The following is a 138,147-nucleotide window of genomic DNA, read 5'->3' on the forward strand; positions in this document are numbered from 1 at the left end:
CTCTTTCTTCTCTCCCCTCTCTCCCCCCTCCACCTGCTCGACAGCTGCCCCCCCCCCCCTATCTCTTCCGCGGGGCGCTCTCTGCTAGGCTAAAACACAGCTGGCATCACTCCCAGTCTCTGGACGGGGAGAAAGAAAAACAAAACCAACATAGAAGAAGGAACAACAAAAAAAATAAAATAAATAAAGCACGCAGCCTCCACTCTGCAATTAACACAGAATGTACATATGACCACATTATCCTCTCCTTGTTATAACACCAAATACAACACAGATAACGCCATATAACAACGTAAATCAAACTTGCCTGAGAGGACTTTGTACGCCTGCCAATTCGACCAGCTTTTGGCAACTCCACGAAACTGAGTGGATCCCTGGAACTACTGAGCGTCATCTCTGTGTACCCACACTGGCTCAGCGGATCGATCTCCAGCGGCAGCTGCCAGCCGGCCTCAGAGCCTTCCAGTCACCTGCGATCTGGTTTAGGCTATGACTGCGTGCACTTACAGTCAAAGTTTAACATCCACGAGTTTCGCCGCTGGTTTCCTCGAATTGCAGCCCGTGTGCTCGCTTGGCTCACGCAATGCACACTCCACACACCACTTATCAGTCTCAGCTTGATAAGCTGTACAGTCCGCGTCTATTCCGCTTGTTTTGCTGTGGAATATCTTGAAAACTTCTTCGGCCCCGGCCCCGTCTGCCTGTTTTGCTAGGCAGGGAAGGGTTTCAGCGCCACTGTTATAAACTGTTCTTATATCCCCTTGCTTCGACACCAGTAACTTCTTACAGTTACGTCTCACAGACTGGGAGATCACTTGACTCTCCACACAGCAAGCAGGAGATAGACTTTCTCAGGCTTCTTCAATGTTTACGTTATTTATTCAGGAAACAGGAATACAGATAGATACATTCATCATATCCTAGCCATGCCAATCTTCATGTTGCGTTACAAGCTCGTGATTAGACTCCCTGCTGAAGTCAATCAGGTACCTTCTTCCTAACTACGTTACACTTAACTACCTATGTACAGCATACATTATATCAGATTACAGAAAGGAAGAACATGCTTAGAGGTCCCAGTCGGCCTTGCGAGCTAGTGCGGAAGGAAGAAGCAGAATGCTCTCTCCATCGCTCCCTCCGGGTTTAATACCGACTAGGAAAGAGTTAAATATGACATCATCTTCGCCACCCCCTAGATCAGATTATTGGTGGACCCACATGTGGTGTCATCATACCCACCTACTTGATTAATAATCAATGAGGCATTTGACCTAAATGCAGGAATGTGGATGTTTGGTAAATATGGTCGATGTTTACTGTTCCTGTGGTGTACGTGGAGGTCAGAGTAGGCCGATGGCCTTCTTTTAGGAACATGTTCTCAATATCTGCGTGTATCCTCTGCTACACGCAGCCCCTGAGATGCCTCTGCCTGCATCACAAAACCTCTATTGATTTTAAAGGCATACACTGCGGACAAGCCTTTTACATAAAACTCAGGCCAAGTAACTGAGGCCTACTTAAATTATAACAATTTCAACATGATAATGACCCTGAACACGACTCAAAATCCACTAAGGCATTCATGCAGAGGAACAAGTACAACATTCTGGAATGGCCATCTCAGTCCCCAGACCTGAATATAATTGAAAATCTGTGGTCTAAGTTAAAGAGTGCTGTCCATGCTCGGAAGCCATCAAACCTGAATGAACTAGAGATGTTTTGTAAAGAGTTCTCAAAACAAAAAGTATGGTATCACTTGTATATGTAAATATATCAAAACTTTATTTATTCAATCGTGATTCAATAAAAATAGGGAATAGTTAAAATCAAAGAGCAAGTAGCGGAGCTACTATATACACATAGCTGGCCAGCTCACAATGTACATGCACCAATCATGCGCACCTCATACACCATTATTCTAATAGATCGCAATACATCTTGGTATTGGTGGTACCACCTTAACACCTAATTGGTTAGCAAAGACAGCAATCTATTTAGGGGAGAGGTCTATAAAGCAATATTCTACTATTAGACAGCTGATAGCTCACTGTTGATTGTTCATATGCACTCTTTGAAGTCAATAGTCAGTTGTATCTTAATGATAGATATCCGATAGATTGTCCATCCTTAGTAGCTGTTAATATGCAAGTTTAAAGCTGGGTTAGTCTTATTAGTGCAGGGATGGAAAGCAGTCTGCATATTTCCATACAAACATGCCTAGGAGCATTCTACTTAGTATATAGACAGTCCAGCCAAGGCATCCAGTACAACGCTGCAATAGTATGACATATGTATCTCACCGCTATCTTCTGTATTATGGCCACTGCCTCTCTCCCGATACAGCTGGGAGCATCAGAAGATGAACCGCCGTGCACAAAGTTTCAGCTAAGCGGCAGTATGCGGACCCTTGATCGGCTGGCGTCTCAGCGTGCTTAATCTCCGGGTCTCCAAATACATAATCCTCCTCACTTAGCGCTTCCGGCATTTGCTTTTAGAATCGGCAAGGTCTCTCCAGCATGGTGCGCAGTAGTGCAGTGCCTGGCCAGGCGTGACGTAGCTCCGTCCACCTAAGCATTTCACGTCCCTTTGGGCGTTTTCCTCCCCTGAGTAAACGCACAAAGAGGCGTGAAATGCGAAGGTGGGCGGAGCTAAGTATACAGACACCTAGAGGTTTGTCACTTCAATTGTTAGTAATGTTTTGTAAAGTGGAATGGTCCAAAATACCTTCAAGCAGAATCCAGACTCTCATTGGAACCTACATGAAGTGTTTAGAGGCTTTAATTTCTGCAAAAGGAGAATCTACTAAATATTGATTTCATTTCTTTTTCTTTTTTAACTTCAAAAATGATCAATCAAGAAAAAATTCTGAGTACAAATTTATGAAAATGTTCAAGACATTAACAGGAGGTTTAAATTGTGGAGCAGGATTCATGACACCGTATGTAACATGATTGATTTGGCTTCATGATCTTCAGAAACCTGCTGGATTTCATGTATGCTTGCACTAACTCACTGGCTCCAGCCTGCTGATCACCTGACACCTAACGGATAAACAGTAACCAGCACAACTGTCATCTTCGTGTTCACCATTTATCTGCATCAGTGTTTTACTTCAGCTAACATCTGGAAATATGCCTGAAGAAGGGGACTAGATCCCAGAAAGCTTGCATCATTTAACTCTATTAGTTAGCCATTAAAAGGTATTATTTTTTACAAAACATTGTTTTTTTCTACCTATATCATTTCTTTTTCCCAAATGTATGCACCTGCCTAATTTTGTTTAAACAATTATTGCTCAATTTCTGTAAATCCAACAGACTTCATATCACTTCTCCAATATCACTGTGTGTGTCTCCTACATGATATATTTAACTGACATTTTTATCGTAACAACCAACGATTTATACAGGAAAATTATGACAATTAACAAGGTGTAACGATCTTAAAGAGAAACTCCAACCAAGAATTGAACTTTATCCCAATCAGTAGCTGATACCCCCTTTTACATAAGAAATATATTGCTTTTCACAAACAGATCATCAGGGGGCGCTGTATGACTGATTTTGTGCTGAAACCCCTCCCACAAGAAGCTCTGGGACCGCGGTACTTTTGGCAGTTTGTTACAATGTAACACGGTTCACAGACAGGAATTAGCTGTTTACAGCTGTCTCTAACAGCCAAAACAGCTAGCAGCAGCTACATAACCTGCCCACAGTAAAAATGTCACCATGTAATAAATGTCAGAATGTAAATCGGGGAGAGGAAAGATTTTACAATGAGCAAACACTGACTAAATCATTTATACATAATTATTGTAAAAATGAAGCACTTTTTTTATTGCATTATTTTCACTGGAGTTCCTCTTTACCTCAGTCCGGCGGGTCCCGCGATGTTTCCCACAGCGTCTCCAGCGGGACTCGCTCGCACGGGGAATCTCCAGCGCCGTCAGCTTTGGACGGCATCCCCGCCGTCCCTCCAGCGGCGAATCAGAAAGCGCGCCTGCGCAGTCTGCCCAGGCGCGCGCGTGTGAGCCAGAGCGGCTCTTACAGACTAAGGAGGTGTGTCTAATGCTAGACCGTCCTCCTGGGGGCTGGGCTCATTCCCTCTTCTAGGGTATAATAGGCCTAGCGAGGCAGTTCCTCGCTGGCCTTGATATTAATCAGTTCGCTGGTTCTAGGTCTAGATAGTGATTGAGCTACATTCATATATTGTGTAGACGCACAATATATATGTACTCTAGTTAGTCAGTCTTTTGTTATTTTTGTATATATTTTGTAGCATTATTCTGTAACATCTGATTGTAGTTATCTGTGTCTCGACTTCTCGCCTGCCTCCTTACTTTGCTCTAGCCTTGTCCTTTTGTACCGCTGCCATATGATATACGTTACCGACCCGTCCTGTCCCCGACTTCGTTTCTGCCAGATCCTTCCAATTCGACTGTCATCTGACTTACGTGTTTGACTCTGCTCGATTTTGACTACGATTTTGCCTAGCGACTCTGTACCTTGATATCTTTAACTTGTGCACAAGTTCTGACTGATCTATACTACACCTTGTGCTTTTGTTGTATATATATATCTGTACGCTATCTTGTCACGCACCAGCGTGATATTATCAAGGCCCCATTATAAATAAATAATGGATGAGCTATGTAACCAGATTATGACACTAGCAACAGCTGTCAGTCAGCTCTCAGAGCAGGTCTCCACTCAACAGACTCAGCTGACCCAATTGACTAGCACACTTGCTCAATTAAATGTTTCCGCTAGTTCAAACGCTCAATCGTCATTACCCAGTATGCCAAATGTACCTGTTCAAGAACCTAAAATGCCATTGCCTGAGAGATTTTCTGGTCAACGTTCCGATTTCAGTAACTTTCAGCATCGTTGTATGTCGTATTTTGAGGTCAGAGCCAAATCATCAGTAACTGAATCTCAGAAAATCGCCCTTATTAAAACCATACTTCAGGGTGATTCTTAGACTTGGGCCTATGGTTTAAGTCCTGACCATGAGACCCTTACGTCTGTTGAAAATTTTTTCAAGGCATTGGCCATTATATATGCTGATCCGGACATTTCAGAGACAGCTGCCCGTAAACTCAGAGACCTCCGTCAGGGCCGCAATGCGGCGGAGGAGTATGCAGCAGAATTTAGGAAATGGTCCGTATCAGTAAAATGGGGTGAAGCAGCATTATTAGATCAGTTTCTGTCGGGGGTTATCTGATGCTGTTAATGACGTACTTAGTAGTCACCCTGAGCCTAGGACCTTGGAGGATGCCATCTCCTTGGCCATATGTGCAGATAGGCATATCAGGTACTGCAGACAGGGGAAAAACTATCCAATTCCTGGTAAACAGAGCAATGTCTCTTTTGCTTTGGCTGATGAGCCTTTGCAGTTAGGTCATTCCAAGCTTTCCCCAACTGAGAAGCTTAGGAGAAAGAAGGAGAATTTATGTCTGTATTGTGGTGAAAAAGGTCATTATGCTCAATCTTGCTCTGCTAAAAGCTAGGGGACTTCACTTGGGTGAGCTGTTATCTCCCCTAAAAAGTAAGAAAATATTGTTGCCTGTTACTGTATCCTGGGAAGGTAGATCTGAAAACTGTTAAGCCTTTGTAGATTCCGGGGCAGCCGGAAATTTAATTGATTTTGTCTTTGCTAAACAGCTGGGTATTCCGCTTGAACCCTTGCAGACCAAACTGTGTGTTATTGCAATTGATGACACTCCTCTGCAGTCTGAGACTTCCATTTCCATCACACCTAAAGTCTCTCTGCAGGTGGGAGTCATGCATTTTGAGTTAATGCAGTTTTATGTACTCAGAATGCCACTGTAACAATTGGTGTCAGCACGCAGAGAGAATCTGATTATTGGTGATCTGCAGTATCACCAAGAATACAGATATATACTTGATTATTGATGATCTGCAGAATCACCGATAATACAGATATATTGCTAACCTCTGGACACCTAAGGTATGTGAGTGTTTGGTGTAACAGTAATACTTTGAGTAATGCACCTGTGAACAGGTGATAGCAGGCAGTATGAGCAATACTGCTGTTGAGAGTACAGGAACCTTCCAACAGCCTGAGACTCTCCAAGGGGCGGAGTCAGGCTGGATAGCAAGAAGACCCGGTGGCTAGTGACCCCTGGAAGATGGGCGTCACAAGCAGGTCTGGAGACTAACACAAATGACAATACAGTTCCCTAGTCTTGGGTGCGAGGTCCGTGGTCTCAGCACCCTGGAACTAGTCTGGAGTATAACACAAATGATAATACAGTTCCCTAGTCTTGGGTGCGAGGTCCGTGGTCTCAGCACCCTGGAACTAGTCTGGAGTATAACATAAATGATAATACAGTTCCTTAGTCTTGGGTGTGAGGTCCTCGGTCTCTACACCCTGGAACTAGTCTGAATAATAATACAAATGATAATACAGTTCCCTAGTCTTGGGTGTGAGGTCCTTGGTCTCTACACCCTGGAACTAGTCTGAATAATAATACAATGATAAACAAAAGTAATCTGGCTCAGTGTGAATTCCCAGGTCCACCTGGTTCACACTGTAGGATCTGACTATGGTCTGAATGCTTCCACGTAAGTGTTCGCAATGGCAGACAACCAGCAACTGGCAAGCAAACTGTATATATAGTTGCAGGACTCTGCCGCCCCGCCCGAGCCACTCAGCCAATCAGGAGTCCAGCAGGAATCAGCTGATCGTCCTGATCAGCTGATCCATCTCCTGCTGGTATAAAGGTCCTGACTTCTGGCTCGCGCGCGTAGTTCTCCATCCAGGTGCACTAACAGACCCAGCCACACCAGATGCACGCCGCCGCATGCAAACCGCCGCGTTGGATGCGGAAACAGCTGCCTTGCTGGCAGTACATGCGGCGGTTTTTCCGCGATCTATCACAGTATCAGACGCATGCTGCTGCGTACAAACCGCCGCGCTGGACGCGGAGCCGGCCGCCTTGCTATCAGTACACGCGGCGGCTTTTCCGCGTTTTCTCACAGCCACCCAGCCCTTTGGTGTTGGGGTTACCCTGGCTTCAACTTCACAACCATAGTATTGATTGGTGTTCCAGGCAACTTACCAGTTGGTCACCTTTCTACCAAGGGAAGTGTTTGAAGAACATCTCACTTTCAAGTTTAGGGGTGAAGTCTGATGAGATTCCACCACCTTATCTTGGATTTTCAGACGTCCTTTCTCTACAATCTGCTGATGAGTTGCCACCTCATAGACCCTATGATTGCCCTGTTGAATTACTACCTGGTACTATACCACCTCGAGGTCATTTATACAATCTGACTGGTCCTGAGAAATTGGCCATGAAGCAGTATGTTAAAGAAAATTTAGATAAAGGTTTTATCCGACACTCTACATCACCAGCTGGGGCAGGGTTTTTCTTTGTGGAGAAAAAAGACGGGGGTCTTCGTCCCTGTATCGATTACAGGGGACAGAATAAAATAAAGATAAAAAATCGTTATTCACTCCCCCTTATTGACGATCTATTTGCCCAGGTGTCAGGGGCCAGGATTTTCTCTAAGCTCGATTTACCGGGGGCTTACAATCTTATTTGTATACGTCAAGGAGACTAATGAAAGACAGCCTTTAACACTCAAGATGGGCATTACGAATATCTCGTCATGCCCTTTGGTCTTTGTAATGCCCTGGCTGTCTTCCATGATTTTGTTAATGACCTATTCAGAGATGTTCTAGGTAAATTCGTAGTAATTTACTTGGATGACATTCTTATATATTCACAAACGTAGATGGAACACCGAGGTCATGTTAAATTTGTGTAACATCAGTGGATTGAGACTGCAATATTTATACCCACCACACGATGGCAACTTGACCCCTCTTTCAGAGCTAAAGGAAGTGGACAAAGGGGGGTGATGGGGGAAGGGCAAGAGGAAGGGAGAGAACAAAGGACAAAAGGATAGAGGCTGGAGGGGCATGTGGATCTCTCTGTCCCAGCCTCTGCGTAAGCCATCTTCGTGTGGTTCAGAGGAACAGACCAGGACAGAAAGAGGAGTACAATCAGGCTCCAATTGATGCGATTAAGCCAGGATAGCAGGAGTTGGATGCGAAACAAGCCACCAGCGACCAGACAGGAGGAATCGTCTCACCCAGCCCAGAGGACACGCCATTCCTGAGTGTTGCTTGCGGCAGCGACGAGACTGGTGAGAGGCCTGTGGCCACAGTACTTTGGGTTTAATTGTGCCTTCGCCTGGCGAGCGAGAAGGGGCCCCTGCCCCTCTCAGCTCAGAGTCCTTTGGAGAGCTGGTCGTGCCATGTGGATTACAAATACCTTCTCTTGAAGGTCTGAGCGCTCCAACTTTAACTTGAATGGGCCCCATCGCTAGCAGACTTTATAGCAGTTTCACCACTGGCCAGTGGTTAGTCAGGGTTTGAAATGTTTTAGCTAAGTGCAGTAGCTAGTTGCACCTCCTCTGCTATTTGTGTGAATTGCATATAACTGTTTGCCTGTTTGATTGTAAAGAATTGTACAGCAGTCTGTCTCTCTCACCCAGTGCATTAAGGGGCAGAGTCTCTTCACGGGTGGACAGGGGAACAAACTCTATTTATGACTGTTGCACTATTGAACTGCTGTTTCTGCTTCACTAACCCATTGTCACTAAGCTGTTGCTTTTATTTGATGCCATTGTACCCCTATACCATTGTAAATCCTGTTTGCCCACACCCTTCTCACAGGGCATCTTGTCTGCCCCTAATAAAACCCCTTATAGTTATTGGTGTGTCGGAGTATTAAAGGGTCCTTTTACAGGACGGGTCATCACTGGGGACAGTAGGAGAACCCAACTCTTACAGCAGCTCCTGTGGGAGTCAGTGCTACACGTAGGGGCTCGTCTTCTGGGATTCTAACCTAGCCCCTAGAGTGATGACTGCCCTAGGAACAACGAGCCAGGCCAGCAAAATGGACCCAGTCACTGCTGCCCGCTGGTGTGAAGAAGAAAATGGTAGACTACAGTTCAGTGTGGTGATGGATATACCTGCTGATGGATGGACAGAGAATCAAATAGATAAAGCTATCACAGCCCTAGCACTTGATCGTCGGGTGTTCGTCTTAGACACACGGACTGATCCGGAGATCTCTCACACATATGCCCTGCTAGAAGTGAAAAAAGGCCTTCCCACTTGCTTCCAGAACACAATCTTACAGCTAACGGATGAAATCAAAGTTCAGTTGATCCGACCAAGTCCCTCAACCAACCACTCAGACAGTTCCAGTGAAATGCCACCAAGTAAAAGAGAGGTCTGCTCAGCCTCTGTTGACTCTATGCCCACCACCCCAGGATATCCACCCGCTTCCTTCTACACTGATATGGGAAAACTGATGGAAAATTTAGTGACAAATTCATTCCAACCTATCAGTTATGGGTACAGAAAACTGAGGGTTTGTTCTGGGCAGATACCTGTCCCATCCGGGGAAGATGACTTTGAGACCTGTATAGACCAGGCTGCACAGGCCTTAGATGAGTGGGAGGTCTCAGATACAGTCAAGCGACAGAGGATTGTAGAGAGTCTACGTGCCTCTGCTTCAGATGTTGTCCGGAATCTTAAAAAAGCCCAGCCAGGTTGCACTGCCACAGAGTGTCTGGATGCCCTTCGTGAAGTTTTTTGGCAAATAGAAAGTTGTGCTGACTTGATACATTGGTTTGGACATACCTACCAAGAGGAAGGGGAACGCCTATCCACCTTTGTCACTCGCCTGGACAAGATCCTAAACCAAGTAATCCTAAAAAAAGGAATGGCACAAGACAATGCAAGTGAGGCTTTATTGACCCAGATCCTAAAAGGTGCACAACCTTTAGACCCTATAATGCTGAAAATTCAAATGAGAGACCGAAGTGACCTTTTCACCTACTCAAAACTGATTAAGGCCATTCGAGAGGAAGAGATACTGTTGTCCGCTAAGTCCCAGAAAATGACCACCTCTGCTGGTTCTGGGCGAAGTGGTGGTAGTGCATCTGTGTACTTAGCACGAACCCCCTTGGAAGCTCCGGGAGAGATGGACAGTAAGACCCCGTCTACTGCTGAGGCGCTCACTCAGGCGATAACCCAGATGGTGCAGTCAAATTCCACTTTACAACAAGCTTTTACTGAGATTCAGAGGTCGATGATGCAAGTGATAGAGACTCAGGCAGGGATGCAACAGTCCATGGCTGATCTGCAGAGAGCTATTGCACACCCTACCCCAGAGGGCCCACAGCTATCCAGAGGAATAAAGAGTAGAAGATATTCAGCCGGAGTAGAGTGCTTTAATTGTGGGCAAACTGGACATTACCGAGCCCAATGCCCTAAACCCCGGCACTCTCGGACCTTAACAGAGGAGGTGCGCCAGGCACTACAGGATCTTTTACCTGCCAAGCCGGCGGAATACTTCAGAGGGCCCCGGTGAAGGAGCAAGCCGGGAGCCCACTTGCGTCAGACAGCTCCAGCCCACACCAAAAGGCTGACTAGGAAATCGTACAGGAACCCTTGAGTAGGACATTGCACCGGATTCCTAAGAGACAGTCAAATACGCCTACCTCAGCAATGGGCCCCAGTGTACAGGGGAGAAATACACATCAATGTGAGAAAGGCCACCAGGAGCATCGCTTAGAGCGTAACAGGAGGCCAAAAGGAGTACAAGCTCAACCAGCCAGACCTACAAGTACACCTCCTTCTGGGCAAATCCCTGCTAACTTAGTGGGCCCCTCTCCAGTGGTGCCTGTTCAAATAGAGGGCATCTTCACAAGAGCGTTACTTGACTCGGGTGCACAAGTGACTTTATTATATCGGGACTTCTATGATAAGTATCTGCAGCACCTGCCCCTGCGAGAATTAAAAGACCTAGAGATCTGGGGAATTGGAACCGAGCAGCTCCCCTATGATGGGTATCTGCAGATCAAGTTGACCTTTGACCCACTGGTTGTTGGGCAACCGAGAACCTTTGACACCTTGGCCATTGTATGTTCTTGACCCCCAGGTTCAGTGAGAAGTTCTTTAATTGTGGGGACTAATACAGACCTGATAAGACGAATCTTGTCCCCCATAGCCTCCTGCTATGATCTACCACCAGAAGGTGTGCACCCCATGCTTCATCCAGTCTACCAACGTTTAGTCCAAGAACAGAGGGCTCCAGCCGACGGAGTAGGAAGATTGTGGCGATTGGGGAAGAAGGAGAAACTGTTGCAACCAGGGGAAGTGGCATGCCTTCAGGCTTCAGTAAGACTGAGCTGGGATCTGCCGGGACCGCATATCCTGCTAGAAACCATCCCTGGAGAGAAGACAGCCCCCGGGATAGAGTTGATCCCTGAGGTGATCCCAACAAAGGCACTACAGAAGGCTCAAGGAAAGATCTCCGTCAGTGTTTGTAACACCACTGACTCCCCAGTGAGGATAAAAGCCCTGATGCTTCTTGGACAGGTGGGCTCCGTCACCCCAATTTCGCCATCCCTTTCAGTGGGGGGAGCTGAAGATGGAATCCCTGTAGACTGCTTCTACCCAGCAGACTCCCCGATATCTCCAGAATAGAAGAGGAGGATTCAAGCCCTGCTTCTGAAACGGCAAGAGTTTTCTCCAAGAGTGAATTTGATGTTGGGTGTGCGAAAAGTACTCAACATCGCATACGCCTACAGGAAGACAAGCCTTTCAGAGAGAGATCTAGTCGGATTCCATTTGGGGATTTGGAAGATTTGAGGGAACAGATTGCAGAGTTGAAGAGAGCTGGAGTGATCCGTGAATCCTGAAGTCCCTATGCCTCCCCCATAGTGGTGGTTCGGAAGAAGGATGGTTCCATCCGCATGTGCATAGACTATCGCACTCTTAACCGTCGTACCACCCCAGATCAGTACACAACCCCACGAATAGAAGATGCCCTACATTGCCTAACAGGAGCTAAGTGGTTCAGTGTACTGGATTTGCGCAGTGGGTATTACCAAATTTCCATGCACCCCGATGACAAAGAGAAGACCGCTTTTATCTGCCCTTTGGGGTTCTACGAATTTGAAAGAATGCCTCAAGGTCTTTCAGGAGCGCCTGCAACCTTCCAGAGGCTGATGGAGCGCACAGTGGGAGACATGCATCTGCTAGAAGTCTTGGTGTATCTGGATGACGTGATTGTCTTTGGAAGAACACTGAAGGAGCATGAGCAAAGGCTGGAGAAAGTACTGAGTCGACTTCAGGAAGAAGGACTTAAACTGTCCCTTGAGAAGTGCCAGTTCTGCCAACCGTCTGTCACCTATCTGGGGCATGTAGTCTCAGCTGAAGGCATGGCCACAGACCCCAAGAAGCTGGAAGCTGTGGTCAATTGGCCTAGACCGCAAGATGTAGCAGGATTGAGATCATTCCTGGGGTTTTGCTCCTATTACCGAAGATTTGTGGAGGGTTTTGCCAAGATGGCCCCACCCCTTACTGAGCTCTTAAAGAATGGAGGTGAGGAAAGTGACTCGAAACTTTCAGACGAGGCTCAATCAGCTAAAGGGCCCAGAAGACCTCGAGAGTCAATACAAGAAGAGTGGTCCGATCGTTGTGAGGAAGCATTTCAGCAGCTGAAGTGGAGTCTAACCCATGCCCCAGTCCTAGCCTATGCTGATCCTACTCTTCCTTATGAACTGCATGTGGATGCTAGTAGAGAAGGGCTCGGTGGAGTGCTGTACCAAGAGCATGAACGGCATCTAAGACCTGTTGCTTATGTGAGTCGAAGTCTCTCCCCATCTGAGAAGAACTATCCTACCCACAAGCTGGAGTTCTTGGCTCTTAAATGGGCAGTAGTAGACAAGCTCAGGGACTACCTGTATGGGGCTGAGTTTGTAGTCAAGACAGACAACAACCCACTCACCTACATCCTCACTACTGCTAAGTTAGATGCTACAGGACACAGATGGCTAGCTGCACTGGCTGAGTTCCGTTTCAGCTTGAAGTATCGACCAGGAGTGGGGAACAGAGATGCTGATGCCCTGTCCAGAAGGCCTCATAACACTGGAGCTTCGGAAAGAGACTGGACTCAGCTGACCCCAGAAGGGATACAAGCCTTGTGCCAGGGGGCAGAACGTTGGGTCAGAGGAGTGACAGGGGCTAAAGTTGTTGGAGTCAGTACAAAAGGGGTCCCCAAACTCTACTGCAACCTGACCCAAAAAAAGGATCTGAAGCAGGACCAGTCAGAAGATCCCCTCTGCCGACTGATCCTGGAGGCCCTAGAAAGCCAACGACCAGAGCTCCTGCAAACTGAATCTGTTGAGAAGGCCAAGATGGTTTACAGAGAATGGAATCGGCTACAGCTCCGAGACGGACTGATCTACCGTAGTGCTCCTGTTGATGATCTGGAAGAAAAGTGGCAGTTATTCCTTCCTGAAAAACACAGAGAGCAGGGCCGGGCCGAGGCATAGGCTGGAGAGGCTCCAGCCTCAGGGCGCAGTGTAGGAGGGGGCGCAGAATTCATTCAGCTGTCATTCCTAATTGTGTTTGAAGCAGAAATAAATAAGAAAAGGGGATACATGGCAGTGACTGCAAGCCAGATAACTAGATATTAAGGTGTTGGGGGGTTGTGGGCCCTGTGGCGCCTCTTAGTCTAATAGCAATCAGTGTTTGATGGCTCGGGTGGCAGGGATGGAGGGGCGCACTTTGGTGTCTCAGCCTTGGGTGCTGGAGAACCTTGTCCCGGCTCTGACAGAGAGACAATACTAGTGGCCTTGCATGATGACCATGGTCATTTGGGAACAGAGAGGACTCTCGGCCTAGTCAAACATAGATTCTACTGGCCCTGTATGAGAGCTGAAATAGAAAGCTACTGTCACTCATGTCTGCGGTGTATACAGCGAAAGACCTTGCCCACTAGATCTGCCCCAATGGGCCATCTACAGAGCCAAGGCCCCATGGAGTTGGTATGCATGGATTTCCTGTGCCTGGAACCAGATATGAGCGGACAAGGAAGTATCTTAGTGGTGACTGATCACTTCACCCGATACGCCCAAGCTTTCCCCACAAGGGACCAAAAAGCTTCCACAGTAGCAAAAGTCCTAGTAGAGAAGTTCTTTGTCCATTATGGTCTACCGCAGCAGCTTCATTCAGACCAAGGTCGAGACTTTGAGAGTAAACTCATCAAAGAGTTATTGCAAGTGCTGGGGGTGCAAAAGTCACGGACTACTCCTTACCACCACCAGGGCGATCCGCAACCCGAGCGGTTCAATCGCACACTTTTGAATATGTTAGGGACACTTACCTTTGAAAAGAAGCAGCACTGGAGTAAATATGTCTCAGCAGTGGTCCATGCATACAACAGCACAAAGCATGATACAACAGGATATTCACCTTACATGCTAATGTTTGGGAGAGAAGCTCGACTACCAGTGGATCTTGCCTTTGGCACCTCCACTGATGGGACTTCAGCTGCATCTCATAAAGGCTATGTTGACCGACTTCGGAGGAACCTGAAAACTGCCTATGAAAAGGCCCAAAGTGCTTCCAATATTCGGGAACAGCAAAACAAGAGAAGATATGATCTGAGGGTTCGGGTCCATGACTTACAACCGGGTGACCGGGTGTTATTGAGGAACCTGGGCCTTCATGGGAAGCAGAAGTTAGCTGACCGGTGGAGCTCACAGCCATACATTGTTTGTGCACGGTTGCCCGGCCTTCCAGTGTATCAGCTCCGTCCAGAGGGGAAGACAGGGCCCTTGAAGACTTGGCACCGCAATCACCTTCTACCACTGAATGAAACAGTGCGGGTGCCCCCTCCACGTGAACCATCCCTGCCTAAACGAACCCCAGTAACTCGGTCACAATTGCCTTCTACTGCAGAGGAAGAAGAGGATGACGAGGAAGAGGACCTGGAGATGGAATGGCTGTGGCGGTTTGACCCCATTGTTTCCACACCGCCTATAGAGGACAACTACTCTAGGCCATTAAGAGCTGATGCACAAGAATTCATACCACGGGCCCAGGTTGAGGAGGGGCCAGAACAGGTACCCACTGAGCCTGAAGAGGAAGGAGAGACCCAAACTATTGCTGAGACCCCATCAATGCCACCTCGGGAGATTGTAACAGAATCCCCCGCGAGAGAGGTTGTAACTGAATTCCCTGCCAGAGAACCCCTAGAGCCTATGGAGCAGAGAACCAAGCGACAGATCAAACCTCCCCTGAGGTTGACATATGCCTCCAGAGGAAACAGTTCTGAAGAAGCCATCACCACCGTCTGCAGATCTACTGAGACACAAGTCCATCAGACCACTGTACCAGTGTGTGATACCGCCTGCCCTGTACCCGACACACCATGGTGGGAAGTCCCACTGCCCACAACTCAGGATAGCTTCAGTTACCTAGTTACATGTAGATATTAAGTTAATTTGTAGTTAAAACTTTGTTCTTTGGGGACCAAAGACTTTCAGTGGGGGGAGAGTGTAACATCAGTGGATTGAGACTGCAATATTTATACCCACCACACGATGGCAACCTGACCCCTCTTTCAGAGCTAAAGGAAGTGGACAAAGGGTGGTGATGGGGGAAGGGCAAGAGGAAGGGAGAGAACAAAGGACAAAAGGATAGAGGTTGGAGGGGCATGTGGATCTCTCTGTCCCAGCCTCTGCGTAAGCCATCTTCGTGTGGTTCAGAGGAACAGACTAGGGCAGAAAGAGGAGTACAATCAGGCTCCAATTGATGCGATTAAGCCAGGATAGCAGGAGTTGGATGCGAAACAAGCCACCAGCGACCAGACAGGAGGAATCGTCTCACCCAGCCCAGAGGACACGCCATTCCTGAGTGTTGCTTGCGGCAGCGACGAGACTGGTGAGAGGCCTGTGGCCACAGTACTTTGGGTTTAATTGTGCCTTCGCCTGGCGAGCGAGAAGGGGCCCCTGCCCCTCTCAGCTCAGAGTCCTTTGGAGAGCTGGTCGTGCCATGTGGATTACAAATACCTTCTCTTGAAGGTCTGAGCGCTCCAACTTTAACTTGAATGGGCCCCATCGCTAGCAGACTTTATAGCAGTTTCACCACTGGCCAGTGGTTAGTCAGGGTTTGAAATGTTTTAGCTAAGTGCAGTAGCTAGTTGCACCTCCTCTGCTATTTGTGTGAATTGCATATAACTGTTTGCCTGTTTGATTGTAAAGAATTGTACAAAAGTCTGTCTCTCTCTCACCCAGTGCATTAAGGGGCAGAGTCTCTTCACGGGTGGACAGGGGAACAAACTCTATTTATGACTGTTGCACTATTGAACTGCTGTTTCTGCTTCACTAACCCATTGTCACTAAGCTGTTGCTTTTATTTGAAGCCATTGTACCCCTATACCATTGTGAATCCTGTTTGTCCACACCCTTCTCACAGGGCATTTTGTCTGCCCCTAATAAAACCCCTTATAGTTATTGGTGTGTCGGAGTATTAAAGGGTCCTTTCACAGGACGGGTCATCACTGGGGACAGTAGAAGAACCCAACTCTTACAGCAGCTCCTGTGGGAGTCAGTGCTACATTTGTTTTGCAAAAACTGAGAGAAAATTCCCTGTTTGCCTAGCTAGAAAAGTGTCTGTTTGAGGTTTTGCAGGTGCCCTTCCTGGGATACATAATATCCAATACAGGTCTTTCAATGGATCAGAAAAAGCTTCCCGCAGTGTTGGATTGGCCACAGCCCAAAGGGCTTAAGGCTATACAGCGATTCCTGGGGTTCGCTAATTATTATCGAAAATGTATCAAAAACTTTTCTACGCTGGTTGCTCCCATCACTGATCTTACAAAAAAGAATGCTGATCTTGTTTATTGGCCCGTCTAAGCCTGCAAAGCTTTTTCTGAATTAAAGTCTGCTTTTTGTTCTGCTCCCATACTGACTCAACCCAATGTTACCCTGCCATTTTTTGTTGAGGTGGATGCCTCTGAAATTGGGGTAGGAGCAGTGCTCTCTCAATTTCAGGGTGAACCAGAACGTTTGCCCCCTTGTGCATATTTTTCTAGGAAATTTTCTGCAGCTGAAAAAAACGATGACATAGGCAATAGAGAGTTACTGGCAATTAAGATGGCTTTCGGAGAATGGAGGCATTGGTTGGAGGTGGCAGTTCATCCAGTCAAAGTTTACACCGACCACAAAAACCATGAATACATAGAGGGGGCAAAGAGGTTGAATCCCAGGCAGGCACGTTGGGCAATGTTCTTTTCCCGTTTTAATTTTGTCATCACTTATAAACCAGGTTCTAAAAATGTTAAAGCGGATGCTTTGTCACAAAGTTTTGATGTGGAGAACACATTGCCGGTCATTCCAGAAACGATTCTACCTCCCAACCGAATCCTTTCTGCAGTACTGACTACAGAATTTCCTGATGTACATGCTCTGTTACAACCATTTCAGTCAGATAGTCCTCTGGATAAGCCCACAGATGTGGATTTTGTCTCATTACATTTGCGTTTGCAAGTTCTTCAGCTAATTCATGAATCTAAATTAGCAGGTCACCCAGGAGAGGCTAAAACTTTGGAACTGTTGGCTCGGCATGTCTGGTGGCCTTCCCTCAAAAAAGATTGCAAGGCTTTTGTAGCAGCCTGTGCCATCTGTGCCAAGAATAAGACCGCGAGGTCATCTCATGCCCTTGCCTATCCCCTCTAGGCCTTGGTCTTACCTAGCCATGGATTTTGTAGTAGATCTACCTCCTTCAGGAGGAAAAAGGGTAATCTGGGTTGTTGTCGATCGTTTTAGCAAAATGGCTCACTTTGTACCTCTCCCAGGCTTACCTTCGGCTAAAAAAATGTCAAAATTATTTGTGGTTCACATATTTCAGTTACATGGAATCCCTGACAACATCATGTCTGATCGGGGAGTTCAGTTTGTGTCACTGTGATGATCTGCTCGGCTGCCTGTGCAGGCAGGCAGCTTTTTGACCATTGTTTAGGTTTGCATGCTGCAGGACTCTGGAAAGAAGAGCTTCTGTCAGTTTTGCAGCTTGTGCTTGCTGAGGAATTTGCATATGTTGTCATGCAAATTGCCTGGCCACATTCATTGGAGGCGTGTACTATAAGTACTATGTGTTTCCCACAATGCTTCGCTGGTCATATGGATTCCTTCTTGTGAAACACTCTGGAGAGTGTCAGCCATGCTCTTTGTTTGAAGATCAGCTTAGAGTAATTCCTGGAAACTGTGCTAGGCAGGTTCCCTAGTGCAGTTAGGATTGTTTATCTGTTTTGTTTGTCTGTTGCGATTGTCTTGTCCCAACGGTGGTCGACAGGAAATCGTTCTGATCTCTGTTCTTGGAGCATAGCTGGTGCAGCGGTTGCTACCAGCTATCTCTTCTGTTCTGCCTCTCTGGATCGCACTAGCATCCTGCGCTAGTGCTGTGGATCCTTCTGTTCTGTTACTCTGTCCCTGGATCGCACTCGCTTCGCGCTAGTGCTGTGGATCCTTCTGTTCTGCCTCTCTGGATCGCGCTAGCATCCTGCGCTAGTGCTGTGGATCCTTCTGTTCTGTTACTCTGTCCCTGGATCGCACTCGCTTCGCGCTAGTGCTGTGGATCCTTCTGTTCTGTCTTCCTGGATCACGCTAGCCACTTTCGCTAGTGCTGTGGATCCTATCTCTCGCTTGTCTCTGTTTTCGTGTGTCTGTCTTGTTTGCTACGGACGCTTGCTGGAGGCTCGGTGAGGTAACCGTTAAGCAAGCGTTCGGATCCTCAGTTTCATGTTTGTCTGTCGATGGTTAGTTAGGTGTGCTTGTCTCTATTGTGCTTATCACGTGGAGACCGCACATAACCGCGTGCACTGTTGCGAATGAGTGCGGTGTTCGCGGTTAGCTAGCGTTTGTTATTTTCCGTATCTCCTCATTGTATGATTTGCCTTTGCTACTCTCGTGCTCCGCCTTGCTGTAGCCTTGTGTCACTTCTGGCAATCGCCTTTCTTGCGGTTGCGTTTCTGTTTCGTATCTGCTGTTGTGTGTGCGTGGTCGCGGGGTGGCGACTAGATTGGTGCACACACATACAACCTGTCCCTTTGCTCGTTCTCATTCGCAATCGCTTCTCTTGCGATTGCGTTCTGCGCTTCGTACAATTCCTGTCTGGCATTTGTGGAGGTACAGAGGATTGGTTCCTCTGCACTCCCCAGCGCCATCTGCCGACAGGAATTTCCCTCTACGGGTGAGTAGCACCTTTTGCTGGGTGCCTGCAATTATACGCTTGTGGAGGATTTCCGCCGTATTAGCGCACGCGTTGTGCGCTGATCACGGAGAAAGTTCCACAATCGTTACAGTATGACCAGCCCAACCCAAAACCCCAGTGTAGACAGAATTTCTGATTTGTACGATTTTGTCGAGTTTGGGTCTTGTGTCTTTAAGAGCTTTAAAGGGCTAAATTCAGAGACCAAGGCGGAATTTCTTTCTGAATGTGTGAGGTTTTGCCTGAATCCCACCTTTCAGATTTCTGATCCGTCCACGTCGGCTCTTCTGTTTGCCTATGTGCTCTTAAAAGCCGATTTGTTCACCTGGGCATATGATGTGCTAAAAACCAATTCTTGTAATGATAATCTGTATTAGTTTCTTGCAGTGATATTCTCTCACTGGTTTAAACTGCCTGGCTTACCACCTGCTCTGATTTAGTGTGTAGCTGCTGATAGGTCAGCTGATCTTTCCCTTCCATGCAAAACCTTTCAGTATGACAATCAGTTCAATGTGTCTGTTGCCACTTCAGGTTTTAAACAGCAGACATGCAAAGTTGCAAAAAAGGGAAAAACTAAAAAGCGCAAGCATCTGAATAAAACACTCCCTAATGATGTGTATGATGATGTTGTTCAATCTCCAGGTTTTTTGCCCCAATCCAAAGCTTATGTGGATCCTGCTATAGGTAGGATCGCACACTATATTAAAGCAGTTAAAAAATCTGTTCTTGTTCCTGAACTCCACCCATATGGAGATTATCTAGATACTGGCTTGTTTGAACCTCCATTTGCCTCATGGGATATCGGGGCCTTATTGGAGGAATTTGATTTTGATTGGAAAGCCTTTTGCGATTTTTACATCGCAAAAAGCGAAGATGTCTTGAATGCTTGTCTCGATTCTATGTACCTTCTGATTGATTCCGATGAATGTGACAAGGATGATGTGGATCTGGTGATTTATGTGTGGCAGACGATTTTGGATGAGTTGCACACACACCAAGCAATTGATTCCAATAAAGAGACATCGTTGTCGGATGATTGTTCCTGCCTTTCTGGGGTAAAGCAGGAGAGTCTTGACTTTGTGCAATCTGAAATGAATGAGTGTGCCGCTGTGGTTGATTCCTGTGCGAATCCTGAAGGATTCTCTCCCGACAGTGTGCAGTTTGAATCTGTGCGATCTGATGCCTGTTTCGTGGATGTTCCTGCAGATTGTGATCGGCATGAGTCTGCCGGTTTCCTCAAGGATGTGTGGGATCCTTTTTCATTTAGAAACAGATCTTTGAGATCTTCCGTCTGTGACCTGCTATGGGGAAAATTTCTCGACTATGCAGCGTCAAAAGTAAAATTAATATGCCTAATAAAGTTTATCCTGTTGATGTCGCTATTTCTTCTGCAAATGAGTCTCTGTCTCACCCTGTTCTCACCTGTAAGGGCCCTTTGCCTGGGGACAGTTGCTCCAGCGTTTCGGTCCTAGATGCCTTGCAGTCTGCTCCGCAGATCGCGGAGGTTTGCGCTATGGAAGCGTCAGTTTCACAACCTAAAGTGATTTTTGATTCGCAGGTTTTGTGTCCTGGCTCCTCGGATTTGACATTGTTGGCCGAATCTAAGAGTGAGACAGCGCTTCGGTTTTGCGAATCTGACTCTGAAACATTTTTGCTGGGTCCAGAGAGAGTTTCTCTGAGCCTGCCCTGTACCATGAATAACAATGTGATGTCCAATCACACTGACATTTGTGAGTCCCTTTCTTGCTCTGAGGGAAGTGCTGATTCTGCACCCTGCACTCTGGATGAGTCAATGTGGCCTTGCTTAGAATACCATGCAGTGTCCCTAGAGGCTCGTCTGGGTATTGCCACTATACTCACTTTTTCTGCAGTTTTGGAGTTGCAAGCTAGTTTGACTGCTACGCAGAATTCTGGGTGCAGCGAGATTAAAGTTAGGGAGTCAGTGTGTGGTCCAGTGAATATTCCTGTACGTTCCGCTCATGATGATGAAATTCAGTCTCAGTTTATGGTGGAACCTTCCCTGGGACATCTGCCCTGTTTACAAAATAAAGTTCCAGTTTTGCCCTGTAACATGGATAGTACAGAATCCTTCTTAGAAAACTTGAAAAATGTTGTTCCTGAGGTCTTGTTTGATGTTCTGGAGGTCTCCAAGTTCCTCCCAAAGGGTGCAGAACTTGTAGGAGATGTCTCCTGCCCCCCAAGTCCTTCTGAGGTGTTGCCCTCTTCCGTGGGCATTGCTGCCTTGCTGGCTACCTTTTCAGCTCTGGTGGAGCTTCAGTCATGGGTAGTCAATGATGAATTTCTGTCAGATACCATTACAGTCATTGAGATCTCTAAGCCTGAGACCGAGTCTTCTTTTGAAATACCAGTACCTGTGACCTCTACTCGTGATGATTTTCTGCCCGGTCCTGGTTTTGGTCTGGTCGTGCCGGACTCTGAGGTTGGCAGTTCCCCGACATGTCCTGAGGTTTCTCCTGTGCTGGTGTACCCCAGTGTGCTCTGTGACCCAGAAAGCCCAAGTGTGCCTCGGTTACCAGCGTACTCAGATGCTTCCTCGGTGGAGACATGTTCTGATTTAGCCTGCCTGCTTGCATGCCCAGAAGTGGTCCCTGAAAGTCTTGATCTTGATGGGTGTCCTCGTAATTCTGAGTCTGGCATTGTCATTGGTTCCATAGGGGTTCTTGATAGTTCTCCATATGAGCCTGGTGATTGTTCTGCCCTCTTGGGATCTCTGTGGAGCTTCAAAAGGTTCTGGGAGATTCCGGGAGAAATTTTGCTTGGTACCCTGGATAAGATCAACGGTGGCTTTTGTGTTGTAAGGGACACTTCGAACAGGTTTTGTGGCAGATTCTGTATTTTCGGACGCTCCTTGGAAGGTGGTGGGTATTGTCTGGAGGGTGTCGATGGCTTCTTCTCTGGTATCCACAGTCCTGATGGGTGTTACGCTGAGACTTGTAGTGCTGATGGGCATGTTTCGGTGGCTTCTGTTTCCGATGAGGTCGGTTTCGGGTGGACTGACTCTGGAATTGGACCTTGTCGGCCTGTCCCGACCTTCATCAGTTTTCGATTGGAGTCCTTTGCTAATAGCAGATTTGAGGGTCGTCTGGAATTCGACCCTGGAGGGGGGGGGGGGGGGAGGGGTACTGTGATGATCTGCTCGGCTGCCTGTGCAGGCAGGCAGCTTTTTGACCATTGTTTAGGTTTGCATGCTGCAGGACTCTGGAAAGAAGAGCTTCTGTCAGTTTTGCAGCTTGTGCTTGCTGAGGAATTTGCATACGTTGTCATGCAAATTGCCTGGCCACATTCATTGGAGGCGTGTACTATAAGTACTATGTGTTTCCCACAATGCTTCGCTGGTCATATGGATTCCTTCCTGTGAAACACTCTGAAGAGTGTCAGCCATGCTCTGTGTTTGAAGATCAGCTTAGAGTAATTCCTGGAAACTGTGCTAGGCAGGTTCCCTAGTGCAGTTAGGATTGTTTATCTGTTTTGTTTGTCTGTTGCGATTGTCTTGTCCCAACGTTGGTCGACAGGAAATCGTTCTGATCTCTGTTCTTGGAGCATAGCTGGTGCAGCGGTTGCTACCAGCTATCTCTTCTGTTCTGCCTCTCTGGATCGCACTAGCATCCTGCGCTAGTGCTGTGGATCCTTCTGTTCTGTTACTCTGTCCCTGGATCGCACTCGCTTCGCGCTAGTGCTGTGGATCTTTCTGTTCTGCCTCTCTGGATCGCGCTAGCATCCTGCGCTAGTGCTGTGGATCCTTCTGTTCTGTTACTCTGTCCCTGGATCGCACTCGCTTCGCGCTAGTGCTGTGGATCCTTCTGTTCTGTCTTCCTGGATCGCGCTAGCCACTTTCGCTAGTGCTGTGGATCCTATCTCTCGCTTGTCCCTGTTTTCGTGTGTCTGTCTTGTCTGCTACGGACGCTTGCTGGAGGCTCGGTGAGGTAACCGTTAAGCAAGCGTTCGCGTCCTCTGTTTCATGTTTGTCTGTCGATGGTTAGTTAGGCGTGCTTGTCTCTATTGTGCTTATCACGTGGAGACTGCACATAACTGCGTGCACTGTTGCGAATGAGTGCGGTGTTCGCGGTTAGCTAGCGTTTGTTATTTTACGTATCTCCTCATTGTATGATTTGCTGTGCCTTTGCTACTCTCGTGCTTCGCCTTGCTGTAGCCTTGTGTCACTTCTGGCAATCGCCTTTCTTGCGGTTGCGTTTCTGTTTTGTATCTGCTGTTGTGTGTGCACGGTCGCGGGGTGGCGACTAGATTGGTGCACCCACATACAACCTGTCCCTTTGCTCGTTCTCATTCGCAATCGCTTCTCTTGCGATTGCGTTCTGCGCTTCGTACAATTCCTGTCTGGCATTTGTGGAGGTACAGAGGATTGGTTCCTCTGCACTCCCCAGCGCCATCTGCCGACAGGAACTTCCCTCTACGGGTGAGTAGCACCTTTTGCTGGGTGCCTGCAATTATACGCTTGTGGAGGATTTCCGCCGTATCAGCGCATGTGTTGTGTGCTGATCACGGAGAAAGTTCCACAATCATTACAGTCACATTTTTGGCGTGAGTTCAGTAATAAATTAGGAATTACCTTGTCTTACTCCTCTGGGTACCATCCAGAGACGAATGGGCAAACGGAAAGGACCAATCAATCTTTAGAACAATTTTTACGTTGTTTTGTCTCAGATTGTCAAGAATCCTGGCTTGACTTCCTTCCGTTCGCAGAATTTGCGTTTAACAATCTCCCCAGTTCTTCCACAAAGATGTCGCCATTTTGGATTGTTATGGGTCAGAATCCTAGATTCAATTGTTTTCCTTCCTCACCCTCTCCTTGTCCGGCTTTGGAGGAATAGAGTGCTCATGTACAATGTATCTGGCCTCAGATTCAGCAAAAATTTACAAGATGCAGTATCTCGACAACAATTTAATCAGTAAATAGAAAAGGAGGTGCACAAGACCATCAGCCTAGGTCACTCCGGAGTGCTCAAAGCCCAATATAGTTCCAGCAAGTCAAACAGTGTAAAGGCAAAAGCGGCTGGGCACATCCAGTAAAAACAGACCTTTATTGTATATCCATTAAAATGCAGTACATGCGACCAGAGCAATAGTCAGCCAGGAGAGAGGGTGAACAAGCATGTTAAAGATCGTCAACATGACGATCTTTAACATGATGTTCACCCTCTCTCCTGGCTGACTATTGCTCTGGTCGCATGTACTGCATTTTAATGGATATACAATAAAGGTCTGTTTTTACTGGATGTGCCCAGCCGCTTTTGCCTTTACACTATCTCAACAAAAATTCTATGCCGATGCTCGGCGCTCACCAGAATTCGAATCTTCTCCTGGAGACCTTGTTTGGGTTTCCACCCGTAACATTCCTTTGCGACAACCATCTGCGAAGCTAGGACCAAGATTTATTGGTCCCTACCCCATACTAAAGAAAATTTATGATGTATCGTATCAGGTGACTTTACCGCAGATCATCAAAGAGGGTAACTCATTTCATGTCTCTCTTTTAAAACCTGCCGCTAACACCGTGTCTACTTCTGCTCCTCCACCTCCTGTTGAGGTTGATGGGGAACCTAGGTATGAAGTAAACAGGATTCTCGACTCCAGAAAGCTCCGTAACTCTTTACAGTATTTGGTGGATTGGAAGGGTTACGGTCCTGAGGAGAGATGTTGGGTACCAGCACGCCAGGTTCACGCTGATCAGTTGGTAAAGAAATTCCATATTGAAAATCCTGATAAACCTGGTAAAGAGTGTTTGGAGACCACTCCTGGGGGGGGGGGGGGGGGCCTTGGGGTAGGGTAATGTAACGATATTACCTCAGTCCAGCGGGTCCCGTGACGTTTCCCGCGGCGTCTCCAGCGAGACTCGCTTGCACGGGGAATCTCCAGCGCCGTCAACTTCGGACGGCATCCCCGGCGTCCCTCCAGCGGCGAATCAGGAAGCACGTCTGCGCAGTCTGCCCAGGCACGCGCGCGCGCGAGCCAGAGCTGCTCTTACAGACTAAGGAGGCGTGTCTGACGCTAGACCGTCCTCCTGGGGGCTGGGCTCATTCTCTCGTCTAGGGTATATTAGGCCAAGCGAGACAGTTGCTCGCTGGCCTTGATATTAATCAGTTTGCTGGTTCTAGGTCTAGATAGGGATTGAGCTACATACATATATTGTGTAGACGCACAATATATATGTACTCTAGTTAGTCAGTCTTTTGTTATTTTGGTATATATTTTGTAGTATTATTCTGTAACATCTGATTGTATTTATCTGTGTACCGACTTTTCGCCTGCCTCCTGACTTTGCTCTAGCCTTGTCCTTTTTTACCGCTGCCATCTGATATACGTTACCGACCCGGCCTGTCCCCGACTTCGTTTCTGCCAGATCCTTCCAATACGACTGTCATCTGACTCACGTGTTTGACTCTGCTCGATTTTGACTACGATTTTGCCTAGCGACTCTGTACCTTGATATCTTTAACTTGTGCACAAGTTCTGACTGATCTATACTACACCTTGTACTTTTGTTGTATAATTATCTGTACGCTATCTTGTCACGCACCAGCGTGATACAAGGTTGCCCAAACTTTCGCATCCCACTGTAAATACATAATTCTTTTATCTAGAGGCATCTAGCTGCTAAATTATTTTATCTGGAGACATGCAACTATTTATTTTTTCTGGATTCATGTAATGAATTGATTTATCTGGAGGCATGCGACTACTTCATTTTTTAAGTGGCGACATGTGGCTACTTAAATGTTTTATCTTGAGACTATTGGCTACTTCATTCTTTAATCTGGAGGCATGTGACTACTTATTTTTTTAACCTTAAAGGGAACCTTAAGTGAAATAAAGGTGTTCAGTTTGACTTACTTGGGGCTTCTTCCAGCCCCCTGTAGTCCTTCAGGTCCACTTCCGTGTCCCTCCAAAAGTTGTCCAACTGAGCTCTGTCACAGGCTACTGTGCAGCCCTGACCTCGATTGTGTGGCTTAGAGCATTCTGCTCATGTAAAGTTGCATGTTTTACGAACTGCGCATGATGCGCAGAATGCTTCCGTCCATAGGGGGAGTCGGCCGGGGGTACCACAGTACTTGTGCTGGGGCCCTCGACAGGGCTCAGTCAGACAGCTTTCTGAAAGGCACAGTAGTGGACAGCGAGGAACCTGAAGTACTACAGGGGGCTGGAAGAAGCCCAGGTAAGTTAAACTGAACACTTTTGCTTAACTTAACCACTTGAGGACCGTGGGCTTTACCCCCCCTTAAGGACCGGCCACTTTTTTTCCATTCAGACCACTGCAGCTTTCACGGTTTATTGCTCGCTCATACAACCTACCACCTAAATGTATTTTGGCTCCTTTTCTTGTCACTAATAAAGCTTTCTTTTGGTGCTATTTGATTGCTCCTGCGATTTTTACTTTTTATTATATTCATCAAAAAATGATTTTTTTAACTTTCTGTGCTGACATTTTTCAAATAAAGTAAAATTTCTGTATACATGCAGTGCGAAAAATGTGGACAAACATGTTTTTGATAAAAAAAACCCCATTCAGTGTATATTTATTGGTTTGGGTAAAAGTTATAGCGTTTACAAACTATGGTGCAAAAAGTGAATTTTCCCATTTTCAAGCATCTATGACTTTTCTGACCACCTGACATGATTCATGAGGGGCTAGAATTCCAGGATAGTATAAATACCCCCCAAATGACCCCATTTTGGAAAGAAGACATCCCAAAGTATTCACTGAGAGGCATAGTGAGTTCATAGAAGATATTAATTTTTGTCACAAGTAAGTGGAAAATGACACTTTGTGACAAAAAAAAAAAATAAAGTTTCCATTTCTTCTAACTTGCGACAAAAAAAAATGAAATCTGCCACGGACTCACCATGCCCCTCTCTGCATACCTTGAAGTGTCTACTTTCCAAAATGGGGTCATTTGTGGGGTGTGTTTACTGTCCTCGCATTTTGGGGGGTGCTAATTTCACAAAGTGGCATTTTCCGCTAACTTGTGACAAAAAATAAAATCTTCTATGAACTCACCATGCTCCTAACGGAATACCTTTGGGTGTCTTCTTTCTAGAATGGGGTCATTTGTGGGGTTCCTATACTGCCCTGGCATTTTAGGGGCCCTAAACCGTGAGGAGTAGTCTTGAAACCAAATGTCGCAAAATGACCTGTGAAATCCTAAAGGTACTCATTGGACTTTGGGCCCCTTAGCGTACTTAGGGTGTAAAAAAGTGCCACACATGTGGTACCGCCGTACTCAGGAGAAGTAGTATAATGTGTTTTGTGGTGTATTTTTACACATACCCATGCTAAGTGGGAGAATATCTCTGTAAATGACATTTGTCTGATTTTTTTTTACACACAATTGTCCATTTACATAGAAATTTCTCCCACCCAGCATGGGTATGTGTAAAAATACACCCCAAAACACATTATACTACTTTTCCTGAGTACGGCGGTACCACATGTACGACACTTTTTTGCAGCCTAGGTGCGCTAAGGGGCCCAACGTCCTATTCACAGGTCATTTTGAGGCATTTGTTTTGTAGACTACTCCTCGCGGTTTAGGGCCCCTAAAATGCCAGGGCAGTATAGGAACCCCACAAGTGACCCCATTTTAGAAAGAAGACACCCCAAGGTATTCCGTTAGGTCTATGGCGAGTTCATAGAAGATTTTATTTTTTGTCACAAGTTAGTGAAAAATGACACTTTGTGAAAAAAAAACAATAAAAATCAATTTCCGCTAACTTTTGACAAAAAATAAAATCTTCTATGAACTCGTCATACACCTAACAGAATACCTTGGGGTGTCTTTTTTTCTAAAATGGGGTCACTTGTGGGGTTCCTATACGGCCCTGGCATTTTACGGGCCCAAAACCGTGAGTAGTCTGGAAACCAAATGTCTCAAAATGACTGTTCAGTGGTATAAGCATCTACAAATTTTGATGACAGGTGGTCTATGAGGGGGCGAATTTTGTGGAACCGGTCATAAGCAGGGTGGCCTTTTAGATGACAGGTTGTATTGGACCTGATCTGATGGATAGGTGTGCTAGGGGGGTGACAGGAGGTGATTGATGGGTGTCTCAGGGGGTGGTTAGAGGGGAAAATAGATGCAATCAATGCACTGGGGAGGTGATTGGAAGGGGGTCTGAGGGGGATCTGAGGGTTTGGCCGAGTGATCAGGAGCCCACACGGGGCAAACTAGGGCCTGATCTGATGGGTAGGTGTGCTAGGGGGTGACAGGAGGTGATTGATGGGTGTCTCAAGGTGTGATTAGAGGGGGGAATAGATGCAAGCAATGCACTGGCGAGGTGATCAGGGCTGGGGTCTGAGGGCATTCTGAGGGTGTGGGCGGGTGATTGAGTGCCCTAGGGGCAGATAGGGGTCTAATCTGATAGGTAGCAGTGACAGGGGGTGATTGATGGGTAATTAGTGGGTGTTTAGGGTAGAGAACAGATGTAAACACTGCACTTGGGAGGTGATCGGACGTCGGATCTGCGGGCGATCTATTGGTGTGGGTGGGTGGTCAGATTGCCCGCAAGGGGCAGGTTAGGGGCTGATTGATGGGTGGCAGTGACAGGGGGTGATTGATGGGTGGCAGTGACAGGGGGTGATTGATGGGTGATTGATAGGTGATTGACAGGTGATTGACAGGTAATCAGTGGGTTATTACAGGGGAGAACAGATGTAAATATTGCACTGGCGAATTGATAAGGGGGAGTCTGAGGGCAATCTGAGCGTGTAGGCGGGTGATTGGGTACCCGCAAGGGGCAGATTAGGGTCTGATCTGATGGGTAACAGTGACAGGTGGTGATAGGGGGTGATTGATGGGTGATTGATGGGTAATTAGTGGGTGTTTAGAGGAGAGAATAGATGTAAACACTGCGCTTGGGTGGTGATGTGATGTCGGATCTGCGAGCGATCTATTGGTGTGGGTGGGTGATCAGTTTGCCCGCAAGGGGCAGGTTAGGGGCTGATTGATGGGTGGCAGTGACAGGGAGTGATTGATGGGTGGCAGTGACAGGGGGTGATTGATGGGTGATTGACAGGTGATTTACAGGTGATCAGTGGGTTATTACAGGGAAGGAGAGATGTAAATATTGCCCTGGCGAATTGATAAGGGGGGGGGTCTGAGGGCAATCTGAGCGTGTAGGCGGGTGATTGGGTGCCCGCAAGGGGCAGATTAGGGTCTGATCTGATGGGTAACAGTGACAGGTGGTGATAGGGGGTGATTGATGGGTGATTGATGGGTAATTAGTGGGTGTTTAGAGGAGAGAATAGATGTAAACACTGCGCTTGGGTGGTGATGTGATGTCGGATCTGCGGGCGATCTATTGGTGTGGGTGGGTGATCAGTTTGCCCGCAAGGGGCAGGTTAGGGGCTGATTGATGGGTGGCAGTGACAGGGGGTGATTGATGGGTGGCAGTGATGGGGTGATTGATGGGTGATTGACAGGTGATCAGTGAGTTATTACAGGGAAGGAGAGATGTAAATATTGCCCTGGCGAATTGATAAGGGGGGGTCTGAGGGCAATCTGAGCGTGTAGGCGGGTGATTGGGTGCCCGCAAGGGGCAGATTAGGGTCTGATCTGATGGGTAACAGTGACAGGTGGTGATAGGGGGTGATTGATGGGTAATTAGTGGGTGTTTAGAGGAGAGAATAGATGTAAACACTGCGCTTGGGTGGTGATGTGATGTCGGATCTGCGGGCGATCTATTGGTGTGGGTGGGTGATCAGTTTGCCCGCAAGGGGCAGGTTAGGGGGTGATTGATGGGTGGCAGTGACAGGGGGTGATTGATGGGTGGCAGTGACAGGGGGTGATTGATGGGTGATTGACAGGTGATTGACAGGTGATCAGTGGGTTATTACAGGGAAGGAGAGATGTAAATATTGCCCTGGCGAATTGATAAGGGGGGGTCTGAGGGCAATCTGAGCATGTAGGCGGGTGATTGGGTGCCCGCAAGGGGCAGATTAGGGTCTGATCTGATGGGTAACAGTGACAGGTGGTGATAGGGGGTGATTGATGGGTAATTAGTGGGTGTTTAGAGGAGAGAATAGATGTAAACACTGCGCTTGGGTGGTGATGTGATGTCGGATCTGCGGGCGATCTATTGGTGTGGGTCTATTGGTGTGGGTGGGTGATCAGTTTGCCCGCAAGGGGCAGGTTAGGGGCTGATTGATGGGTGGCAGTGACAGGGGGTGATTGATGGGTGGCAGTGACAGGGGGTGATTGATAGGTGATTGACAGGTGATTGACAGGTGATCAGTGGGTTATTACAGGGAAGAAGAGATGTAAATATTGCCCTGGCGAATTGATAAGGGGGGCCTGAGGGCAATCTGAGCGTGTAGGCGGGTGATTGGGTGCCCGCAAGGGGCAGATTAGGGTCTGATCTGATGGGTAACAGTGACAGGTGGTGATAGGGGGTGATTGATGGGTTATTGATGGGTAATTAGTGGGTGTTTAGAGGAGAGAATAGATGTAAACACTGCGCTTGGGAGGAAATCTGATGTCGGATCTGCGGGCGATCTATTGGTGTAGGTGGGTGATCAGATTGCCCGCAAGGGGCAGGTTAGGGGCTGATTGATGGGTGGCAGTGACAGGGGGTGATTGATGGGTGATTGACAGGTGATTGACAGGTGATCAGGGGGGATAGATGCATACAGTACATGGGGAGGGAGGTCTGGGGGGAATCTGAGGGGTGGAGGGGTGATCAGGAGGGAGCAGGGGGCAGGGGGGGGGGGGATAAAAAGAAAATAGCGTTGACAGATAGTGACAGGGAGTGATTGATGGGTGATTAGGGGGGTGATTGGGTGCAAACATGGGTCTGGGGGGTGGGCAGGGGGGGGTCTGATGGGTGCTGTGGGCGATCTGGGGCAGGGGGGGGAAAATCAGTGTGCTTGGTGCAGACTAGGGTGGCTGCAGCCTGCCCTGGTGGTCCCTCGGACACTGGGACCACCAGGGCAGGAGGCAGCCTGTATAATACACTTTGTAAACATTACAAGGTGTATTATACACTTTGTATGCGGCGATCGTCGGGTTAACATCCCGCCGGCGCTTCCGTATGGCCGGCGGGATGTTGCGGCGGGTGAGCGGCAACAGGCGGAGGATCGCGTCACGGATGACGCGATCGCTCCGCCCATGCCCCTACAAGGACCGCCGCCATTTGTCTATACGGCGGTCCTTGCGGGGTCCACTTCCCGGCCGCCAATTGTCAATACTGCGGTCGGGAAGTGGTTAAAGGGAAGGTGCAAGTGTTAAAAAAAAGAGATCTACTTACATGGGTCTTCATTCAACCCCTGGAAGCCTATGTGTCCTTCGCCGCAGCTCCGGTGTTCCAGGATCCCCTCCGTTGCAGATGCTGACCTCGCTAAGTGCCCAGCTGCGCCACTTGTGGTCACGCTCACATGGTCTGGAGAGTTCTGTGCTTACTTTTTTTTACCTCAATTTTTTTTATCTAGGGGGGCCATGGCTACTACATATATATATATATATCTGGAGGCATAGGGCTATTAAATTCTGGTATTTGCAGGACCTAATTGCTTAAGGGCTGGTTCAGACGGACGTTTGGAGGCGTTGCGTTTGCTGGCGTCGCGTTCAGCAGCGTTCATGTGCGTTTGGATGCGGTCGCGTTTTTTCTTCCCCTAGGGGGACATTAGCCGTCGCGGTTAACCTCCCCTGGAAGCTACATGTAGCTTCCAGGGGCTCCTTGAACGCCAGAGAAAATCGGGACCCAAACGCCGCGTTTGTGTAAACGCGCTTGAAAGCTTGGTACAAACGCTCCCATTCACTTGAATGGGAGCGTTTAACACCAAGCCCTGAACGCTGGCTGTAAACGCTCTGCAAACGTCCGTCTGAACCAGCCCTTATTCTGTCTGGGGAAACCAACTCCTTAATGCTGGGAAGACACGGTTCGTTTTTAAGCTGATGAGATGGTTCAATAGATAATTTCTGACATGTCCCATCTCACTTTCGATTCTTTGCCCGCTCGTTTTCTGATAGAAGTGAATGAAAAAAGATAAGAAAAACGAGAGGAAGATAAGAATCAAGAGCTGAAATCGAGCGGCAAAACGATCGAGAGCAAAAAACGAACCGTGTATTCCCAGCATCATTCTGATATCTGGGGACTACACATCTGTCTGATATCAGTAGTGCAGACTTCAGATGAAAGTTAGACTGCCTCTACAGCAGTACAATGAATTGCAGCCTCCCACTGCCTGTTAAACTAAAAACTTCCAACTTGCCTACACACCCTTTCAACTTTAAATTCATTGCTCTGTTTGGGGCTTTGTATGATATTAATCCAGATCTGCCTTCAGTACAAAGTCAGTTAGTTAACAATGTACCAATACTGTTATGTAAAAATCTCACCACCTCCACCAGTATGTGATAGTTGTCCTCTCAGGCCCAGTGGCGTACCTAGGGCATTTAACACCCAGCGCTGGGTATTATAAGACACCCCCCCCCCCCCCAAAAAAAGGAGTGAGAGTGGCATACTAAGCACGTCACGGCGGGTAATGCCAGGTATAGGTGCCCCCTGTATAGGTAATATAGTTGCCCCAGTATATGTTATAAAGTTGCCCCCAGTATAGGTAGCTAGCATAGTGGCCCCCAGTATAGGTAGCTAGTTGCCCTCGGTGTAAGTAGTATAGTTGCCCCCAGTGAAGGTAGTATAGTTGCCCCTAGTGTCGCTGCCCCCAATATAGCTAGTATAGTTGCCCCTAGTGTAGGCAGTATAGTTTCCCCATTATAGGTAGTATAGCTGCAGCCCCCAATGTAGGTAGTATAGCTGCTGCCCCCAATGTAGGTAGTATAGCTGCCCCCAGTGTAGATAGTATAGCTGCTTCCCTCAGTGTAGGTAGTATAGTGGCCACCAGTGTAGGTAGTATAGTGGCCCCCAGTATAGGTAGTATAGTGGCCCCCAGTATAGCTACTATAGTGGCCCCCAGTGTAGGTAGTATAGCTGCCTCCAGTGTAGCTAGTATAGTGGCCCCCAGTATAGCTAGTGTAGTGGCCCCCAGTATAGCTAGTGTAGTGGCCCCCAGTGTAGGTAATATAGTTGCCCCAGGAGGGGTAGACAGCGCAAGGAGAGGCAGCGGGGACAGCAGTGGGGAGGGGGGACAGATCCCCCCCCTCACTTGGGTCCCCTCCTTCTGCACTCTCCCCCTGCAAAATGCGGGCGGCAAACAGGCAAGCATGAGGAGAGTAACTCACCTCACTTCCGCGTTGCCGTCACTGTGCTTCCGCTCATAAGGAAGCACAGTGGGCGATATTGAAGGCGCAGAAGTGGCACGTGACGGCGACGCAGCGTTCCAGCGGCTGGAACATGGAAGTGAGGTGAGTTATTCTCCTCCCGCCCGCCCTGCCTGTTTGCCACCTGCTTTTTGGAGGGGGAGAATCCAGAAGGAGGGGACCCAGGTGAAGGAGGGGGAGAATCTGTCCCCCCCTCCCTGCCGCTGTCCTCACTGACCCTCCTTATAGCGCTGCTTTCCCTCCTGCTCTGCCACCATGGGGGGTCGTGGCAACACCCCCCTCGATGTCAGTCACCTGGTGCGCCACGCACATGAATCTTCCAATGTTCTAAGTAGTGTCTTAGCACCAACCAGTTCAGATGGGTGTCATACGCAATGTTAACTAAATAGTTCACCTTGCTCTCCTATGGATTTCTGCCACCATGTGCTATAGCTGATGTTCTGACCTTTTTCAACTAATTTAGGACCAAAGGCTCTGGCACCTTTAACCATTTCAGCCCGCGGGTTGTTTTCACCTTATGGATGAGAGGAATTTTCACATTTAAGAGCTTCTCCCTTTCATTCCACAATAACTTTAACACTACTTATCACAACCAAATGATCCTTGTTTTTTTCGCCACCAATTAGGCTTTCTTTGAGTGGTACATTATGCTAAGAATTATTTTATTCTAAATGCATTTTAATGGAAATAAAAAAAATGGGAAAAAATTCATTATTTCTCAGTTCTATTGTGGATAAAAGCCAAACATTTTATTTGCCCATTTGTCCCGGTTATTGCAACATTTATTTATTTATTGTACTTATAAAGCGCCAACATATTATGCAGCGCTGGACATTAGTTTAGGTTACAGACAATATTTAGGGGTGACATACAGTAAAATGACAATACATGAATACAAGAAAGACCAGATCATGCAGCACAGAGTGAGTACAAGGTAATGCTTAGTCAGTCACTGGATGGAAGCAGGGAGATTAGGCAAGTTAGGTTCACTCAGATGCATAGCATGGGTTTACAGTAATGGAGGTGCATGATCAGGTAGGACACAAAAGGAGGAGGACCCTGCCCAAAGGCTTACAATCTAGAGGGAGAGGTAAGGACACGAAAGGTAGGGGACCAGAGTTCAGCTGTGGGTTTAGAGCACTTGTGAGGGGTAGTAGGCCAGAGTGAAAAGGTGAGTTTACAGACATATAAAAAAAAAGTTTAGTCCATAATGTATGTTGGTAGGCCACAAGATTTCTTTGTGCATTATTTCCTATTAGCATAGATAAGTACGCAAATAGAAGGTAATGCGTGGCAGAAGATACAATTAATACAGGCATCTCATTGATGCCAGCGTTCATTGACACAGAGACTTAGGTTAATTAATGGAACTGCGTTCCCATTCATTCATCTTCCCTCTAATGATCAGCGGTGGAAGTGAGCACGGGAGCATGCAGCGCCACAATTGCTGCTACATCTAGAGAATGATCACTGTTTTTGAACAAAAGCAGTGATCATTCTCACTGTACATGCAGAGATTGGCTCAGGTAACTTCTGTCCCCTGCCTTTAAGGACCAGAGGGATATGCATTTCCTGAAAACAATCCAAAGACAATTTCTTAAGTCCCCTAAAAATAAAAGGATGGTTTTTGGTCTCACTTTTAAATACATAGTTAGCTAGTTTATGACTGTTTCATAATCAGAGATATATTAAGGTCATATGAAAACTAGTTAGATGTCTAGAATCTAGATCACTGTTGACTTGTAAGGGTCAAAAAAGTCTTTTTTGTGATCTGGCATCCTGGCTGTGTGAAATTTTATACTCTGGTTATGAGTATTCAGCCCCGGGTCGCCCATGAGACGGGGTGAGGTGGGTTCCTCAGACGGCAGAAGTAGGGGGGCGGGCCCGCCTGGCCCTGGGTGGGGGGCTGCCGAGCTGCAGGAGGTAGCAGCCAGGTAGAAGGGGTCGGACCCCCCTCCCTCACTTCCTGCAATGCTGCTAAGTACGGTGGGCGGCATTGAGGAGGAGAACTGTGATACGCAGCGCTTGGAACGTGGAAGAGGTAATTATTTCCCCGCCCACTCAGCTGCCTAAAACGCTGCACACATAGCTGGAGGGGAAAGCGGACGTAGGGCCCAGTTGTCCCCCCTCCCCACCGCTGTACCCCCTTCCTGGCTGCTACCCCCTCCAGGTTACCTATACTGGGGGCAATTATACTACCAATGAGGGGGCGGCATCCTCACAAGTTTGCCTCAGGCGTCAAAAAGTCTAGAACCGGCCCTGCCTCTGGTTCCTAATGAGGCTGCCCCTGTCCTCCGCAGTAGCCCGATCCAGTGCTGGCTCCCCTCAAAATCGCAGTAGCGCCTGCAGCACGTAGCGATATTATCTAGGCGCAGTACCATTTTCACCTTCAGCCAAGCCTGATCGGGTCCGCTTTACTGCGCAGACGCAAATATTATCGTCTTTCCGGGGATTCCAGTGCTGGATCCGTGCGGCACAGGAGGAAGGGGGAAGCCTCATTAGGATCCAGAGGCTTCCCCCTCCCGAGGTAAGTACTAGTGTTGGGCGAACAGTGTTCGCCACTGTTCGGGTTCTGCAGAACATCACCCTGTTCGGGTGATGTTCGAGTTCGGCCGAACACCTCATGGTGTTCGGCCTTTTAAGTTCGGGTTCGCCCCGAACTTCTGTATGCCCCCGAACAGGGCCCCTGTTCGGGCGAACAGGGCCCTGTTCGGCCGAACAGGCCGCAATACGGCCCCCCTATGGGGTCGCAGGCATAAGGGGGGAGCATGCCCCGATCGCGGGGGGGTCGGAAATTCCCCCCCACCCCCTCCGCTAGCGCTCCCCCCTCTGCCCGCTTCCCCATTCAAAAGTTTCAAGAAGTACCTGTATAGCGGATGGCCTGGCAGTGGCACTGTGGAGTGAGGAGGAGGAGGAGTCCGGAGAGTGACGAGTTGAGGGAGGCCGGGCAGCGGGCGTGAGGTCAGAGAAAGGGCGAGTTCCTTTCATTTATTTATTTATTGTACTTATAAAGCGCCAACATATTATGCAGCGCTGGACATTAGTTTAGGTTACAGACAATATTTAGGGGTGACATACAGTAAAATGACAATACATGAATACAAGAAAGACCAGATCATGCAGCACAGAGTGAGTACAAGGTAATGCTTAGTCAGTCACTGGATGGAAGCAGGGAGATTAGGCAAGTTAGGTTCACTCAGATGCATAGCATGGGTTTACAGTAATGGAGGTGCATGATCAGGTAGGACACAAAAGGAGGAGGACCCTGCCCAAAGGCTTACAATCTAGAGGGAGAGGTAAGGACACGAAAGGTAGGGGACCAGAGTTCAGCTGTGGGTTTAGAGCACTTGTGAGGGGTAGTAGGCCAGAGTGAAAAGGTGAGTTTACAGACATATAAAAAAAAAGTTTAGTCCATAATGTATGTTGGTAGGCCACAAGATTTCTTTGTGCATTATTTCCTATTAGCATAGATAAGTACGCAAATAGAAGGTAATGCGTGGCAGAAGATACAATTAATACAGGCATCTCATTGATGCCAGCGTTCATTGACACAGAGACTTAGGTTAATTAATGGAACTGCGTTCCCATTCATTCATCTTCCCTCTAATGATCAGCGGTGGAAGTGAGCACGGGAGCATGCAGCGCCACAATTGCTGCTACATCTAGAGAATGATCACTGTTTTTGAACAAAAGCAGTGATCATTCTCACTGTACATGCAGAGATTGGCTCAGGTAACTTCTGTCCCCTGCCTTTAAGGACCAGAGGGATATGCATTTCCTGAAAACAATCCAAAGACAATTTCTTAAGTCCCCTAAAAATAAAAGGATGGTTTTTGGTCTCACTTTTAAATACATAGTTAGCTAGTTTATGACTGTTTCATAATCAGAGATATATTAAGGTCATATGAAAACTAGTTAGATGTCTAGAATCTAGATCACTGTTGACTTGTAAGGGTCAAAAAAGTCTTTTTTGTGATCTGGCATCCTGGCTGTGTGAAATTTTATACTCTGGTTATGAGTATTCAGCCCCGGGTCGCCCATGAGACGGGGTGAGGTGGGTTCCTCAGACGGCAGAAGTAGGGGGGCGGGCCCGCCTGGCCCTGGGTGGGGGGCTGCCGAGCTGCAGGAGGTAGCAGCCAGGTAGAAGGGGTCGGACCCCCCTCCCTCACTTCCTGCAATGCTGCTAAGTACGGTGGGCGGCATTGAGGAGGAGAACTGTGATACGCAGCGCTTGGAACGTGGAAGAGGTAATTATTTCCCCGCCCACTCAGCTGCCTAAAACGCTGCACACATAGCTGGAGGGGAAAGCGGACGTAGGGCTCAGTTGTCCCCCCTCCCCACCGCTGTACCCCCTTCCTGGCTGCTACCCCCTCCAGGTTACCTATACTGGGGGCAATTATACTACCAATGAGGGGGCGGCATCCTCACAAGTTTGCCTCAGGCGTCAAAAAGTCTAGAACCGGCCCTGCCTCTGGTTCCTAATGAGGCTGCCCCTGTCCTCCGCAGTAGCCCGATCCAGTGCTGGCTCCCCTCAAAATCGCAGTAGCGCCTGCAGCACGTAGCGATATTATCTAGGCGCAGTACCATTTTCACCTTCAGCCAAGCCTGATCGGGTCCGCTTTACTGCGCAGACGCAAATATTATCGTCTTTCCGGGGATTCCAGTGCTGGATCCGTGCGGCACAGGAGGAAGGGGGAAGCCTCATTAGGATCCAGAGGCTTCCCCCTCCCGAGGTAAGACCTCCCAGGGGCTAATTTTTTCTTTTTTACAGATCCTCTTTAAAGTGAACCTGAACTAAGTAAAATTATTTAAACGGGCACTACAGCGAAAAATTGTAAAATTTAAAATATGTGCAAACATATACAAATAAGAAGTACATTTTTTCCAGAGTAAAATGAGCCATAAATTACTTTTCTCCTACGTTGCCGTCACGTACAGTAGGTAGCAGAAATCTGACAGAAGTGACAGGTTTTGGACTAGTCCATCTCTTTATAGGGGATTCTCAGGGATATATTTATTTTCAAAAGCACTTAGTGAATGGCAGTTGCTCTGTCCAACTGCCAAAAACTGTGTCGGGAGCAGAGAAGCTGGCCAGCATCTTTGTATAAATCCCTTTTAGGGAATATCTTTATAAAGAATAAAAGCCTTGCTGAGAATACCCTATGAAGAGATGGACTAGTCCAAAACCTGTCACTTATGTCAGATTTCTACTGCCTACTGTGAGTGACAGCAACATAGGAGAAAAGTAATTTATGGCTCATTTTACTCTGGAAAAAACGTACTTCTTAACCACTTCCATGAAATTTTGTGCTGATCTGTGCTGCGTGGGCTCTCCAGCCCACAGCACAGATCAGGTTGCAGCCAGGCCGATCAGACTTCCCCCCTTTTTTCCCCACTAGGGGGATGTCCTGCTGGGGGGATCTGATCGCCGCCAGCTGCTTGCGCTTGCGGGGGGAGGCTCTTCAAAGCCCCCCTCCGCAGCGCTTCCTGGCCTCCTTCCCCTTCCCTCCCTCTCCCTCCCCCTGTGAGCGGCGCAGGACGGATTTCCGTCCTGCGCCTGATGGGATAGGCTTTAGCCTATCAGATGCCGGCGATTCCCGGCCAATCAGAGGCCGTGGATCACCGATCTCCTCTACGGCGCTGCTGCGCAGCAGCGCTGTTTACATGTAAACACCGGGGAAGATCTTCCCCGTGTGTTTACATTTACCCTGCGAGCCGCAGATCGGCTCGCAGGGTGTTCACGGAGACACCCTCCGTGAACTGACATGGAACTATGGAATACACTTCAGGATTCAGGGGCGTACATATACGCACCGAGAATCCGGAAGTGGTTAAAGAGGAACTGTAACGACAAAACGTCCCCTGGGGGGTACTCACCTCGGGTGGGGGAAGCCTCCGGATCCTAATGAGGCTTCCCACGCCGTCCTCCATCCGTCAGGGGTCTCGCTGCAGCCCTCCGTGCAGCGGTGACGTAATATTTACCTTCCTGGCTCCTGCGCAGGCGCTCTGACGGCTGTCGGCTCCGAAGTAGGCGGAAATACCCGATCGCCGTCGGGTCTGCTCTACTGCGCAGGCGCAAGTTTCCGGCGCCTGCGCAGTAGAGCGGACCCGACGGAGATCGGGTATTTCTGTCTATTTCCGTGCCGAAAGCAGCCACAGCGCCCCCGCTGGAGCCAGCAAAGGTAAATATTGAAGCTACAGTCGGCTCTGTCGCCGGCTGTTCGGAGGGCTGCAGCGAGACCCCCGTGGGACAGAGGACGGCGTGGGAAGCCTCATTAGGATCCGGAGGCTTCCCCCACCCGAGGTGAGTACCCCCCAGGGGAGGTTTTTGTTGTTACAGAGTCTCTTTAAAGAGACTCTGTAACATCAAAAAGATCCCCTGGGGTAGTACTCACCTCAGGTGGGGGAAGCCTCGGGATCCTAATGAGGCTTCCCACGCTGTCCTCTGTCCCACGGGGGTCTCGCTGCAGCCCTCCAAAGAGCCGGCGACAGACCCGACTGTTAGTTCAATATTTACCTTTGCAGGCTCCAGCGGGGGCGCTGTGGCTGCTTTCGTCTCGGAACTAGACGGAAATACCCGATCTCCGTCGGGTCCGCTCTACTGCCCCTGAGCAGACCTGACGACGATCCGGTATTTCCGCCTACTTCTGAGTAGAGTGGGGCCGAACCTCCGATTTTAGGTTCGCGAACCGGGTTCGCGAACTTCCGCGTAAGGTTCGGTTCGCGTAAAAGTTCGCGAACTGCAATAGACTTCAATGGGGATGCGAACTTTGAAAAAAAAAATTATGCTGGCCACAAAAGTGATGGAAAAGATGTTTCAAGGGGTCTATCACCTGGACCCCCAGGTGGAGGAGTGGGATACATGCCAAAAGTCCCCGGGAAAAATCTGGATTTGACGCAAAGCAGCGTTTTAAGGGCAGAAATCACATTGAATGCTAAATGACAGGCCTAAAGTGCTTTAACCACTTGAGGACCCACCCTTTACCCCCCCTTAAGGACCAGCATTGAATTATGTGATCTGTGCTGGGTGGGCTCTACAGCCCCCAGCACAGATCAGGGTGCAGGCAGAGAGATCAGATCACCCCCCTTTTTTCCCCACTAGGGGGATGATGTGCTGGGGGGGTCCGATCTCTCCTGCCTGCGTGTGGCTGGCAGGGGGGGCACCTCAAAGCCCCCCTCCGCGGCGACATTCAACCCCCTCCCTCTCCTACCTGTCCCCCCGGTGATCGGGGCTGCACAGGACGCTATCCGTCCTGTGCAGCCTGTGACAGGACGTCCCCTGTCACATGGCGGCGATCCCCGGCCGCTGATTGGCCGGGGATCGCCGATCTGCCTTACGGCGCTGCTGCGCAGCAGCGCCGTACAATGTAAACAAAGCGGATTATTTCCGCTTGTGTTTACATTTAGCCTGCGAGCCGCCATCGGCGGCCCGCAGGCTATTCACGGAGCCCCCCACCGTGATTTGACAGGAAGCAGCCGCTCGCGCGAGCGGCTGCTTCCTGATTAATCAGCCTGCAGCTGGCGACGCAGTACTGCGTCGCTGGTCCTGCAGCTGCCACTTTGCCGACGCACGGTATAAGCGTGCGGTCGGCAAGTGGTTAAAACATCTTGCATGTGTATACATCAATCAGGTAGTGTAATTAAAGGGGAACTGAAGATAGAGGTATATGGAGGCTGTCATGTTTATTTCCTTTTAAGCAATACCAGTTGCCTGGCAGCCCTGCTGTTCCTCTGCCTCTAATACTATTAACCATAGCCCCTGAACAAGCATTCAGCAGATCAGGTGTTTCAGTTGTTCAGACTTTAAAGTCAGATCTGACAAGACTAGCTGCATGCTTGTTTCTGGTTTTATTCAGATACTACTGCAGAGGAATAGACCAGCAGGGCTGCCAGGCAACTGGTATTGATTAAAAGGAAATAAACATGACAGCCTCCATATAGCTCTCTCTTCAGTTCCCCTTTAAGGTACTGCTGCACACTGACACACCAAACTCACCGTGTAACGCACCGCAAACAGCTGTTTGTGTAGTGACGGCCGTGCTGGACTGGTGCGCACCATGGCGAGAACAGGTATGCAGTGGCGGGTTCACTGAACAGAACAGGTATGCAGTGGCGGGTTCACTGAACAGAACAGGTATGCAGTGGCGGGTTCACTGAACAGAACAGGTATACAGTGGCGGGTTCACAGAACAGGTATGCAGTGGCAGGTTCACTGAACAGGTATACAGTGGCGGGTTCACTGAACACAACAGGTATGCAGTGGAGGGTTCACTGAACAGGAATACAGTGGCGGGTTCACTGAACAGAACAGGTATGCAGTGGCGGGTTCACTGAACAGTACAGGTATGCAGTGGCAGGTTCACTGAACAGGTATGCAGTGGTGGGTTCACTGAACAGGTATGCAGTGGTGGGTTCACTGAACAGGTATGCAGTGGTGGGTTCACAGAACAGGTATGCAGTGGTGGGTTCACAGAACAGGTATGCAGTGGCAGGTTCCCTGAACAGGTATACAGTGGCGGGTTCACTGAACACAACAGGTATGCAGTGGCGGGTTCACTGAACAGGAATACAGTGGCGGGTTCACTGAACAGAACAGGTATGCAGTGGCGGGTTCACTCAACAGTACAGGTATGCAGTGACAGGTTCACTGAACAGGTATGCAGTGGTGGGTTCACTGAACAGGTATGCAGTGGTGGGTTCACTGAACAGGTATGCAGTGGTGGGTTCACAGAACAGGTATGCAGTGGTGGGTTCACAGAACAGGTATGCAGTGGCGGGTTCACTGAACAGGTATGTAGTGGTGGGTTCACTGAACAGGTATGCAGTGGTGGGTTCACAGTACAGGTATGCAGTGGTAGGTTCACTGAACAGGTATGCAGTGGTGGGTTCACAGTACAGGTATGCAGTGGCAGGTTCACTGAACAGGTATGCAGTGGTGGGTTCACTGAACAGGTATGCAGTGGCAGGTTCACTGAACAGGTATGCAGTGGTGGGTTCACTGAACAGGTATGCAGTGGTGGGTTCACAGTACAGGTATTATGCAGTGGTGGGTTCACAGAACAGGTATGCAGTGGCAGGTTCACTGAACAGGTATGAAGTGGTGGGTTCACTGAACAGGTATGCAGTGGTGGGTTCACTGAACAGGTATGCAGTGGTGGGTTCACTGAACAGGTATGCAGTGGTGGGTTCACTGAACAGGTATGCAGTGGTGGGTTCACAGAACAGGTATGCAGTGGTGGGTTCACAGAACAGGTATGCAGTGGCAGGTTCCCTGAACAGGTATACAGTGGCGGGTTCACTGAACACAACAGGTATGCAGTGGCGGGTTCACTGAACAGGAATACAGTGGCGGGTTCACTGAACAGAACAGGTATGCAGTGGCGGGTTCACTCAACAGTACAGGTATGCAGTGACAGGTTCACTGAACAGGTATGCAGTGGTGGGTTCACTGAACAGGTATGCAGTGGTGGGTTCACTGAACAGGTATGCAGTGGTGGGTTCACAGAACAGGTATGCAGTGGTGGGTTCACAGAACAGGTATGCAGTGGCGGGTTCACTGAACAGGTATGTAGTGGTGGGTTCACTGAACAGGTATGCAGCGGTGGGTTCACTGAACAGGTATGCAGTGGTGGGTTCACAGTACAGGTATGCAGTGGTAGGTTCACTGAACAGGTATGCAGTGGTGGGTTCACAGTACAGGTATGCAGTGGCAGGTTCACTGAACAGGTATGCAGTGGTGGGTTCACTGAACAGGTATGCAGTGGCAGGTTCACTGAACAGGTATGCAGTGGTGGGTTCACTGAACAGGTATGCAGTGGTGGGTTCACAGTACAGGTATTATGCAGTGGTGGGTTCACAGAACAGGTATGCAGTGGCAGGTTCACTGAACAGGTATGAAGTGGTGGGTTCACTGAACAGGTATGCAGTGGTGGGTTCACAGTACAGGTATGCAGTGGTGGGTTCACAGTACAGGTATGCGACAGAACAGGTATGCAGCCAGGAACAAGCTAAGCCTAACTAATCTTTCCCTATGAGAGACAGTCTGCAGCAGCTCGCCCTACTCTCACTAACGCAGGCACACGAGTGAGCCTAATGGCCGCCGCTGCCTGCCTTTTATTAGGGGGGGAGTGGCTCCAGGGGCTAGTGTAGCCTAATTGGCTACACTGGGCCTGCTGACTGTGATGTAGAGGGTCAAAGTTGACCCTCATGGTGCATTATGGGGTGAACCGAACTTCCGCAAAAGTTCGCCTGCGGGACGCGAACGCGAACCACTGAAGTTCGCATGGAACCGTTCTCAGGCGAACCGTTCGGCCCAACTCTACTTCTGAGCCGACAGCCACCAGAGCACCTGCGCAGGAGCCGGGAAGGTAAATATTTACGTCACCGCTGTACGGAGGGCTGCAGCGAGACCCCCGAGGGACGGAGGACGGCGTGGGAAACCTCATTAGGATCCTGAGGCTTCCCCCACCCGAGGTGATTACCCCCCAGGGGACATTTTGATGTTACAGTTCCTCTTTAATTGTATGTTTGCACATATTTTAAATCTTACAGGTTTTCACTGTAGTGCCCCTTTATAATAAACACATGATTTACCTGCAATTGAATATTACATACATACCTCGCCATCAGTTCCTCTCAGACGCACCCCATGTTTTTCTAACGCTTTTCTTCCAGTTCTGACCATGTTTTTTCATGTCAGAAATATACCAGTTGCTGTCAGTTACAGTGGGTTGCAAAAGTATTCGGCCCCCTTGAAGTTTTCCACATTTTGTCACATTACATTTTGTCACATTACTGCCACAAACATGCATCAATTTTATTGAAATTACGCGTGAAAGACCAGTACAAAGTGTACATGTGAGAAGTGGATCAAAAATCATACATCATTCCAAACATTTTTTACAAATCAATAACTGCAAAGTGGGGTGTGCGTAATTATTCGGCCCCCTGAGTCAATACTTTGTAGAACCACCTTTTGCTGCAATTACAGCTGCCAGTCTTTTAGGGTATGTCTCTACCAGCTTTGCACATCTGGAGACTGAAATCCTTGCCCATTCTTCTTTGCAAAACAGCTCCAGCTCAGATTAGATGGACAGCGTTTGTGAACAGCAGTTTTCAGATCTTGCCACAGATTCTCGATTGGATTTAGATCTGGACTTTGACTGGGCCATTCTAACACATAGATATGTTTTGCTTTAAACCATTCCATTGTTGCCCTGGCTTTATGTTTAGGGCCATTGTCCTGCTGGAAGGTGAACCTCCGCCCCATTCTCAAGTCTTTTGCAGTCTCCAAGAGGTTTTCTTCCAAGTTTGCCCTGTATTTGGCTCCATCCATCTTCCCATCAACTCTGACCAGCTTCCCTGTCCCTGCTGAAGAGATGCACAACCCCCCCGAGCATGATGCTGCCACCACCATATTTGACAGTGGGGATGGTGTGTTCAGAGTGATGTGCAGTGTTAGTTTTCCGCCACACATAGCGTTTTGCATTTTGGCCAAAAAGTTCCATTTTGGTCTCATCTGACCAGAGCACCTTCTTCCACATGTTTGCTGTGTCCCCCACATGGCTTGTGGCAAACTGCAAACGGGACTTCTTATGCTTTCTGTTAACAATGCCTTTCTTCTTGCCACACTTCCATAAAGGCAAACTTTGTGCAGTGCATGACTAATAGTTGTCCTATGGACAGTCTCCCACCTGAACTGTAGATCTCTGCAGCTCGTCCAGAGTGACCATGGGCCTCTTGACTGCATTTCTGATCAGCGCTCTCCTTGTTCGGCCTTTGTGTTTAGGTGGATGGCCTTGTCTTGGTAGGTTTACAGTTGTGCCATACTCCTTCCATTTCTGAATGATTGCTTGAACAGTGCTCCGTGGGATGTTCAAGGCTTTGGAAATCTTTTTGTAGCCTAAGCCTGCTTTCAATTTCTCAATAACTTGATCCCTGACCTGTCTTGTGTGTTCTTTGGACTTCACGGTGTTGTTGCTCCCAATATTCTCTTAGACAACCTCTGAGGCCCTCACAGAGCAGCTGTATTTGTACTGACATTAGATTACACACAGGTGAACTCTATTTAGTCATTAGCACTCATCAGGCAATGTCTATAGGCAACTGACTGCACTCAGATCAAAGGGGGCTGAATAATTATGCACACCACTTTGCAGTTATTTATTTGTAAAAAATGTTTGGAATCATGTATGATTTTCGTTCCAATTCTCACATGTACACTACTTTGTATCGGTCTTTCATGTGAAATTTCAATAAAATGTATTCATGTTTGCGGCAGTAATGTGACAAAATGTGGAAAACTTCAAGGGGGCCGAATACTTTTGCAACCCACTGTATATATCAGTTGCTGTCAGCTATAGCTGAATGAACTGATGTGCAAGGTAATATCCATGTTTTCCTACGGCTCAAGTGTGCGATATTACACCTTAACAGTGTGCTGACTCTGAAGCTGTTACAGGATCATTGCCATTTTTAAAATGGAGGATGGATAATTCCATTGATCACAGTAGACAAACAGAATGTGGAACTGGAGAAATAGATTGATGAGTAGACTCTGTGGGAGGTAAGTATGACTTGTGTATGTGTTGTTTATTTAGACTTTTTATTTCAATTTCAGGTTTGCAGACAAATTGTTATAATCCAGGGCCAGTGCAATTATTGTAAATAATTCTCACATTATATCATCCTGTGTGACATGAGACAGGTGTTAGGGTGTAAGCTCTAGAAGACAGTTAGTGACATGAGGCAAGGAGTGTAAGATCCTTAGGACAGTTAGTGACATGAGGCAGGGATTAAATAGTAAGCTCCTGAAGACAGTTAGTGACATGAAGCAAGCAGACGTGTATCTGGAGGGGTGCAGGCATGGCACGTGCCCCAGGCGACCTCCCTCTTCAAACAACAGGGGGGAGGGGCGCAGTGCTGCGGACAGCATTCCTGAGTCTAAGGGAGTAGCAATCATCCAGCAGCCTGACCGTCTCAGCCTTTCATATATCTACATTAGAAGCTATTGAGAGGTGAGCTCTGAAGTTTTCCCACTCTCCCTAACACAGATCATGTCTCAGTCTCCTGAGATAGTGGCAGATGCTTTTGGTCTTGAGGTTACAAGATCTCCCATCAATTCCGCTCTCTGTTGGCGCTATATAAATCCAATAAATAATAATAATAATAATCTGTCATTCACACATTCCTCAGCCTTATCTCAGTGTGCTGTTTACTTACTTTTATTTATGACACTCTCTGCACTTTAACCGTTACCCTGCTGGCATCTCTGTGGCCAGTTTTAACATCTCTCTTGTAAGTTGTACAGTATACCTCGGTTGTTAAAATGCATTATATTTCTAGCTCAGTACCTATGTACTGATATTAAATAGGTTGTCAGGCTTTTATTATGTTATAACCGTCACTGCAAATATGTCATTGCTTTCATTCATATGAGAGTGGTGGCTGCCAAATGTATTTCCTTTTAAACAATACCAGTTGCATGGAAATCCTGCTGATCTTTCTGGTCAGTAGGGTCTACATCACACGCCTGAAACATGCATGCAGCTAATCTTGTCAGATGTGTCATAGACATTTGATCTGCTCGCTTGTTCAGGGTCTATGGCTTAGGCCCGGTTCACATTAGCGTTCGCTATCCGGATTTTCCGGATCTGATCCGGACCGCATACTGTACAAACGGAACGTACGTTCCGCATAGCAATGTAAAGTCTATGCGGACGTTCACACGTGTCCGTTCCGTACAGTACGGAGCCGGATCGGATCCGGACTCTTTTCCAACATGCGCTATTTTTTGGGTCCGGATCTCCGGCCCACGCACCCGGACCAGAGCCTGACAGCACCATCAGGAACACAGAAACCAATTGGGAACGGAAGGCACAGAACACACTGCCTACAAAAACCTGACGTTCTACCCCACTTCCTATGCGTATGCAAGCGGCTATTTCGGATGGGGACACATGGGCCAAGCATCTCTGGAGTGGAGCAGCAGTGACAGACGTGTTGGAGCTGTTTGGCAGAATGTCGGAGGTGGAGGTGAGGCCTACAGCGGAGGAACCTGATTCTACACGTGCACCAGGTGCACCTTCTGCTGACCCCAACATTTTTTTTTTTTAAATTTCGCTATTTTTTGCCCACGGATCCGGATGGCAGCCTGATGCATGCCTGATACAAACGGACCGGATCCGGATCGGAACCGTACGGTTCTGATCAGGATCAGGTCAGGATCCGATCAGGATCCGGTCCGTTTATTTGGCAAAACGCAAGTGTGAACGGGGCCTTAGGCAGGGATCACACTTGTCTTTCAGTTTTCAGCTTGGCTTTTTCTGCGTACATTTTCTGCACACCAAATGTGTTTCTATGCAGAAAAATATGTGCGTTTTTTCACAGCAGTTAATGTAATTGATACAGAAAACTGGCAAAATGTGCAGAATTATCATGCAGAATGTCAGTTTTTTTCTGTGCAAGAAAAACACATTAAGTGTGAACTAGCCCTTTGATTAACATGAGTTTTCAGTTTTTCTATGCAGAAAATGCGTATGAAAGCAGTCAAGTATGTTCCCTGCCTTAAAGGGGAACTGAAGAGAAGGTATATGGAGGCTGCCATGTTTATTTCCTTTTAAGCAATACCAGTTGCCTGGCAGCCCTGCTGATCCTCTTCCTCTAATACTATTAGCCATAGCCCCTGAACAAGCATGCAGCAGATCAGGTGTTTCAGACTTTAAAGTCAGATCTGACAAGACTAGCTGCATGCTTGTTTCTGGTGTTATTCAGATACCACTGCAGAGAAATAGACCAGCAGGGCTGCCAGGCAACTGGTATTGATTAAAAGGAAATAAATATGGCGGCCTCCGTATACCTCTTACTTCAGTTCCCATTTAAAGTGTTATAGGCAGAGGATCATAAGTATAGTCTAATTTATTTCATAGTGACCGTTACATTCTGGTATCTGTGTGTGCGTGCGTGTTCTGAATGCATGAAGAGGTTACCCTGTCCAAAAAGGTTAGACAGGATGCTGTTGATTGTAGGTGTGTGTGTGTGTGTGTGGGGGGGGGGGGGGCGCAATTTTCAGACCGCACTGGTTCATTAATTAAGATGGCGCCGGACTCGGACGCCTCGGCCACAGGGCTCCGGTCTTTTTTTACTTTTTAGATGTAATCTCTCCCTCCACTCACCTCTGAGCTTCTCTCCACGCTGGGGAGGGATGCGGAGGACATGGGCACGCTGGTCTGGCACTGCTCCAGCCACGCGTCGCTGTATGCGGGTCGGCGATGGAATCAGCTGCTTGGGGCCACGTGCAGAGCGCAGGCATGGAGAGGGGACCTGGACCAGCCGATCCTCCGCCGCTGCCTCCAGACCATCAGCGCTGCCACCCACGCTGGTCCCACCACAGCACCGCAGCTCGGGAACCGGGACGGCTCCCAACGGAGAGGCTCCAGTCCTTCATAGGTCCCGGCCACGGAGGATGTCACCATGCAGCCCACCACACTAGCCCAGGGAGCCTGCTAGCAGCGGGCCGACAGCGGGCATTCGTTCTCATTGCTCGCTGCCTGACTCTTGCTGCTCGCCGTGCGACTCTCGAACCAGCCCCTCCGCCACCGCACATCTCTACCCCTGCTGGCCGCACATCGCCTCAGTACAGAGTCCCGCTGGACACCACGTGGGGCAGCCACAACACTGCTGCCGGGGCAACCAGAGGGATTGCAGATGCTATCCGAGGACCCGGAGACTGCCTGCCCCGCACTGCTGTAATTTCAACACCACTGCCTGGGTAAGGGAAAAATTAATAAAAAACGGACTTCTGCTGATCTGCCGCCGCTGCCCCCGGACCATCAGGGACACCATCCGTGCCGAGCCACCAACCCCACACTGCATTTGATTTGAGGCCCGACGACCAGGTTTGGCTCCTAGGGAGAGGCCACCATCCTCCGCACACACAGGGGACAACGCCATGCAGGCCTCCAGCGGTGCGCCCGGCTGCACAAACCGCCTGAGGGCCGACAGCTGATCAGCTGTTTGGGCTTTTTCTGCTGCTGCCCTGAGCCAGCCCCCTCACCCACCGCCACTCCATGTGTGCAGGAGGCCTAACCTGCGGCAGGAGGCCTTACCTGCGGCCCAGCCGGGGTGCCCCCCGGCCTCATGTCCACCACTGCTGCCCAGCCTGGGTGGCCCCACGTCCACCACTGCTGCCCAGTATCCATGCTAGCCGCCTCCATCATGATCCCCCCCCAGCATCCTCTCCAGCATCCTCTCTACTTTTCGCGGACAATAGGTAGCACCTGTCTAGTTGGGAGCGCGTCGCTGTGTAGCGTCCAGTGCCGAAAATGGCAGCGCTCATATCAGCTCTCAGGCTGCTCCTCCAGTCCCACTCTTTTCTGTTCCCGCTATCAGTGTATGTCTTGCTATGCTATGTGTGTATTACGTTAATTGTACAGGTATGCTGTAATGCTCTGTTTGTATTATGTTAACTATGTGTATGCTGTAATGCTCTGTTCTTGCTTTGTTTTTGCTTTTGTTTATACGTATGTACCATGCTTAATTGTATACGACGCTCTGCCTAAATGTACGCACAAATGTCCTATGTATGCTTGTCCCACGTCTACGTATGTACCATGCTTAACCGTGCTATTTTCTTGTTTTTCACCAACGACCCTGTATGCGCCAAAACCAATTCCGGGTACAATCCACCGTTGTACTTGGCGAAATAAATAAATTCTGATTCTGTAATTCTGATTCTGAATTTTAGTATTTGCCATGGGCGCTGTCTTGCCTAGATACGCCACTGGAAGCAAGGATGAGATTGTAAGCTCTTGAGGACAGTAAGTGGCAGCAGGCAGGGATTACATTGTAAGCTCCTGAGGACAGTAAGTGGCAGCACACAATGTAACAACTGAGGAATGTAAACAAAAGATACTGTTATCTCCAGTTCGGATCGGATCCTAAGCTAAAAGGGCTTTCCATGGCAGGAGAAAGTGCTGTGTTAACTTGTTTGAATGCTGTTCTGCTACATTTTTTTTTGTGATAGTAGCTTTACAGCGGTTTAAAACCCTGACATAATATTCAATAAAACATGTTTTACTACTTTTTATATGCCATGCGGTTATCATATTTGCATTTGTGCATAAGTATTATTCATTTAGAAATTATAGGTTCCCAAAAGTACAGTTTTTTGCTTTGTGAGCTGACTTTGCATTTTATTAATAACTGCTTTTATTCATTATGTATTAAAGGCAGACATGCTTTGACTCTCTGTCTGTGTCCAGGAGCTTCTCCAGTCAGAGTGACACATTCCTCACTTGATACATTTAAGTAAACACAAGATAACATAATCTACAACTTCAGATGCGTCCACATTTCACTGCACTGAACTTTCAAGCTGTGTAACCCTTTGAATGCTGGTCTAGTAAAAAAAAATGCTGGTTGCATATAATATGCTGTAAATAATGTTTTAGAGCAAAGATGAAATGCTGGGTTATAATCCGCTTTAAAGGGACACTTAAGTCAAACAAAAAAATGAGTTTTACATTAGCACCCTCTATGCTGCTATATGGTATATGATATATGCTATAGCAGCATAGATGGCGCTATTGTGGCCAGGAACGCGAATAATCACTAGCGTCCCCAGCCTGTCAGCTCCTGTCACCGAAACAGGAAGTGGCTGCCGACGGGGCCTGGAGGATCGGAGGGAGACGGCGAGGGCACCGGACAGCTGCAGGGGGCTATTGTAAGCCCCAGGTGAGTAAAACTCATTTTTTTTGTTTGACTTAAGTGTCCCTTTAAAGCTGTAAGGAATCTTTTAGAGCAAAGAAGCAATGCTGAGTTTCAGACCACTCTAAAATGCATTGAGAAAACTAGATCATTTTGTTGTAATGAGTAGAGATAAAGTTATTGGCGAATGAATGGGAGGAGCACAGAAATGTAAAAATTGCTTGCATCCATAAGGCGACAACAACCCTGATGGCTGATGTGGTGGAGGTAAATGGTCAGGGTTTGTGTTGGCTTCCAATGACGGAATAATTTAAGGTAAAGATCCAAGTTAAAATTAGGGCTGTTGGGGAGTTGCAGCAAGTAAGAGTTTGAGGTTAGTGTTTGGCATGAGAGAGAACAAAGGTTAGGGTTTGGCTAAGTAGGTGAATTAGAGTTAGGTCTGGGGATGAAGGAGTACCGTAAAAGTGGTTGTTGGGGAAATTACTTCTATAAAATACTCATACGTTTATTTGTGTAATCCCATGTCATGAATATATAAACGTGCACTGTTCCCTATTAATTGCTCTCTGCACATTGGAGTGGCAGCACAGGCTAGGTAGGATGTGATTGCATCCTGCCCAGCGATCGCACTTGTTATATTTTACTAAGCCAAAGACTCAGAATGTGACGTTGGTTAATGTGACCATTGCAATATGAATCAGCACAACCACCCTTACCATCTTACAATACCACCCAGGCATCACTGACTGAATAATTGGTGCCTTTGTATAAGAGTAAATGGCTTATTAGAAGTATACATACTTCATATAATGCTGGAGCTCATTTTCATGTTGTCAATGTACTGGTAGGCCGCTGCAATGGCCTTTCACGTAGCACTTGCGCCTTTCACCAGTTACTGAAGAGTAGATGATTCTGTTATAACAACAAACCTCCTCCAAGTGCCAAGGGGCATGGTTGAAATGATGTTTTACCTCCACATTTTGTGCCCCCACCCCTTTGCCTCACTGCAACACATTGTTACAACCACCCTCCCAGCACTCAAAACACAGGGGAGGGGGTCCTAGGGGTGTAGCTTGGGTGGGTTGTGGGATGTAGACGGGTCAATGCTGATGAGATCCAAGGTGGCTCAGAAATGCTTCAGCTTTATGGAGTTTCTTTTTAGCCCAAGCCTGGTATCAGCAGGGTCTCCATAGCCAAATAGTGTTTTGGTGTCTGTTTATCTTTCCGAAGAGATTTGGCTGCAAGGGCTGCTTTTTAACTGACACATTTGCATATATAGATGCGCTGGTTTATTACCTAAAAAAAGAGACGTCAGACAAGTTCTTAGTAGGGCTAGTACTATATGTACCCATGCTTATCTCATCATGTAACATCTTATCTTATTAGTTATGTATATATTTAACCACATCCTGCAAAAGACTTATCATTCTATTTGTTCACTTTTAGTGCAAATAGAACATTTATATAAATGTCTATTCTACCTATGTGTACACGCATACATACACTTCAGCCCATGCCATCAAGTCGTTAAAGAGGACTAAGGTTGTAAAATACACAACATTTAATGCAAACCTCTGTGAAAGTAATCCAAGAATCGTCGGGTATGAGGGTTAGTAACTCGCTCGCAAATCATTATTTGCCTGAAACTTGGCTCCACCTTGGCAAATCCGCTGTGGTGGTTTTTGACTAAAATGTTTCTGAAACTCTGTGGACACTTCCACCAGCATTGCTGCAGCCTGCACCCAGCTTGGAAGGTGCGTCCTAATAAGTGGCTGCCAAGTTGGGGGATGGCCAGAGCTTCGGAAACACTTCAAGCAAAAACCACCATGTCGGTTTTGCTGAAGGGGCGGAGTTTCAGGCACATGATTTACAGCCCTGGCCCTGCTGATTTTTGGATAACTTTCAGAGGCTTACATGAAATGTCTTCTTATATTTTACAACTTTGGTTGCTTTTAAGGTATTTCCATGGATTTGAAACACAATTTCCATGGATTTGAAACACAAATATGCTAAAAATTATATACTTGTACTGGTTTAATTATAAAAAGTCTGCTGTTTAAGTCCTTCTCCAACCTAAAGTACTTTTATTCTCCCAGTTGTCAAACCACCAATGTTTTTAGGCTGTCTTTGCACTCAAGCCTTCTACACACTTCAGGCTAATGTTGCCCAGCAGGGATTGAAGCACGATCCCTTTTGTCACATATTGTGGATAAGGCTGTACAGACACATGGCTATCCTGAAAGCTATAGTGGGTGGAAGATGAGCGGCACACGGCGGAGGAGGCAAGAGAAAACAAGGCAGTCAGGATGAGTTCAGGCGAGATGGATCTCTCGCCGAAGTGTTGGGACCGCCATACACACAATGGATTCTTGGCATTGTTTAGTCTTGTGTTTAGTGTATGTATGGACCTTTAGTCCACTGCTGGACCATCTCCCATAATGCACAGCAGTGGACTGAGAAACCTGCAGGAGAAACTCATGCTTTCCTATAAGCCTGCCCACACATCTATCTTCATCATTGCCATTCATCTGATACAATGGCATCATGAGTGCAACGAACACTGCACTGAACCTTCAGAGATTTAAACACCGTACACACACTAGATGAAACTGCCGAGGTTACTGATAATAACCGCTTTTGCCAAGAATCCAGCATGTGTACAGCAGCCCTCAACCCCTCTTGTCCTCGCAGATAACCTCGGCTGAGCAAAAGCCAAGTTGCATCTGCCCTGCAATGGCGTACATTTGAAATCGGCACCGGTAGACTTGGGCGCAGGATACAGCGGTATATAGCTGATCCAGCTTCTGCACAAGTCCGGGCCGATTTAATTACTATTCCCCCTCCAGGCCGACATGGATAGTGGGGGAATGAAATAATTTGGCTTCCAGCGATTGCTGGAGGCCGAATTATTATGTTTTTAAGCAACTTCGGCTCTGTCTTCTGACGGAGCCGACGTTACTCACTGAGCGCTTCAATAGGAATGATTCCTATTGAAGTCTATGGAGGCGCCGGCTGCGCCCAAATCTAGCAGAGCTGAAAAGCACTGCTCCGCTGCAATGTTGCCTGAGGGATTGTGTGATGATTCCACTGGGCAACAAGTCGAATACGTATGTGCAAGGCTTTTTAGTGTAGCTGTACTATACAAATATGCTGCCACTACAGCAAGTGTGAACTGTGCCTAGGCCTGGAACCCACTAGCAGCCCTTTTCTAAGCCTTTTGTAAGAACTTGTGATGCCACTTGAAGGATGTGATTTGTTAAAAATCCACCATGGCATTACATTAGCATGAGCTTTTCAAATCACAAGTGCGTAGAAAAGGCTGCTAGTGGGTCCCATGCTTTATGCTTAGAAGGCGGAGAGTAAAAAAAATAAAAAATTCAAGACAATTTCATATCTCTGCAAATTGCTAAGTAAATTTGTCTCTACGGGTTGCAAATTCTTGATCAGTAGTGTTGAGCTAAAATAATATAATAATATGCAAAATTCCCTTCAACTGAAATTAGCTTTGGCAACAGCACAAATTGAACTTTGCATGGGGCTAATAAAATTTGGGAACAGTTGATCAGTTTTTAGCCCACTCCAAAGTACAGTTTTTACAAATGCAAATCCTGATTCCAGCTGAACCAGATTTTTGCATAGTATTTGAACTTTTTTGGTGTTAATAAGCAATAATAATGTATAACTTGACTTGGAGAATATAAGCATGCTCAGATAATCTCCCTGAAGTAGCAATTGAGTGGGGGGAGACAGAAAATATCCTTTCAGTGCTGAGGCCCTCTGCAGCTGAAAAACTTGACATCTAAAAGCTTACTGAAAAAAATGTGAAGCATTTGCTCAGGAAGAAGAAATTGCGTCAGCTACAACAATCATCAATCAATGCGTCTTTCTGTATGAAAATATAAAATCTGTTAGAATAATTTACAATATTAATCTGTAAATAAAGAAAATGTAAATAAAAAAAGCCTTTAGAAAACTACCCCCCCCCCCCCCCAAAAAAAAAGAAAATCATTTTTTATTATTAATAAAACATGCAGCATCTCTGTGCAGGTTGATTTTATGTCACATTAGCAAAGAAACTTGAGTTCAAAAATAAGCAGCTAAGCTCCTGGGCCACTCCTTTCTGCTTCTATGTGCTTTGCTGTTTTCAGCATGTATGTAGCCAAAACCCTGAACTACTTTAAATTAGCAAAAAGTATTGTGCCTAAAAATGATACTAACGCTGGGCTCAAAAGTGTCACATAACCACTATGTAAACCAAGCCGTGTCTCTCGCTTTCTTATGCAAGCTTTTTTTTTTTTTTTTTTTTTTAACTCGGTGGTTTGCTTTCTGCTTTTTGCTGCAGCACATCCTTTAAGCTGTAGTAACGTCCTATGACCAGCAGGGGCAGTGTCGATGTTTTTTCTCTGTTTTTTTTTTTTCCCTCCATGGTTTCTCCTCCTCGCTCTTGTGAGTAACTTGGCGTTTGGTCTCGGCAGCCTCCACACGTTTCCTATACAGAGAGCGCTCAGATTGTCTCCCTCTCCATTAAGGACACCTCGAGCTGCTCTTTTGCAAGCGGAGTGCTGTGCATCCTCCCACCCCCTCCTTGCCAAACTTATTTCTCGGCTAGATCACCTAGAAAGCAGAGCCAGGACGGGGGGAGACACATCTATCACACATAGATAGACGGAGAGAGATCGGGCTAAGAAACAAGATGGACATGAAAAAGAGAATTCACCTGGAGCTGAGGAACAGGACGCCGTCTGATGTAAGATTACATTCATGTTTCTTTCATGTTACTCCTGGCTGCTGATCACACATCCCTGTGGAAGTGCATGCTTGTGATGGCCACGCTATTACTGCCTTCAGCAAACTACAGATAGTGAGGGAGCTCCGATCATGGGCTTACTTCACTTTTTTCTCAGTGATTTGCTCGGCGTGGTGACCACATGGGCTCCTCATATTTATTTATATGGTTGGATTTATTTTTATTTTTTCTCATATTGCCTCCTTGAGTTGTTTCATGCATTGGCTTTTCTTTATCGGTCAAATCTAAACAGTTGCAAATGCGATTGCTGAGATAGCCAATAATAATATAAAACCCCACATTGTATTTTATCCATAGCAACGACATTGAAGCATGCAGTGCTGGGATAGCTACACCTATTATTTGTCCAGCAGCTATTCGGTGGGCGTAGATAGAACTAAACTTTGACTCCTGAGCATGTTTTTATTTATCAGATTTTTTTTCCCTGGGAAGGTGATCATTCAGGGAGTTCGTCTGTAGGAAAGGATGAGGAGGCGGGGATGGCGTTGTGGAAAATTAGATTTAGATGGATGCTTTCATTGGGTGTCGGAGTTCTAAGTTCCTCTCTATCTTTCCTAAGGCTTCACACTCGCTCAGTTACCCTCTTGGTAGCCATGTTTTGCATGTACGTCTTTGCTAGAACGCCCTTTCAAGTCAGCATGTATTCAAAGCAAAGCTGCCTGTTTGATGACTTGCTTGCTGATATTTTAGGCTCTAAAGGGCGCACATGTGTCTGTGCTTTACAGCACTTTGCCCGTATGCTTCTGCTGGAGGAGCTTGGGCAAATCCCTGTCTTCTGGCATGTAGTTTTTTCAATGAGAGGAGTGAGCTCTCCATTATTGCCAACATTCTCCTGTTTCCCCAACTCTGGCAGATCTAAGCCAGGCTGAAGGAAACTGAGACACTTGTTCAGAGCAACCAGTGAATCAAAGATCTGCAACTGCTCCACTTTTTAATCCGTCTGAGATGAAACCATGCGTCCACAGTAACCTGAATACACTAGAATTTTTTTTCCCCCTAGGATGAAAGTCGACTGATGTTTTTAGCAAGGGGAATGCTGTGTGCAGGACAAGTCCTAGTTGGCTGGTTTCGTTAGGGCACGCTCTATCTGTGTGAACAGCTCAGTGTTTTCAATGTGCATGGGATTTTAGTGCTATTTACACTTGCTAAAATGGCAGAGCTCCAGTAAAGCACTTGTGTGGTATAAAGTCAGCTATCAGCTGGCATATCTCCCCCATGGTTGTATATAGAGCCTTCCTGATTATGTATTACTTGTTTCCCCATAGAAATTCAAATGTAACCAGCTAAGCCCTACTACATGCTGGTGCCCTATAGCAAAAGTAACCACTCTCTGTAGTGCTGTGTGGGAATCTCAGACCGAATATGTATATGCCTTTATGAACTAATGTCTAGGGTTAATAGTAACCAAAAGCCCTCCTGAAATAAAATATATGCCGAATAAAGTGTTAACTTGCTAAAGCAGAAGGCATTTCAAAGTGTTAACATGAGCGATAAGTTACTCCCATAATGGTGTCTATAGAGCTGAAGTCTGGCCCCTACTGGAGAGTGATGTGATGGAGGCGTCGTCTGTCCTGTGTCACCTCAGGAGCGCTGCCATTGTGTACCAGCACATTGAGCACAAGCATCATGGCCCTGTTTACGTGTAAGGAGACACTATAGAGCCGTCCACACACGCTGCTCCCCTGCCCTTACGTTACCTTCCAACTGTCTCCAAATATGTATATACAGGGCGGCAGCACACGTCCAGCGCCTGGCTGTATGCAGCATGCTGACTTTATGTGCGGGTAATGCGTCACGCTGTACAGTGTATCTAATGTATGAGGTAACAAGGCAAGCAAAGCCGTAGGAGTGCTATAATGTATATGTACAGTACGCATGTAATGAGCAGTAATGTAGGCGTCCGGGCGACATGTTCCCTCCGCCTCCTCCCCCTTCTTCCTCCTGGTGGTGGCTGGGCTTGTCGGGCGGGAAAAAGCGCTAAAAGCAGGGGAGGGGAATGGCGAGCGCTGTAATCTCACACCTATACAATATAGAAATACTGTATATCAACCGTATTTATGTGGCTAACGTCTCCCCGCCCACACACACGCAGCGTTAGTCGGTGTGGCGTGTAGAATGCCGTGCAATCCAGCCGTGTCCCTCCGCCTGGCAATGTCAGAGGAGGAGACCATCGCCATGTTGTCCTCTCGTCATCCGCCTCCTTGCTCGCTCTCCATGTTGAATGTGTGGCGCTGTCGATGTTTCCCCCTCTGGTGGTGGCTGCAGTGGCCTCCTTACCTCTCGTCGTGCCCCATTGTGTGGCGGTGACCAGGCACGGAGTATGGCAGTGGCCTGGCATTAGCATGGGGATCGGTGCTAGCAGCATTGTGGACGGACGTCTGTTCTCTGCTTGCCCTTCCCTCCCCCTCCTCCCCTACTCTTTGTGTGCCTGCTGCCTTCTCATGTCTGTGCTGTGCTTATATTCCACTATTGGCTACATTGCTTTAAATAATGGACCGTTTTTATATTCCCAACGCCCCACCTTTCTTGGTATATCGCCATTCATCATTATGCTCTCACAGATGCATATTTTTTTTCATTTTCAACTCAGTCTTTGAAAATTTACCTCGTGGCTATTTCATTGTCAACTTGATATTTCCTTATTACAGCCGCGTACTAGTTTGCCTGGTTAATGTAAATAATTCTCCTATTGACTTTTTTTTAATGCAAGGGCTAAAAAAGGCGACAGAACATTACTAACTGTATTTGATCAGACGCCTTCATGTTATATTGCAAAAATGTAGTCTGCCTCCACATCCTGTACAGTACACTGTTGCTTAGCAGTGATAGAATAACCTTTATTATTGTAATATCCTGCGAGTAGGCATAATACCAGTAACCTCTTCAAGATTACATAACTTTTTAAGAAGTACACATTTTAAATTTCTTCCTTAGGTTGCTCAGATATTGAATTAGTTTTGCAATATTTTTCTCTGCATGCGTGGAAGCGATTTGTGACATTTATATAAATAATGGTGCCAAGTCTGCATATTTGGCAGAATGTAAAGAGGGCCTCTACTGTATCATGGGGTAGCCTTTTTCGGTTGGAAATACCATGCAGGAATGTCTAGGCACACCCCTTTGGCTGCATTATACAGAGACGATTGGTGTGGTGGCTGAACATTTTGCATGTTTGTGGGGATTGGCGTTACACTAGTTGGATTTCACCTTTTTTAGGGATCCTAAAGAGGAACTCTACCGAAAGATAGTAGTAGGGAAAAAATACATAGCAAAGTGAGAAGTTAAATAGAAAATCAAGAGAAATGCATCCTGTGTGTTTTTAGATAGACAAGCCTGTCTAATTCCCCCTCGTCTTCAAGTAATCACAAGTGTAATTTGATCTTTCAGCTGTCAGCTCAGAAATTTGGCAGTCCTGGGCAGACAGCTAAAACTTTGTACAGCGCCACGAATATGTTGGCGCTTTATAAATCAATAATAATATGTAAACACAGGTTGTTACCCCTTTGTCTGCTTCCGTGAAAGCAGGATGTAGACACGGCTGATTTATTGCAGGAGTTCTGTAGGCTGTAACTAGGAAATGTTTTTTTAAAAGGAACCCGAGTTGAGTCCTATGGAAGTTGCCATATTTATTTCCTATTTTAAACAATACAAGTTGCCTGGCAGTCCTGTTGATCTTTCTAGTCACCAGGGTCTAAATCCCACACCTCAAACAAGCATGCAGCTAATCTTTTTTGGATTTGTCATAGACATCTAGTCTGCATACTTGTTCAGGGTCTATGGCTTAAAATAATAGAGGCAGAAGATCATTAGGACAGTCAGACAATGTGCGTTAATTAAAAGGAAATAAACATGTCACTAATTTATACAAGATAGCGCTCAGCTGTATTTTCAATCCACCACCAAGCACCCTGTGAGGGAGTAGACTCACCCAGTGAGTTTGACCACTGTCAAATTGGTCAACAAGCGCCCAGCAATGTGCGTTCCAGCACTTTAGGGTTGCCAACTCCTCTTAATGGATGCCGAGGTCCCAGGCTTCTTGTCTTGGTAGATGTATACCTCATATAGGAAAAGATGCTTCCATAGCGTAATTCAGTATTAAAAAGATAGGCTTTATTATAAAATTGCACACAGTTTGCTTGTAGGTTATTGGGCACAGAGTTTGAATCGGGCCTCCCCCGTTGCCTCCCATTCCCTAGATGTCAGGCAAGCTCCACCGTACACGTTTCGTCACTCCGAGTGGCTCATCAGAGGCCCCTGATGAGTCACTCGGAGTGACGAAATGCGTAGGGTGGATCTTGCCTGACGTCTAGAGAATCACTCACGCTGGGTTGGAGGCAGCGGCGAGAGCGGGAGCGAACCTTTCAGCCTTCCCGGGAGGCAACGGGGGAGAGCCCAATTCAAACTCTGTGCCCAATAACCTACAAGCAAACTGTGAGTGCAATTTTATAATAAAGCCTATCTTTTTAATACTGAATTATGCTATGGAAGCATCTTTTTCTATATGAGGTATACATCTACCAAGACATAGAGCCTGGGACCTCGGCATCCATTAAGAGGAGTTGGCAACCCTAAAGTGCTGGAACGCACATTGCTGGGCACTTGTTGACCAATCTGACAGTGGTCAAACTCGCTGGGTGAGTCTACTCCCTCACGGGGTGCTTGGTGGTGGATTGAAAATACAGCTGAGCGCTATCTTGTATAAATTATAGAGTCTGCAGCAGCCTGCCATGGCTGATATGGGAGCGCACCTGTAATGAAGAGCACTGTCATGTGTTATTTTAATTGGACTAAGCCCGAGAGAGTCGCATTGACTCTTAAGAACTTGTCTGGATTTTGCTTTTACTAAAAACTTTTAGTGTGATTTATCATTTCTTTATTTTTGTAGCATTCATCAATACCACTATAGCGCTTTCCAAAAAATTGTATAAATAAACAAGTCAGCCTCCATATCCCTCTCACCTTGGGTTTCCTTTAACCACTTCAGGACCACAGTGCTAACCCCCCCCTAAAGACCAGGCTGTTTTATGTTTAATTGGCCACTGCAGCTTTAAGGCCAAGCTGCAGGGCTGCAGAACACAGTACGTTAGTGATTTTCTCCCCACCAACAGAGCTCTCAGTTGGTGGGGTCTGCTCGCTTATTGGGCTGCTTATTGTCTTTTTTTTTTTTTTTTTTTTTTTTATTCCTATCACAGTGATCGGCTGTATATTCTTCAGCTTATCACTGCCGATCGCTCACTTATGCCTAAGGGTCACACGGTTGTCCCCAGTACAGCGCTGTTGCAGATCGCAGCGCTGTACAATGTAATTAGAGGGCGAAACTGCCGTCTAACAGTCTCCCGAGCGGCGATCGCCACTCCGAGATTGAAGCTCTGCCCTTCTGAACAGGAGATGCGCATGATCTCCTGCAAACTGCAGCCCCAGGACTTGACGCCAATTGGCATTCGGCGGTCCTGGGGCTGCTGCCATGGCCACGCCCATTTGCTTGGGGTGGTCTTGAAGTAGTTAAAGGTTATTATGCTGTTGCTTATCTTTGAGGCAGAGAGGAAGTTCTGAGATCGGGTGCGCTTTAAACATTGACATTGCTATCTTCCAGATTGTTAGACACACTGTGGAATGACTGTTCTATATGCACATAAAAATAATTTAAAGGTAACCTAAACTGAGAAGGATATGGATTTTTCCTTTTAAAATACCAGTTGCCTGACTCCTGCTAATCCTGTGTCTCTAATACTTTTAGCCACAGCCCCACAACAAGCATGCAGATCAGGTGCTCTGACTTAAGTCGGGCTGGATTAGCTGCATGCTTGTTTCAGGTTTGTGATTTAAAGGGATACTGTAGGGGGGGTCGGGGGAAAATGAGTTGAACTTACCCGGGGCTTCTAACGGTCCCCTGCAGACATCCTGTGTTGGCGCAGCCACTCACCGATGCTCCAGCCCCGCCTCCGGTTCACTTCTGGAATTTCAGACTTTAAAGTCTGAAAACCACTGCGCCTGCATTGCCGTGTCCTCGATCCCGCTGATGTCACCAAGAGCGCACAGCGCAGACCCAGTATGGTCTGTGTCTGCGCAGTACACTCCTGGTGACATCAGCGGGAGCGAGGACACGGGCGTGCAGGCGCAGTGGTTTTCTGTCTTTAAAGTCAGAAATTCCAGAAGTGAACTGGAGGCGGGGCCGGAGCATCGGTGAGTGGCTGCGCCAACACAGGATGTCTGCGGGGGACCATTAGAAGCCCCGGGTAAGTTCAGCTCATTTTCCCCCGACCCCCCTACAGTATCCCTTTAAGCTGAAATTATGTTTGCCATAATTGTTGCAATATATAGAGCTAAAATAAAAGCACTGCGTGCTTCTTAGGCCTTGTTTCCATCTGTCCGCTTCTATCCGCTTTTTATCAGCACATCAATGTTACAGATTGATACATATTGCTGAAAAGCGGACAGAAGCGCATAGATGGAAACGAGGCCTTAACCCATTCGCGTTCCGTCGTTTTCACTTGAGCAATGTTCATCTCCCATTGATTAGCCTATAACTTTATCACTACTTATCACAATGAACTGATCTATATCTTGTTTTTTCCGCCACCAATTAGGCTTTCTTTGAGGGGTACATTTTGCTAAGAGCCACTTTACTGTAAATGCATTTTAACAGGAAGCATAAGAAAAAAACGGAAAAAAATCATTATTTCTCAGTTTTCAGCCATTATAGTTTTAAAATAATACATGCCTCCATAATTAAAACTCACGTATTGTATTTGCCCATATGTCGCGGTTATTCCACTGTTAAAATTATGTCCCTATCACAATGTATAGCAACAATATTTTATTTGGAAATAAAGGTGCATTTTTCCGTTTTGCTTCTATCACTATTTACAAGTTTAAAATAAAAAATATATAGAAATATTTCATCTTTACATTGATATTTAAAAAGTTTAGACCCTTAGGTAAATATTTACATGTTTTTTTTTGTTTTTTTTTTATTGTAATGTGTGTGTTTTTTTTATATTAAACATTTTATTTGGGTATTTTTGGGAGGGTGGGATGTAAACAATAGTTTTATAATGTAAATGTGTCTTGAGTTTTATTTTTTTTACTTTTAGTTGTAGTTTTACTTTTTGGCCACAAGATGGCGGCCATGAGTTTGTTTACATGACGTCACTCTAAGCGTAACATACGCTTAGAGAGACGCATGGGGGAGGCAACAGCCAGAAAAAGCGCAGCTTCCGAGAGAAGCTGTCGCTTTTTCAGCGGGGGCGAGGAATCAGTGATCGTGCACCATAGCCCGATTCACTGATTGCCTGGCTAACGAACCACGGACCTGTAGCGCGCGTGTACGCACGGTAGCGCACATGGTTCCTGGACGTAGTTTCTACGTCCAGGAACTAAAATAGGTTAAAATTGAAATTTCTGTTTAAAGTGAAACTTTTTTTATTTTAACGAGAAAAAAGTCCTCCCCAGGCTAGTACTATACATTACAAGAACTGTAACAGACAGGTGGGGTAATATTATCAAAATTTAATGCAATGAAAACTGAGGAAAAATATGTGCAAAAGTAGAGCATGTCTTCACAGCAACCAACCATTAGCCATTATCTGAGCAACTGGTTCAGTCGTGCACTGCTTTTGATTAATAGGCCCCAATACTTCAGGGGATCCCTTTATGCGCAGAGGGATTGGAACGTGAGGTTTATCTGTACATGAAAGTTTTGCTCCCAAGGTTTTCAAGAAATGAAGTTTAAAGTGAACCCAAGGTGAGCGTGATATGGAGGCTTCTATATTTCCTTTTAAGCAATGGCAGTTGCCTGGCTGTCCTGCTTATCCTCCTGCCTCTAATACTTTTAACCAAAGACCCTGAACAAGCATGCAGCAGATCAGGTGTTTCTGACACTTTATTGACACTACATCTGGAACTAAGCTCTGCCACTCAGCGCAGTCGTGGATGTTTGCTCAGGGGATTTGGGGGCTCTGCAGCCCTCGTTTAGTGGCGGGGATGCGGAGGATTACTTGGGAGCACTGAAGCGAACTAGAAGGTAAAATAGGCAAAAATAGTTCGCTTCCGTGTCTCTTTTGCTTTCGCCAGTGGGGGCCACAAAATATTGTATCGAGGGCCGCAAATGGCACGCGGACCGCGAGTTTGAGACCCCCTGCCCTAAGGGGACATGCTGCCGGAGGGGTCCGGTCGCCGAGGTCACTTTTATTTTTTTTTTCTTCAGCCTCTTAGAGGCTCTCATTGCCGCTGTCCCTCTCCTTCCCTCCTCCCCTCTGCCTAAAGAATTGAGCAGGACGGCGATCCGTCCTGCTCTTCGCCGTTCCGTGAAGTGGCAGGGAATGATTGCGAATGCGCGCGGCCGTTCCCTGGGAGACTGCAGCCCCAGGACTTGAGGCCAATTGCCATTAGGCGGTCCTGAGGCTGCCACGCCCATTGGCGTGAGGCGGTTGCAAGGTAGTTAGAGTAAGGTGCCGTTCAGGCTCTGCGTTCCTAGCGGTTTTTACAGAACGCATACGGGCAGACTTTGCGCATAGAAACGGCTACTAATGTTTTCTAATAGCCTCGTTCACATGTATGCGTATCAGACGCATACGTTTCTCATCCGCATTGCTGCACGCAGTTCTGTGCGTCACGCACAGAAACGGACGCAATGAAAGTCTATAGATGCGTATCAAAACCGCGTACTATTGCATTTTTAGCGTATGTTTCCCTCTGCGTTTCCCATAATTCTTTTGTTTCGTGTGATGTGTGTGCAAAACGCAATAGAAACCGCATTTTAACGCAAGAAAAAACGCATGCGGTTTCAACTTTTGTGGTTCAGGTGTGCAGGGGGAGACACGAGACCCCCAGAACATCTCTTCCCAGGTAGTTGGGTATCTGTATACCAATTTTTTTTTTTTATTTTTTTTTAAACCGGTCAAGGCGTTTTCGAGTGATACATATGCGCGCGCACACATGCACGTCTGATTTTATACATAGATACTTGTCCAGTGTTCTCCCCAGAATTTTTTTCCAGCCGGGTGGTATGAAATAGTAGCCGGGTGGCATGAAATAGTAGCCGGGTGGCATGAAAAAGTAGCCGGGTGGGGCAAGTTGAAAATGCAGGGCAACTCTGCTTACAGCATAGGAGGAGGTGAGAAGGTGAGCCGATGACAGCCGGGTGGTCACTAAATCTAGCTGGGTGGAGCACCCGGCTAAAAGAGCCTGGGGAGAACACTGCTTGTCTGAATTGTCAAAAACTGATGGAGAATCATCCTATAGCAAAATTACCCGTATATACTCATATATAAGCCGACCCGCATATAAGCCGACCAACTTTTACCTGAAAAACCAGGGAAAAAGTATTGACCCCCATATAATCCGGGGGTCCCCCAGTATGTCCCAGTATAGCTAGTATAGTGCCCAGTATTGGTAGGTAGATTCCCAGTATAGCTAGTATAGTGCCCAGTATTGGTAGGTAGATTCCCAGTATAGCTAGTATAGTGCCCAGTATAGGTAGGTAGTGGCCAGTATAACGCTCGCTCCCGCCGCGGCCCTGCTGCTATTACCTGCTTAGGCAGCCGCTTCCTAATCCGTGGTTTCCCTCATGCTGTGTATAAGTGATCACACAGCAGTGCGCCCGGCGCTGCTGCTGTGACGATGCAGGGGGCAGGAAAGAGCGGTTCCCCTGGTAACGGCGATACACATCGCCGCTACAGGGAGCCGCGCTCTTTCCTGCCCCCTGCATCCTCACAGTAGCAGTGCCGGGCGCACTGCTGTGTGATCACTTATACACAGCATGAGGGAAACCACGGATTAGGAAGCGGCTGCCTAAGCAGGTAATAGCAGCCGTGGGGAAGGGGGGGGGGGGGGGGGACGGACCCCCAGGAAATACTCGCATACAAGCCGACCCCCCCCCCCAACTTTTGATACCCTTTTTGGGGGTCAGACATTCGGCTTGTATGAGAGTATAAACAGTATTGCTGTTTTTGTTCATCACTTGGCTTGTCAGAAATTAAGAGCAGGTTTAGGCCTTTTTCACATTATAAATTGCCAGCGCTATCGCAAGTGATGAGCGATTGAGAGTTTTTGAAATCACTTTACTAAGCGCTTTTAGAGTGATTTGCGCTTAGAAAAGCGCCTTTCTAAGTGCTTTTGTGTAGCAATGTTTTTTTCACTTCCTGACGTCTGTGAGGAAGTGAACTCTTTGCCTCGGAAATGAATTTAATACAATGTATTTATTCATTAAAAGCGCTCGGTAAAATAGATTTTTTCAAAGTGATTTTTCAAGCGTTTAACGTTTTTCCTATCCTCACTCCTGCTCTGAAAATGGTGCAGGAGCAGAGTTTGTGATTGGATAGAAATATCATCGCTCATGTGAGAACACTCACATAGAGGAACATTGTAGAAGCGCTTTTAGGGCTTGTTCACACTAGGAGCGGTTTCGCTTTTTTTTAAAGTGCTGGCGATTTTTAAAAATCACCTTATCCACTTTACCCCCGCGCGTACGGATTTCTCCGCCCCTTTTTCCATCCTTTCACCCCCAGGGACGGAGAAATCCGTACTCTGCGCACTCCCGCCGCTGTCCGCGCTCCCGCTCGTAAACACGCCGCCGTCGCCCGCTCGCCCAGAGATCAACGAACGGGAAAATCCATTCCCGTTCGTTGATCTCAGCCCCGCAATGATCTGCTGCCGCTCGGCTGAGCAGCGCGATCATTGTGAAAAAATAACAAAGTCCCAGCCTCTTTCTACTTCCTGCAAGCGTCCGGAAGGACGCTTGCAGGTCGCATGAAACAAATTTGTAATGTTGCCATCTTGTGGCCAAATAGTAAAACTACACCCTAACCATTTTTTACACACAAATAAACTTGTTTTACACAAAAAATTAACTCCTTACCTCCCACACTCCCCAATTTTTTTTTTTTTGTAATTAAAAAATAAATAAATTTACAATTTAAAAAAAATACATAAATAGTTACCTTAGGGACTGAACTTTTTAAATATTTATGTCAAGAGGGTATAACACTGTTACTTTATAAACTATGGGCTTGTAATTAGGGATGGACGCAAAACTGAAAAAAATGCACCTTTATTTCCAACTAAAATATTGGCGGCAAACATTGTGATAGGGAAATAATTTAAATGGTTTTATAACCGGGATAAATAGGCATATACATTTAATGGGTTTTAATTACAGTAGCATGCATTATTTAAAAACTATAAAGGCCAAAAACTGAAAAATAATAAAAAAAAATGTTCCCACATTTTTTCCTATTTTCCCATTAAAACACATTTAGAATAAAATTATTCTTGGCATAATGTCCCACCTAAAGAAAGCCTAATTGGTGGCGAAAAAAACAAGAGATAGTTCATTTCATTGCGATAAGTAATGATAAAATTATAGACGAATGAATGGAAGGAGCGCTGAAAGGTGAAAATTGCTCTGGTGGTCAGGGGGTAAAACCCCTCAGTTGAGAAGTGGTTAAAAGCGCTTGTGTAATGTAAGCTTATGTGAGTGTTCTCACATAAGCGATGAGCTTTCTATCCACTTGCAAACGCGGCTCCTGCACTATTTTCAGAGCGTTTGCAATTCAATAGAAAGTGTAGGGAAATTGCTAAATGCTTGAAAAAGCACTTTGAAAAACGATGTTCCGAGTGCTTTTAATGAATAAATACAATGACCTCAATTCACTAAGATCATGCTGGAGATAATAAGGCAAGAGAAAACTTACCTCCACACAGTAAGAGTTATCTTATCTCTTCATTCCTTACGTTACCTCCTCTGTAGTTAATTTACCTCCTGTAGTTATTTTCGCACGCAGTTAATGAACAGCCTGTCTTTAACTCTGGAGTTATTTTAAGGATTGAAGAGTTAACTTAAAGAGAACCCGAGGTGGGTTTGAAGAATATTATCTGCATACAGAGGCTGGATCTGCCTATACAGCCCAGCCTCTGTTGCTATCCCAAACCCCCCTAAGGTCCCCCTGCACTCTGCAATCCCTCATAAATCACAGCCACGCTGCTGACAAACAGCTTGTCAGAGCTGGCTGTGTTTATCTTTATAGTGTCAGTCTGCTGCTCTCCCCGCCTCCTGCAGAACTCCAGTCCCCGCCTGCATCCCTTCCCTCCCTGCTGATTGGAGGGAAGGGACAGGGGCAGGGACCGGAGCTATGCAGGAGGCGGGGGAGCAGCTGAGACTGACACTACAGATGTAAACACAGCCTCACAGCACGGCTATGATTTATGAGGGATTGCAGAGTGCAGGGGGACCTTAGTGGGGTTTGGAATAGCAACAGAGGCTGGGCTGTATAGGCAGATCCAGCCTCTGTATGCAGATAACATTCTTTAAACACACCTCGGGTTCTCTTTAAAGACAGAAGAATTAACTTTAGGTTTGCCTGAGGTAAAATGTTTCCTGAATACTACATGCCTTATCACCATGGTAACAACTCTAGAAGAGTTATTAAAGACAGGAGATAAGCTTAGTGAATTGAGGCCGTTGTATTCATTTCTGGGCCAAAGAGTTCACTTCCTGACTGACATCAGGAAGTAAAAAAAACATTACTACACAAAAGTGCTTTTCTAAACGCAAATCGCTCTGAAAGTTCCTTCAAAAGTGCTCAGTGCTTGTGATAGTGCTGGCGACTTATGTGAACAAAGCCTGAAGGCGATTTTTAAAATAGTCATTGCTTTTAAAAAAAGCGAAAACGCTCTTTACTGTGAACAAGCCCTTAGTTAATCAAACCTATTTTTAGTTTTGTTGCAGTTTTTCCACCATTCCAGAGACAGGTTAAAGGGAAGGTTCAGGGACACAAAAAAAAAAAAATAGAAATCCACTTACCTGGTGCTTCCTCCAGCCCGTAGCTGGCAGGAGGTGCCCTCGTCGCCGCTCCCGGTGGCCGACCCGGCGGCCAGGTCGGGCTTCTTCTGCGCTCCATTATGCGTGTCACGCCGCTGCGCTGACGTCATCGGACGTCCTCCGGGCTGTACTGCGCAGGCTCAGTAGTTCTTTAATGAAGAAGGTGGTGACAGTTAATTTACCTTCACTATTTTGTAACTAATAAGAATATTGCATGAAAAGCCAGTGCTTAACATATTTTATGGCCTGGTTTCTTTCTTTTTTTTTTAAGTCCCTTATTTGCATGATTACAGGTATATTTCTGGATTCATGTTCCATTACAGGGAACCAGATAAATAATTGAATCAGGCCTGCACTAGTCCTGGAAACAAGGCAGTGGAAGTAAATAGCAAGTCGTTATACAAGAGGCGCCCCAAGATGGTTACACTTTTTGGTTCTTCAGTTCTCACACTGCAGCCGCTGTAGAGGTGTATCCTTTTCACCACATGCAGTATATATCAGACAAAAACAGTAGCGCTGTGTGATCAACGTCAGAATACAATTGTTCCACTTCCAGAGATCCCGCATGTGCCTCTTTAACTCCTAAAAGTGCCACTCGGTGCATCAGAAAAAGGAGATAAGGGATTCTTTCAGTGGAAATTGCAGAAGACAAAATTTAAGTGAACAATTCTCCAGAAAATTGGCAAATAAATCTCACATTCAGAGGGTCCTATTCAAGTAGGGACCCTCTTGGTAATAATCGCTTCAAACTCCGTGTGGTACTACAGCAAAATACTTGCGATCTGGTATGTGGCATTGCCCGCTCTCGTCCCGACTAGTTTTGGCCTTCCGCCGTCAACGGCCTTTTAAAATTAGGTTGCCTGAAACTATTGTTCAAAATCATGCTGGGCTCCACAAAGTAAACAAGGCACTCTTGCCAACCTAATGCTGGGAATACACTGGTCGATCCGACGGCCGATTAGCCGCCGGATCGACCCCAGCCGCGTCCCCTGCTCGTGCGCTCAGATCGATTACCACTCGTCCCCGGTATCGAGCGGGCGAGGGGCGAGCGGCTTGATCGGGCCAGCTGAATATTATCAGCTGGTCGATACACGGTACAGAAACGTACCGTGTATCCCCAGCATAAGAAAAACAAAAACACCTTTTTTTTTTTACCTGTAAGTATGTCATGTGACCTTAGGTGAGATTTTCAAAATCCCCCAGGGTGTGTCTACTGGAAAGACCTTTTCCGTTTTTCATATTTCTGATATTTCACTTCCCCAGCTGCTGTGCCAGTCAGCTTGTTTAAAGAGGAACTGTAACGACAAAACGGCCCCTGGGGGGTACTCACCTCGGGTGGGGGAAGCCTCAGGATCCTAATGAGGCTTCCCACGCCGTCCTGCGTCCCTCGGGGGTCTCGCTGTAGCCCTCCGTACAGCCGTGACGCAATATTTACCTTCCTGGCTCCTGCGCAGGCGCTCTGATGCCTCTCGGCGCCGAAGTAGGCGGAAATACCCGATCGCCGTCGGGTCTGCTCTACTGCGCAGGCGCAAGTTTCCGGCGCCTGCGCAGTAGAGCGGACCCGACGGAGATCGGGTATTTCCGTCTATTTCCGTGCCGAAAGTCGCCACAGCGCCCCCGCTGGAGCCAGCAAAGGTAAATATTGAACTGACAGTCGGCACAGTCGCCGGCTGTTCGGAGGGCTGCGGCGAGACCCCCGTGGGACAGAGGACGGCGTGGGAAGCCTCATTAGGATCCGGAGGCTTCCCCCACCCGAGGTGAGTACCCCCCAGGGGAGGTTTTTGTTGTTACAGAGTCTCTTTAATAATAATTTTATAGTGCTTGTCTCCATTGGGACTCAATGCGCTGTGACCCTGCATTCTGCAGTCTCAAAGACTCAGGAAAAGAGGTAGGTTTTTAGCCTTCTTTTTAAAGTTGTCTGGAGATTGGGCCTCTCCCACGGATTGTAGAAGTGACTTCCATAGAGTAGGGGCTGCAAGGGAAAAGGCCTGTCAAGCACATTTGTGTTATTTGCAGAGCAGAGGGTGCATGAAGGGGTGTATAGTTCCAATAGTATGTACTTGGGTCTCATGTGGTTCAGAGCCTTGAATGTCAGCAGGTAGATCTAAAAATGTATTCTCCATTTTACTGGCAACTAGTGGAGAGTTTGTAGTACTGGGGAGATGTGTGAGCTGCGGGGGGCATTGGCTAGGAGTCTTGCTTTTGCGTACAGTACTGTAAAGGCCCATTTCCACTTGTGCGGTGCGAATTAGTCACGGAAAACGCAAAACAAATTTGCACGTGGGTGCGAATTTTACCGCGAATCCGCAGGCGTTTTGCATGCGTTAGTAAGTATGCAAATTTAACCATGTCAGTGCCTGTGTGCTTTTACATTGATTTTATGCAAAAGCGCCCGCAAATTCACGGTAAAATTTGCATACGAAAACGCATGGAAATTTCCTATTAAATACATTGTATGCGCATCTGATGGCTCTGCCGTGCAGATTTTTCCTGCACACAAAACCGCACAGGATTTCTGACAAGTGGAAACAGGCCCATCCACTTGTATTGGTTATGCGAATCTGCATGCAGAAAACGCATGCAGATTCTCACAAGTGGAAACAGGCCCTTAGGTATGCAGAACTTTATTCGCCAATCTGATTAATAGTGCATTGCAGTAGTCCAGGCAGGAAGATAAAAACGCATGAACTAGATTAGTGTAGGTCCTCAGTTGGGCAAAGGTGTTATATGCTTGATATGTGCGAGTATATTGTTGGATTAATATTCCATGATCCACAGTATCAAAAGCTGCAGACGATTCTAGAAGCATCAGAACTGCACACTCACCATTGTCTTTTGCTGTAAAGAGTAAAGCAGCCCATACACTCAGCCGATTTTCTGGCCGACCGATCGATCGCGATCGATCGATCGATCGCAAACCGGTTGGCCAATCGACCGATCGACGGCCGATTTCGATGGATTTCCATCGAACTAGCAGGGTGGAAAATTTAGGTCGATCTGATGAGATTGCTTATCAGTTTGCATTGGCCTTAATGGAAATCTGATGGCAAAAAAATGCCATCAGATCGAATTTCAACAGATTTCAAACTGAAATCTATTGGAATTCTATCCTGGTAAAAAATGTTCTAAAAACGCATCAGATAGATCATCAGATGCATTTCTTATCTGTCTGCTGCCAATCTGACGAGTGTATGGGCACCTTTACTGATAGGCATTAAATCCAAAATCAAGTCTCTGTTTCCATAAGTTAAACAACTAAAATGGATGCTAAACAGGCAATGCAAAAGTTCATAACCAATCTGACATTTTTATTTTAGATGAATATCAATTTCCATGTCCCAAAGCTCTTAGGCTGCTTTTACAGTGGGACGTTACAGGCGCACGTTAGTGCAGCCTGTAACGCACCCCACCGCACAGCAATGAAAAATCAATGGGCTGTTTACAGTGCCCACGTTGCGTTACACAGTAACGCTGCACTTTCTTTTGAAGTGCAGCATACTGTGCGTTCTAGCGGCTTAAAGGAAAACTTAAGTGAACTATAAAAAATGAGATTTACTCACCTGGGGCTTTCCTCAGCCCCCAGCAGCCGATCGGTGCCCTCGCAGCCCCGCTCTGACGCTCCAGGACCCGCCGGCGAACACTTCCGGTTTGGCCGTCACCGGCCGACAGGCATGGGAACGCGAGTGATTGTTCGCGTTCCCAGCCTGTATATCGCCCCCTATGCTGCTATTGCGACCAGCTGGCCGCAATAGCAGCATAGGGGGCGATATACAGGCTGTCGGCCGGTGACGGCCAAACCGGAAGTGTTCGCCGGCGGGTCCTGGAGCGTCAGAGCGGGGCTGCGAGGGCACCGATCGGCTGCTGGGGGCTGAGGAAAGCCCCAGGTGAGTAAATCTCATTTTTTATAGTTCACTTAAGTTTTCCTTTAAGCCGCGTTAGACTGTTTGTTTGCACATGCTCAGTATGGGTGATTTTTTTTATTTTTATTTTATGGGCGGAGAGGAGGCGGGGAGAGTCTGCTACGTAGCCAGGCACATGGCTACTTATTATTCACTGCACTTGCAGTGTTTACTTCCTGGAGCGGCCGCTGATTGGCTGGCGGGACCACGTGATGCGGAGAGCTCCGCTCACGTGGTCTCCGCAGCTTATCCGACAGAACAGGCGCACCAAGAGATGCTTTTAACGCGGCTCTTGGTAGCGTCGTCCTCAACCACCACCAGGTGTTGCATTAGGGGCACGTTATGCGACCTATAACGTCCCCTAAACGCAACGTCTTGGTGAGAAAGCAGCCTTACTTGGTACATCAGCGGCAAAAGAGAAGTTGCAGTTCATGCCGGGGGAGGGGAGAGGTGGTGGTTTCTTCCTCAGTTTTTCCTCCACACAGGCTAAAACCAATCTTAGGGCCCTTTTCCACTTGCAGTCGCTAGCGTTCACGCTGAATGCTAGCGATTGCTGAATCGTAATTACCGGCGATTCCCCGATGTTCGCGGCCGCGATTTTGCTATGCACTGCATAGCAAAATCGCGGCAAAAGTCGCTCCGCGGCGCAATCGCGATCAAGTAAAAAACGAATCGCGATTCCTATGTTAAAAAGCAAACCGTAGCGATTTTAAAATGACTAGCGGTTTGCGGTTTTGCGATTAAGCAGTCGCAAACGCTGTAGTGGAAAAGGGCCCTGAATGTCATCTCCTCACTTACTCTCCTGTGGCATCCCCCCTTTTCCCCTGCGGTATCCCCTCTGGACTTTGTTCCAGACTGGACTTGAGGGCAGCATGGTCTGTAGAAATTAATATAAATTTAGAGTGCTTGGCATGTCTAATACACCTTCCCCCGCATCCCACTTGGCATTTTCCCTCCTCACTGCAGCATTACAGAGCGAAGCGGGGAGGAATAAAGGTAGCGCGCACAGACTTGCCTACTCGTGGTCCCAGACGCTGAAGTTCCCATCTAAACTCTGCCACCTCATGGGTGCTTTGGGCAAATTGGGGAAGGTTGAAGTGGATAGTGTTCTGGTTAAGGGCACAGCTTCTGAGGGCTGGTTCACACTGCAAGAGCTTTTTCTTAGCACTTGGGATTTTAAAAGCTCTTGCTAATGTAATCCTGTTTGTGTGTTCACACTGGAGCAATGTGATTAGTGATTTTATAAAAAATCACCTATAGCATTGCATTAGCAGGAGTTTTTGAAATGACAAGTGCTTAAAAAGCTCTTGCTGTGTGAACCAGCCCTGACACAGGAGTCCAGGGTTCAAATCTCGGCTCTTCCTGTTCAGTAAGCCAGCACCTATTCAGTTAGACCTTGGGCAAGACTCCCTTACACTGCTACAGCCTCTTGAGTGCGCCCTAGTGGCTGTAGCTCTGGCGCTTTGAGTCTTCCATGTAATGTTCTGTGTCTTGTCTTGTTTTTAAGTTAGCTATGCTCTCTCCACAAGGGGTTTATGAACAGACCATTAGATCCATAGACCTATGAGTTCTGAAACTAAGGAGTACTGAAGCTCAGAGACTTGAAAAGTACCTGAAAAATCAGCTTTAATTAGTGCAAATGGGATCCTATCGTGAACAGTGAGCAATGCAGATCTGATACTGCATTTTCTTAACTACTTTTTAGTAGTTTGTTTAGTGCTGAAAACATGTTTTGTAGACTAGCTGAGAAAACCTATTCAGTGAGAGCTCTGGGAAAATGTTTGTTAAATCAAGGCCATGATGTTTAGTAGTTCTTAAAATGTCACTAACTACTCCCTAGACAAAGTACTTCACAAATGAAAATGCAGTTCTCTAGGAGCAGTTTGGCAACTGCTTTTAAACCTATGCTTCTTTATTATCTATTTTTTTTGTACATTTCAGTGCTATAGTCCTCTTGATATGCTTTTTTTTTTTTTTTTTTTTTTTTTTTTATGTATAAAATACATTTTAGCACTTCACTTCAAAGGGCAGTGGGATTATTGCGTAAATTAGTTTAAACTTGTGAAAGGATTTATGTATGGTATGGTATGGTACAAGAGGAGGCTGAATCGCTAAGCTGATTTCATATGCACTCTGTACCATATGTGTCAGGGACTGGTATACAGCAGTCTGAACCTTTTTCTATTTAAAAAAAAAAAAAAAAAAGTAATGACCGGTAACCTTTTATCCCAAAAAGATCAGTGTTGAAACGTGTTTGTAACTTGCGTTTGTGTTTTAAAGATTGCAATAACAGTAAGTATGAAAGGAAAGGTGTACAATGAAGTGAGAATCCTAGGCCGTCAACCAACAGATCATTCAAGACAGTCTTTAGTATGGCTATGGACAAATCCCAGGGTCCCATGTAGCTTATGCTGGGAATACACCTTGTTTTTTCGGCAGATAGATGGCTCGATAATTATTTTCTGACAGGTCTGATCTGATTTTCAGCTGGGCGGATCGCTGAAAACCAGTCTTATCACCTGAACGATAGTCTGTACACACGCCGGATTTGACGTTCAAACGACGGGTCGGTCGCAAAAATCCGACGTGTATGGGCCTTAAATCTGCCAAAAACAAAACAAACTCATTGTGTATTCAAAGCTGGCCATAAACTTTTAGATTTCCACCCAATGTTCCCAAACTATCAATTTATTTCTGGAAAGAATCCTTGCAGAAGGAATCTATTCCTACTATACACTGCACATCTATTTCCAATAGATTCCGGCATAGTTGTAGTGTTTGGTGCAGTGCAAAGCTATAGGCCATCGGTCTGCCAATGCTCTTGCCCCACCTCCGATTGTTTTAAATTTTCCATCCTGTCCCATGAATACTTGATGGATGATTTTTTTTTTTTTTTTTTTTTTTGTCAAAAATGGACATATAGTGGAATCAATTCCTAGCAGATTAATCAAATGTGCAAGAGGTCGAATGATAAAATCTGTTTGTATGGCCACCTTTAAGCTACTTAAAATTTACTTTAAATAACAAGTTAAAAAAAAAAAAAAAAAAAAAAAAAAAGTTTGTGTATCCCACAAACTTTTTTTTTTTTTTTTTTCTTCTTATTTACCCACTTGTATACCACAGTGGTAAACCCCCCTAAAGACCAGGCCAATTACAGGGCCGAACAACACAGAACACGAGTGATTTTTTTCCCCCCACTAACAGAGCTCTCTGGTGGGGTCTGATCGTCCCCCAGGTTTTTGTTTTTTTGTTCTTTATTTGAGTTTTTTTTGAACAAAATGTAATTTTTTTTTCTTATTCCCCTCCCTCCAGCCAGCCAATCACGCGATCGGCTGTCATAGGCTTCAAGCCTTCAAGCCCCCCCCCCCACCCCCGAGCAGGAGATGCGCGCACGATCTCCTGGAAAACAGAGCCCCAGGACTTGACGCCAATTGGCGTTAGGCGGTCCTGGGGCTGCCGCCACGCTCATTGGCAGTAGCCGGTCGGCGGGTAGTTAAAGTAATAAAAAGAAACCAGCTCAATTGACAATTGCAGAGCCCCCGTTCTGTAATTGTCGATTGAGCTGGTTTCTAAAGATTCCTGCTGGTTCCTGAATTGGACAGATTGACTCCATGTTAATTTTGTCCAGATCTGCTGCCAGAACACTCTTGCCATTTAACCACTTGAGGACCACAGTCTTTTCGCCCCTTAAGGACCAGAGCCTTTTTTTTCCATTCAGACCACTGCAGCTTTCACGGTTTATTGCTCGGTCCTACAACTTAAATGAATTTTACCTCCTTTTCTTGTCACTAATACAGCTTTCTTTTGGTGCTATTTGATTGCTGCTGCGAGTTTTACTTTTTATTATGATCATCAAAAAAGACATGAATTTTGTCAAAAAGACTTTTTTAACTTTCTGTGCTGACATTTTTCAAATAAAGTAAAATTTCCTATACATTTGAGCGCGATAGTTATTCTGCTACATGTCTTTGATGATAAAAAAAAAAAAAAAAAAAAAAAAATTCAGTGTATATTTATTGGATTGGGTAAAAGTTATAGCGTTTACAAACTATGGTGCCAAAAGTGAATTTTCCCATTTTGAAGCATCTCTGACTTTCTGACCACCTGTCATGTTTCATGAGGTGCTAAAATTCCAGGATAGTATAAATACCCCCCAAATGACCCCATTTTGGAAATAAGACATCCCAAAGTATTCAGTGAGAGGCATGGTGAGTTCATAGATTTTATTTTTTGTCACAAGTTAGCGGAAAATGACACTTTGTGACAAAAAAAAATAAAGTTTCCATTTCTTCTAACTTGCGACAAAAAAAAAAAAATGAAATCTGCCACGGACTCACTATGCTCCTCTCTGAATATCTTGAAGTGTCTACTTTCCAAAATGGGGTCATTTGTGGGGTGTGTTCACTGTCCTGGCATTTTGGGGGGTGCCTAATTGTAAGCACCCCTGTAAAGCCTAAAGATGCTCATTGGACTTTGGGTCCCTTAGCGCAGTTAGGCTGCAAAAAAGTGTCACACGTGGTATTGCCGTACTCAGGAGAAATAGTATGTGTTTTGGGGTGTATTTTTACACATACCCATGCTGGGTGGGAGAAATATCTCCGTAAATGACAATTTTTTTAATTTTTTTTTTTTACACACAATTGTCCATTTACAGAGATATTTCTCCCACCCAGCATGGGTATGTGTAAAAATACACCCCAAAACACATTATAGTACTTCTCCTGAGTACGGCAATACCACATGTGTGGCACTTTTTTGCACCCTAAGTGCGCTAAGGGGCCCAAAGTCCAATGAGTACCTTTAGGATTTCACAGGTCATTTTGCGACATTTGGTTTCAAGACTACTACTCACGGTTTAGGGCCCCTAAAATGCCAGGGCAGTATAGGAACCCCACAAATGACCCCATTTTAGAAAGACACCCCAAGGTATTCCGTTAGGAGCATGGTGAGTTCATAGAAGTTTTTTTTTGTTTTTTTTTTTGTCACAAGTTAGCGGAAATTGATTTTGTGTTTTTTCACAAAGTGTCATTTTCCGCTAACTTGTGACAAAAAAATAAAATCGTCTATGAACTCGCCATACTCCTAACGGAATACCTTGGGGTGTCTTCTTTCTAAAATGGGGTCATTTGTGGGGTTCTTATACTGCCCTGGCATTTTAGGGGCCCTACACCGTGAGGAGTAGTCTTGAAACCAAATGTCGCAAAATGACCTGTGAAATCCTAAAGGTACTCATTGGACTTTGGACCCCTTAGGGTGCAAAAAAATGCCACACATGTGGTACCGCCGTACTCAGGAGAAGTAGTATAATGTGTTTTGTGGTGTATTTTTACACATACAGATGCTGGGTGGGAGAAATATCTGTAAGTTCCCGTTTCCACTGTTGCGACGCGATTTCGCCGGCATCCCGACGCTTGTAAAAACGCATGCGGATGCGTTTCCGCATGCGTTTTTACCTGCGATTTCGCATGGCACCTTAACCATGACTCTGCCAGGGCAAAATAACATTGAAAAAGGTGCGAAATCGCATGCGAATCGCGGGTAAAAACGCATGCGGTTTTCCTATTAAATACATTAGCGGCGATTCGCATGGATTCCCGACGCAGGCGAATTCTGTGGGTCCCGTCGTGCAGATTTGGCCCGCCGCCAAATCGCTCCCGCACGCCGCACATATGGAAACAGCCCTGGCCACTTCAATGTACCAAGCGAATCCGCATGTCGGCGCCGCATGCGGATTCGCTATGGTGGAAACGAGCCCTAAATGACAATTGTTTGATTTTTTTTTTTTACACACAATTGTCCATTTACAGAGAGATTTCTCCCACCCAGCATGGGTATGTATAAAAATACACCCCAAAACACATTATACTACTACTTCTGAGTACGGCGATACCACGTGTGACACTTTTTTGCAACCTAGGTGCGCTAAGGGGCCTAACGTCCTATTCACAGGTCATTTTGAGGCATTTGGATTCTAGACTACTCCTCACGGTTTAGGGCCCCTAAAATGCCAGGGCAGTATAGGAACCCTACAAGTGACCTCATTTTAGAAAGAAGACACTCCAAGGTATTCTGTTAGGAGTATGGTGAGTTCATAGAAGTTTTTTTTTTTTTTTTTTTTTGTCACAAGTTAGCGGAAAATGACACTTTGTGCAAAAAAAAAAATACAAATCAATTTCCGCTAACTTGTGTCTGTACAGCATCTGTGTGTGCAGCATCTTGCAAATATTTTTTTCTGATGTGGAGTTCAGCTCCATAGGAAAGACTGTGTAGAGTATGACTCTCATACTACATGAAGGGTGGTAAGATTGGTCTGTGATCTTTCATTTTCAAAAGACTATGGTCTGATGTGTGTATGTGGCCTTAGGCCTTGAACAAGCATGCAGCAGATCAGGTGTTTCTGACATTATCAGGTCTGACAAGATTAGCTGCATGCTTGTTTCTGGTGTTATTCAGACACTGCTGCAGCCAGTGATCAGCAGGACAGCCAGGCAGGGATGCTCACCGACCCCCGTGATTCAAATGAGATTTATTTGGTGCAGGTGTGCGGCGGGGATAGATTTGGTTATTAACCCATAATTCCGCCATCAACTCTGCGTTCCAAAGAGGTTTCACGCGTCCTGTTAGTTGTGTTGCAAGCCTCACACCGCCGCACTTCCTCCTTCCGGCTTGAAGAAGGAATTGTGGCGGTGTGAAGCTTGCAACACGACAAATAGGATGCGTGAAATCTTTGGAACGGAGGGCGGACGGCGGAATTATTGGTAAATAACCCAATCTATCCCCGCCGCACCAATTAAACTTAATTTGAATCACGAGTAATCACTCGTGATTGAGGTCGATAAGCATCCCTGCTGCCAGGCAACTGGCATTGTTTACAAGGAATTAATTGTGACCACCTCCATATCCCTCTCACTTCAGTTGTCCTTTAAGCACTTCAAATCTTTTAGAGTCAGGGCTCTGTGCAGGCCAGTCAAGTTTGTCGACCCCAAACTCGTGCGTCTTTCTGGACCTTGCTTTGTGCAGTCATGTTAGAACAGGAAGGCACCACCCTCCAAATTGTCACCACAAAGTTGGGAGGAAATTGACAAAAATGTCTTTGTATGTTGGAGCATTCAGCGTTCATTTCACTGGTAGTAAAGGGCCAAACCTAATCCCGATGATTAAAAAAAAAAAAAAATATTTATACACACGCACGCACGCTCTAGAGTCCAGTGGCAGCGTGCTTTCCATTAGTGCTACTGGATTCTACGCTTTCCATAGCACTTGGGGATGTAAGGCATAGATGCCGGTGTTCGGACATGAAACCCCATTTCATGAAACTGTTCTTGAGCTAATCTGAAGACCCTCTGAAGTTTGGAGGACTGTAGCCATTGACTCTGCAGAAAGTTGTCGATTCTTGCGATATGTGCGTCTCAATATGCATTGAATGTGATTCTATGGCTATCATTCATAAAAGGCTGTGCGATAAAAAAAAATCTGGTCGGAAAAAGACTGCATTCGGTATTTTAGACTTTTGTGTGCTAATTCATAAACATTTTCACAGCTGCGATACAAAATGCGGTGTTTTACCGAATCCCAACTTTCGGTAACATGAGAAGAGTCTTTTGTTTTACATTCCTGTTCTCCGTGCAGAGACAGCATTTCAATAAGAGGCATCCCCAACTTCCCTTTAGATGTGTATGTTTTGTTATACTACCTCTGTCATGAATCTGCTCTGTATCTGTCTATTAATCTTTCTTAACAATCTATCCAATTGCCACAGTGTAGAAGAACTTCAAGAAACTTTACACATTCCAGACTTTGTGATGTGAAATACACATCTTAAAAGCAGGAACCCAAGAGGTTAAACACAAAGCCTAAGGTATTCAGGGGAAGCCTTGTTTGTTCTGCTCCTACTGCTGCTGCCTAGGGGAGATCTCACGGTTTCCTCTTGTGAGTCTCCATTAACTTTGCTCTTACCGCTCTCTTATCACCTCTTCAAAGCAGGCGGTATGTTCCGTGCCATTAACGCCTATTCTAATCTTTATGAATTGACATTTACTGACACGTTGAGGTAATTACCGCACAAGTTGGTAATTTACCTCACTGCTTGGGAATTTCAGCTTTTCATGCGGTAACTGCTTTTATGAATTGACATTTTGCTAAGTGCTCAGTAAAGTCAGTCGTTTTCTGCATTACCGCATGTGGTAATGCTTTATGAATGATAGTGTCGCTTACCTCTTCATGGCCAAGTTGCTGTTCCTAACTGGCTTTCACTGTGTTTTAACACCACAAACAGTTGACTGTAGAATATTTAGTAGTGAGGAAATGTTATGTATGGACTTCCAAAACAAATAGCATCCTATTATGGTGCCACGATTGAATTCACTGAGCCCCTGAGAGCGAACCATTCTTTCAGAAATGTGTGTAGTAGTCTTCATGCCTAGGTGCTTGACATTGTACCCTTGTGGCCATCAAAGTGATTGGAGCACCTGAATCCTATGATTTGGATGGGCATCTCAATACTTTTAGTTGTATGGAGTATTTCATCCAGGGTCTGTTTCTTCAAGGGCTGAAATTGCAGCGTTTTCCTGCATGTGAGTCAGGTGGGGGAAACGCTGCCTATTCAAGCAATCAGCTGCTGTTCAAATCGCATTGTGATTCTGAACTGCATGCTGTAGTTTCCTGCAGCACGCTCCTAAATTACTACTCCTGATCATTACTGCACAAAATCTATTCCGTTCTTATTCTGAAAATTGATCCAGTTCTGAATCGGAAACAGTTCAAATAATTGCATGGTGTGTACCAGCCGTTATAGAAGGATACTAGATTTGACCATCAGATGAATCTGGCAGGGATTTATCTGATCTGTGCCCCACACTAGGAACAGATTTTTAATAGATTTCCTACTGAAATCCAGGGCTGTGGAGTCTGTACAAAAATCTTCCAACTCCGACTCCTCAGTTTATGAAACCACGACTCCGGGTAACCAAAATGGCCCTGACTCCTCGACTCCGACTCCTTAGTCTAATATTTAACAGGGCTGTGGATTTTGTACAAAAATCACCTGACTCCGACTCCTCAGTTTATGAAACTCCGACTCCGGGTGCCCAAAATTGCCTCGACTCCAACTCCCGACTCCACAGCCCTGCTGAAATTTATTGAATGGTAGCATTGCACTGTTAGATCCAATACAACACTATAGGCTGTTGATTTGCTGCAACTCCCGATCCACCACGGATTGAATGAAATCTTTAATCCTGCATGATCAACTGAACGGATTGATTTTGGATGGAAAATGATCAATTAGGTATCGATTTCTAGCAGATTCCTTCAAACGATCGATTGGCTGGATATCAATGCAAAAAAATTGAGCAGTGTATGGGCCATCTTGAAGCTGGGTTTCCGCTAGAGCCCAATCGGCCCATTTAACAGAACACAATAAAGAGAGAGATGCCACACTCTGCAATGCCAGATCAATAAATAAGACTGCAACTATACATGACCTAATAGAGCTCTCTGATTTGACCTTTTTGACAGAGACCTGGCTTGGGAAACATGCAGGCCCAACTCTTGAAGCAACCGTGCCGACCAATTATTCAGTCTTGCACTGAGACAAGACCGCAAGGGAGGGGGGGGTTGCCATATGCTTCAGATCCTCTTTGAACATAAGGTCCTTGGCCATAGGCCCCACTGAATCCTTTGAATGCCTGGCGGCCCAACTCTCAGCAGAGGTAAACCTTAACATACTGTTCATATACCACCCCCCAGAAAACTGCTCAGCCTTTCTTAAAGAAATCTCTGATCTCTTATCCTGCCTAACAGTGGAACACCCTAGATGGGTCATCTTGGGAGATTTTAATGCATGGGTGGATGATCACCTAGGAAGTGAACTACTTCTCATAATGAGTGAACTGGGCTTCTCTCAGTCTGTCAACCTCCCCACCCACAAGAAAGGGCACACCCTGGATCTTATATTTCATTCCGGACTTTTAATATCACACACGGAAATAAACCCAGTGGTATGGTCAGACCACCACACCATCAGCTTCTCTCTGACAGCACCAGTGATAAAACACAGAGGGAAAGAACTCATAAAATACCGTTCTTTGAAAGATGTCTCACCCCAGCACGTTCAGAACATCCTAAACTTCGACGCATTAACCAATCATTGCGCAGACCCAGACTCCATGGTCCTGGTGTACAACCATGCAGTGTCATCTGCCTATGACACCCTTGCTCCAGTTCGCATTAAATGGTCTACACCACTTCACCATGCACGGTGGTTTGACAGCTCACTAAAGGACCTAAAGAAAGAAGTGCGCAGACTAGAAAGGAAGTGACGAAAATCTCAGAATTCAAAAGATAAACACATCCTTGTCTCTCACCTGGAAATCTACCAAAATGCAATCACCAAGAAAAAATCCTCCTACCTATCACAGGAGATCGCAAAGGCCGCCAACAGGCCAGCCCAACTGTTCTGCACAGTTGATAGACTCTGTAACCCATCCTGTCTAAACCCTACTATAACTCACTCAAAGGAGCTATGTGAGAAATTTGCTTGCTACTTTACTGACAAAGTATCCTCTATTCGGTCTCTCATTCAGTCTACAGCACCTAATGGCCTATACTCACGGGCAACTTGTCTGGCCTGTCGCTAGCACACGGGAGCGTGTGCGCGACAGGCCGGCGATAGCTCGTCGCCAGGTCCCTCCGCATACACACGGCGGAGGGACCTGGCAACTGATGCGGCGGAAGCTGTCGCTGTTGTTCCTCCCCCTGCCAGAAGCTCAAGGTATTCCCTACTTGTTGCTGTCGCTAGTCCGCATACTCACGCGGACTACCGACAGTTGCGGCGGCCACTGTCGCCAGGCGATTGACCGCGCCAATCGCCTGGCGACAGCAGCGACAAGAGACGGTTCGGGGTGCGCGCCCGTGCAACGCCTCATACTCGCGACAATTGTAGCCCGTGAGTATGGGCCAGAAGACTTATTCAACTCCTGGAAATAGTTGCAAGAACAATCTAACATCCTGGACTGACTTCAAAAGCATTAGTGAGGAAGAGATCTCAGACATCCTCCGTCGCCCCAGCCAGATAACCTGCGACCTGGACAAACTAAACATATGCTGAAATGCCCTGATCTGCTTGGTCCAGCATTTCACAAAATAGTAAATTGCTCTCTGCAAGCAGGGACGTTTCCTACCTCTCTAAAAGAAGGAATCGTCAAGCCCCTTCTTAAAAAACCTTCCATGGATCCAGATGAAATGAGCAGCTACAGACCTGTCTCCAACCTCCCCTTCTTAGGTAAAGTTATTGAAAAGGTTGTCTATCTGCAACTTGAAACCAGGCTGTCAGTAAACATCCTGGACCCGCTACAATCTGGCTTTAAGAAACACCGCAGCTGTGAAACAGCCTACATCCAAGTCTGCAACGATCTGCTCATGGCAAGGGACAGAGGGGAATGCTCCATCCTAATCCTGTTGGATCTCTCAGCGGCTTTTAAAACAGTTGACCATGAAATCCTGCTTAACAGACTGCAGGAGTTCTGTGGCATCAGTGGATCAAACCTCCAGTGGTTCAGATCATTCCTGACTGACAGAACACAGAGAGTATCCCTAGGACCTATCATGTCCAAACCTGCACCTCAACAATTTGGAGTGCCACAAGGATCAATCCTATCCCCCTGCTCTTTGCAATCTACATGTTGCCACTCGTACACTTATCCAACGACATGGCCTGACGTACCACTGCTACGCCGATGACACACAGCTATACCTGTCCTTCAAGCCTGGTGAAACAGACCCTACTCCAAAAATAAATTCTTGCCTAGCTGAGCTACAGGCATGGATGAATAACTGCTTGAAACTGAATGCTGACAAAACTGAGGTCCTTTTTGTCCAAAGCCAACACTCGCCATCAAAACAGCTCTATCCTAAAGCAACACCAATCAGGATTGGGAATTCAGACATAAACCGCTCCAACCTTGTGCGCAGCCTTGGCGTACTAATCGATGGGGAATTGAGTTTCAGAAACCAAATTTCATCTGTAGTTAAATCTTCCTACTTTCATCTGAAGAACATTGCAAAGATTAAACATCTTTCCCCCAGAGGATCTTCCAGCCCTAGTTCACACCTTCATCACATCACGGCTGGACGACTGCAATGCCCTTTATGGCCACCCCAAAAAGGACCTGCGTCGCCTGCAATTAGTGCAGAATGCTGCTGCCAGACTGCTAACAAACCAGCCTCGCCACTGTCACATTACACCGATCCTTCGCTCACTGCAGTGGCTACCAGTAGAATAGAGAATACTCTTCAAGATTGGACTGCTGACATTCAAATCCCTGCACAATCTGGGCCCTGGATACATGAAGGACTTGCTGAAGCTGCACCACACCTCTCACAACCTCAGATCAGCAAGTTCTATAAACTTGGTCACTCCCAGAGTGCACCTCAAAAAATCTTGACAGAGCCTTCTGTCATGCTGCCCCTACTCGTTGGAACTCCCTGCCACACCCAGTAAAGACCACACCATCCCTGGAGCTATTCAAATCCAGACTGAAAAGCCACCTGTTTAGCCTGGCATTTCCAGAATTATAAAATTCTTCCTCTGTACCACGATGGTCTGAGCCATGCTTATGCGCTTTGAGTCCTACGGGAGAAAAGCGCTATACAAATGTTATTTGTTGTCTTAATGGATCCATCGACATATAACATGTTCTATTGTGTCCGTTGAAGAGATCGAATGCAAAGTCTCAACCTTATGGACACCAGATGGGAGTAGGACATAATGGCAATGCTGTTATATGACATTCCTGGTATAACAGACAAATCTGAACAAAGGCAAAAATGTGACAGCAAATTCTCCTATAGTACAAATTTAAACCTATGAAGTGTGACCCCATCCTCAAAGTGGCCATGTAGTATTCAGCTGAAATAGTTGATTGTAAACAGATTTGGTCATTTTGATAGAATAAGCCTGAAATCTATGACTTCACTCAGAACCAATTACATCTAATTGATTTTAAGAGTATGCATGATCAAAAGCGTGATCAGGCAGAATTGTACATTTACATCAGATTAAATGCAGATCAGTGTACAGTACTACTACATTGAGCAGCAAAAAAAGTGGGCTAGCAAATTATTATTATTATTATTTATTGTATTTATAAAGCGCCAACATATTACGCATCGCTGGACAATAAATATATACAATGATACAAAGATGACAGACATAGGGTTATACACAGAACAAAGTTATACATGCAAATTGTATAAAATACATGATCATGCAATATGGGCTGGTTAGGTAGGCCCAGCAATACAAGTACAGGCTGTCATAGGACAGGAACACATGATCCTGTAGATTACACTAGGGAGTGGAGGACCCTGCCAGAGGCTTACAATCTAAAGGGAGGGGTGGAAACACTAGGTGGGGCTGTTAAATATTCCTTAGAGAGTTACTGTGTGGTAGGAGGTGGGTAGGCCATCATAAAGAGGTGGGTTTTGAGGGCTTGCTTGAATGTGATGAGAGGGAGCAAGCCTGATGGGTGGTAGAAGGGCATTCCAGAGGGTGGGGGCAGCTCTTGAGAAATCCTGCAGGCGGGCATGGGAGTGTGAAATGCGTAGGGTGGTGAGGCGAAGGTCGTTGGAGGAACGGAGGGGGCGACCTGGTGTATACCTGTGAACAAGCTCCGAGATGTAGGTAGGGCAGGTTTTGTGCACAGATTTATACGCCAGGCATAGAATCTTGAAACTTATCCTGAAACGGATAGGGAGCCAGTGCAGGGATTCACACAGGGGAGATGTGGATGCAGAGCGGTGGGAAGAATGGATGAGTCTTGCAGCCACGTTCATCACTAATTGAAGGGGGGCAGTGCGTTTCAGGGGAGGCCAGAAAGGAGGGAGTTACAGTAATCAAGGCGGGAGATGAGGGCATGGATGAGCAGTTTGGTCGTGTCCGGGGTTAAGAAGGGGCGGATCTTGGAGATATTACGGAGGTGGAAATTGCAGGCTCTGTTGATGTTTTGGATGTGTGGGATGAAGGAGAAGTCAGAGTCCAAGGTGACACCCAGACAGCGGGCCTGGGAGGTAGGGAGAATGGTTGTGTTGTCGATTGTGAGGTGGAAATCTGGGAAGGGTGCAGCAGCATGGGGTGGAAAGATCAGGAGCTCAGTTTTGTCTAGGTTAAGCTTTAGGAACCTAGCTGACATCCAGGAGTAAATTGCTGAGAGACACGAGGAGACCTTGTTTGTGGTGGTGGATGAGAGATCGGGGGTATGCAGGTAAATCTGAGTGTCATCTGCATAAAGGTGGTAATTGAAGCCCAGGGAGGAGATAAGCTTGCCAATTGAGGAAGTGTATATGGAGAAAAGAAGGGGGCCTAGAACAGAGCCCTGGGGGACCCCAACTGAGAGGGGGGCAGGGGTTGAGGAGGAGCCATTGAAGGAAGTGGTGAAGGAGCGATTGGATAGGTAGGAGGAGATCCAGGCCAAGGCAAGACCATGGATGCCCATGGACTGTAGTGATTGGAGGAGGAGGAAGTGGTCAACAGTGTCAAATGCAAAATCTATTTTGATTGAACTAGCATAGAGATGGGATCAGAATCGCACTGCACTTTGTGGTATGGAACAAACTGACTAGATGCTGCAGGAAGTGATTACAGTTTTCTTTGATTGTATTATTTTTATGTTCTGTATGCAGCCTTTTATTTGAATGGTTTGTGCTGGTAATCCAAGATACACAGTCAGTTTTGTCTTTCAGTGAACCTTTGAGCTGTTTATGATGGAACAAGGAGACCAGCACATCTTGAGGTGCTATTTTCCTGATTAAAAGTCACAGCCTCACTTTTCTCTAAGCTGGAGAATCCAACACAAATTCTGCATAGCCTTCAGCTGTTACACTAGCAGCTGGAAAAGTCATTCTTTAACTACACTAGAACGCTTGCATTTGAACAAATCTAATTCACCATAACTTTGGTTTCATACGTAGAGCCATTCTCATAGCAACCTGAATAGATTAAGAGCTTATTCACTTGCATTAAATGAGTGAATCACACACTTTCCTGTCACTTCTGCATATTTTAACAATGTAACCTTGACGTTAAAATAGCATTGTTTTACTTGTGTGGAGTTGGTTAACTCTATGCACTAGCAGCTACAATCTTTGCTTAACCAGTTCACCCCCAAGGGTTTTTATCCTAACGGACCAGAGCAATTTTCAGTTGTCAGTGCTCCTCCCTTTTATTCCCTAATAACTTTATTACTACTTATCACAATAAAATGATCTATACCTCATTTTTTCCGCCACCAATTAGGCTTTCTGTGGATAGAACATTTTGCTAAGAATTTTTTTTATTCTAAATGCATTTTAACCTATTTTGGTTTCTGGACGTAGAAACTACGTCCAGAAACCATGTGCGCTACCGCGCGCCCCCGCGGCCGATCGCGCGCGTGCACGCGCACTCCCGGCCGCGGATTCGGTAGTCAGGGAATCAATGTATCGGACTATGAAGTCCGATCACTGATTCCTCTCCCCCGCTGAAAAAGCGACAGCTTCTCTCGGAAGCTGCGCCTTTTCTGGCCATTCACTTCCTGATGCGCCACTCTAAGCGTGTGTTACGCTTAGAGTGACGTCTTGTAAACAAACTCATGGCCGCCATCTTGTGGCCAAAAAGTAATACTACACCTGAAAATAAAAATGAATTAAAATCAACACACATTTACATTATAAATCTATTGTTTACCCCCCACCCTCCCCAAACTACCCAAATAAAATGTTTACTATAAATAAAAAAAACCATTACAATAAAAAAAACCATGTAAATATTTACCTAAGGGTCTAAACTTTTTAAATATCAATGTAAAGATGAAATATTTCTATATTTTTTTTTTTATTTTAAACTTGTTACTAGTGATGGATGCAAAATGGAAAAAATGCACCTAAATTTCCAAATAAAATATTGTCGCCATACATTGTGATAGGGACATAATTTTAACGGTGTAATAACCGGGACATATGGGCATATACAATACGTGAGTTTTAATTATGGAGGAATGTATTATTTTAAAACTATAATGGCTGAAAACTGAGAAATAATTAATTTTTCCATTTTTTTTCTTATTCTTCCTGTTAAAATGCGTTTACAGTAAAGTGGCTCTTAGCAAAATGTACCCCCCAAAGAAAGCCTAATTGGTGGCGGAAAAAACAAGATATAGATCAGTTCATTGTGATAAGTAGTGATAAAGTTATAGGCTAATGAATGGGAGGTGAACATTTCTCTCGTGAAAACCACGGAACCTGAATGGGTTAATGAGAAAAACAGGAAAAAAGTCATTTCTCAGTTTTCAGCCATTATAGTTTTAAAATTAAACATTCTCCTGTGGATAAAACACGTTTTATTTGCCCAGTTGTCCCGATTATTAAACCGTTTAAATTATGTCCCTATCACAATGTATGGCGACAGTATATTATTTTGAAATATAAGTGTTGTTTTTCTGTTCTGTTTTTTTTTTCTGGCCATAATTACAAGCCCCTATGTAATAAATTAAAATGTACCCCCATAAAATATAGAATAAAAAAGCTGAGTCCCTAAGGCAACTATTTTTTTTTTTTTTTTTTTAACAAGTGTTTTTTTTTTGGGGGGGGGGGGGGGGGGGGGGGTTGGAAGTGCAATTTTATTAATGTGTATATACTTGAAAATGTATGTATTTTGTAGGTGTAATATACTTTTTGGCCACAAGATGGCGCTAGTGAACACGTTATAGGAAGTGTTCACTTTTTTTTTTTTTACTGCACTTTAATTGTTACATTTCCTGTTTTTGTGAATGGACGTAGCCGCTGTTCGCGGTCACATCCATTCAGTCCAGGCACTGTGATTGGGTAGAAGACCGTTCGGTCTTCTTCCCCAATCACCCAGCACGGGATCCCGACGGAAACAGCGGCGGGCACACGGCGGTAGCAGCGGCGGGAATGCACGACGTATTAAAACGTCATGTTGCCGTTAATAGCGGTAAGCATGACATTTTATTACGATAGGATGCCGTTAAAGGGAATATCCAGGCAGATAAAAAAACATTTACTTACCCAGGGCTTCCTCCAGCCCCTTGCAGCTGCTATGTCACTCTGTCCCTCGCAGCAGCTCTGCTCCCAGCCGCTGTCCTGGTTAAGTAAATGTCATTTTGGGGGGGGGGGGGCTGCCTGGAAATTCCCTTTAAGAGAACATTACAGCTGCAGAGCTATGTTAATTTGTCCCTGTTGGGGCTCTTCACATGAATGACTGACAGCAGTACACTTAACTACTCCTGTTTATGTGCAGGGCGCGTGTAGCCAGATACAAGCATCCAGCATTTAAGGCAGGTGCATGTGAGAGGGCGGCAGCTGGCCCCGGGTGTGTTAGATGCAATTTTTTTAAATGGGCAGTTACTGCACCTGTGTGTCAACTGCTGACATGCATTTAGTTACAAACGCTCTCATTCGGTTGCATAATTTTGCAACCGGAGGGCACGTAACCTTGGCAAATGAGCAGATGAATCATGTGTACGCACTGTTTTTTTCTTTCAAACTGTAATTTAACATGTTTCAGTTGAAAGCCAGCTCAGGCACCCCCCCTCCATCAGCCATACAGAGCCCCCTGATGATCTGTTTGAGAAAAGGAAAATATTTCTTATGGGAAAGGGGGTATCAGCTACTGATTGGGATAAATTTCAATACTTGGTTACGGTTTCTCCTCGAGTGTGACTTTGCTGCAGTCCTGCCTCCTGGCAGTTGATAAGCAGCTTTCCAATGGACTCGTTACCATGCCACTCAGTAACACTTTACTCTGTGCATGCCCGTAAGTGGACTTGCACGTGTAGTATGGAGCTTGTCTGTCTTTGAAAGCTCTCGGGGACACACTGAAAACCTGTCACTGCTATGATCTCCACTGCAGGTGTTGGCAGCTTGTTCCTGTTTCTTTCCCTCTGCATAGAGCAGGGTATGCAGATCAGCAGGGTTGTAAGGCAGCATGTATACATACAGTACAAGGCTGTCCACAACTATTATTGGAAGTATGCAACTAGTTATAATGCTTTTCATAATTGCTGCTTTATCTTGCTCAGTTTTCACCTTATTCAAAATATTATACGTGCTATGTGATCAAAATCTGAGAGTTAACGGTCAAATGACACTTAAAGGGACACTGTAGGGGGGTCGGGGGAAAATAAGTTGAACTTACCCGGGGCTTCTAACGGTCCCCCGCAGACATCCTGTGCCCGTGCAGCCACTCACCGATACTCCGGCCCCGCCTCCGGGTCACTTCTGGAATTTCAGACTTTAAAGTCTGAAAACCACTGCGCTTGCGTTGCCGTGTCCTCGATCCCGCTGATGTCACCAGGAGCGTACTGTGCAGGTCCAGTATGGTCTGTGTCTGTGCAGTACGCTTCTGGTGACATCAGCGGGATCGAGGACACGGCAACGCAGGCGCAGTGGTTTTCAGAATTTAAAGTCTGAAATTCTAGAAGTGAACCGGAGGCGGGGCCGGAGCATCGGTGAGTGGCTGCGCGGGCACAGGATGTCTGCGGGGGACCAATAAAAGCCCCGGGTAAGCTCAACTCATTTTCCCCTGACACATAAAAAACTGCTAGCAGATCCGCAAAATGCTAGCAGATTTTGAATCGCTTTTTCTTCTTTTTCTGTAGTGTTTCACCTAGCATTTTGCGGTTTTGTGAAGCGATTTTGGTGTAGTAGATTTCATGTATTGTTACAGTAAAGCTGTTACTGAACAGCTACTGTAACAAAAAACGCCTGGCAAACCGCTCTGAAGTGCCGTTTTTCAGAGCGGTTTGCGTTTTTCCTATACTTAACATTGAGGCAGAAACGCCTCCGCAATCCAAAATCTGCAGCAGCCCAGGAGTATGCGTTTCTGCAAAAAGCCTCCCGCTCTGGTGTGCACTAGGCCTCTGTTTTTAAACAGAAGGGTGGTAATGGTATTTTACATAGGACAGAACACCATTCAAATATAGTTTGCATTTTTGAGAGGGTTTTTTTTTTTTTTTTTTTTTGCACTTCTAATATGTCATTGCTTTCTTTCAGGTACGGGAACTTGTTTTGGACAACTGCAGGGCAAAAGATGGCAAAATTGAGGGACTAACAGCAGATTTTGTGAATCTAGAGTTCCTGAGCCTTATAAATGTATTGTTGACGTCAGTTTCAAATCTTCCTAAACTGCCCAAGTTAAAAAAGGTAAGACTTTTCCATATGTTTTATTCATAGAAAATGTAATCAAGCACTGTAATTTCCGTATCCTTGTAGCCAGAACGTGGAATTTAATAACACTCTAAAAAAAAAATGGTGGGGGAACAAATGTTTAAATGATAAAAAAAAAAAAAAAAAATTGCTTTATTAGCTAGAGCGGTTCTGACTTTTTTTTTTTTTTCCTGCCCAATAATTTATATGCACTTCAAAAGGGGGAAAAACGCCCAATTTCACTTTTTACTCATTCTAGTTTTAAAATGAACAATATTGCTGTAGATAAAATACTTGTTTTTTATCCCATATATCACTGTGTTGCTGATAAAGTGTATGGTGAAGTTTTGATGTTAAAATAAAAGTACATTTTATTTGTAGAAATGAGGAACAAGTGGTGAATGGGGTAGACAGGAAGTTCATTGTATAGGGGATGTGGTTTCAAACATGGGTATGGTTAGAGATATTGGCCTCAATTCATAAAGCATTACAGTATACGGTAATGCAAAAAACAGCTGACTTTACCGAAAATGTCAATTCATACAGGCTATTACCGCATGAAAATCTGAAATTGCCGAGCAGTGAGGTAAATTACTGACTTGTGCAGTAAATACCACAACATATGTCAATTCCTAAAGACTAGAACATGCGGTAAAAGCCCCAAATTTTACCTGCACCTCTTGTGTGGCGAAATCAGAGCGGAGACTGTGCGCGTCTGTGGGAAGCCAGCTGTGACTTGCGCAAGCAGAGAGGGATAAGCTATGACTGACAGGAGAAGCCAATAGAAACAGCCCCAGTCTCCTGCAAGTCCCGATGATCTGATTTTGATTGGTTGCGCAGGCTTCTGAGGTAAAACTAGCTTCTCTACACATAATGCCCTCACTGCACGGAACAGCATGTAACAAAACAGACAGCTTCACACAGCTCTGCTGTTACAGAACAAGTTTTTGTCTATTGAAGCTGGTAATTTACCAAGCATCTACCGCTTCTGTGAACAGTTTTATGTATTGGCACACAAGTCTAAAATACTGAATGTGGTGATTTACCAAGCATTTTACATTTTACCTCACTGTGCTCTATGAATCGAGGCCAATGAAACTGGCTCTAGTGGAGTAAAAATGCCCACTAAATACAATCTTGATTGTATAATCTTACCACTTTTATGAAATATGAGGGACTATCCTAAAGTATTTAAAGTACTATACAGATTTGGTAAGATTGTACAATCAAGATTGTATCATTAGTGGGCACCTTTATGAGCCGCTCTGATATGTGAATATTTACCATGTTCCTTCTTTTAACTACTTTCGGACCAAGGTGATTGAAATCCGCGCCCTGTTTTGGTGGGCTACTGGCTGGCAGGGCGTAGATTTCAGTCACTGTCCGCAGCGCGCATTCTCCGTTTCCGTCGCTCCCCGACGATTGCGCCACTCAAACCCGACGTTTCTCGCTGCAGCTCACAGGCTCTGCCTGTCTGTCTATGACGTGAGCGCTACACCTGCTATTGCCGAAACTCTGTTTTGTCCCCACGTTTATTGCCTGATGAAGCGGGCTTGGCCTGCGAAACGCGTTGCAGTGCACTTTTTGGGGTACTATATAATGTGATTGCTACTATTTACAGAGTCTTTCGTGTCTGCTTTATGGCGGTAAGTCCACCACTTCCTCCAAGCAAATTTTAAAGGTTTTATCCATTTTTATCCTGCTGGCGCCTCTGTTCTACTGCTGTACCGTGTCCACCCCTGGTGGAGGAGTGATCTACCCCTTTTTCCGATCTACAGAGAGCAACTTCTTATCCCTGAGTGAGGACAGGTCTAATCTCCTCACCTGCCTATACAGTGGTGGCCTATGTGGTAACCCACGCTTGTGAGTATACTCTTCTCACTGATTATCCTTACTTTATTTTTGCATAACATACTACACTATATTGGGCTCTCGGTTTCTCTAAATTTTATCTGATGTGAGCCGGTCAGGAGCCGATTTCATTGGCTCATGGCCATGTCTATCAATGTAAGCCGCTCCCATTGGCTTATATTAATAGACCCTGTCAGGAGCCAATGAAAGCGGCTCCTGACCGTCTCACATGACTCTGCCGTCATAGAGACGGCATAGTCTATGTCCTGAGGATCCCGGTGTGCAGTGGTTGCGGCAGTATGCGCCGCGAGTTGTCGGAATTCCGTCGTCTTTGTACCAGCAGTCTCTGGTCCTTAAGGGAGCAGAGACCGCTGGTACTTAAGTGGTTAATGTATTTACACATTACTTTATGCACAGGTATGGATATGCTGTATAATGTGTGAGCCCGTGTTGTTGCTCTTTAGATATGGTCAATGACATGCAAATAATTCCAGCCTGCATGCAAATTTAAAGCAGCAGGGTCAGCCATACTATCCCAGGGAAAAAAACAAAACACATAAGTAGAATAACTACTTGTTCTACTTACATAATACATGTATTATACTGTCCATGTTTTCTGTTTCAGGCATTTGCCATCTTAATTTCCTCTGACTGAAGCCACTCCTGATGACCTTCCCTCCCTTATGCTGGCATACAAGCTTCGTTTCTGCCGCTCGATTCTCCCGTTCAATTGTTTTGCCGCTTGATTCCACAGTCTATTCTCTTTAACTTCCGCTCGTTTTTTTCTTATCTTTTTACATTCACTTCTATCACCGATCGAGCAGGAGATCGAACGTGTCGGAAATGATCTATCAAACCATCTATCTGGCTCAAAAACGAACTGTGTGTTTCCAGCATTACTGTTATTTTCCTCCCAGAAACCGCACTGTCATATCTATCCTGCTTTGTAAACACATGTGAGCACAGCATAGATCAGATTTCAGCAGCTTACTGAACTGCCCTTAGCCAATCAGTGAGGAGCAGGAATGTGGGAGGGCAGATGAGTTTCCTTCTCTTTGGCAATGACCAAATCGAGCCAGGCTTACTGGCTAAGATTTATTACAGCAGAAACTTTTCTCATTAGATTGGGGTTCTTGTAATGCAGGGTCATGTTGTAGACAGCATCACAGACACAGAGAAAAATTGGTAAATGGGATTTGATTTTGTGGCCGACAATCCCGTTTTAACACAGATTGCATACAGCTTGGAAATGTCAGATGATGGACTTTTGCAAGCTGCATACAATTTGCATTACATTTGCATGTAATCCATGATTATTTGCATCTCGCTGGCCTTCTCTAGTGCTCACACATCACATGGTGTTCTCTTAGTTTATATGGCATTTTTATTCAAACGTTGTCACACAGCCTGTTCATTCAAATCTGTCATGAAAAACAGGTCCTCGATGACTTTTTCATCTGTCACCATGAGGTGATTGTTGCTTAATCTGCCTGTTAGTATAATTTGCTGATTCACCTAACCTACCCAAATGTTAGTCTACTGCCTGGATGAGTATGGTAACTTATTTTTTTTTGCCATATTGGCTTCTACACAGCTTACTTTGGGGATTTTTAGTTGTTCTGTTCTCACAGCAGCATTACACTGATATACTTAAAGAGGAACTGTAACGACAAAACGGCCCCTGGGGGGTACTCACCTCGGGTGGGGGAAGCCTCAGGATCCTAATGAGGCTTCCCACGCCGTCCTGCGTCCCTCGGGGGTCTCGCTGTAGCCCTCCGTACAGCTGTGACGCAATATTTACCTTCCTGGCTCCTGCGCAGGCGCTCTGATGCCTCTCGGCGCCGAAGTAGGCGGAAATACCCGATCACCGTCAGGTCTGCTCTACTGCGCAGGCGCAAGTTTCCGGCGCCTGCGCAGTAGAGCGGACCCGACGGAGATCGGGTATTTCCGTGCAGAAAGTCGCCACAGCGCCCCCGCTGGAGCCAGCAAAGGTAAATATTGAACTGACAGTCGGCACAGTCGCCGGCTGTTCGGAGGGCTGCGGCGAGACCCCCGTGGGACAGAGGACGGCGTGGGAAGCCTCATTAGGATCCGGAGGCTTCCCCCACCCGAGGTGAGTACCCCCCAGGGGAGATTTTTAATGTTACAGAGTCTCTTTAAAGGAATACTTAAGGACATTTAAAAATGATTATAACTTACCTGGGACTTCTTCCAGCCCCTGGACTAGTCTGATGCCCACAACATCATCCTGGTCCACCTCTGGCCAGCAGTGGCGACCCCTGCAAAGCTGGCCAGTTGCCAAGAGTCAGCGGCTACTGCGCATCTGTGGCCCCGAGCTGCACACACCCTGATTGCGCTCACGTGAGCATTCTACGCATGCATGTTCCTCAGAAATCGCTACTGCGCATGAGCAGAATGCTCCCAGCCATGGAAGCCTGATCAGGGTATGCACAGCTCAGGGATGCGCAGTGGCCGGCTCTCTGTGACCGGCCAGCTTTGCGGGGGTCAATTCTGCTGGCTGGAGAGAACCAGGAGGACATTGTGGGCACAGGACGAGTCCAGGGTGCTGGAAGAAGCCCCAGGTAAGTTTTAAAATAATTTTAAATTTTTGCTTAAGTATTGAGTTGCCATTTTTTATTTTTTTTAAAAGATTAAAATGTTAATAAACTGGTCATGTTTATTCACCTTTAAAGTGCTCAGTATTATGTAAGTTGCCCAACCTTTATGAATTGCTGTTCTTCTTCCGTTTTTAGCTTGAACTGAGTGACAACAGGATTTCTGGAGGCCTAGATGTACTAGCAGAGAAGCTCCCAAACCTCACACATCTAAATCTCAGTGGAAATAAACTAAAAGACATTAGCACCTTGGAACCTCTAGTAAGTGGTTTGCTTGTTTTGTTCTAGATATGAGTACAAGCGCTCCCCTACTTAAAACAGGTGAACGGGAGATTTAACTGAATTTGTAAGTTGAGCCCTGGGCTTGTGTTATGGTGAAACATGGATACATTTTTTACTTTCGGACAACTCTGAACTTGGGACATTTAGTATAAACTATGTTTTTTGGTTGTTTTCAATGTGCTCTTAGGCCTGGGACCCACTAGCAGCACTTTTCTAAGTGCTTGTGATATGAAAAGCTGTTGCTAATGTAATGCTATGGGTGATTTAAAAAAAAAAATGCATCCTTCAAGTGCGATCACACACACATAGCATTACATTAGCAAGAGCTTTTCAAATCACAAGCACTATACTGTATCATTAAACAAAAATAAGTAATTAAAGCGGACCCAAACCAAACATGTATATCTTTTTTTACTTAAAAATATTTAGTTGCACCACTCTGATACATACAAAGATAAATAAACACTCCTTCAAGCCTATGAGCATTTCAGAGCATGCTTTTCGCTGTTCTCTTTTTATAACTAGGGTTACACTGGGGGCAGCCATTAGCATTTCTTCAATTGCCGGACACCACCTACTCCACCAGTTTGCCGGATTTTGTTCCGGCAATTTGAAAGGAAAGGAGGGGTTCCTCCAATAAATGTAAAATATTTTATATTTGTCATCATGCAGCTGAAAAAAGGCTGCTATTTATTATTATAATTTAGACAATAGATTTTATTTCTGAAATCTTGTATTTTTAATTTGGGTCCACTTTAAAGTGACTCCAAGCTCATAAAAAAAATGAAAGTTGTACTCACCTGGGGCTTTCTCCAGCCCAGTGCTGGTCGGGAGGTCCCACGACGGCGTCCTGGCTCTTCTCCTTCTCCCCGCTCCGGAATGGCTGACAGGCCGCAGCCCGGGCGACACTCGCCCGAGTGTCGGGCTGCTCCTTCCGTGTATGAAGCGGATTACGTCACACGCCGGCCGCCTCGCGTCATCACGGCGGCCGGCGTGAAAGTACTGCGCATGCGCGATTAAAGCGCGCATGCGCCGTACTGCCACGCCGGGCGCCGTGATGACGCGAGGCGGCCAGCGTGTGACGTAATCCGCGTCATACACGGAAGGAGCAGCCCGACACTCGGGCGAGTGTCGCCCGGGCTGCGGCCTGTCAGCCATTCCGGAGCGGGGAGAAGTAGAGCCAGGACGCCGTCGTGGGACCTCCCGACCAGCACTGGGCTGGAGAAAGCCCCAGGTGAGTACAACTTTCATTTTTTTTTTATGAGCTCGGAGTCCCTTTAAAAAAAAAACAGTATTGTATATTTTGTACATGAAGACAAGTTTGTATCTCTGAAACGTTGTAACCAGTAATTTGTAAGTAGGAGACTGTTTAATCAGTTAACGACCGCCTAACGCCGATAGGCGTCGGCAGGTCGAAGTGGTGTTTCCATGGAAACAGGCTAATTTTAAACACACGGAAGAAAACCCCGCTGTTTACATCAGTACGGCGCTGCCGTAAAGGAGATCGGCGATCCCGGCCTCTGGCCGGGGGATCGCCGCCGTCTGATAGGCTAAAGCCTATTGGAAGCGGTACAGGACGGATTGCCGCCCAGATCCAAAGGGAGAGGGAGGGAGCGCGGAATAGCGCTGCGGAGGGGGGCTTTGAGGCAATCAGCCCCCCCCCCCCCCCAGCAGGACATCCCCCTACTGGGGAAAAAAGGGGGGGGGGGGAGAAGTCTGATCGCCCTGCCTCATTCACGATCTGTGCTGCGGGCTGGAGAGCCCACGCAGCACATATCACACAGACATCCCCTGGTCCTTAAGTGGTGCATTTTCTGTAGTGAATAATGTGATTTTTGTCAGCATCACGTGGGCTGAGGAATGCATGGCATAAAAGAGCAGATATTTAGATACTTGGCTCTTTACATTGGAATGCATAATAAAGCATTTGTGCAGAAATAGAAGTCAGGCTGAGTTTCAAATACCAAAAACAAGCATTTAAAGCAGACCTGAGCTCTTTCTAAAAAACGTAAAAATTAGGCTGGCTTCTAGGTAGCTTTGCTTATCTTGTCTTTTTTATTCGTAGCCTGGGATTTACAGGCATGGCTACCTGTTGACCTTACACTCAGACTTTTGTAACCAAGGTCAGGGAAGGGGTATTTAGGTCAGTAGCATGCTGGGTCTAGGTAGTCTTAAATTTACTTTGGTTCAAACTTAAATTTTACATTTCACCATGAACTGTATCAACTATAGCAATTTAACTTTTACCTATTTGAGGTGAGATTTGAGCATACATGTCAAACTCTGGCTCATGGGCCAAATCTGTGGCCAAAGCCATAGTTTCCCCACTTTGCATTATCTTTGGCCTACTCTAGACCAGCAGGAAAGCTATATTGGAGGTAAAGCCCTAGATCAGTGCTGTCCAACTTTGCGGGCATGGAGGGCCGTTTTTTTCCAGACCACATGTTGGAGGGCCGGCAGACCTCCCCAAATATCAATCTCCCACACCCCAAAATCTAGCAGCAGTATCTCCACAAAATGAAATTAGAGTGATAGCAGATTTTAACACAAAGTGCAACCAGATTGGCAGCAAAATCTCCACAAAATGCAGTGAGATTGGCCGCAGATTTCTCCACAAAATGCAGTCATATTGGCTGCAGATTTCTCCACAAAATGCAGTCACATTGGCCGCAGAGTTCACCATAATCCCTTTCCCCCATGCTGCGGCTGCTGTAATGTACATATTTACACCCCCTCCCCTCGGTTTCCCCAGTGCTGCCGGCTCTAACACACCTCAGATCGGCGGCGAGCAGGAGATCGGAACCAGCCAGACCGGCGCAATAGCAGCCGCACGGTGAATTTAAATGCAGGAAGTGACATCAGTCATGTCCAGCACTTAAAGTCCACCGTGCAGCTGCTATGCGCCGGTCTGGCTGGTTCCGGTCTCCTGCTCACCACCGATCTGAGGTGTGTTAGAGGCGGCAGCACGGAGGAGAACGAGGGGAGGGGGTGTAAATATTTACATTACAGCAGCCGCAGCATGGGGGAAAGGGGTTTAAAAATAAGTCCTCTCAACTCTGGGGACTGGGGGGCACAGCAAGAGGCCTGGTGGGCCGGATGCGGGCCGCCAGTTGGATAGCACTGCCCTAGATCATCAGGGAAGCCATATGGGGGTAGGGAGGGGGAAGCTCTAGACACCAGGGGGAACTCTATAGGGGAGGTCACTAGACACCAGGGAACTGTTTAGGGCAGAGGGGGGGCACTAGATTCTAGTGAACTGCAAAGGGGAGGGAGGACCACTAGACGCCAGCGAACTTTATGGGGGGGCCATTAGACACCAGGGAAACTTTATAGTTGAGGGAGGTTAGACATTGATGTTGGCCCCAGTGTTTATTTTTTCTGCCCACTTTGTATGTATTTGACACCCCTGGACTAGAGTATTGATTCCATTAATCCAATCGAAATGCATTGTTCGGCTCTCAGCATGACTCAAAAAGTGACTTGGCTGTGCTAGATCCATAGCTTTCCTCAATGGTACATTTGATGTACGGTATTGTATCCATCCCTCCTACTTCAAATCCGATCTTTTGCCTTTTTTGTATCTATCACCTGCACTCAAAAGCTGTTCTTCTGTTCGCTGCATTGGGAAACTAACAGGGATAGATCCTATTTTATAAATAGGATAGCGGTAAGCCGAATATAAAATTAGAACCAGCACAATATTTCTGGGACATTGGAGGCAATTCTTATAGAAGCCGATGATGCAAAACGCATCTGCTATGGACTCCATACGGACCGTCGGAATAGACACTATAGAGTGTCAGCTCTTGCTAGCCGTTGAATATTTGGCACAAGTGGGAAATTAAGCCTTATAGCTGTAATTCCTTATTGGTGAAGGTTACACTATATCAACGGGGTTCCAACTAGACAGTCACTTGCATACCTGAATGGTTAACCCTTTCAGGCAGAAGAAGGAAAGGCACTGTGCATGCACGTCTGTCATGTCACCTTGGGTACAGTTTAAGCCAGGCACGTGCAGAGGGGGGTGCTCTGGGTACCCAGGCACCCCCCTTTTTAAAACCTTCAAAAAGGCAAAGTCTTGCTGTGCAAAATAAGCCACGCCCCTGACTGATAAGCCCCATTCACCCGTGGGATGCTCTGCCCCGCCTGGGAAACTTTCAAACGAAGAGGCCCAGGCAGGAATCCTAGTGTGGCATACTGACCTCTCCCTCCACCTAGGACCCATACTGACCTCTACCTCCCCAGCACCCATAGTGACCGCTCCTTCCACCTAGTACCCACAGTGACCACTCCCTTCCTTAGTACCCACAGTGACCTCTCCATCCACCTAGTACCCACAGTGACCTCTCCATCCACCTAGCACCCACAGTGACCTCTCCATCCATCTAGCACCCACAGTGACCTTTCCCTCCATCTAGCACCCACAGTGACCTCTCCCTCCACCCAGCACCCACACTGACCTATCCCTCCCTCAGCAACCACAGTGATCTTTCCTTCCCCCAGCAACTACCCTCCTGTCCCCTGCAGCACCCACAGGGACCTCCCATCCCAAAAGCAGCACCTACAGTGACCTCTCCCATTGCCAGCACCCACAGTGGCCTCTCCCAACACCCAGCATCCACTCCCTCCTCCAGTAACCACACTGACTTCTCCCCACACCCACAGTGACCTCCCCTTCCTCCAGCACCCATACTGATCTCTTCCTTCCACAGCACCCACACTGACCTCTACTTCCCTTAGCAGCAACTATGCCATTCATAGCAGCACCCATAGTGACCTCCCCTTCCTCCAGCACCCACAATGACCTCTACCTCCCCCAAGACCCACAGTGACCTCCCCCAAAGGACCCACAGTGACCTCCCTTTCCTCCAGTACCCATACTGACCTCTACCTTCCACAGCACCCACAGTTACTTCTCCCTCCCCCAGCACCCACAGTAACCTACCCTCCCCCCAGCACCCACAGTGGCCTACCCTAACCCGAGCACCCACACTGAGCTTTACCTCCCCCAGCAGCCACACTGACCTCTACCTCCCCTAGCAGCAACTATGCCATTCATAGCGGTACCCACAGTGATCTCCCACCCCCTGCACTGACAACAATCCCACCAATATTCAGCACCCACATTACACTCAACCAGTAACCCCCACTATAGCAAGCACCCAGTACTTGCTCCAAGCACCCTGCACCCAATACTCGCATCCGGCCTCAAAATGGCACTTAGTACTTACATCAAAGAGCCACATGGCACCCTGTATCTGCACCCCTTCACCCTATAGCTGGCACCCAGTACTCACATCCACATGGCACAGTACTTGCACCCAGCCTCAACATTGCACTCACTACTTACACCTGCACACTGCCTTCACATGGCACCCACTATCTGCACCAGGGCCGGATTTTCGACCAGGCAACTCAAGCACTTGCTTGGGGCCCCAGGCCAGGGTTGCCAAGAGTCTAGCATGACCATTTGATTACATTTCTGCCCACCGCAGCGCACTCTCGTGCACTACAACTAGTAAGTTCCTGCTGTTGCCTCCCCCTCCCTCTCTCCCTCCAGTCAGTAGCTTTCATTTTTCGGCTGGCACTTCTCTTCAGCCAATGATAGCAAGAGAATCAGCCAGCCGAGCAAGCCCCGCCTCCATCCCGGCCAGCGAGAGAGGAGAGAGCTCTGCTGATGTGCGGGTGACAGTGTTTCATCTGCTTCAGCCTAAATTCACACTTCTGCCAGCCAGGGAGATAGCGAAACTTCAGCTGCAGGTAACAGTTATAGATATCTCAGGCAGTGAGCTGTGAATTGAAGAAGGGAAGGGAGTCTTTCTGTGCGGGGTGTAACTGTAACTTCACTACTTGCTGGATGCTGTAGATTAGCTGCGTTAGCTGGCAGGCTGGCTGACACTCGCTCCCTCCCCTCCTCAAACATCAGTGTAGCGCTTCCCTGAGTTATGCACACACTGGGTAAGCTTTGCATGCATTCCCTTCTTCTGGCTGCTCTTCTCCGGGGGATGGGTTGCTTAACCCATTCAGCAGCTCAGCAGTCTCACTTAGAAGGCTCTGAGATATCCATATATATCCAGCCCCAAAGAGTGTCTCCTGTTTTGTAAGAGGCATCTCTCTGTCTCTGGCTATTTGGGTGACCCACTTACTGTTGCAAGTAGCTCCTAATGTCACCCTTTCTACTAGCAGCACCCATTGTGAAAAAATACTCTCTGTGGCTGTATACTGGGGCTTTCTGGCTGTATACTGGGGCTTTCTGGCTGTATACTGGGGCGCTCTGGCTGTATACTGGGGCGCTCTGGCTGTATGCTGGGACTCTCTGGCTGTATACTGGGGCTCTCTGGCTGTATACTGGGGCTCTCTGGCTGTATACTGGGGCTCTCTGGCTGTATGCTGGGACTCTCTGGCTGTATACTGGGTCTGGCTGTATACTGGGGCTCTCTGGCTGTATACTGGGGCTTTCTGGCTGTATACTGGGGCGCTCTGGCTGTATGCTGGGACTCTCTGGCTGTATACTGGGGCTCTCTGGCTGTATACTGGGGCTCTCTGGCTGTATACTGGGGCTCTCTGGCTGTATGCTGGGACTCTCTGGCTGTATACTGGATCTGGCTGTATACTGGGTCTGGCTGTATACTGGGGCTCTCTGGCTGTATACTGGGGCTTTCTGGCTGTATACTGGGGCTTTCTGGCTGTATACTGGGGCGCTCTGGCTGTATACTGGGGCTCTCTGGCTGTATACTGGGGCTCTCTGGCTGTATACTGGGGCTCTCTGGCTGTATACTGGGGCTCTCTGGCTGTATGCTGGGGCTCTCTGGCTGTATGCTGGGGCTCTCTGGCTGTATGCTGGGACTCTCTGGCTGTATACTGGATCTGGCTGTATACTGGGTCTGGCTGTATACTGGGGCTCTCTGGCTGTAAACTGGATCTGGCTGTATTCTGGGGCTCTCTGGCTGTATACAAGGACTCTCTGGCTGTATACTGGGGCTCTCTGGCTGTATGCTGGGGCTCTCTGGCTGTATACTGGGGCTCTCTGGCTGTATACTGGATCTGGCTGTATACTGGGTCTCTCTGGCTGTATACTGGGTCTCTCTGGCTGTATACTGGGGCGCTCTGGCTGTATACTGGGGCTCTCTGGCTGTATACTGGGGCTCTCTGGCTGTATACTGGGGCTCTCTGGCTGTATACTGGGGCTCTCTGGCTGTATACTGGGGCTCTCTGGCTGTATGCTGGGACTCTCTGGCTGTATACTGGATCTGGCTGTATACTGGGTCTGGCTGTATACTGGGGCTCTCTGGCTGTAAACTGGATCTGGCTGTATTCTGGGGCTCTCTGGCTGTATACAAGGACTCTCTGGCTGTATACTGGGGCTCTCTGGCTGTATACTGGGGCTCTCTGGCTGTATACTGGGGCTCTCTGGCTGTATACTGGGGCTCTCTGGCTGTATACTGGGGCGCGCTGTATACTGGGGCTCTCTGGCTGTAAACTGGATCTGGCTGTATTCTGGGGCTCTCTGGCTGTATACAAGGACTCTCTGGCTGTATACTGGGGCTCTCTGGCTGTATACTGGGGCTCTCTGGCTGTATACTGGGGCTCTCTGGCTGTATACTGGGGCTCTCTGGCTGTATACTGGGGCTCTCTGGCTGTATACTGGGGCTCTCTGGCTGTATACTGGGGCTCTCTGGCTGTATACTGGGTCTCTCTGGCTGTATACTGGGTCTCTCTGGCTGTATACTGGGTCTCTCTGGCTGTATACTGGGTCTCTCTGGCTGTATACTGGGTCTCTCTGGCTGTATACTGGGTCTCTCTGGCTGTATACTGGGGCTCTCTGGCTGTATACTGGGGCTCTCTGGCTGTATACTGGGTCTGGCTGTATACTGGGGCTCTCTGGCTGTATACTGGGGCTCTCTGGCTGTATACTGGGGCTCTCTGGCTGTATACTGGGGCTCTCTGGCTGTATACTGGGGCTCTTTGGCTGTATACTGGGACTCTCTGGCTGTATACTGGGACTCTCTGGCTGTATACTGGGTCTCTCTGGCTGTATACTGGGTCTCTCTGGCTGTATGCTGGGTCTCTCTGGCTGTATACTGGGTCTCTCTGGCTGTATACTGGGGCGCTCTGGCTGTATACTGGGGCGCTCTGGCTGTATGCTGGGACTCTCTGGCTGTATACTGGGGCTCTCTGGCTGTATGCTGGGGCGCTCTGGCTGTATGCTGGGGCGCTCTGGCTGTATGCTGGGGCGCTCTGGCTGTATGCTGGGGCTCTCTGGCTGTATGCTGGGGCTCTCTGGCTGTATGCTGGGGCTCTCTGGCTGTATGCTGGGGCTCTCTGGCTGTATACTGGGGCTCTCTGGCTGTATACTGGGGCTCTCTGGCTGTATACTGGGGCTCTCTGGCTGTATGCTGGGACTCTCTGGCTGTATACTGGATCTGGCTGTATACTGGGTCTGGCTGTATACTGGGGCTCTCTGGCTGTATACTGGGGCTCTCTGGCTGTATACTGGGGCTTTCTGGCTGTATACTGGGGCGCTCTGGCTGTATACTGGGGCTCTCTGGCTGTATACTGGGGCTCTCTGGCTGTATACTGGGGCTCTCTGGCTGTATACTGGGGCTCTCTGGCTGTATACTGGGGCTCTCTGGCTGTATACTGGGGCTCTCTGGCTGTATGCTGGGACTCTCTGGCTGTATACTGGATCTGGCTGTATACTGGGTCTGGCTGTATACTGGGGCTCTCTGGCTGTAAACTGGATCTGGCTGTATTCTGGGGCTCTCTGGCTGTATACAAGGACTCTCTGGCTGTATACTGGGGCTCTCTGGCTGTATACTGGGGCTCTCTGGCTGTATACTGGGGCTCTCTGGCTGTATACTGGGGCTCTCTGGCTGTATACTGGGGCTCTCTGGCTGTAAACTGGATCTGGCTGTATTCTGGGGCTCTCTGGCTGTATACAAGGACTCTCTGGCTGTATACTGGGGCTCTCTGGCTGTATACTGGGGCTCTCTGGCTGTATACTGGGGCTCTCTGGCTGTATACTGGGGCTCTCTGGCTGTATACTGGGGCTCTCTGGCTGTATACTGGGGCTCTCTGGCTGTATACTGGGGCTCTCTGGCTGTATACTGGGGCTCTCTGGCTGTATACTGGGGCTCTCTGGCTGTATACTGGGGCTCTCTGGCTGTATACTGGGGCTCTCTGGCTGTATACTGGGGCTCTCTGGCTGTATGCTGGGACTCTCTGGCTGTATACTGGATCTGGCTGTATACTGGGTCTGGCTGTATACTGGGGCTCTCTGGCTGTAAACTGGATCTGGCTGTATTCTGGGGCTCTCTGGCTGTATACTGGGGCTCTCTGGCTGTATACTGGGGCTCTCTGGCTGTATACTGGGGCTCTCTGGCTGTATACTGGGGCTCTCTGGCTGTATACTGGGGCTCTCTGGCTGTATGCTGGGGCTCTCTGGCTGTATACTGGGTCTGGCTGTATACTGGGGCTTTCTGGCTGTATACTGGGGCGCTCTGGCTGTATGCTGGGGCTCTCTGGCTGTATACTGGGGCTCTCTGGCTGTATACTGGGGCTCTCTGGCTGTATACTGGGGCTCTCTGGCTGTATACTGGGGCTCTCTGGCTGTATGCTGGGGCTCTCTGGCTGTATACTGGGTCTGGCTTTATACTGGGGCTCTCTGGCTGTATACTGGGGCTCTCTGGCTGTATACTGGGTCTCTCTGGCTGTATACTGGGTCTCTCTGGCTGTATACTGGGTCTCTCTGGCTGTATACTGGGTCTCTCTGGCTGTATACTGGGTCTCTCTGGCTGTATACTGGGTCTCTCTGGCTGTATACTGGGTCTCTCTGGCTGTATACTGGACCTCTCTGGCTGTATACTGGGTCTCTCTGGCTGTATACTGGATCTGGCTGTATACTGGGTCTCTCTGGCTGTATACTGGGTCTCTCTGGCTGTATACTGGGTCTCTCTGGCTGTATACTGGGTCTCTCTGGCTGTATACTGGGTCTCTCTGGCTGTATACTGGGTCTCTCTGGCTGTATACTGGGTCTCTCTGGCTGTATACTGGGTCTGGCTGTATACTGGGGCTCTCTGGCTGTATACTGGGGCTCTCTGGCTGTATACTGGGGCTCTCTGGCTGTATACTGGGGCTCTCTGGCTGTATACTGGGGCTCTCTGGCTGTATACTGGGACTCTCTGGCTGTATACTGGGACTCTCTGGCTGTATACTGGGTCTCTCTGGCTGTATGCTGGGTCTCTCTGGCTGTATGCTGGGTCTCTCTGGCTGTATGCTGGGTCTCTCTGGCTGTATGCTGGGTCTCTCTGGCTGTATACTGAGGCGCTCTGGCTGTATACTGGGGCGCTCTGGCTGTATGCTGGGACTCTCTGGCTGTATACTGGGGCTCTCTGGCTGTATACTGGGGCGCTCTGGCTGTATGCTGGGGCGCTCTGGCTGTATGCTGGGGCGCTCTGGCTGTATGCTGGGGCTCTCTGGCTGTATGCTGGGGCTCTCTGGCTGTATGCTGGGGCTCTCTGGCTGTATACTGGGGCTCTCTGGCTGTATACTGGGGCTCTCTGGCTGTATACTGGGGCTCTCTGGCTGTATACTGGGGCTCTCTGGCTGTATACTGGGGCTCTCTGGCTGTATACTGGGGCTCTCTGGCTGTATACTGGGGCTCTCTGGCTGTATACTGGGGCTCTCTGGCTGTATACTGGGGCTCTCTGGCTGTATACTGGGGCTCTCTGGCTGTATACTGGGGCTCTCTGGCTGTATACTGGGGCTCTCTGGCTGTATACTGGGGCTCTCTGGCTGTATACTGGGGCTCTCTGGCTGTATACTGGGGCTCTCTGGCTGTATACTGGGGCTCTCTGGCTGTATACTGGGGCTCTCTGGCTGTATACTGGGGCTCTCTGGCTGTATACTGGGGCTCTCTGGCTGTATACTGGGGCTCTCTGGCTGGATACTGGGGCTCTCTGGCTGGATACAGGGGCTCTCTGGCTGGATACTGGGGCTCTCTGGCTGGATACTGGGGCTCTCTGGCTGGATACTGGGGCGCTCTGGCTGTATGCTGGGACTCTCTGGCTGTATACTGGGGCTCTCTGGCTACATGCTGGGGCTCTCTGGCTGTATACTGGGACTCTCTGGCTGTATACTGGGGCTCTCTGGCTGTATACTGGGGCGCTCTGGCTGTATACTGGGGCTCTCTGGCTGTATACTGGGGCTCTCTGGCTGTATACTGGGGCTCTCTGGCTGTATACTGGGGCTCTCTGGCTGTATACTGGGGCTCTCTGGCTGTATACTGGGGCTCTCTGGCTGTATACTGGGGCTCTCTGGCTGTATACTGGGGCTCTCTGGCTGTATACTGGGGCTCTCTGGCTGTATACTGGATCTGGCTGTATACTGGGACTCTCTGGCTGTATACTTGGGCTCTCTGGCTGTATACTGTGGGCTCTCTGGCTGTATACTGTGGGCTCTCTGGCTGTATACTGTGGGCTCTCTGGCTGTGTACTGGGGCTCTCTGGCTGTATACTGGGTCTCTCTGGCTGTATTCTGGGTCTCTCTGGCTGTATCCTGGGGCTCTCTGGCTATACCCTGGGGTGGGCTGGCTATATAATAGGTCTCACTGGCTGTATACTGGATCTGGCTGTATTCTGGGTCTCTCTGGCTTTATACTGGGCTCTCTGGCTGTATTCTGGGTCTCTCTGGCTCTGGGTCTCTCTGGCTGTATACTGGGGCACTCTGGCTACATCTGGGGCTCTGGCTACATGCTGGGGCTCTCTGGCTGTATAATGGGGCTCTCTGGCTACGTGCTGGGGTTCTCTGGCTACAAACAGGAACTCTTTGGCCACATACTGGGGCTCTCTGGCTACATGCTGGGGCTCTCTCTGGCTACATACTGGTGCTCTCTCTGGTTACATACTGGGGCTCTCTCTGGCTATATACTGGGGATCTCTCTGGCTATATACTGGGGCTCTCTCTGGCTATATACTGGGGCTCTCTCTGGCTACATAGTGGGGCTCTCTCTGGCTACATGCGGGGGCTCTCTGGCTACAAACAGGAACACTCTGGCCACATACTGGGGCTCTCTGGCTGTATACTGGGGCTCTCTGGCTGTATACTGGGGATCTCTGGCTACATGCTGGGGCTCTCTGGCTACAAACAGGAACTCTTTGGCCACATACTGGGGCTCCCTGGCCACATACTGGGGCTCTCTGGCTACAAACAAAAACTCTCTTGCCACATGCTGGGGCTCTCTGGCTACAAACAGGAACCCTCTGGCCACATACTGGGGCTCTCTTGCTACAAACAGGAACCCTCTGGCCACATACTGGGGCTCTCTTGCTACAAACAGGAACTCTGACCACAGTGACATCCTTTTTTAAATAAAGTAAATTTTAATAACATTTTTAATGGGTGGTTGAGGGAGGGGGGCCCAAATATGGAAGTCTGCTTAGGGCCCCATTTGACCTTAATCCGGCTCTGATCTGCACTCACATAACTAGTACTAGCACCCAAAGTACCTGCACTCAGAACCCACATAACACACAATGCAAACCCATAGCTAGCACTCAGTGCAGGCATGGCACCAAGTATTCACACCAATGTGATACCCAGTACCTATTCTTTAGTACCCACATGACGACAACAAATGCCTCACTAGCCAGCACCCATCACCCATATGTCACCATGTACTCACTCCCAGTACCCATTTGGCACTCAGTATTTGCACCTAAGACCCACGTACCCCCATAATCAACACCCACATGGCACAGTACTCACACATCACCAAGTTCCAAAGCCATTATATGCACCTAGTACCAGTCCATGACCAGCACCCAAATAGCACCTAGTACCCATCCTTGGTCGAACCCATATAAGACTCAGTACTCTTCCATGGCACACATCCAGACCACACATGGCACTCCATACTCACTCATGTCCAACACTCACATGGCTCCCTGTACCAATTGGCACTCACATGGCACCCACTATTGTTAATCACCATCTGCTACTCATTCAGCACTCAATACTGCATAGCACCCACTGCAAATAAACACCCAATACAAACTGGACCTTGGTACCCACAGCAGCTTGACACAGACTGTACTTTAGCATCTCGGCACCCACTGCAACTTAGCACAAAGTGAACCTTTGCATCTTAGCATCTACTGCATCTTGGCACCCACTGCACCTTGGCACTTACTTCAGTTTTGCATCTACTAATGCTTAGCAACCACTGCATATTGGTAACCACTTCTTCTTTGCATGAAAAGAAGCTTGGGTGCTGATCAAGAGGGACAGAGGTCCCAGTAATGAAAGGTGAGTCTGTGCCTCCACTGTGCTCACTCTAACCCACTAACAGTGGGCGCCTATCACTGCTGATTTGAGGGTGGTGGCACCAAAAGAGTTGGTTGAAAGGAGACACAAGGCCTGCCTGATGCTGCTATAAAGGTGTGTGTGTGTGTGTGTGTGTGTGTGTGTGTGTGTGTGTGTGTGTGTGTGTGTGTGTGTGTGTGTACTGCCTTATGCTTTATGTAGAAAGGGTATTACATACACAATTTGGCACGATTTATCGATTTCAAATTTGAGCACCACCTCCTTGAGGATCATCTGCACGGCCTTGGTTTAAGCCGAAAGACCGCGAAACTGAATCTGCAAGCATTTGTTCCATACTGCCCTAAAATAAATGGAACTCTTTTTAAAGAGAATATAATTCAGCAGTGTGTTTAAGTCTGTACAATATACAAATATTGCTGTATATAAAGAGGAGAGGCACTTTTCATGCTGGGATATACAGTAGAACTCTCCTGCACAGTTGAAAGGGAAAAGTAATGATTTTGCCTATGCATCAGGAAGCCTGGGAGATTTACCTTGCAAAACAGGACTTGTACAGTGAGTACTAACTCTCCAGTATTGAGGTACTCTTTCCTCTCATGGTCACTTGAAATCACTGTGACAAAAAAAAAATTAGAAGTATACTGTACCGTTTTGACCAAAAGTCAATCAAAAGTATCAATCGGACAGGACGGAAGATCTAGGTCCATTAGGGGCGGGGCAGGAGTGTTTCACTGCATCAAATGGGATGCTGCAGGTCCATCGATTTTTCAATAGATTCCCTACTGGGATCTACTGAAAATCATATGAATAACCAGCCTGAACCTGCAGCTCGGCATAGTGGGAGGAGAAAATGGAGGCACCCAAATAGACAAGGTGGGCTATGGCAAAGTCCCCCTAGGTAAGTAAATACCTGCTTTATCTCCCAAAGCATGCACAGTTTTGAAACTGGGAGTTGTCAGTTTGTTTTATAGGAAAAAAAACTAAAATGTACATTTTTTCCTCGCCACAAATGTTTATATTGCTCTTGCCGTCTTTCCCTGTATTTTAGTATTTTTTGTAGAATTGCTACTTTAGTATATATTTCTGTCACCAGTACACATGTAAGCCAAGTATACTAGTGAGGTAGGTTTTTTTAAACCATGTTACAGCACATATTTGTAGCAGCGCAGTGGCAACGTTTAGAGTAGCCATGTTTACAACAATGTCTGTGAAGAGATGGTTTGCATACTACAAGACTGCCCTCTAGTGAGTAAATGTCTGAATACATTTGTTTACTTAATTGAACTGCTATTGTATACACACACGCACCTATCCATTACACATTGTGCCAGAAAGTCCACAAACACAAGTGTGTTTTGCAGCTTCATTCTCTCCCCCACCCCACCCCCCAAAAAGAGGAAATGTTGTGAAATAGAATTAAATTAATTTGTAATTTGTACATCATTTAAGGATCATTCAGTAGTAAATTTAAAATATTGTTTCAATTAACGTCATAAAATAGCATATGTCTCAGGGATAATCACTTCTTCACCAAGCTCTATATGTTGGGAATTTATTTGCATTATAGTTAGGAAAAAGTAAAAAAAAAACACTTAATATTTTCAAACCAAATAATATTTTCACCAAAATGAACTCGAGATGTGTGAATCTTAGAAATTAGGTAAGCGCTAGCAACCTTAAAATAATGCCCTGCTCTCTAGCTCCTGCCCATTGTAAAAATATCGCCCTACTGACTACCTAAAAAGTTGTTAGGATGTGTGATTCAAACTGCGGCTATTGCTAGCAGTCAAATTGCCCTGTTTTGTTTGTTAGTCCCTGAGCACCGCTATAGCTGTAATTCACATTACACATTCTTCGCACCTCCGAACATTAGACTTAAATAGCACAATTCTGAAAGTCCTATAGCAGTGGTTTCTGCTTTTCTGAAGCATGCCATTTTTTTATTTTTTTTTTGCTAATACATAAATGGACCAAAATGCTTAGCATATATATATATTATATATAATGAACATCCTAAACCAGATGGGTGCTAGCTACATTAGATAGATGGGTGCACTGCTAGCTACATTATTCGTGTTTGGAAAATTAATGAAAATCGTCCAGCATAACAAATAAAATGACACTAGAAAGGTACATAGGGCAGAGTGTTTGTAAGATTGCTTAGGAATTTCCAGCAGTTTGCAACAGTGAAGAATGACCTTTACCCCGGCCATGTCATAGGCATACATACAAATATGTTGCTCGAGCAAGTTCACAGAAAGCAAGGTGAGCTTCAAACCTCTCCAGCCTGTTGGATGGATGTATGCTGGGCCACAGATGCCATAGGTTTGACATCTGTGACTGGATATGTTTCCCAAGGTCAAATATGCTAAATGATTTTTTTTTTAATTAGAAAAGTGCATCTCTAAACAAATTCCCTTATTGCAGTAACTCACAGCAATTGAATTTACATATCTGATTTTAGTACACTGAAATCTGGCTATTTAATATTGCTATTCTAGCATTTCTATGCACTTTTGTAGTGCTATGCTGTGCTCAGTGCAGATAATGGGGTGTGTGTGTGTGTGTGTGTGTGTGTGTCCATGCATTTACTTGCTTACAGGGGGCTGCTCCATAGCCCCCTCTGTCTGTATATCTTCTGTGTCCCTGTGCCGCAAGTTGAAATTCCTGCGGTGGGAAGATCTCTCGGCATGCATCACGTATCCCCAGTATGCAGCTTGCGGCTGCCAGGAAAATAAGACAAAACTCTGGAAACCTGCAGTTCTGCAGCATGGGGGATAGAAAATGGAGGCGTCCATATACAGTAGGTAAGTAAATTCCGGCTGCTTCCAGAAATGCACACACAATTATGAATAAGATGTCACCCCATGAAACATTAAGGCCTGTGTTCTCATCTGTACTGAAAAGAAATGCTGATGGTCTGTGTCTTGACTACACTGGACATTGATTCCATTACTGCTTGCCTACTGGTCAGTGAATGTCTTTACATTGCTAAATCAGAAAGGAAAATGAGAGCTGATATTCTGGCTGAGATTTGTATGCTTGGTTGTTATGTTTTTTTAAGACAAAAAACGTGTTTTTAGTGCAGGAAATAGTTTAAAGGATACATGAGTAAGAGCTGCTTGAAGTTCCATTTTTTAATAAAAGGTTTGATCATAACCATTCATTTGTGTTTGGAAAACATGGCACTACATTGTAAAGCTTTTGCTGAGCTAAGTGTTCAGCACTAGGTGCATAAACTTGGTGCTAGTGTCAAATATCTTATAGATATCCATCTGCCTTAAATGATTATCAACTACTTAAAGGGCAAGCCTAAAAGTCGTCATAATCAAGATTTGCCAGCAGTAGGCGCGTAGCTCAATATAAACCGAATATTTATAGGTTAACAGGTTTACCTCTGGAAAAAATACGTAACACTCATTTGTTGAATTTTATACAATTATATTGATAGAAAAAGCATATATACAGGAATATTCATCTCTCCAGTTGTTGTCCATCATCCAAAATACATTTTCAAAGTTCCTTTAGTGAAACAAGCAGTAGTCCAATTCTGGACTACAGTTGAGTATCAGATTAGGAGGGTTAGGGAGTTAAGTAGAGGTGAGTTAGAAACTTGGGAATAGGTATTAGAAATTAGTCAATGTTGGTAGGGAGGTTAGACAACAGGAAGGGGTGAATACTTGGGTGAAGCGGTTAGGTAGCAGGTAAGATTAGCTGATAAACTAGTAACCACCACCACTGAAAGCACAGATGTAATAATATTCTAAACCTGAAATGGTCTTTTCCTAACACCTAAATTAGCGGGTGCTGTAGATAAGTATATTGACAAGAATTATGATCCTTTGTTAAACCTCTGTATATGTGTGTTTAACGTTCACACATTTGTATCCATACTCTTGATATATTTTTTTTATTGCAGATGTTGGCCTAAACCAATGTGTTTTCTTGTTTGTTTTTTCTTTCCAGAAAAAGTTGGAGCATCTGAAGAGTCTTGACTTGTTTAACTGTGAAGTAACAAACCTTAATGATTACAGAGAAAGTGTATTTAAACTCCTCCCTCAGCTGACTTACTTGGATGGGTATGACAAAGATGATAAAGAAGCCCCAGACTCTGATGCAGAGGCTGATGGAGATGGTGTTGATGAGGAGGATGACGACGAAGGTGTGTGATGTAAAAAAAAAAATGCCAAGATTGCTTACGAGCTACCATTGTCTGCCCAGATTTAGCAGCCCAAATACAAAGATTCTATTGTTGCTTGTCACTTGGCTTTAAGACCAATCTACACGATACGATTCTTTATACGATTCGATTACGATTCTATTCACGATCCGATTAAATCCGACATGTCCGATCAGGAATCGATTCAATTCGATTTGCCATTGCAAAACAATGGCAAATCGAATTGAGTCAAATCGAATCCCGATCGGACATGTCGGATTTAATTGGATCGTAAATAGAATCGTAATCGAATCGTATAAAGAATTGTATCGTGTAGATTGGGCTTTATAGGCTTAAAGAGCAGCTCTAGTCAAATAGTAATTGCAGTAAATCCTGTAAGAGTGGACTTTTCTATAACTTAAAGGTTTCTCCAACCCGACCCGGGACCTCTTCCATCCCCTCTGTCCCTCGCCTATGTCCCAGTTGTCCTCCGTGTCCCCGCTGGGCGTCCGTAATGATCAGGGCCCGCCAGTGGGGTCGGCTCTTCTGCACCTGTGCAGGTACTTGTTCCCACACGTACTGCGCAGTAGTTGTGCAGAGGAGCAGTACGTGCCAGATGACCACGCACATGCAAGAGTGCCTACCCCACCAGCGGGTCACTATCATTATGGGTAACCAGCGGGGACACAGAGGAGGATCAGGACTGAAATAACTACAAGGGGCTGGAAGAAGCTCCAGGTGAGTAAAAAATAGATTAGCTATTTCACCTTGGAAGTCCTTTAAATGCAAGTATTGTCCTTGGTTATAAAGTATTCCATTCCTGTAAAGGATGTTCCACACTTCTACTATAAAACTAAAATAAATATGTTTAAGGATCCATGTTATGTATGATACGTTGTGGCAAACCTTTGCAGCCAGACTTAATCTGGCTGTACACTTATAGATTTCCACAAAGTTCTAAAACAATCAACTCCTTTCAGAAAGAATCTATTCAGAAGGAAAGGAACTACCACACACCGGTCATTCCGGCAGGGAATCAATTGAAAATCAATTGAACTGTAGCGTTGTACTGTTTGATTCAACGTTATGTCCTATCAATTGGCCACAGCTTCTGCCCGTTTACCAATCGACCAAGGTTTTCCATCCTGTCTGATCTATACTTTCAATCTTGTTTTGCTCAAAATCTATCAAATCGACCATTTAAAATAATTCCCTTCTGATTTGATCGGTGATCTAATCTGCAGGGAATTGAGCGGGAAAATCGGTGTATGGACACTTTTTATATTTTAAGATTTACAAAACTGATACACCTTTAACAGATCATTGCATATCAGTCCCAAGTTCAGACAGTCTCCTGAACAGTCATTTCTGGAGTCCACAGCAATGATGGTATCTCTAGAAAGTGTTATGTCAGAGTACTATTCTCCACTGTCTCATAACAGTGGCAGTATGTGTTAAAACTGCCTCTACTTTTGTATATTTTACCTTAGTATGCGAGCTGCATTTAACAATCAGTGACCCCCATGTCATGCTATGTATTTTTTTTTCTTTCCCCCAGAAGGTGAAGATGAAGATGATGATGAAGAGGAAGGGGAGGAAGAAGATATAGATGAGGAAGATGATGATGAGGATGACGATGAAGTGGGAGAAGATGAAGATGAGGAAGATGCCAGTGGAGAAGAGGTAATGTTTATGGGAGGCCAGTTTGTAAAGAGGATCAGGCGAATATAGATCCTTTTCACTTTTTAAAGTTAGAGCTTTGATTGCATAATGACTAACCTAAAGTGGTTATCAAACACCATTTACGTGACTGAAGGCATTGATTTGTGATATTACAAATGATACATCATATAGACTAATCTGAATAAGTATTCCTATTTAAAATGTACCAGACATATCAAATCGTAAAGCTTTTTTGGTACTTACCAGGGGCTTCCTCCAGCAGCATAATCTCGCATGAGTCCCACGCCATCCTTCCACGGACTGCCATTAAGCCGTGATCAGCCCCGGTAACTAGCTTTGCATCAGTCCAGGTCTACTGCGCATGCACGGCATGTCCGTGCATGCACAGAAGGCCCAGACTGGACCCGACTGAGCCAGATACTGGGACTGATCGCTGCTGAATGGCAGACTGCGGGAGGACAGCGTGGAACTCTGTCAAGCTTATGGGGTATACGTATCGAAGCTTTACAATTTGACATCTCTAGTTTACTTTAAGTAAAGGGCTGCCTGTGACTGTTACCCACAACAGTGGGAACTTGGCCAGTACAGTAATAGATAGTGGGATATGCTATAATAATGTCAAACACTGGTCTATGGCATTTTTAGAGGTGAAAAGAGCGGTTAATTTAAAGAATTGTATTTTTTTGCCAGCATATTTGGCCTCTTTATAATTAGAATATGTGTAAATTGTACATTAAAAACACAGGAGGGTTTCAATGCAAATGTAACATTTTGTAGAATATTGAAACGACTTTTAATAAGTGAATACAACTATTACATATAGAATATGGTACATATCTGACAATAATATGGCCTTTACGTCTTGGTACTGCTACAGATGTCAGCACAGCCTTATGTTTCACGGCCAGAAAGCGGCCACTACTTCAGAGGCACATAATAAAGGCGTATGGCCCTGTGAACTTATGGTAAAGGCACAGCAAATCATATACTTAACCCAAACAATATATGTGCAGTTGCAGACAAGCTGAAGTCAGAGTGGCCAGACTCCATAGCCCAGTGTGAGGGGGGGCCTGAAATGTAGATAAAGGAATGGCGTGGCTCCATGCTAGTAGCAGCAGTGATGGTAAAAGTACACCACTGTACTGCCTTGCGTTTTATTGAGTCACTGCAGTGTGCTTCTTGAAGGATTGTTTAAACTATAGCTGGCAACGTATTAATTCAAACTTCTCTTTCAGGAAGAAGATTTCGGACGTGATGAAGTAGAAGACGAAGAGGAGGATGAAGATGAGGAGGAAGATGAAGGTTGGTGTAATTCACTCATGATAGCCTTTCAAGATGTATTTAGTGCTAAAGATGCATGTTTAGAATAATTGAGTAAATTCCCCATAAAAGCACTGCTTTCCACTATGGTAACTTAAATGATTTCTTAATGTATTATTTATTTATTTTTAACCAATGAAGTTTATTTAACAAAAACAGCACTGAAATGGGTATTGGCAGATCCGCAGGTAGACCGGCAGAGATAACAGAGAAAGGGTTATATACAGAACCATATCACAGTAAACAATTGGTCAGTCATATCCATTATAATCGGAAGTATATGGGCATGAGAGGCATTGATCTGCAAAGGTAATGCAAAAGTGTACAAGGAAAGACACAATTCAGGAATAAATAGTGGGATACACAACATGTAAAAGAAACGCGCCTCCAACATAAGATACGGATCTGATATCTAACAATTGAGAATGGAAAAGAGGAGGCACAAGTTTGAAAAGGCCAGAGCGGCACGGACCTCAGAACAGTGTGACCGTCATCCCAACGTATTACCTATCAATCCATTGATCCCACACTAAATGACATTGTTACAAACGATCTCTGTATAAACGAGCTTCTTATAGGCTATGCCCTTGTATAAACACTTAATCCAGCAGGACAATTGGAGTGGATTTGGTGAAAGCCAGTGCAAATCCTGCACCACCCAAGCACACAGTATGGGGTCAGAAGTAACAGGACAGCCCATCTTGTCGTGGAGGAAACTGACGACTTGGCGCCAGGAGGAGTTGATCTGCGGGCAGCTCCATATTAAACGGAAAAAGAAGGGGAGGGCATACATCTTGGACACTGGAATTGTACTTGGTAACTTGTGTGGGTGTTAAATAAGCTTGGTGGAGGATGTAGAGTTGCGTGGCGCGGTGTTTAACGCACAGATAAACCCTCCTGACTGCTTCTCATGTATCATCCCAGTCATCCTCATTCAGGGATAAACTAGCACCTTCCCATTTGGCTTTAGAACCCAAGGTTCGGTGTGTGAGCGAAGTTTAATTTCTTAGTAGCACACATTTTATAGTAAACCCCATTAAATAATTATGCAGTAAATGAATATCGGCATTCCATAGACCTTTTGTCTTCAACTCAAGTGTTCAGTAGGAGTAACTGTTTTCTTCATCTGCTGTGTGTGTTCGATCCCTACTACATCTTTTTACTGAGGGACAGCCCTGGAACTGCGCAGTACCTGGCTACTAGTTTCGTCAATCACAAGCTAGTGAGCAAGGGGTTTTCCTTCCTCCAGAAATACATTGCCCCCTAGGAAATGTAATATCTGTAGCAAAGATCATGTGCTCAACTAGCTTCTGGTTCCTTATATATATTTAGTGGGTTGGTGCAAGTGTAGTGTCTCACAATCCTTATCCCAGTTAGTTTTGAGCTTATGTCTGTTGGACTGCTGAAGATTTTTAGATTGTAATTAGTTGTCATGGGGTACATTTCTTTGTGCATAGTGATATTTAGGTCGCTTTAGTAACTATCATGAATTTTGCAATGTGAGCTGTTCGGTCCATTGTTTTGTTTTTTATCTCTATTACTCCAAATCCTGGGCAGCAAGAAAAGGAATAGCACTGTTAAATGTCTCCATATTCCACAAAGTCCTCCTAGGGCCCCTTCACACTCGGGCACTTTATGACAGTGTTTTGCGCTTTGCTGAATGTCAATGATCTGCAAAGCGATGTGACACGCGTAATCCTGTAATGGGATTACTCTCACTGCATCGATTGCGAGTTGCAAAAAATTGTTTCCCATAGAAGCCTATGATGGAACGCATCTGCCTCTGGTTTCCCAATGGACCACTGGAGCGGATACTGTACTGTCCAAGCTGGCTGGCTGTTAGAGATCTGGTTCAAGTGTGAACCAATCCTAATCTTTACAGACTATGTAGTTTACTGGTGCATTAGAATGTGCAGATGTTTATGCTTTTTAACCTCCCTGGCGGTAAACCTGAGCTACGCTCAGGCTAGCTGCTGGGAGCTCTATGCAGAGTATAGCGCACAGCGGGCGTTTTTTACTCACCTCCCGGGGGATCCAGACGCCAATAACCGTTCCCTTTCCTGTCCTCCGAGGCTCTGAATCACTCCGGTGAGATCGCCGGCGTCTATCTCACCACAGTTACAGTGCCACCCGGAGGGCAGAGGTAACATTGCAGCGCTGGAGCCCCAGGAGGTGAGTAGGAGCAAAGGTTGCTGCAGAGACTCTGGCGGCATGATTTTTTTCCCTGATTTTAGGGGCTGAAACATTTTAAAAAGACCCTAAAATCCAGAAATAATCATACCGCCAGGGAGGTTAAATCACTGACTAAGCTTTTTATCCTTATTATGCATTTACTAAGATAGTGCTATCATCTGGGTTGTCAACACTCAGATTGTTTGTGTGCTTTTAGCCACAGCAACTGCACCAGCAGTTTGACTTGGTTGATATGTATAAAAGCAACTATGGCACATACGGTTTCTAGCTGTACTTGAAATTATAACTGTTTTTCTTTTCCTTGGACATGATTAGACTAAAGATCACTCAAGACCATCCATAATCCTAACTACTTTAGCCACTTATCTACTAAGCTGCAGTACATTCACGTTGTTTCTTCCACCATTTGTGGCAAAATTATGTGAATGTTCATCTGCAGCTTTTGATGAGCAGAGTAAGTTGATGAATAAGTGTAACTCACCTCCTCCTGTTTCCTACGGCTATTGACTTTTAGGGCCGGTTCACGCTGTATTTTTAAGCCAAACTGACCCGGTAAAGCGGATCCGGTTTCCGCTTCACTGGATCAGTATGGCTTGGTCCACACTGGCAAATGGATCCATGAAAACTGATCGGTCGATCGGATCAGTTTTCACTCCGTTTATGACTGCAGCAGGTGAGGAAAGGGTTAAAAACATACCCAGATGTCTTCTTCATTGCAGCCGGGCGGTAGAGAAAGTTACTTCCAGGCTTCAGTCTGACTGGCCACATGACGCGTGTAGTCACGATGCAGAAGAACACAGACGAAAGCCTGGAAGAAAGCCTCTCCACCGCCCGGCTGCAATAAAGAAGTCGACTGGGAAAGTTCTAACCCTCCCTCACCCGCTGGCACAGCTGCGGCACCCTCCCTCCCTCACCCACCCGCCCATGTACAGCTCAGTTCGCGTCCCCCCAGACCCCTACCCCCAGTGGATTCTCCCCTCCGAATGATCCGTTCTCCCATTGCCACCAATGCAGAGCTTCATCGTCCGTTTCCGGTCCGTTGGGCTCAGCGATCCGGAAAAATTGGTGCTTCAGCAAAGTTGCTTTCCGTTCAGCAGAACATACACAACGGATCCGTACGAACGGATGCATGTGAACAGTTCCATGAGGCTGACATTGGATCAGTTTGCTAATAACGTAGCGCTAATGTAAACCGGGCCTTACGCTTACTAATGACTGCCTCTTTAGACTTTGTGTACTGGGTCACATCAAGCTGTGCACCATACATGCAGACACAAAAGCCAGGCATTAGTAGGGGCGAAAAGGAGAACCAATTGCCATAGGAACCAGGCGGGATAAGTTGTAATTACTGCATATATATGCTATGAAACATTTGGCACATACTTTTAGCTGTCTAGGAGACTGACAATGTCTAATACCTTAGACTCATGGCTAATTTCAGCATTTCAGTATTTTATTCTTTAGTGTTGAGGCATGAAAATAGAAATTGTGGTTCTTCGTTATATTTTCAGACAAGTTCACTAACCCCCCCCCCCCCCCCACACACCCTTCCGCTACCCAAACCACATCTGTTGTAAACTGGGTTGTCGTTCATATATGTGATGCTGTGCTTTTTTTGATTGTGATCTAAACTTGTGATTTTGTTTTCTCACATGAAGATGATGCTGGAAAAGGGCAAAAGAGGAAGAGAGACACAGATGACGAAGGTGATGAAGAGGAAGACTAAAATCACAAGGGAAAATGGAACGGACCTTATTGGATTATACAGTATTGAATGAACTGGCCCCCTACATGGATTATTGAAAAGCAGGCTGAATAAATTGTAACAATGACGAGTCCTATCCCTGAACACCCAAAAAGAGCCAAAGAGTCGTTACTGTGACATTCCTACAGCCAATAAACCCTACTGGAAGCTTACATCCTGGTTTATAATTAAGTCTCAAAAAGTAAAAAAAAATATATACAGAGATAGAAATATATATATTCTCAATGTCCAGCTAAACAACTGGGTCAGTGCTTTTACTATTATGTTGGGGTTCCTAAGGGTTAACATGTTAAGGGTGTGATTGGTGAGTCATGATTGTCAATGGCTACCTAATAAATAGACATTGGAGAACCATTTTTACTTTCTGTACAACAGCAAAAAGAGGAAAAAACTTTGTAAATAAAATCTTAACATTTTGGGTCAGTTTTTCATGCTTTGCTTTTTTTCCTAACAGTCCAATATTTTTTTACAGTAGGATGTTTTTGCGACAACTGCAGATGAACTATTTTTAAGAACATGAGTGAAATAAACATGTTACTATTTGGTAAACCCTAGTTGTATGTTTACATTTCTGAATGAGAAGTAAATATCTCTTAATCATGTAGCTCTAATGTGTTTTTTGTCTTGAAAGAAATATTTTATATTTCTGAATTCAATTTTTTCTTGTTCTTTGTGAGAGTTCCAGTTACCTTAAAGTGTACCCGAGGCAAAATATCTCCTGCAGAAAGTCCTCTCAGGCGTTAGGAACACCTCTTCCCCTCCCTCCGTTTCTGCAATATACAAAAAAAGTGCAGGAGAGGAGCTACTGAGCATGCCCAAATCTCAGGCCCTCTCGTGCACTGTAATCGGGCATGTGTCATGATCCCCGGAAATACATCCGGGGTCGTGGCCATCTTGGATTTTTTTTTCCTTCTCACCCAGTGGGCGAATGGAACGGTGGTGGAGTGTGAAGTGGCGCCTCGGGATCCGGAAGGTGAGCTGCATCAGGTAGTTGTATTTATTTATTTATTTATTTATTTTGGCACCACCTCAGGTTCTCTTTAAGACTGGAACTATTAATAGATGAATGGTACGACATAAAACAACTTGGTGATAACTGAAAACATGTTACGCCATTAATGTGTTATCATACAGAAGAGCTCAATTGATTAAAGTGTAACAACAAACAAGCCCTGTAGCAAACCCAAAATAAATTTTCCTTCATGTAATTACCTTTCTACAAAGTTCTATGTGACTTCATTATGTTTTACTTATGTGCAGAGACCATTCGCCTGACTGGCATGAACTGCAGAATTGGATGCAATGGGCGAAAGAGCCACCCAGAAAAAAATAGAGAAAATTACATTTTTGAGGTGACTTGCCTCAAGGATCACACAGAATTGTGTTGCTAAGAACAGAAACTTTATATGCACAATGGGGACCAACTTGTACAGAGAGATCCTGGCACTCTAGTGGAGACTTTTATGCTCCACAGGCTTTGTTGGTTGGTTGCACCGTTTAGCAACCCTATTTTGTAAGTACCAGTCTAAATTTTCCAGTCCACTTTACTTGACAGACTGCACCATCTAGGCTCCCGTGGTCTCTTTTTTTTGTTTTTTTTTAATCTTTCAAGGTACAAATTCCTTACATCTCTCAAGCTGTGCAGAATTCAATGTTTCATGGCAGCTTCCATCTTAGTTTTTGTAAATTCTGAAAATGCCATTGCCGACACAGTTGATGTCTAGCTTTTGACACTTGTTTCTCCTGTCTGCCTGTAAGCTCCCCTATTATGAAGTAAGAGGCTCAGCAAGGTCAATTAGTGAGTCAGTGCTGTTGCCTTTACATTGCATACACTTTCTCTGTGGATAAAAGCTGTGAAAGGTTAATATTTCTTGAAACCTCACCGGAGTGCATACAAAAGTATGTGTGGAGATAACCAAATGATAGTGCACGCTTATATCAAATACCAAAACACAATTAATATAAAAACATCCAACACTTATCTAGATATGTCGCAGTCCTTTTCACCAAACATATAGGTGCACTTAAGTCCAGTCTATTTCTATAGGATCCTGTGCTTACACATGTCCAACGTGATTACTCCCAACTTGATCCCCCTTTGCATGAAAAAAAACTCAGAAAATATAAAAAACGAAACAGGCCACAGCATGATACTGTATAGTTCAATAAATACTGCATGCTCACTTCAGAAACTGTGCCACATAACCCTTCTCATATCACCACCACCACTCATGAGTATCACAGTCCCTTACCCCTACATGGATTCCAACCCACAGACAGCAGATATTGTTTTAACTCCACCCCAGTACAATCTTGAATGATCCACCACCTTAGTATAAAATGGCCTCTTGCCTACTCCTGCCATCCGCTCAGTAACGTCTCCTCACTTCCACATATCCCAGTGGGCAGGTCTTGCAACACACTTTGCATAGGTTTCCTAATGACTAAAGGAGCTTGCCATAGTGTACAAACGTTTCTTTTATGAAAAATGTATCTACACAGATGTAGTGCACACCGATTTTGTAGATAAAAACAAGCATATCACAAGAAACCATTCCATCTTGCGCTGATTCCTCACATTGTATAGCTTCCTTACAGGTTTCATTCTGATGCACTCATCAGGGGCTGGAGACGTAGAGCAAATCTAACTTTTACCAAAGTTTAACATCCCCCCCCCCCCAAATCTATCGTATTGGTTATTCTACTCCTATGCGCCATTCAGTTCACTCAAACATCCCTGCTCCCATACGCTGCCACGTAATCTTATCGTTGAGCTCCACGTCACACCCAGAGGCAATGGGCCAATCCATGTGTCTAGATCCCAGGTTTGTCCAAAGTCCCACACAACAACATTCCTGCACCACCCAATCTCCAAGCTTCACGTCGCTCCTGGACTCAAACCCAGACTCCTGGGGCCAAACTGCACTCAAACCCAGACCTCTGTGATTCTCTGTTAAGCACGATTGCGCTGTCCAATCTCTACAGCCTAACTCCAACCTCATTACTCCCATTGGTCCTAGTGTATCATGATTTCCATGCTAAACCCATGTAACAAATATGCACTTGAGGCAGGGAACACACTTGACTTTCAGTTTTCCGCGCGCGTTTTTCTGCACACTAAGTGTGTTTCCATGCAGGAAAACGCGTGCGTTTTTTTTCACAGCAGCTGATGTAATTGATACAGAAAACTGCCAAAATGTGCAGAATCAGGATGCAGAATGTCAGTTTTTTTTCTGCGCGCGAACAACACAGTAAGTGTGTACTAGCACATTGATTAACATGAGTTCTCAGTTTTTCTGTGCAGAAAACGCGCACGAAAACAGTCAAGTGTGTTCCCTGCCTCAGTTACCAATACCAAACTACAAAATCCCTGCGCATCCAGTCCTATGTTCATATAATCCACTCCTCCAGCCTCATGACTATGCCTATTTATGCATTTACACCCAATTACTACAATTACATTCTGTCACATACTATATTACATTACAATTTAATATCATTGTACTAGATAATTTTCAGACACATGGGGACATATGCAATTCACTTTTTCACCTGAGTTTTCTCCTAGGTAATCTTTTCACAACTTGTAAATAAAAGGCCTTTTACACCACTAGCAGGCAAAAAAAAGTGCTAAAAAGTTCATTTAAATTGAAGATTTAAAATTCTCTCCTAGGAAAAAACTGTGAATTGCATATGGGCTAGAATGTTCCATAATACATGTGCCTAAATAAACATCCCCCATAATCTTTCATATAAGCATAACCTATATTAACATGGGGTCCCTACATGATATTTTATATGGGCAGTACCACATAATTTAAAGTGAAATGAAACCCAGCATTTTTTCTTTGCTCTAATAATTATTTACAGCATATTATATGCAACCAGTATTTTTTTTTTTTTTTTTTTTTTTTTTTACAAGAACAGCACTTAAAAGTTCCTGGCCAGCAAAGCAAGACAAATCCGAAGTGGAGATAATCTTATCTTGTATTTAATTGTATCAAGGGAGGAATGTAAACAAACACTTCTCAGACACTGCAGGCTCTGCTGAACAAAGTCAGCTTTCTGCTTACGTTAGAACATGAATAAAGCAGTTATAAATAAAATGCAAAGTCAGCTCTCAGGAGCTCCCCCACTTTCAGCCACTCGTGCGTCCTGCTTTCCCTGCATGTGGGTGGCCAGAATGTATTACAGAACAGGCATCCAGTGCTGTCAGCCAGAGCCTGCAGAATTGCCTGTGTAATGATCGGGCATTTCCTCTTCCGTCTAGTACTTGCTGTCTAAAAGACACCACTAGATGGCGCTATCTATATGAGACACAGCAAGTACAGTATTAGACGGAAGAGAAAATACCTGATAATTACACAGCCAATTTTGCAGGCTCTGGCACTCCAGACACTGGCTGACAGCACTGGATGCCCCCTCCATAATACATTCTTGCCACCCACATGCAGGGGGACACGTGAGTGGCTGAAAGTGGAGGAGCTCCTGTCCCACTGCACTAATCAACTCTGGAAGCATGGCTGGCATCCGGTCCTGTAGGTGCCGGAAGCAGCTCCTGACCGCAGCCAGCATCCCTGCTGAAAGTGGAGGAGCTCTTGTCCCGCTGTGTGCTCTCTATCTCCGGAAGCAGGTGAGACTTCACACAAAAGAGGTCATGCAAAGTAGGTGACTCGCATATAAGCCAAGAGGGGAACTTTTGAGCACATTTTTTGTGCTCAAAAATTCGGCTTATATGAGAGTATACAGTGGTGTGAAAAACAATTTGCCCCCTTCCTGATTTCTTATTCTTTTGCATGTTTGTCACACTTAAATGTTTCTGCTCATCAAAAAACGTTAACTATTAGTCAAAGATAACATAATTGAACACAAAATGCAGTTTTAAATGATGGTTTTTATTATTTAGTGAGAAAAAAAACCTCAAAACCTACATGGCCCTGTGTGAAAAAGAAATTGCCCCCTGAACCTAATAACTGGTTGGGCTACCCTTAGCAGCAATAACTGCAATCAAGCGTTTGCGATAACTTGCAACGAATCTTTTACAGCGCTCTGGAGGAATTTTGGCCCACTCATCTTTGCAGAATTGTTGTAATTCAGCTTTATTTGAGGGTTTTCTAGCATGAACCGCCTTTTTAAGGTCATGCCACATCTCAATAGGATTCAGGTCAGGACTTTGACTAGACCACTCCAAATTCTTCATTTTGTTTTTCTTCAGCCATTAAGAGGTGGATTTGCTGGTGTGTTTTGGGTCATTGTCCTGCTGCAGCACCCAAGATCGCTTCAGCTTGAGTTGACGAACAGATGGCCGGACATTCTCCTTCAGGATTTTTTGGCAGACAGTAGAATTCATGGTTCCATCTATCACAGCAAGCCTTCCAGGTCCTAAAGCAGCAAAACAACCCCAGACCATCACACTACCACCACCATAATTTACTGTTGGTATGATGTTCTTTTGCTGAAATGCTGTTTCTTCTACGCCAGATGTAACGGGACACGCACCTTCCAAAAAGTTCAACTTTTGTCTCGTCGGTCCACAAGGTATTTTCCCAAAAGTCTTGCCAATCATTGAGATGTTTTTAAGCAAAATTGAGACGAGCCTTTATGTTCTTTTTGCTTAAAAGTGGTTTGCGCCTTGGATATCTGCCATGCAGGCCGTTTTTGCCCAGTCTCTTTCTTATGGTGGAGTTGTGAACACTGACCTTAATTGAGGCAAGTGAGGCCTGCAGTTCTTTAGAAGTTGTCCTGGGGTCTTTTGTGACCTCTCGGATGAGTTTTCTCTGCGCTCTTGGGGTAATTTTGGTCTGCCAGCCACTCCTGGGAAGGTTAATACTGTTCCATGTTTTTGCCATTTGTGGATAATGGCTCTCACTGTGGTTCGCTGGAGTCCCAAAGCTTTAGAAATGGCTTTATAACCTTTACTAGACTGATAGATCTCAATTACAGTATTTTTGTTCTCATTTGTTCCTAAATTTCCTTGGATCTTGGCATGTCTAGCTTTTGAGGTGCTTTTGGTCTACTTCTCTGTGTCAGATAGCTCCTATTTAAGTGATTTCTTGATTGAAACAGGTGTGGCAGTAATCAGGCCTGGGGGTGACTACAGAAATTGAACTCAGGTGTGATAAACCACAGTTAAGTTATTTTTTAACAAGGGGGGAAATCACTTTTTCACACAGGGCCATGTCGATTTGGAGTTTTTTTTTTTCTCACTAAATAATAAAAATCTTCATTTAAAACTGCATTTTGTGTTCAATTATGTTATCTTTGACTAATAGTTAACGGTTTTTGCTGAGCAGAAACATTTAAGTGTGACAAACATGCAAAAGAATAAGAAATCAGGAAGGCGGCAAATAGTTTTTCACACCACTGTATACGGTACCTATGAATATGCCACCGAGAGAATTCGCCACAGGATAAAGGCGATATACTGCTTACCCTGCTCGTGCGCAAATCCCGGCGGCACCCATTACAATTCTCCCTCCAGGCCATCATTGATAGTGGGGAATGATGTAATTTGACTTACAACTATTGCTGGTGGCAGTATTAGTGTTGTAAAAGTAATTTGCGCTTCATCTTTTGGCAGCGCCCAAGTTACTTACTTAGCGCAGTTATAGCCGTAATTCCTATTACGGCCTATGGTGGCGCCGGCTGCGCCCAAATCTCTTGCGCTGTTTTAACCTCCCGATTCAGGCTCCGGACAGAAATCCACAGCTCGGTGAGTTATATACAGGAGCTGCTGCAGATCTCTCTTTGGTATGTTTTTTTTTTTTCTTCTTGGTTTTAGGGTCTAAAAGCTTGTGAAAAAAAATGCATGGCTCTTAGACCCTAAATCTGGAAAGAATCATAACGCCAGGGAGGTTAACAGCACTCGATGGATAGAGGGCTGCGTTCCTCTCCTCCCTCCCTGCAGAGTTGCGAGTGCTAATGCCAGGCACTCCTATGCTAGCAGCTGGACTTATTCTTTATCCGCCATTAGGATTGTGCAATTTACATCTGGTCGGTGCAGATGTATTTTTTTTCAATTCTCTGATGTTCCTACCATGCATTGTCCACAGCAGGGGTCTGCAACCTTTAAGAATCAAAGAGCCACTTGGACCCGTTTCCGAAAAGAGAATAAAAACTGGGAGCCGCAAAGCCATTATAAAACAGATATGACCCTAATATGCACAAATCGTTAGCAGATATGTCCCCAATACGCACAAATCGTTAGCAGATATGTCCCCAATACGCACAAATCGTTAGCAGATATGTCCCCAATATGCACAAATCGTTAGCAGATATGTCCCCAATATGCACAAATCGTTAGCAGATATGTCCCCAATATGCACAAATCGTTAGCAGATATGTCCCCAATATGCACAAATCGTTAGCAGATATGTCCCCAATATGCACAAATCGTTAGCAGATATGTCCCCAATATGCACAAATCGTTAGCAGATATGACCCCAATATGCACAAATCGTTAGATATGACCCCAATATGCACAAATCGTTAGCAGATATGACCCCAATATGCAGATATGACCCCAATATGCACAAATCATTAGCAGATATGACCCCAAAATGCAGATATGACCCCAATATGCACAAATCGTTAGCAGATATGACCCCAATATGCACAAATCGTTAGCAGATATGACCCCAATATGCACAAATCGTTAGCAGATATGACCCCAATATGCACAAATCGTTAGCAGATATGACCCCAATATGCACAAATCGTTAGCAGATATGACCCCAATATGCACAAATCGTTAGCAGATATGACCCCAATATGCAGATATGACCCCAGTATGCACAAATCGTTAGCAGATATGTCCCCAATATGCACAAATCGTTAGCAGATATGTCCCCAATACGCACAAATCGTTAGCAGATATGTCCCCAATACGCACAAATCGTTAGCAGATATGTCCCCAATATGCACAAATCGTTAGCAGATATGACCCCAATATGCACAAATCGTTAGCAGATATGTCCCCAATACGCACAAATCGTTAGCAGATATGTCCCCAATACGCACAAATCGTTAGCAGATATGTCCCCAATATGCACAAATCGTTAGCAGATATGACCCCAATATGCACAAATCGTTAGCAGATATGTCCCCAATACGCACAAATCGTTAGCAGATATGTGCCCAATATGCACAAATCGTTAGCAGATATGACCCCAATATGCACAAATCGTTAGCAGCTATGACCCCAATATGCACAAATCGTTAGCAGATATGACCCCAATTTGCAGATATGACCCCAATATGCACAAATCGTTAGCAGATATGACCCCAATATGCACAAATCCTTCAGCAGATCTGAAAAGAAAAACCCATTTACTCACCTAGTCAGAAGTACTCCTGTCACGATCTCCTCCTGTCCCGACCTCCGGTCCCGACCTTCTTTGTGGCGCGCAACTCCCTCGGCTCCTCTTCCTTCCTTCCCGACGTCACGTCCTGCCTGCACTACACTGCAGGGCTACGGGAAAATGGCCGCCCGAAGCCCTGCACTGGTCCGGCGGCCTCTCTGATAGGCTGCCGGCCAGCTGGCAGCACACGTCACACGCGCACATGTAACAAGTGCGCCGCAGCCACGGACACTCACTACCGGTGTAGTGTCAGAATGGGCAGCCCTGCAGCACCGGAGCCGCGACTGACCCGCTGTCTAGGAGCCGCGGCAAAGGTGAAAAAGAGGGTTCACAGTTTTTGTGCATTCGGCTTGACTGAGGGCCTTGTGTGCCCGAAACGAGCGTGTTGTTGCCTCATTATCTTTGCACTAAGTCTACATCAAAGTTCTTTCTGTTGTTATATTCCTGTATTGGAAGAATTTATGAATCTGCAAGGAGCTTCTAATGGTGGCCATACATGGTACAATTTTTCATTTTTTTCGATTAGATAATTTAGTTAGATTATTCAGTTAGATCGAATATAAAGATTTTTCCATCATGTCCGATCAGTATTCTTTTGAAAAAACGGGATAATCGATCGAAATTTTTTTTTTCTACTATCTTTTAGATCGAAAAATGGGAAAATCGACCGTTTTTATTGTATCGTGTGTGGGCACCATTAGAGATTTTTATGGAATCCCTTTGTATTTGTCAATAAAGTTTTTTGATATTTTTGTACCATAAAGATCTTGCACAAATTTTTTATGATTTTTTTTCTTTTGGTCCTTTCTATTTATATAAAGGTAGGGAAGGAGAGAAATACAGCCCACAACTAAAAAAAACAAAAACTGCCCACTGCTGCTAATGGTCCAGCCTCTGCGAATGCTTGTAGTGGAGTGAATCAATGCTGGATATTCTGTGCTGAGGTCACATTACTACCTACCGGTATATGTGATTGGAGCGCTGTTGACCTTTGGGCGCCCTCTTAACTACAAAGCTCCCTGCTAATTCAGCTTTAACATATGTTATTGTGTTGATCAGTTACTATAACTAACCACTTTGCATCCAGACCTTGCTAGAAAAGACAGTAAAAACTGAGAAATAATGCATTTTTTTTTTAATTAATTCCTTTAAAAAAAATATATATATAGAGCGCTACTGTGATAAAAACCATGCCACCAGTTTTATGTCCCCCAGTATAGATAGCCAGATGTGTCCCCAGTATCGGCCCCTCCACAGTATAGCCAGATGTATCTCCAATATCAGCCCCCAGGGCCGGCCTGCTCATGAGGCGGGGTGAAACATTTGCCTCAGGCGGCAAACTTCTAGGGGCGGCACCCGCCCGTCCGTGGATGCGCGCGGGGGGGGGGGGGGGGGGGGCGGCCGCCGAGCCGGAGGGGTAGCGGGCAGGACGGGGGTATTGGGCCTAGCGGTGGGGAGGGGGGGGGGTCGCCCCCCCCCCCTCTCTCGCCTGGGTCCCCCGATCTGCGCTCCCCTCCAGCTGTAATTACGAAGCAGCCGCTGCCCGATAGTAAGAGGCACGGGCGGGGAGGACTCACCTTTTCCGCGTTCCAGCGTGCGCTCCACTAACGTCACTTCCTGCATCGCCGCCCACTGTAAATCCCCACCGCTAGGCCCAATACCCCCGGACCAGCCCGCTACCCCTCCGGCTCGGTGGCCCCCCATAGGGGGGGGGGGGGGGGGGGGGGCAAAGGCTGCAATTTTCTCTTAAATTTGCCTCAGGCTGCAAAAAGTCTAGGGCCGGCCCTGTCAGCCCCCCCAGTATAGCCACACGTGTGCCCTGTGTTTGCCACACCCCAGTGTAGATGGACAGATGCACCTCTCTTTATAGCCAGATGTGCCCCCAGGATTAGCACCACCCACCATTATGGCCTATACTCACGGGCAACTTGTCTTCTCTGACGCTAGCACACGGGAGCGTGTGTGCGACAGTTCGGCGACAGCTCGTTGCCACGTCCCTCCGCGTACACTGTCGCCGACGTTCCTCCCTCCCCCCCGCCGGAAGCTCCATGTTCTTTATGGAGGTTGCTGTCGCTAGTCCGCATACTCACGCGGACTAGCGACAGTTGCAGCGGCAACTGTCGCCAGGCGATTGACCGCGCCAATCGCCTGGCGACAGGAGCAACTGTTCGAGGTGCGCGCCCGTGCAACGCCTCATACTCACGGGCGACCTGTCGCCGCAACACGCGCGCCGAGTATGGGCCATTATAGCCCGATGTGCCCCCAGGATTAGATCCCCCTCCTCCCAGTTACTCAGATGTCCCCCAGTGATAACACACCTCCTTTAAATATCACCCCCTCCCTTCCCCATCACAAATCATTTTTTTTTTTTTTTTTAAATCAGCAAGCAGCCTGTCTTACATCGCCTGGTTCCTGCGACCATCCTGCAGCCCGAGCCTCCGTTCCCCGCTCTGCAGTCAGCCCCGTCATGCCGAATATCAACATCTCGTTGGTTACTGCGGTGATCGTTCATCCGTGGGGGTAGACTAATTGCCTATGAGGGAACATGCTCTCTTTCGCCAATAAGTACTGCAGCTGACAGTGTCTGTGGGTGTGCTCAGCAGCACGCCCAATCGTGCACAGCTGGGCTGCAATGGAAAATAGTATATCTATGTCCTTGTGGCTTCGATTAAGTGGCAGAGGATGTAGATATACTGTAAAGGTGACCACACACCATTCAATGTTTTAAATATCTGTTCAATTCAAGAATAGCAATCAATTTTTCTGACTAACATTTAAAAAAACTGACCAATGTACCACACACATATGTTCAATTTATGATTTTGGGTATATATATATATATATATATTAATAAATTGACAATCTACCACACACCAAGTTTCATAAAAATTGATCAGAAAAATCCACCACTCCTGATTGACTTATCTGGACTTCTTGCTAAAATTTTAAAAAAAAGTTAGATTTTTTGGAAAAATCTGATCTTTTTTTATTATCAAATTGCCGTAAAATTGGATAATTTTATTGTATCGTGTGTGTGGCCACCTTAACAGTGGAAAACGTGGTGAAGGACCCTTCCACTCTGCGTCCATAGCTTAGCATCGCAACAGATACCACTGCATTGCAATGCAATGATATTCCTATGGTGCACTCCACATTGAGTGCAGTATGGCAGGTTGTAACGCACAGCATGGGGTGAGTAATGCGTGAGTTTACAGTAGCAGCGAGGCATACTTTCCTTGTGCTGTGTTCCTCACTGTATGGCCACACCAGACGTCTTTTCTGCTACATGGTGATATTATTGTAATGCAAGTGACTCAGTGTGAAAGGTTCCTAATCATGCCCTCGATGATTTGCCTGAAAATTCACTAAAGTGTAAACCGATTTACTATAACACAATCCTTACTAGATCAGCTGTATACATGTCAAATATCTGAACAGACTGTTGAAGGGGCACTATGGTGAAAAATTGTAAAATATGCGCAAACAGACAAATAAGTACTTTTTTTCCAGAGTAAAATGAACCAGAAGTTACTTTTCTCCTATGTTGATGTCACTTCCAGTAGGTAGTAGAAAGCTGACAGAAGCGACAAGTTTTGGACTAGTCCATCTCTTCATAGGGGATTCTCAGCAAGGCTTTTATTCTTTATAAAGATATTACTGAAAAAGGATTTAAACAATGATGCTGGCCAGCTTTCCCTGCTCGCTTTTTTGGCAGTTGGACAGAGCAACTGCCTTTCACTAAGGGCTTTTGAAAATAAATAAATCCCTGAGAATCCCTCATGAAGAGATGGACTAGTCCAAAATCTGTCGCTTTTATCAGATTTGTACTACCTACTGTAAGTGACAGCAACATAGGAGAAAAGTAATTTATGGCTCATTTTAATCTGGAAAAAAAATATACTTCTTATTTGTATATGTTTGCACATATTTTAAATTTTACAATTTTTCGCTATTGTTCCCCTTTACGTTACATCACCTTTTTCCAGCGGATGTGAACATTTTATTTTGTTAGACATCTGTTGTCCACAATAGATCCAGTTTATGAACGTTTGATCAATTTCCTGGCAGTTTGATTATTGAGAATGTGACTGATGAATAAAGATAATAGTGAGCAACATATAAGGCTACTTGCACACCAAGACGTTGCGTTAGGTGCTACGTTAAGGTTGCATAACGTGCACCTAACGCAACGTATGGTGGTGCGGGAGAGGACGGTAGAGTGAGCCGCGTTAGGCGGCTCTATCCGTATAAGGTCTCCCAGAGTGGCGCTGATTGGCCAGCGGGACCACGTGATGCGGAGCGAGATACTCCGCATCACGTGGTCCCGCCGGCCAATCAGCGGCCGCCAGTGCAGTGAATATTAAGTAGCCATGTGCGCGGCTACTGTAGCTGCATCTCCCCGCCCCCCACTGAGCATGTGCAAACAGTCTAGCGCGGCTATAGCCGCTCTAACGCCGTAGCATGCTGCACTTTCGGCAGAACGTGCAGCGTTACATGTAATGCAATGTGGGCTATGTGAACAGCCCACTTGTGTTACATTGCTGTGCGTTGGGGGAGCGTAACGTGCGCCTGTAACGTCTTAGTGTGTAAGTAGCCTTAATGTACTATAGAAGCAGTAAAGTGTTGTACCGTGTAAAATACTTTTATCCGAAGTGTACTTATAAGCACATGTACACATGTATTTTACTTTTCCATTCCACTGACATGGCAGAAAACATAACCATGACAAAAATACTATAACATAGTTCAGTCCTTTAAATATGTGTAGTTCCCTGGAGGAAAATACCACTTCCTGTCTGTATGAAGTAACTCCCTTAAAAGTGCTCTGAATAGGAGTTTGGTTTCTGTGGAGCAGAGGACATACAGGAAATTCACCAAGTAGCTTTGTCTGCTTATACTTATTAACTATTGTTTGGCTCAACCAAAGTGCTGCTCTTGGTACTTCCAACTGTGATATCTTCACTGGAATCCGCCGGAATACTGAAATTCGGTCACCCCCTCTTCCTCGTGAAGGCAGCCCAATACAAATAAATAAATTGCTGCAAAGCAATGATGATAAGATAAACGTTTTACACATTTGCACTAATGGGTTTCCAGTCTTTGCTGGCAGTTTAGAAAACCCTGACATACTCTTTCTAAAGAAAAAAAAAACAGGTTTTGGTGTTATTTGAATATCATGAATTATACCGTATTTTTCGCACCATAAGACGCTCCGGACCATAAGACGCACCTAGGTTTAGAGGGCAAAAAACGGAGAAAAAAATATATACTAAACCTGGTGTGTCCATGGTGCAGGAAAGTCTTGTGGAGCATTCCCCCTAAGCTACCCAAGCTTTGCTGCCCAGCTAATGTAACCCCTGCTGCCCTCCAGCTACAATAACCCCCACTGCCTCCCAGCTATAATGACCCCTGCTCCCTGGGTTAGAAAAAAAATACACACCCCTGCTGCACCACCTCCCCAGGCTCCTGTATACCACACAACTGCAAGGAAAAGTCTTTCTGTGATGGTCCCTCTCACCTTCCTGTATCCCCTAGCAACTTTAGAAATAATTAAAAAAAAACTGCTCCCTGATATTTCCCCCACCCCCTCCTGTCTCTCTCAGCACCTGCTGACAAAAAACATTTTCAGAGGCATCCCATCCCCCCCACTAAGCCTTCTGAAAATGTTTCCCACATGACCGCTTCCAGCCCCCCCCCCCCCTCCCCCACCTCCTGTTTCCCGGCAAGTGTAGAAATATAAACAAACCTTTTCCCACGTGGTTCGCTACCTCCCCCCCGCCTATATCCCGGCAAGTGTACAATTAAAAACAAACATTTTCCCACGTGGCCGCTACCTCCCCCCAAGTCCCACCCCGCGCTGCTAAGCCTCCTTTTTCCCTGGAAGTGTAGCATAAGCAAAGGGTTATTAAGCAGCGGCTCCTTCTCCTCTAAGGTACCTCTGTCCCTACGGACAATTGCAGAGTGAAGCGCTACAGCGGAAGCCATACCTGTTCCAGCCGGCGCGATCCACCTCCTATGGTCCTTCTCATGCCGAAAGCCTCGGGCGATCCTCCTCTTGCGGTCCTTCTCATCCCGACAGCCTCGCTGGCGCCCTCTCACTGCGTGACCTGACGCAGAGGTCACGTGACATGACCAGGGGTCACGCAGTGAGAGGGCGCCAGCGAGGCTGTCGGGATGAGAAGGACCGCAAGAGGAGGATCGCCCGAGGCTTTCGGCATGAGAAGGACCATAGGAGGTGGATCGCGCCGGCTGGAACAGGTATGGCTTCCGCTGTAGTGCTTCACTCTGCAATTGTCCGTAGGGACAGAGGTACCTTAGAGGAGAAGGAGCCGCTGCTTAATAACCCTTTGCTTATGCTACACTTGCCGGGAAAAAGGAGGCTTAGCAGCGCGGGGTGGGACTTGGGGGGAGGTAGCGGCCACGTGGGAAAATGTTTGTTTTTAATTGTACACTTGCCGAGATATAGGCGGGGGGGAGGTAGCGACCAAGTGGGAAAATGTTTGTTTTTAATTGTACACTTCCCGGGACATAGGCGGTGGGAGGGGAAGGTAGCGGCTATGTGGGAAAAGGTTTGTTTATATTTCTACACTTGCCAGGAAACAGGAGGCTTGGCCGGGGGCTGCTGATGTGTGTGCAGGTCGGGCGGGACACTCCTGGCACTAGCAAAAATGTACTATTCGGACCATAAGACGCATGCACTTTTTCCCCCCACTTTTGGGGGAGAAAAAGTGCGTCTTATGGTCCGAAAAATACGGTAAATAATGGCTTTAGCATTATAAAATATTACATTTGTGTGGTGCTATTACTGTCGCATTCTAACACTAACCCCCTACCTACGCCTAACACTAAACACCCCCATCTATGCCTAACATTAACCTCCCCCACCTATACCTAAGCACCATACTGATACTTCTCCATTACAGCCGATAGTGGTAGTCAGCTATAGATATAGACGTAGATTCTGCTATTCAGCTATGTGCTGCTATGGTCCAGAGTTCGGCTGTACAGTATCCAAACTCCAGTGCCAATGTTCACCCCCGCTGCATAATAGCCATGAATTCGGTAATAGCCAAACTCTGGCACCCAAATTATATGCTTTGTGTGCCATAGCTGCAGTTACCGATTGCAGTCTATGGCAGCCGGGCACTTTCTAGGCTAAATTTCACCCAGGGCGAGGGTGTAAAAATCGCCTCCCCCCCTCATGGAGCCAGGCATAGTTGCCCACAGTATAGGTAGGTTCCCCCAGTATAGGTTAGATAGATATGTGTGGGGGGAGAGAAGACATAGCAGTTATGACTCCCCTTCCACCGCCGATCCCGCACAGCTTCAATGTCCTTCCTTTCCGGCATCTGTCTCATTAGTAACAGCACTCCCTGTGATGACATGCGGTACGTCATCACAGGGGCGCTGTTACCATGCGACAGACGTCGGGAGAGGAAGGACATTGAAGCTGCAGGGAATCGGCTGAAGAAGGTGAGTTATAACTATTATGTCTGCTCCCCCAGCTGCTGTGCCCCCCTCCTGCCGCACAATCAGGTGCCCCAGGAGATTGCACATATCGCACGCCCATAGAAACAGGGCTGTATGGCAGTACACAAATTCCAAATAATATACTATACAGTATACATATACTCTATTATTAATGCAAACTTATTTGAATGCCTGCCTTTACACACACATTAACTTAAATGACATCCCACTCTTATTCCATTGACTTTACTATGGAGTCAGTCCACCCTTTGCAGCTGTAAAGAGCACTTGTGAGGTCAGGCACAGGTGTTGGACGAGTCCTTGCTTGCAGTCTCCACTCAAATTCCTTCCAAAGGTGTTCAATCAGGTTGAAGTTACATCTTCACTAGGGATGATCACAGATATGTAAATTGTTCCAATCTGATGCAAATTTATGCAAATTCTTATGCAAATATTTGCAGCTTGAAAATGGACCAATCAATTTAACCTCTTGAGGACTGCAGGGCTAAACCCCCCCAAGTGACCAGGACATTTTTAGTAAAAAAGGCCACTGCAGCTTTAAGGCCAAGCTGCAGGGCCGCACAACATAGCACACAAGTGATTCCCCCCCCCTTTTCTCCCCACCAAAGGAGCTCTCTGTTGGTGGGATCTGATCGCTCCCCCATGTTTGTTTTTTGTTTTTTTTTTTAATAAATATTTTTGTTTGTGTGTTTAAAAAAAAAAAACCCTGTTCCTGTAAAGCCCTTCCCTCCCTCCCTCCCTCCCTCCAGCTAATCATGGCGATCAGCTCTCATAGGCTTCACCCTATGAGAGCCGATCGCTCTCTTGTCCCCCAAGGGGACAGCCGTGTCACACGGCTGTCCCCAGTGCAGCGCTGCTGCTGATCGCAGCGCTGCACCATATAGACAGCGATCACGCCGTCTAACAGTCTCCCGGAAGGCGGGGCGGAGCTCTCCCCCCCCCCCAAGCAGCCTGCGCGCAATCTCCTGCAAAACAGAGTCCCAGGACATTGCGCCAATTGGCGTTAGGCGGTCCTGGGGCTGCCGCCGCAGCCACACCCATCAGCATGACGCGGTCGGCAAGAGGTTAAATCTGATTTTCAATCGATTGGTCGATTTTCAGACTGCATACATTTGCATATAAATTGCATAATTTTGTAAGAATTTGCATCTTATTGATCATCCCTAATCTTCACTGCTCTAGAGTCTAGCGGGTGCTTTACATTACTGCATCCAACGCTTTGCGTTGTACTTGGTGATGTAACATTTGGATGCTGCTGCTCGGACATAGAACCCCATTCCATGTAGCTCTCTGTGCACAGTTCTTGAGCTA

General features: G+C 46.3%; 1 protein-coding gene across 2 annotated transcripts; it reads left to right on the forward strand.

Moving 5' to 3' along the window:
* The first annotated feature begins 55,505 nt into the window (after positions 1 to 55,505).
* Positions 55,506 to 121,411, forward strand: ANP32B (acidic nuclear phosphoprotein 32 family member B). Of its 2 annotated transcripts, none has more exons than XM_068234328.1 (7): positions 55,506 to 55,815; positions 91,642 to 91,791; positions 96,399 to 96,521; positions 113,832 to 114,027; positions 115,583 to 115,707; positions 116,943 to 117,009; positions 120,879 to 121,411. In XM_068234328.1, exons 1-7 carry the CDS (start codon positions 55,762 to 55,764, stop codon positions 120,944 to 120,946), a joined length of 783 nt encoding a protein of 260 aa, XP_068090429.1. In that variant the 5' UTR covers positions 55,506 to 55,761; the 3' UTR covers positions 120,947 to 121,411. The 2 variants fall into 2 exon arrangements, with proteins under 2 accessions (XP_068090429.1, XP_068090428.1); XM_068234327.1 differs by lacking the exon at positions 55,506 to 55,815 and adding an exon at positions 57,611 to 57,697.
* The last annotated feature ends 16,736 nt before the right edge of the window (positions 121,412 to 138,147 follow it).

The sequence above is a fragment of the Hyperolius riggenbachi genome, chromosome 1, assembly GCF_040937935.1.
Source record: "Hyperolius riggenbachi isolate aHypRig1 chromosome 1, aHypRig1.pri, whole genome shotgun sequence".
Lineage (NCBI taxonomy): Eukaryota > Metazoa > Chordata > Amphibia > Anura > Hyperoliidae > Hyperolius > Hyperolius riggenbachi.

Coding starts and splice junctions, on each gene's coding strand:
- ANP32B (XM_068234327.1), top strand. CDS start 57,641: ATGCTGACTTTATGTGCGGGTAATGCGTCACGCTGTACAGTGTATCTA. Junction 57,698..91,641: donor CAGTGTATCTAATGTATGAG/GTAACAAGGCAA, acceptor GCTTTCTTTCAG/GTACGGGAACTTGTTTTGGA. Junction 117,010..120,878: donor AGATGAGGAGGAAGATGAAG/GTTGGTGTAATT, acceptor TCTCACATGAAG/ATGATGCTGGAAAAGGGCAA.